Source organism: Engystomops pustulosus, chromosome 6, assembly GCF_040894005.1.
Source record: "Engystomops pustulosus chromosome 6, aEngPut4.maternal, whole genome shotgun sequence".
Lineage (NCBI taxonomy): Eukaryota > Metazoa > Chordata > Amphibia > Anura > Leptodactylidae > Engystomops > Engystomops pustulosus.
Window position 1 is genome coordinate 135,757,234 of NC_092416.1, and position 103,280 is coordinate 135,860,513.

A 103,280-nucleotide genomic window follows, 5' to 3' on the forward strand; every position below is an offset into this window, starting at 1 on the left:
AGAGCTAGGGGGCCCTGTCTCTCCTAGTTACGCCACTGCTGAAAGGGTCAATTATTCTGCCCCTCAACGTGCCTTCTGTAGCCAGGGCATAGCCTTTGGCCACCTTCAAGCTGCTCTATTAGGGCCATAACCAGAAGAGTTTGGGTTACACTGGGTTACATCCCCACAGATTACATCATAGTCTCTGCACGCCTCCAAATCCCTTTATCTCCACTTTAAACTACACTTCCCATGAGCCCCCGCGGTCTCCCCCGGAACAGGCTTTCACTGGGGCATGGGGGGTGAACTTCCGGCACCGCTACTTCCGGCCCGGAAGAGCTGTGTCAGGGTGCAGGAATAGGGCAAGATGGCGACAGCGGCTGTGATCGAGTTCCAGAGAGCGCAAGAAATGCTGGTGACGGACCGGGCGGCGAGTATAGACATCCTGCAGTCTATAGGTGAGCGGGGCGCCTGAGGGGGCCGGGGGAGGGCGCCGCTGCCGGCTGTGTATGGAGGGAACATGGAGCCCACACTGCTGACTGTGTGCCATTGTTAGAGCTGTGTGTAGATATGTGGTGCCCTGGTGTAGTGGAGCTGCTGGGCCTAGTACCACACGTGATCACTGGTATACACCTATAGGAAGCTATAGGATAGGCAGTGCTGTATACATATATCTACACATACCTATATATAGAGAAATTATATCCAGGAGCTACACTCATAGATGAACAACACCCAACCATGACCATTGTCACAGAGCCCTGTTCTATTCAGCTGTAATTTGGGAAAGTTGGGTCACCCAGCTTTCCTATAGTCATAAATGGTAGGGGCAAAGATTCACTCCATGACTAGGCCGCTCAGCCTTTGCACAACATATCAGAATGTTGTAAGTGTGACCATATTGGTTAGTGTCTCATCATATTGAAACTGTAAATTAGGGGCAGGCCAGAGTTCCCAGGCTTTTAGGTTTATAAAACTTAAAGGGGATGTCTGGAGGGTGCGTTGTCACATTTACGATTTAAGATGCTGTTTCTGATGTCCAAACCAGAAGTGGAATGAAAATACAGAAACATGTCTCACCGATTCTGACCCACTCCACCTTCTGGCTTCAAAGAATGCATCCAAAAAACATGGATGTTCTCTTCCAAAAACAGCTGATCATGGCCAGTGCTGGGTATTGCCACTAAGCTTCATTCATTCCTATAGAGCTGAGCTGCAATACCAGCACACATGGTCAGGTGTGGTGGTGTTTTTGGTATAAAGCAGCCATGTTTTTCACCCACCTGACAATTCTTTTAATCATTCTATAATAAATTACCCATTCAGCATCTTTCTAAAATTAGATGTTCAGTTACTTGCCAAGACCTCTGCTTTCTGTCAGTAAAGGATTACTTGTCCAGGTGTAATATCTCAAACCTGAGATATCCCTTCACTTGTGTTTATCCTAATTTTTTTTTTGATTCACTAGATACAGTTGTAACAAAACCCTTAGTTTTAAAAAGTTAACTCTTAACTAGTTTTTCATCCTGGATTGTAAGACAAAATGCATCTATAACATATATTTACATCACAGGATTAATGGGATTAGGAGAATTATAAATTTTACTTTCAGTGTTTCTCTAAAGGAATGTTCTGATATTTACAGGTGTTATCCTATTGATAATACTGACAGTGAGGATTCCTGCTAGGTTAAGAGATGAAGGGGGGGGGAATCAATAACTGAAACCTCAGAACCACCACAATCTCCATTCCACTTGTACGCCACTTATTTGTTGGCTTAGTTTATGCTGTGAAATATGCCAAATATGACTCTTTGTGGTGCAGTGTTGGCATTGTAGACTATAATAATTGGTACATATGCCAGTTTTTAACAAAACTTATGCCAGAAGTTGTCAAATCTTGCCTCACTTTCTTATGGCATGTTTAGGGCTCATGGGCGACTATGATTCAGAGATTTGGGAAACAGTGAATAGAGATTTTGTGCTATGTTCCTTTCCCCTGCACTAAACTTTACACTGTTTGCCAGTTTTGCCAAAAACTTTAATCCCATGAGTCACAGTAGTCACCTATTTGCTGGTTAGGATCTAAGTGTCTTATCAATGGACGTCTGGAAATCCATTGATCATAAGAACAGAGTTTTGTCTCCTCCTTTGAATGCACAGTCACTATGTTTACTGCCAATACATCATATCAGACCCCATAGTATTGTATCATTGTTTTGTTACTATGGGTTACAAGGACTATTGGTTAGTTTGTACCTTTCTTAGGGCTCCAATCAGCTAGCTGCTTACTTTTTCCATTTAATATGAAGACATTGTTGTGATTGGTTACTAAGGAATACTAAGCTACTAAATGTAAATTTAATGAATCAATTTTATTGGGCTTCATAGGGTTTTCTACCCAGTTGGGTTATATTTAACATGATATAAAGGATCCCCACTGTAAAACTTAAGGGATGTCACTGTAGGGGACCCTGCTCATACCTAGCACATGTAACGCCATGTTTCTGCAGCAATGTGTTGTCTCACCAGGGTGCAGTGAAGGGTCCTCCAGTCCTGTTCCACTTCAGTCTAATGATATGTCTTTTGTACTTTATTCACACTTGTTTTTTGTGTAACTTATGTGAACCCCTTATCAAATGTACAGCACCATGTGCTCTATAAATATATAATATTGAAGCAAATGCCAATAGCAACCACCCAATTACAGTTCAACTTTTTCTTTGTTCAGCATTTTCCATCAATGTGTTACCATACTGTGAAGATGTTGGATATAGAATTTATATCTTCTGTATCGAGTGTTGACGCTGTGATTGTTTACCTTGTAGTGAAGCGAGACATCCAGGAAAGCGATGAGGAAGCCGTACGCGTCAAGGAACAGAGCATTTTGGAGTTGGGTGGGCTCCTGGCCAAAACCGGACAGGCAGCCGGTGAGTTCAAAAGGGGACGCCCCGAGTTGTTAATTTTCTGTAGTCTCTGTATCTTTGTAAATAATTTTTACACATAAAACAAGAGTAGGAGACATTACCTAAAGGCCTAAACAAACAGATTTTATTGCCAGAAATGACATCTTGTCTGATATTACAGCTGATTTCCATTCATCACCTCCTTGTATTGTGTAACCATCTGATACTTTTAGATACATCTGTTCTTATTCTCAAATCTGAGTTAATAAAGAGGTTTTCTTAGAATCTTTGAAAACTCCATGGGATCTGTGGTGATAAAAATATTAAAAAAAATAATTGCCCTGCTTCAGCCACCATTGGGGTTTCCACTATTTTTGGAAATAAATCTGTTAATTGTGAATTCCTTAAAGGGGACTTATCACCATGAAAATGATGTGTTATTTTCACACAGAGTGTTATCTGAACAGGACATATTACAGGACAGTGAAGTAGCTGAGAGTCTTGTGCTTAGAGGCCTACATGCAGGAGCTGAGTAAATAATACTGTGTCCCATCTGCTCTGCTTCCCCTTTTCTATAACCTTCAGGTAGAACACTGTGCAGATTCTGCTCAGACTATCCAGCTCTAGAACATGCTACCTGCAGATTTCACAGTGTGCTATTGGCTGGCTGTGTGTTATAACGAGAAGGAGCTGAACCAATTGTAGATAGTGTACTATCTGCTCAGTTCCTCCTGCTCTATAACCTGCTACTTGCTGATAGGAAATTAAGTACAAACTGCTTGGCTTCTTCTGATTATACACAAAACACTATGAACAATACTCTTATCTACTCCTGCTCCATATCACACAGCCAACCAATAGGACACTACAACTTGTGCGCATCTCCTTGTGTTCCTGAACTCCACGTGTAGATGCTGCATGTTATAGAACAGAAGTAGCTGAAAGTATTTTGTACAATCTGCAAGCAGCATGTTATTGAGGAGGAGATGAGTGTATAATGCATAGTGTCCTATCTGCAGGCAGCATGTTATGAGCAGGAGGAAGGAGCCGGGTGTACAATGCATAGTGTCATATCTGCAGGCAGCATGTTATGAGCAGGAGGAAGGAGCCAATTGTATAGTGCATAGTGTCATATCTGTAGGCAGCATGTTATTGAGCAGTATGAGGTGAGAAGGTTTTTTTATAGGGGGAGATTTATCAGAAGTATCTGAGAGTAGAACTGGGCTAGTTGCCCATAGCAGCCAAAAGGAGCTCAGATTTCAGTTTTCTACAGCTCTTTTATAACAAACCCTTCTGCTCTCAAACCCTTCTGTTAAGTCTCCCCCATAGTGTCCTTTCTGCAGGCAGATTGTAAAAACTGGGCAGAGGATCATGATGCTCAGAGTATTGTGCAGGTACTATGTGCAGGTTGTGTGTTTAAGAGCAAGAGATGCTGAGCAGACTGAAATAAAGGATTGTGTAAAATATTTTATAAATAGTCAGTGATCTATTTCTCTGGTCTTTCTTTGTGTATGAAATAGTAGATGAGTCTCTACGTGTCCAGTAATACATTGAGGGCTGTCATTCGCTGACGGCGCTTCCTCCACTGACTCATCTGTGTATGACTGTGCATGTAGAGACAATTGTCAATCACTGATAGCCGGCCCCCCTGACTCGTCTATGGATTGTATACAAGTCTGTATGCAGTAAGTAATGACATGGACTAGAATCCTCTCCGAGGGCGTAGACAGAAATGATAGTGGGGTCATGCTAGTTGAACAGATGGTGGGATCTGCTGACTGGCTCTACTTTCTATCCCTGTAAATATTGTGCCACTTGTGTTAAGTGATAGGATGAGGTTTCGTGAATCTAATGTAATCTATACCGTATTATTAATTTTCTGAGTACATATAAATAGCAGCCAGCCCCCTGCTGAGATGGTATCACATGTTTATACAAATTACCCAAGTTATTTTCATACTGCATGTTATGTGAGAATTAATATTTCTGTAGCGTAGCATTAAAAGGACTGTCTAGGCCAGCGATGGGCAACCTTATGAGCTTGGTGTGTCAAAATTTGCCAAAAAACCGAGCATAACTCGGGTGGTGTGTCACCTTGACAAAAAACCCATAATTTTGTGATATTTATAGTTTAAATAACATATATGTATAATTATTTAACTTCTAGGGTACTTTAACCCTAGGTTGTGTGATTGATCCTACCATGTACTACCATACTACAGTATACTACAGTCTGGCAGTACATGGGGATTCTCCACATCATCTATTTATTACAATGTGCTGGACAATCTCTCAGCCTCCCGGCTACTGCACCTGGCCGTGTAGGAGCCGAGGATGAAACTTAACTCTCCGGCAGCCGCGTGTCACTGTAAATGGCTATGCGTGTCAGCACTGACACGCGTGTCATAGGTTGGCCATCACTGGTCTAGGCAGTAATATATTATATAATCACTTTGTAAATTATCTGCAACTCCACGAAAGCTATTTGCATAGTGTGATCTATCCTCTGTCCTTGTACACTTTTAGCCTTCTAACCTTCTTGCCTCTGTTTCAGAGCTTGGTGGTCTTCTAAAATATGTCCGGCCCTTCCTGAACTCCATCAGTAAGGCGAAAGCGGCTCGTCTTGTAAGATCCCTCCTGGACCTTTTCCTGGACATGGAAGCTGCTACTGGACAGGAGGTGAGGTTGTTATAGGCTTTCCTGAGAAGTATTATCTGCTTTGGGTGTATGAGGATGCTTACTTCAGATAACCAAGCGTGTGTTTAGTGCCATAGGGACAGGACATAAGGGACTACCAGGTACATCATGGGTCACTTGCTTCCCTGGAACTGGCAGATTTTGCATGCTGAATTCCAGACCATCAGAGAACTGTATATATATCACCTCCTCTTTGTACAGGAGTCATTAAAATCATTTTTTCCACTTAACTTTCACAACTCCATCTTTCATAAACCATAATATGCAAGTGGTTTGGAAACCCACCAGCTTACCTTGGCTAAACTGCATGAAGCCTTTATATGTGGAGGGGCTTTCAAGATCTTAATTCATCCCTAGCTATTCATCAAACTTTGTATAAATCGATATTTCACAAGTATTTTTGTATTCTCTTGTACTATCTTTTTAGAGAAAAGTACTTATTTCTTTGCTTTCTTGGCTACTCTCAGACCTCATGCCTTCCTGATAAATGTACTTTCTGTCTGACATCACTGCTGTATTCTGTCTTGCTAGTAAGGGTGCGGGCACATGTCCAGTTTAACGCATGTGTTTAAAAACGCATTGGAATAGCTGAAGTGTGATTTGCCTAATTAAACAGCTGTTAACATTTGCGTTTGCAAAACACAAAAGTTAACACTTGCGTTACTGAATGTGTTAACGGTTGCGTTTTGTAACTGCTGTTTAATTAGGCAAATCACTCTTCAGCTATTGCAATGTGTTTTTAAACGCATGCATTAAACGCAATGTGTGACCGCACCCTAAAGCAGACAGATCACTGAGATGTCAGATTACATAGAAGTTTTATCCAGAAAGGAGGGTGAGCAGTGAGTCTCAGCAGCTTGGTCTCCAACTAGCAGTCTAGAGAGGACAGCAAACTATAAATTACACTATATGCAAAAAGCATTGTAAACTTTATTCATTACCAAACAAGATACATATGACACACAATTAAAAACATCTAAAACATGTAATATACATACATATCGACTGGTGACCAAGGTGCAGGTCGACCCAATGAAGACCCCTGCTAAGTCCCCCTGTGGTGGACTGAAAACCTACCAACCAAAATATATAGAGGAATGCCAAGTCTCAACAAATCAAAATATCAGTAAATAGTAACAGTGCATCCCTAAAAATTCATGAATCCTGTGAACAGCCAAAGCATGAATCAAGTATCAAAAGGACTAAATAAGCCTGAAAGTGCATGTGATGTGCCAATAGTACCCAGGTATAGTAACCTAAAGTGCTCTCATAAGGCTGGCCATCAGGCGGTAGGGAAATGCAGGGGTAATGAGCTCCCCATGCGTATCGTCGTCCTAGACGACTTCCTCAGGGGTGAAAGCATGGGAGACCTATCTATAGAAGCCATCTATTGGCTGCATATCAAGGTTACAAACTATTAAAAAAGGATTGTAGACCAATAATTGATCCAGCGCTGTGAGATTATTTCTCTCTTGTAGTTTTTACGTTACTTGTGTGAATTGCAAATGCAGTTTGGCAGATGATCTCATGATCCCGGCTCCCCGCTGTGCTGTCAGCTGAGGCTCTGTGTACTGCTAATGGCTTTTAGTGCTGGGAGTCATGACTCTTCTCTGAGATAACACTTCAGAAAGCTGGTAAAGAGAGCCATATAATGGATTGGAAGTAGAGATGTGAAAAAGTTAAAATGTGACACTAGGACTAAAATGTGGCGCAAACAACTCCAGAATTGTCACATTTTTCTTATTTCATCTGCATTGACTACAGCCTCTATAACCAGTGGTCTCTCTTTTAGGTGGAGCTGTGCTTGGAATGCATTGAATGGGCCAAGGCTGAGAAGAGGACCTTTCTGCGCCAGGCACTGGAGGTAAGTAACATATGATACAAATATATGTATGTAGACAGTTCTTAGGCGGCATTTTCTTATAGGGTTTTCCCATTTGTCAATAGGATCAGTACTTGTCTTCCATTATTAAAATATATCCTTTTTTTCCTCCTAGGCTCGGCTCGTGTCTCTCTACTTTGACACTAAACGTTACCAAGAGGCATTGCAATTAGGTAATTGTGCCAGAAGGTGGCAGTCATTCTCCATGTGGGATGTTACACATTCAGTTCATAAAGGGAGTCTGACTTGTCACTGTCTCAAATGGGCAGTGTTAACCCCTTACAGTAGCGGATGTCATATATAACACAGAGATGTAACCTTTCTGGAACATTCACAATCTGAGAACTCAGACTCCAAGTGTTCAACAACTTTTCAGCTTTCTCCCTTGTCGTTTGTATAAGGTGCTGTTGATTTGGTTTCCTAGAAACTACTGACAGGCTTCCTTTAAGCCTCTAGTGCTCAATGGATACACAGTCACAATTTATCCTTTGATACTTGGGATCTTTATAGTTCCCAGATTGCTGTATTCCCCTGTAATAGATGCCTTTTGGTCTCCCCTTCTACCCCATGAGGCTCAGTGTGACTTTCCCCATCACACAGCATATTCGCTATGACCTGAAGTCACATTCTACATGCTTGTCTTTGAGAGCTAAACTATTCCTCAGACTATTGATAAACTTTATAAAAGAAGCTGCTGAACATTAAGAAACCACTTTGTGTTCTGTGCTTTATGTGTAGATATTACATTTGAGGGCCAGGCACCTCTGTCAATTAAAGCTTATCCATCCTTATGTCTTTTAGGTTCACAACTTCTAAGAGAACTGAAAAAGATGGATGACAAAGCCCTTTTGGTGGAGGTTCAACTCCTGGAGAGCAAGACCTACCATGCCCTTAGCAACTTACCCAAAGCCAGAGCCGCCCTAACGTCTGCCCGTACTACAGCCAATGCCATCTATTGCCCACCCAAGCTCCAGGCTGCACTGGACATGCAGTCAGGTGAGTAACTAACATTCATGCCTTTGTACATTCCGAATCATTGACTTTAGTCTATCGCTATGGCAAATAATTTGACTCTAATCGGTGGTTGATATTTCAGGTATTATCCATGCAGCAGAGGAGAAGGACTGGAAAACGGCTTACTCTTATTTCTATGAGGCATTTGAGGGGTATGACTCCATTGACAGCCCCAGAGCTATCACAGCCCTGAAGTACATGCTGCTCTGCAAGATCATGTTGAACACGTAAGTCTCTCTATAAAGAGAGTAGGAGACTAGAAAGAAGTCTCTACTTTAATTCTTAAAATTGCAGAAGCCTTTTCTTTAGTGATCATGGCAACACTCATTGCCCTGTGTTCTGGCTTTATACTGTGACAAGTCATCGTATATTTCAAAAATTCTTTGTTTATGTATGTTGGATGATTATGATATAGATCTACTCTCCTTATGATGGGACAACTTGATTAAGATCATATGTCTTCATATGTTGCGGATATACTAGCAGTTTTAACTTGCACACAAATACTACTTGAGTATACATGCAGTCTCCAGGTTATGTACAAGATGGGTTCCATAGGTTTGTTCTTAAGTCGAATTTGTATGCAAGTCGAAACTGTATTTTATAATTGTAGATCCAGACACTTTTTTTTTTTAAATATATATATACTGTAATGGGACCAAGGATTATCAATAAAGATTCATTAGACACTTTACAGCAGATCATTGCAGCCTGGGACTATAGTAAAGCATCCAGAGAGCTTCATCAGAGGTCACAGTGATAGAGGTCCATCTGTAACTAGAGGTCGCCTGTAAGTCGGGTGCTCTTAAGTAGAGGACTGGCTGTATGTCTTCTGTTTTGTTTTCTGTATTCACAGTAGCCAGTCAGTGACTAAGAAGTCAGGTACCAGGCGCTCTCCTTATAACTTTAGAGGACTATGTTTGTTTTTAGAGGACTATGTTTGTTTTTCGTTTTTCGTTCGTTTTCTTTTTTGTAGCCAAACGAGATAATGATTATTTTGTGCTTTCTCAGCTACTTTGACATAGGACTGCATATTAAGCTGGTGGATCTTCTTTAAATCTAGATCCTGGATACCAGGATGTTACATCCTTACAACATCGCCAGTGCCTGAAATAACTGGATTTTCTGTAATTTTGAGATTACTTGATGTTAATTGGTCAGATACAATCATGGCACATTGTGTTTTAGGATTATAATTGGACTTTTTCGTTACTTACATGTTTTTGGATTTTTTTCTCTTCCTATAGACCAGAAGACGTGCAGGCCCTGGTTAGCGGGAAGCTAGCACTCCGTTACGCTGGACGGCAGGTTTGTATTCGGTGGCTTTCACATCACTGTACTGTGGGATCTCTTAACCCCTACGGGACACAGCATCTTTTGGCCTAAAGGACGCGGACCCATTTTTCAAATCTGGCCTGTGTCACTATAAGTGGTTATAGCGTGGGAACGCTATGAGAAATCCAGGGGATTTTGAGATTGTTTTCTCGTGACACATTGTACTTCAAATTAGTTTAAAAATTTGGATGAAATCTTTTGCGTTTAGTTATGAAAAAAAACAAAATTTGGCAAAAAATTGGAAAAATTCTATATTTTCAACGTTCTAAATTCTCTACTTTTGATGCAGATAGTCATAGCACCCAAATAAATTCATAACTTACATTTCCCAAATGTCTGCTTTATGTTGGCATGGTTTTTTTAAGATTCCACATATTTTACTAGAATGTTCTGAGGCTCAGAATTTAGGTATCATTTTTCACATTTTTTGTAAAATCACCAAAACCCGTACTTAGATGGACCTGCTCAACTTCTAATTGACACTGAGAGGCCTAAATAATAGCTAGACTCATAAATTACCCCATTGTGGAAACTACACCCCTCAACGTATGAAAAACCACTTTTAAGAAGTTTGTTAACCCTTTAGGTGTTTTATAGGGGTTAAAACAAAACGGAGGTGCAGTCTGAAAATTGTAATATTTTTTCACAATACACTCATTTTGGGTGGAAAATTAAACATTTACAATGGATTAAATGAAAAAAGGCTCCACAAAGTTTGATACCCAATTTCTCCCGAGTACACCGATACCCTACATGTGGTGGTAACCTGCTGTATGGGCACACGGCCGGGCATAGAAGGGAAGGAGGCGCCATCCAAATCAGATTTGCTATGTCACATTGTACAGGCTATAATTTTTTTCTTTTTTTATTGAGGACCTATAGGGGCTTATTTCTTTTGCCACATGAGATGCACTTTTCTGGTACATAATTTTGGGGCATCTATAGCTAATTGGTGAGATTTAATTAAAGCTTTGTTGGTGGAGGAAATGAAAATCGTCAATTTTTAGGAACATTTTTATGTGGTTTTTTTTTGGCCGTTAACCATACCATAAAAATAGTATATTATTTTTATTCTATGGGTCGCCACGATTACAAAAATACTTCATTTATATATATTTTTAATTTTTTCCCATTTTTACTGAATAAAAAGTAATTTGGCAAAATTGTTGTTAATTTTAGCATCACCGTCTTTCATATGCATAACTTTTTTATTTTTCACCTCACAAATCTGTTTAAGGGCTTATTTTTTGCGAGAAGGATTGTTCTTTTTAGTGGTCTTATTTTAGATTGCGTAACTTTTTTAAATCACTTTTTAGAGCATTTTTAAAGGGCATTAATAAAAAATCATCTTTTTTTCAGAGAGAGTTTTTTGAGGTTGTTTTTTACGGGGTTCACTTTGCGGATCTAATAACGATTCTGTTTTATTATGCAGATTGTTACGGACGCAGGGATACCAAATATGTGGGGGTTTTGTGTATTTTATTCAATTGTACTGAATAAAAACTAATTTGGAGAAAATCTTATTCATTTTAGCATCACCATCTATTCATATGCATAACTTTTTTATTTTTTGGCTGACAAATCTGGTTAGGGGCTTATTTTTTGCGAGAACAGTTGTTCTTTTTAGTGGGCTTATTTTAGAGTGCATAAAATTTTTTAAATCACTTTTTAGAGCATTTTTTATAGGGTATTAATTAAAAATTATCTTTTTTTCGGAACGTTTTTTGCGTTTTTTTCCTCCGGCGTTTACCGTGCGGGTCCAGTAACAATTCTGTTTTATTATGCAGATTGTTACGGACGCGGCAATACCAAACATGCGGGGGTTTTTTGTGTTTTTATGTTTTTTATACTTTATTAAGTGTTTTTATGGGAAAGTGACATTTTAGGGGCTTATATTTTTATGTATTTATTTTTTATTTATTATAATGTGTAGTGTTAAGTGTTTTTGCATAATTTTACTTCTACATACTTGAACTTAAACCAGTGATACTCTGATCACTGGTTTAAGTTCAATACACTGCTCTACAATACTATTTTATTGTAGAGCAGTGTAAACTGTCTGAGCAAGCTTGCGCATGCTCAGACAGTTTACAGCCAGACCCGGAAGGGTTCTGGCTGCCATGGAAACCGGGCAGCTCCGGGGCACATGCCAGTCCTCGGAGCTGCCCAGGAGAGGATCGGATCCCCCGGTAAGCGGCACGGGGGATCCGATCCATAGGGGGAAGACCCTTACACGCCGCGGTCATGCTTGACCGCGGCGTGTAAGGGGTTAACACCCGCGATCGGAGTCGGCTCCGATCGCGGGTGTTAGCGCAGGCTGTCAGCTGTACTAGACAGCTGACAGCCGCTGCTTCTGGTACCGGCTCCGTTCGTGAGCCGGTGCCAGAAGCAGGACGTTATAGTGCGTCCTGGTGCGCTAAGTATCTAGCCACCGGGACGTACTATAACGTCCTGGTGCGCCTAGGGGTTAAACATTTATGTGGTGTGTGTGTGGTGCAATAATAAACAATGTGTCAGGTTTGGAACCTGTCATCAGCAATTGGTCTAATGTACCACTACCACTATATTGTCAAACAGCGCAACACCTTCTAGTTTTTTGTTTCTTTCGTGGTGCAGTGTGATGGCCTCATCCAGAAAATGAACTTTGAAGTGAAGTCAAGTTCTCTCTTCCTTGACTTCATTTCAAAGTAGATTTTCTGGATGATGCCACCACACTGGATACTGAAAGAAACACTATCTGGAAGGTGTTCAACTGCTTGGTAACATACAGATAGGGGTTCATTAGGTCAATTTCTGTTGACAGGTTCCTTTTAAACATATTTGTGAATATCCCGAAAATTGCATGAAGCATTTTCCATGCAGCAGTATGCATTATAAGAAATGTACCACTATATTTTAGTGCCTATCGTCTTCTCAACGATCCCGGCGCTGGTTGTCTTTAATGTTGACACGCCGGTATCACTGTAAAAAAAAAAAAAAAAAAAAGGGGTTATAAAGAACAGCCACAGTGCGTCCTTCTCTGGGCTGTTAATTATTCACGCCTCTCGCTGGACGTCATCTCCCTCTCCCCTGCTGGAGGAGGAGGTGACGTCACGCAAGAGGCATGAATAATCAACAGCCCAGAACCGGACATTACGCACTGTGGCTGCTTTTTATAACACTTTTTTTTTTTTTACATGCAAACCGGCGTGTCAACATTAAAGACCACCAGCGCCGGGATCATTGAGAAGAAGGCTATGGGTAAGTATGTGTAGTTTAATTTTACCAAATAATACTGGTAGATTTTTTTAAAATATCATCATATTACACACTCTCCAAATAATTGTGCTTCTTGTAATCTTTGCACATATCAGGTCTGCCTCTGTAACTTGGCATATATCTTGTAGGAGATCTCCAGTAGGTCTCAAATCTGTGACATCTGTTATTGATGGAACTTTTCCCTGATGGGACAGCTCCTTTTATCTCCACTTAAAAGTGGTCTTGGCAACTATTTAAGTTGCTATTAAGAGAAGTCTGATTAATGAAGGTCCGCCTGCATGCACCCCCACTGATCACAAGAATGGACCCATCATCAGTCTTGAGAATAGGGCGTGTCTTCTCATTAATGGCTCGGAAAATTGAAGAACGGTGTTGGAAAGTTCTGTGCACAGCACCCAGGTATCTCCAGCACTCTACAGATGTAAATTAAAGGGCACCTACCACCCCGATTCTACCTATAAAGGTAGAAGGGGTGGTAGGTGGATGGATGGGACGTGAGGATAGCCCTTTTTTGGGCTAATCCTCACGTCCCGGGTGTCTTTTAGAAAACTTTATTACATGTATAAGCTAATTTTTTTTATGCGGCTACTGGGGCGTGGAGTAGCCGGACATTAAGCTACTAGTCGCGACTACTCCACGCCCCAGTAGCCGCGTTACTCCGCCTACCAGGTAATCTTCGGCGCGCAGCTCCTGGTAGCTGCGAGCCCTCGTCCGAGTCCCCCGGGTACTGCGCATGCGCAGTAGTTCCGGCCCCGGAGCCGCGGCCGCGCAGCCGAAGGCCTGCGTTCTGCGCATGCGCAGAACGCAGGGGACCCGGACGAGGGCGCACAGCTACCAGGAGCTGCGCGCCGAAGATTACCTGGTAGGCGGAGTAACGCGGCTACTGGGGCGTGGAGTAGCTGCGACTAGTAGCCTCATGTCCGGCTACTCTACGCCCCAGTAGCCGCATAAAAAAATTAGCATATACATGTAATAAAGTTTTCTAAAAGAAACCCGGGACGTGAGGATTAGCCCAAAAAAGGGCTATTCTCACGTCCCATCCATCCACCTACCACCCCTTATACCTTTTATAGGTAGAATCGGGGTGGTAGGTTCCCTTTAAAGTACCCGCTCTACAATTTCTGACAGATTGTGTCAATTTCTGTGTAGATTTGTTTCTCAGCCATATGTGCACCACAGATTGTAGATCTTTCGCTGTGGATACTGTTTTGCTGTGTTTATCAATATTTAAAATATTGTCTGTCATCCCAGAAACACTTTAACCATGAATGAATGTATGTTATTTCCTTACAGACAGAAGCATTGAAGTGTGTTGCCCAGGCCAGCAAGAACCGCTCGCTTGCCAATTTTGAAAAGGTAAGTCTGTCCTTTCCTTTTATAATGTGCTCAAGTGATAATGATGGGCTTGTATAGTACTTTCTATGATCAGCCAGTAAAATCCTGATGAATCTCTTCTACAGGCACTGACAGATTACAAGGCAGAGTTGAGGGAGGACCCAATTATTAGCACTCATCTGGCTAAACTCTATGACAACCTGTTGGAACAGAACCTTATTCGAGTCATTGAGCCTTTTTCTAGGGTACAGGTAGGTATCAGTGTGATGGGAAAGTACTCCTGGAATAATTTGATGCAATGGTGGATTGCTAGGATGGCACAAACTCTTTGTATATATATGCCTCCTTTCTGCACAATATGGACATTTTCACATAGCAGTATTTTGCATCGGTATTTGGAGAACAAAATTAGTATAGTCATTATAGTCTAATGGGAAGAGTTGAACTTTTAGGAAATGTACCACCAGGATCAAGGATTGTAAACCAAGCAGACTTGCATACTAGCAGCATCTGCTCATCTTTTGGCTTCTTATGCCCTGCTTTTTAAGGGAAAAAAACGTTAAAAATTCTGCTAATAAGCCAGATGGGCCCCGGACTCCATTAAGAACTATGGAACCCGGAGCCCCTCCGGCTCATTTGCAGAATTTTTAAAGCCTTTTTTTTGTAAAAACAATTACATTAGAATCTAAAAGAGGGCAGCTGTCAGAGGACACACCCCCGAATGTACGTGTGCATTGTTTACAATCCTTTATACTGGTGGTAGATTTTCTTTAGTTTCCAAATTTGACTTCCAAATATTGATGTACAGTACTGACTCACTGAATGCTGTGAGAATGTTGCTAAACTTACATTATTTCTAATCTAATTTGTATAGGGAACTAAATGAGATTGGAAGTAGCCTGTCCTTTTTCTGGCTCTCACATAGGGAATAGGGTAGACATTGTCAAAGAGTTTTTATAGTAAAACAGTTTTAAAAAAAAATGGGCAAAGTCTAACCTCTTCCTGTATATACCCTACAGCCAAATTGAGGTTGGCCTTACTCATGATATTGTTTGTGCTCTCACTCAGTAGTTTAGCACCAAATCCAGTGATATTGCTACAAGTAAATCCACTGAACACTGCATAGTGTATATAGTGACTGACTAATAAAATGACTATCCTGGAAACTTTCATTGCATGGAGGAGAATGCAGCATGTAATAAGTAGTAGAAACCAGCAGTGAAACAGTTACATGAAGTGTACTGTATGTGCTGTTTGGTTAATAGCTTCTCTGAACTGTGCAGAAAGTGTCAGTAGATGATGAGGGATGGGTTACAGAGAGTCTGAGAATGTGAACAGGGGAGATCTTTTAATTCTGTGTAGGGGACTTCTGCATCCACAGGGCAACACACGCTCAACTCTGCTATGCACACACAGAGCACTGTCATATGACCTCCCCCTCCTTCTTCCTCTGTGAGCAGAGAGCAGCAGCCCCTCCTTCTATGAGTTCTATTTTGTTTACAACTTTAAGCATCATAACAGAAATCGGCACAGCCAGGAGCTAGGGCAGCGACAGGCTAAACTGAGGAGGATAGCAAAGAAACTATTGCTCATAGGTTTTCAAAAGTTATCCTACATCCCAAGAGCTGTAGATTTGTGGGAAAAAGAGTTGTGCTTTAAATTATTTTGAGTAAAAGTAGGAGGAGGAGAAGCACCTTTCAATTATTTGTCTGACCCATTATGATCCACACCTGCTTTTGGCTTCAAAAACTGCATCTGAAAAACTGACCGTGTGCCATCACCCTTAGGGTGACCTCACCTGAGCGCCTCATGGCTCCGGCAACAACTAATTATGCGATGAATGTAATTATTAGTTTCTGGATTATATATTTATCATTTTGACAGACAGCATTTTAATGGGGATAGTTTTTTTCAATTCTATTAGTCTCGTTAGGAGACTGGATTGCTTCATTATGCATGTAGGTGTAATCTAATGTAAGGCAATCTAATGAGTTTTTTTTTTCCATAATACTTAACTATTTGATCTGTCCCACCTGCTTTTGATATAACTTTTAATTTGTTTTTTGTGTAGATTGACCACATATCCAGTCTCATCAAACTGTCGAAGGTAAGGAATAATTCCCTTGCAGGTATTCAGTCCATCCAGTGTATTCTAACATTGTAGTTTTCTACATTGCTATTTCTGTAGGGAGAATCATAAGGTAGTTTCACACTATGAACTTGTATGGCTTGTTAGCAGGACCCACAGGAAGAGGGACTTTCAGTTCTATATTTATAGCCATCGAAGAGGTGGTTGTAAATGTGCACTCTATTACACTCTATTACAGTGAATTGGGAGATGGATGTGTGGCTGTGTATTTTCACCCACCTCTCAACAATGGGAACACTAAACATTGACACAGCCCATTACATACAGAGGTTGTATGTAATGCACCATGTAGATGGGGGAGACGGTGACACGTGCACTTTCCAGGAGCTCTTTCATCTCTGACACTGACCAAACGTGCAGAACTAACACTTGTTGTGCAACTTGATTTTGTCCTGTTGTGTAAATTCCTCTATTTTTTTTTTTCTCTTAGCCCGAGGTAGAGCGTAAACTCTCCCAGATGATCCTAGACAAGAAATTTCATGGTGAGAACTACATCCAGACTGGTTTAACATGACTTAGAGCTTATGACATTCACTTGTTTTCCCCAAGTGTTGAGTCTTGTCTGGTGAGAAAAGGTTTAATATGTTGGTACATTTAGTCTAAATGAGACGTTTCCAGCCATCTGGGCAGAATTTATTAGCACATGAGTGCGGAGGATTAGCGGAGGCTCAGGGGGCGGGCTGCGTGCTGAAGATAAGGGATCAAGCAGATGAGCGCTCCCTGGAGGCCACCTAAATACCGGTTATGTAAAGCGCTCAGATCATTCCTAATTGTTAGGTTTCTTGGAAAAAAAAAATCCTGTTTAACTACAATATACTTTTACACTTTCAAACTATGCAATTTTACAGCTTGTAGATGACCTACTTGTTATCCCCAGGCTTCTATGTTTAACAGCTTTTCTCATGCAAGATTCTTTAACATTCGTGAGTGTAACATAGTTAGACTGACCTTGTTTAGTATAATAGAGTATCGCTACTAATGAATGGCCTGTTTAAGGGGTCTTCCAGGTATGTGTCTATATTTGGTCCGTTTTTTCCCAATTATCTTAATAGATAAACAGGTTGTAAGCAGCCAAACGCATGGTAAACTGCCAAAAATGGACTGAAAACGGATGTTTAAAAATGGACCAAAAACGCCATGTGTGGCATCACCTTTAGACACTCAAGTCCCCTACTTTTCAGCCGATTCAACAGAGATGGAAGTCCAGGTCTGCTGTCAGTGGTAGACTCAGAGAATTTGATTCCTGTTATTATGACTGCTGGCTCAGCTGATCAGTGGGGTCCTTATCGGGAGATAGGTCGGGGGTCTCGAATCTCCAACCCTACTGATCTGATATTAATGATATATCCTTTAGAACCCCATTAAGAGTTACAACTGGACTTGAACAGTAAACAGTAGTATATGCCTTTATTTTAATTGGGGGTATTTTATTAAAATTCCATGTTTGAGGGCAGATGCACGCATGCCATGTGTGTTTTTTGAATGGACAGCACACGCCTGCAATGTTTTGCAATGCACTCGAGTCCACGACCGTGCAATCCATTATAGCAGAGAATGTCCTGGTCAGAACCTTTTAATGTTTGATATTCACATTAATGTTTTTCATGGATGGTTTTTGGAACATTCATCTACAGGTAGCCCAGGTTATTTAGGATTGCCTTATGTATTGAGACTTTAACCTTTTATTTTCTCTCTTTACAGGTATTCTAGATCAGGGAGAGGGGGTCTTGATCATTTTTGATGAACCACCTGTAGATAAGACGTACGAAGCAGCTCTGGAAACCATTCAGAACATGAGCAAAGTGGTGGATTCTCTGTATAACAAGGCCAAGAAGCTCACATAGGTAAGTGGCAGAGGGTGCAGGTGATTATTAGAGTTAGCTGAGGCTGTGTTTACTTTGCATTACGTTTACAGTTTTAATGTAATGTGTAATCACAAATGGATAGATTACACGTGTCGGTGTGCGTTTTAGAGTATTTGTGGCCTACTTGTGCATATATTCGGGGACCAAACCTTTTTATCTCCTTGCATGGAAACGCTGTATTTTGTTCAGTCACATAGGGAAGTGCAGCCAGCACCACATCATCACTACCTATTATAGAAGATTCAAACCAAAACCAGGAGTGGATTCCAAAAACTATTCCAAAGACTGCTTCTAAGGGTGATGCCACATGTGGCGTTTTCAGTCCGTTTATAAATGCATGCATTTTTTACCATTTATCATGTGTTTGGCTGCTTTATACCTCTTTATCTTAATAGATATACAGGTTCAAAGCAGCCAAACTCTTGGTAAACGGTAAAAAAACGGATGCGTTTTAAAAACGCATGCTTAAAAACGGACCAAAAACGTTTTTTGAAACCTGTCAAAAACGGCCTAAAAAAAGCCACTTGTGTCACCACCCTTAGGGTGGTGACACACGTGGCGTTTTTAGGCAGTTTTTGGGCCGTTTTTAGTGCGTTCTCAGATCATAAAAAACGCATGCATTTTTGACAGGTTTGACCAATTATCTTAATTCAAACTGGTCAAAAACGCATGCGTTTTTTAAGGCATGCGTTTTTTTCCAATCTGAAAACGTACTAACTAAAAACTGCCCAAAAACGCCACGTGTGTCTTCACCCTTAGGGTGGTGACACACATGGCGTTTTTAGGCCGTTTTTGGGGCCTTTTTTACAGGTTTGACCAATTATCTTCAAATTAGTCAAAAACATGCATTTTTTGGCGGCCTGCTTAAATGCGATCCAAAAACACGATCACAACGCCACGTTTAGGGCATGCATTTTCAGTCCTTTTTAAAATGCGTCCTTTTTTAGGCCGTTTCTGCCCATTTACCATGTGTTTAGCCGCCTAGAAACTGTTTATCTATTAAGATAATCAGGAAAAACTGTCAAAAATGCTTTTTTTTTAACTGACTGAAAATGCTACGTGTGGCATCACCCTAGGACTCTATGCACATGAATGAAGAACTAGTCCATTATAACAAATGCTTTTCTATGGACTCATACACAATTGTAGTTTCCACAGCCCTGTATAGGAGCAGATTGGCCGAGCATCGGCAGCTCCTATTCCTGCCAGGGTTTGTGGCTTGGACAGTCTTTTCTACTGTCACTGGAGCGTGACTGGATCTCACACCCGATGACACCTTAGGATGGGGACAATGCTGATGATTTACAGTTTCCTCATAGTGGATGGAATTTAACCTGTCAATTATTGCTGTTTTCGACTGGTTGTTGCCGGTTCTGCTATGGACTGTCACGCCATGTTTCCCTGGCCTAGAGGGGTTTTCTAGGAATTGTATTGATGAGTCTCCAGCACCGCAGTTGACCCTGTTGTGGCATCGCTGTCAGTAGGATATGTCCGCTGTGTAGCGGCCTGGATTATTCTTGCCCACATAACGCTTCACATCTGACCAGTTATAGGTGAGAGGTCTGTGAATATAAAGGCCCTGGTAAATGTCATTAATAAGCTCCATATTGGCTGGTATTACTGCAGTGCAGATGTTCAGAGAGACTTCCCTTATTTTGAGGTTGAAACCACATTAGATTAGGACAGAGCGATCTTTTATTTTTGGTAAGCGGAGGTTACACAACGTGAGCAAATGTCAAATATTGCTGCGGTGACGGCGGCTCTGACTGATAATGGCACGTTACTATGGGTGGCAATAACATGTGTGCCGTCTTTGGAGCAGTGTAACCATCTGCTTCTGCTTTACACACCAGGCAGACAGGACGCATTCATTGTTTCATTATTCGAGGTTTTCTTTGCTAATTGAAACAACCGCTGCTGGTTGTCATAAGGATGTAGCATCCTGTATGTAATAGTGCATCATGCTCCATGGTTATGTATTGCGCAAAAAAAGCGTGATCCAGGTCAGTGGAAATTTCTATTAACCTAATTTTAGTACTTTTTATTCAAGGTCTCCTGGATTTCAAAGTAGTTTGTTTCAGAAATTGCACCACTATTATCCATTAGCAGTGTCTGGCTGCACTTAAATACACACAATCCTTTTAACAGACTTTAAAACAGGTGATAGCACTAGGACCAAAGTCTGTCAGTCCCTTTTAAAGGGATCACCTGTCCAAATTGTAGGATTACACAAACTGGAGTCCCGCTATAGCTCTATTCACACAGAGGGAACACAGGACACATTCTTGTGATTGTTTGGGGCCCCAGTGTTAGACCAGACACTTCTCATTTGGGGTAATGTAATTTTGGTACAGCCCTTTTACACATTCTATAGCAATGTCTTTATTTTGGTCCTAATGTTTTCCATTTTTCATTTCAGACCATTGAAAATCATCAGCCATTAAGAAATCAGAGCGGCAGGAGCAGCGGACACCTCTCCTCCTCATGTGGGATGGTGGAAAAGGGGCAGGGGGTGCTGAAGGGAATCCTTTATTTTTTCCCCATCTTTCCTAGGAACATCTTTTTGTTTTGAATGAGCAATTTTAATATATTGATGAATGGGTGCATCCTTAGCACAGGCCTCTTCCAGGGTCTCTTGACTATTTCCACTCTTCCATCCCACGTCCAGGGGTCGGGGTTAGAACACTTGCTTGTTTTATAGGTCTTTCAGTGTACTTACCTGAAGCAGTGCTTGTGGGGGGTCTCTTTGAGCTTACCCATGGTCCCCCAGAGCCTTTGTTTCCGCAGGCAAACACTTGGCATGTGCTATATGTGGCACGAGCCACAGAGGCTGAACAGGGAAAAGACTCATCTGGGCTCACGGTTCAGCTCTGGTGGAGAACCCTCACTTTTCATAAATTAAACGGGTTTGCTGCTTGCAGGGATTTAACGAAACAAAAAATTGCCATTGCCGCTCCTGTTACCACTCCTCTAAGACATGCCCCCTCGTCCCTGCTGATGTCCTTTGGGTTTCAATGTCCCACAAGAGGTGCACAATTTCCACCCAGCTGAAACCAGAGTATATCTGATGTTCAGATGTGTTCCAATAAAGATCTTTTTTTTTTCTTTTTTCCTTGTCTTTGGTGTGTATAACCTCTGTGTGCTCCTCACCACATGTGTACACTACATATTAGGTGCACTACACACACAACTTCATCATGGGCTTTGTACAAGCTCAAGCAATTTTTTTTATGCTTCATGATAATCAAGCCAGCCCTCATCTGTTAGGCCACGGTCACACGGTCCGCTAGTCTTGGGTTTGTAACGCAATTTGCTGCAGGACTTGCTTTGGAAATCCCAAGGAAATCTTTGTAATGATTCAACCCTAAGGGTGAAGACACACATGGCGTTTTTGGGCCGTTTTTACTAAGTGCGTTTTCAGATCGTTAAAAAACGCTTCCGTTTTTTAAAAACACATGCGTTTTTTGAAACCGCATGCGTTTTTTGTCCATTTTTCATTGCGCAATTCCAGAAAAACGGACAAAAACGCATGCGTTTTCAAAAAACCCATGCGTTTTTAAAAAACGGATGCGTTTTTAACGATCTGAAAACGCACTTAGTAAAAACGGCCCAAAAACGCCACGTGTGTCTTCACCCTAAGGGTGATGACACACATACAGCTTTGTCTGCTTCTGTAAACGCAGACAAAGCCGCACCCACCGGGGCGGGCCGCGGCCCAATCACATCGGCGTTTCTATGGGAACGAGCCGGTGTTTTGCGTAAATTTAATGCAAAACACCGGCGGCTCGTTCCCGATCGCAGGCGTTTCCATAGAAACGCTGATGCACTCTGGCCACGGCCCGCCCCGGTGGGTGCGGCTTTGTCTGCGTTTGCAAAAGCAGACAAAACTGCACGTGTGGCAACCAGCCTAAGGGTGCGTTCACACAGTAAGTTTTGGTTGTGTTTTCACTGCATTTGAAACGCATTACAAGAGCCGAGGAGAGGTGATTTGCCTAATCACATTACTGTTTACATTTGTTAACGCAATGTTAAGGCACGCTTCAACAAAATGCATACGTTTACACATTGATAACGCACCCAAAACGCTATGTGTGAACGCAGCCTTAGATGCTGGTTTCTATAGTGTGAATGACTAAAACTCTAAAGACAATTGCGCGCAGGATCTTATCCTATCTTTGTGTCCAGGACTGGACCTTCGGCCTGCATTAGCGCACATTTAATAATTCCTTTATTTATATAGCGCACACAGATTACGCAGCGCTGGACAGAGATTTTGTCAAAGTGTTTGCGTTGTGTTATGAATATGTTTATATTGTGTTTACGTAAACACAAGTAAATGTAAATTTTATGCTTTGAATTGCATTTAAAATGCATATACAAGTGCTACGTGTGAACATGTCACATTCTTGTGAATTCTGTGCTCCTCATTTCATATGTTATGGGGATTTTTGCGGCCTTTCCTTCCTGGTCTCGTTGCCTCGGGCGTCCGTCATCTGTTATGAGTGCTGTGCCGCACAGATACTAGTTATTGTAAAAATGTCACTGTCGTTATGTATTTACTTCCTGGTATAGATGACACTCCGTGTCTTCTGATAGTGTTGTGTGTAGTGTTACAAAAACTCCAAGTATCTTTCTTTTATTCTCGGAACACTTTTTTTTTTTCTTCTTCCTTCCGTTCCAGACCACAAAAGTCGATCCGTTGACACTGTATGAAGCTGACTACTGTTGCAAACATGATCCGGGTTTCTTTTAGGCCTCATTCACACATTGAGTTTTTGTTACGCTTTCATTGCGTTTGAAACACGTTACAACAATTGCGGAGATGTAATTTGCATGATTACATTACAATTTACATTTGTTAATGCGATGTTTATGCATTAACGCATGTGTTAACATTGTGTATACTGTACGTTTTGTAAACACAAATGTTAACAGTAATTTAATTAAGCAAATTACCTCTCCTCAGCTGTTGTAATGCGCTCCAAAATGCAACACGTTACGCGCGATGTGTGACTGCACCCTCATTTCAGTGGATAAGGGAGATGGTCCGTTTACCATGCGTTTGGCTGCTTACAACCGGTTTATCTATTAAGATAATTTGGAAAAACGGTCAAAAACGGATGCGTTTTAAAAACCTATGCGTTTTTAAAAGGACTGAAAATGCATGCTTAAACACGGACCAAAACCGCCATGTGTGGCATCGCCCTAAGCAGATGCAATTAGCACAAGCCCCTTTCCATTCCGGTAGCATTACGTATCAAAATGCAATACATGCAGAAAGTATGACGCAACCCTCAGGCTGGTGCCACACGTGACGCTTTGTCTGCGTTTCAAAACGCAGACAAAGCCACACACACCGGTGTTTTGCGTTAATTTAATGCAAAACACCGATGTCTTGTTCCCGATCGCAGGCGTTTCTATAGAAACGCCGATGCGATCAGGCCGTGGCCCGCCCTGGTGGGTGTGGCTTTGTCTGCGTTGCGTTTTGCAGACAAAGCGGTGCGTGTGGCACCAGCCTCAAGCTGTTTGGGCTCTTTCACATTGGTGTTGTTTTTCACATCTGTGGATCAGTGATTTCCACGGATGCCTCACAAAACCATTGTTTTCACATTTGCTTATTTGTTTTCACTGATTCATTGTCTGTGAAAAAGTTTTTTTTAAACATGTCTGTTGATTTTCACTGATGCGGATCAAGGAAGGAAATGACAATTTTTTTATTTTTTTTTTACTACTGAGAAACCAGAACCTTTGTTTTCTAACCAATATTAAAGCCTTCAGGGTTGATCACATATGCTTTTCCCAGGAAACGCATGCGATTGATAACCCAATGGCGGAATGTGTGAACGCCCCCTAAGGGTGATGTCACACCTTGCGTTATTGGAGTTTTAAAGCATGGTAACCAAAAGTCAACCAAAATGCACTGTGTGGCCATGCCCTAAGGGTGAAGACACACATGGCGTTTTTGGGCCGTTTTTACTAAGTGCGTTTTCAGATCGTTAAAAACGCATGCGTTTTTGTCTGTTTTTCCGAAATTGCGCAATGAAAAACGGACAAAAACGCATGCGTTTTTAAAAACCGCATGCGTTTTTTGACGCATGCGTTTTTAACGATTTTGGGCCGTTTTTACTAAGTGCGTTTTCAGATCGTTAAAAACGCATGCGTTAAAAAACGCATCCGTTTTTTAAAAACGCATGCGTTTTTTGAAAACGCATGCGTTTTTGTCAGTTTTTCATTGCGCAATTTCGGAAAAACGGACAAAAACGGATGCGTTTTCAAAAAACGCATGTGTTTTTAAAAAACGGATGCGTTTTTTAACGCATGCGTTTTTAACGATCTAAAAACGCACTTAGTAAAAACGGCCCAAAAACGCCATGTGTGTCTTCACCCTTAGTAAAAACGGCCCAAAAACGCCATGTGTGTCTTCACCCTAAGGGTGAAGACACACTTGGCGTTTTTGGGCCGTTTTTGGGCCGTTTTTACTAAGTGCGTTTTCAGATCGTTAAAAACGCATGCGTTAAAAAACGCATCCGTTTTTTAAAAACGGACAAAAACGCATGCGTTTTCAAAAACCGCATGCGTTTTTAAAAACCGCATGCGTTTTTTAACGCATGCGTTTTTAACGATCTGAAAACGCACTTAGTAAAAACGGCCCGAAAACGCCATGTGTGACATAAGCGTGGTTGCACATGTGGCGTTTTGAACCAGTTTTTAGTTGTTCGTTTTCAGATCATTAAAAAAACGCATATATTTTTTTCCGGTTTTCCCAATTATCTTAATTTAAAACTGAACCGTTTTCCAAAAACCACATGACCCTGGCCGCTCGTGTGCCACCACCCTTAGGCCTGAGACACACATGGTGTTTTGAACCCGTTTTTAGGCAGTTTTTAAGCAGTCCTTTAAAAACGCATGCATTTTTTTTTTACCAATTATCTTAATTAAAACAGGTCAAAAACTGATGCTTTTTCAAATGCGCATGCGGTTTTTAACGGACTTCTTAAAAATGGCCCAAAAACGGGTTCAAAACACAGTTTGTCAGATGTCGTTTTTGATGCCCAAACCATGAATGGAGTAAAAGTAGGAGGAGGAGAAGCATCTTTAAATTATTTGTGTCGCCCATTATGATCCACACCTGCTTTTGGCTTCAAAAACTGCATCTGAAAAACTGAACGTGTGCCATCACATTTATGCAATGTTAACATTGTGTTAAAAATCCCATGTGTTAATAGTGTGTTTATGCATGCATTTTGTAAATCTAATGTTAACAGCAATGGAATCGAGCAAATCTACTACTGGAATCGGGCAAAATGTATGCATTTATGCCCAGTGTGAACTCAGCCTTAGGGTGTGTTCACATGTTGCGCTTTGGTTGCGTTTTCACTGCGTTTTAACAGCTGAGGAGAGGTGATTTGCCTAATTACATTTCTGTTGACATTTGCATTTACAAAACACATTGTAAACTGATTGTTAACACATGTGTTGACAGTATGTTAACACATGTATTTTGTTAACGCATGTGTTAACATCGCCCTAACTAATGTAATTGGGCAAATCGCCTTTCCTCAGCTCTTGTAATGCATTTTAAACACAATGAAAATGCAATCAAAGCGCAACTTGTGACCGCACCCTTAGGATGTGTCTACTTCAGTAAAATTTTTTGCTCTTTTTATTATATAAAAATGCGACAGCCTTGTCATAATTACAAAAAAATTTTGCCAAAAATTTTCATGTCATAAAGTTGGGCCCGAGGCCCTCACCCATCATACTAGAGCGGCGCTTGTAAACACAGCACTGGTGCTGCCACACGTCATGTTCTTGGACCGTTTTTAACCATGTGTAACGCAATATGTGGCAGTACCCTCTAGATTCCTGCTCATGAACTTGTGCTGTTCCGTGGTCAGATTTTGTGGTCTGTGTGTCATCAGCCATATATATCTGCATGCAAAATGTCTGTGTATATATTTTTTTTAATATATATATTTATTCATGCACATGGCCACAGGGGTGTAATTAGGAGAAGCAGGGCCTCATGCTAGCAGACATCCCACTTAAAAATATAGATATTACACACATTTATATAAGTATATACAGACTCATACACACGTTTATACACTTGTAGACACACATATAGAGCATGTAAATATCACATATACACAGCATATATACTGATGTACAGCATATACACATGTACAATGTGCAGCATGATATGTATATAATGGTCTTCCATTATTTAGTGTCAGATCAATTGACGGAGTGACATTGTGGGCCCCATAGCTGCTGCTACCACTGTAGTTATGCCACTGCATGGCCGTATTTAGGGCCCTGAGGTAGAAGATGGCCCTTTGACTTGTATTAAGCATGGTCGCAGGGCAGTGAGGCCTCTGTACTTTTCCTGTCCATGTTGCGGCTGGGCACCATCAAATGACAAGGGCAGGGTAAGCGCCTGAGCGGTACTCGCACTCATGTGCATGAGGCCTTAGGCCGGCGCCACACAGGGCGCTTTGTCTGCGCTTGCAAACGCCTATGGAAACGCCTGCGATCGGGAACGAGCCGCCGGTGTTTCGCGTTAAATTTAATTTAACGCGAAACACCGGCGGCTCGTTCCCGATCGCAGGCGTTTCCATAGAAACGCCGATGCGATCGGGCCGAGGCCCGCCCCGGTGGGCGCGACTTTGTTTGCGTTTGCAAGCGCAGACAAAGCGCCCTGTGTGGCGCCGGCCTTAGGGCGCTGTCACACGTTGCGTTTGCAGACGCAGACCAAACCGCGCCCACCGGGCGGTCCGCGGTCCAATCGCATCGGCGGTTTCAATAGAAACAAAGAGAAACGCCGATGCGATTGGACCGCGGACCGCCCGGTGGGCGCGGTTTGGTCTGCGTCTGCGTTTGCAAACGCAACGTGTGACAGCGCCCTTAGGGTGATGTCACGCGTTCAGTTTTTCAGATGCAGTTTTTGATGCCCAAACCAGAATTGGAGTCAAAGTCGGAAGAGCAGCATCTTTCAATTATTTGTCTCAACCCATTATCATCCACACCTGCTTAAGGACGGCGCCACACGTGGCGCTTTGTCTGCGCTTGCAAACGCAGACAAAGTCGCGCCCACCGGGGCGGGCCTCGGGCCGATCGCATCGGTGTTTCTATGGAACGAGCCGCCGGTGTTTTGCGTTAATTTAACGCGAAACACCGGCGGCTCGTTCCCGATCGCAGGCGTTTTCATGGAAACGCAGATGCGATCGGGCCGAGGCCCGCCCCGGTGGGCGCGACTTTGTTTGCGTTTGCAAGCGCAGACCAAGCGCTACGTGTGGCGTCGGCCTAAGCTTTGGTCACCAAGGCCGGATTGATAAGGGGTCTTACACCCGGGACTGCCAACTGTGTGAAGTGATTACAACATTATTAGGATGATCCTGGGACATCACAGGACGGGGGAACGGAAGCCTCTTAGGATGATGGCTGTGACATGTTAATATTTCTTTAATCTATATTTTACCACAAATCTAGATGTAAAGCATGACGGGTGCGGGGTTTAGTAGTGTGTCATTTTTGCTATTTTAGTAGCCCTGTACTATAGGGAAATGCTTATTCCATCATTGCGTATATAGAACAATTTAATTCATGCTGCCAGTAATGGGTAGGTTAGGCGTGAAGATCCCTCATAGCTGCAGAGGGATGAATGAGACTGGGGCTGGGAAGTGCAGCTGTTTCCTGGGAGGAGCACAAGGCTGTGCTGAATGTCAGTCACACACAGATGCTGCGGCCACATACAGTCCTGCTGAGGGAAGCTCAGCCTGAATACACTGGTATTGTCAGTGCCCACCTTCCAGCATGCAATAACATGGGCACTGGGCCTCTGCGGCAGAGCATGCACATTACTTCTATACAGGGAATCGCTCACACATGAAGGAGACAGTGATCAAGGCGGAACAGGCTGCTCAGCACTGCTTATGTCATGAGATCTGGGTAAGGTCTCAGCTGGGGAATCTACAAGACTACAAATTCAGGTCAACAAGATGAAGAACATGTTCTGAATGAAAAACGCTGTAATTATCATCAACCTGCCAAACCCGGTTTCCATCCCAACCGAACCTGCATGGATCAAAGCCTGGAGCAAGTCAGAACCGACACTCCCATTCATAGAAGATAAAATCCAGATCTAGATAATCGTATCTGCAGCGCCTTGCGTAGAGCCAGGGATTTAGAGGTACGTTTTACTAATTCATTGCCATTTGGAATGCTTTTGTGATTCCTTGGGGTTGTCTACAGGAGACCCCATCCCCCTCCCTTTATATAATTATCTTTAACATGCCATTGAACCGCTGCAAGTGGGAGGGGGGAACAATGGAGATCCCATAATAATGAGTTACTCTGTTATTGCTGATGCTACCAAGCTGTGACTGAGCGACGACCATCAATAAGGTAAGAGTCTATAGACGGAGCTATTGTGGCTCTGCTTTCTATAGTTGTATATCCGTGTCAGGGTATGGATTATAATTCTGATATATTCTGTAAAGCGCACATTTTCTCATGATTCTACATCCCCATTACCACCAGGGATTATTAGTTGGAACCAATGGCTCGATTATCCTCTCATCTTCTATGTATGGCCTCCTTTGTTACTTACCCCTCTGCGCATGTATCATGTGATTGCATGAAAATTGCTTTGGTGTAGCTGTATGGGCCATTGAGCCGTCACATCCTCCATTACTTCCTGCAGAAGCTTTTTTTTTCTATTACGTTCCATGGTCCCCCTCCTCACATGGATTATTTATCCTCACTTTCTGCTCATTAGCATGTGCTTGGCAGACCACCATATCTACTCCCTTTTACTGTAATCGAAAACTATCCATCAGTCCACCCCCCACCAAAATATTCAACATTCTCATATGTGCAGCTGATGCCCCTGGCATATGCCATTCATTCCACCACATCGCCCTGGCATCTACTACATCTCTCTTTTGTAAACCAAATCATTGTCAGCCATAATTTTGAAATCGTAGTGAACACTTTAATGGTGGATCCCACAATGCCCCTTGTCTGTATTCTGTTATGTACAGGCAGTCCCCGGGTTACATACAAGATAGGTTCCGTAGGTTTGTTCTTAAGTTCAATTTGTATGTAAGTCGAAACTGTACATTTTATAATGGTATATCCAGACAAAAAATGTTTTTGCCCAGTGACAATTGAAGTTTCAAAATTTTTTGCTGTAATAGGACCAATGATTATCAATATAGGTTCAATACAGACACTTTACAGCTGATCACTGCAGTCTGGGACTATACTAAAGCATCCACAGGTCACAGTGGGTAGAGGGGTCCGTCCTTAACTATGGGTCGTCTGTAAGTCGAGTATCCTCAAGTAGGGGACCGCCTGTATATGTAAACTAGTAAGGCCTCAATTACTCCAGGGCATTTGCATTGTAATTTTGAGGGTCCAGAATACATGAAATGTAATGGGGTAAAGTACCTGCAGTATGTGGACAGTACACCTAAGATATTCGTAATTACACTGCTCTATATATCCATTATAGTGTTAAAGGGTTTGTGCATGAAAAACATGGCCGTCATCTTCACAACAGCACCACAGCTGTTCATAGGCTTTGTCTGGTACTGCAGTTCAGCTATATTGAAGGAAGGTTGCACACGATCGATTTTTGTTGCAACAAACTCGCTCCAAACATATAACTGATGAGTTAAGTTCGGCTGCTCCATGTTAAAGCCAATATATCGGAAAAGAGCAAGTTTGTGTGAAACGTGTACATAAGAACTGGTGACATTGTTTCTGGTTCAGGTTTTTCTAATCCTGGAAACCACTTAACCCGGTAGTTTCAGATTTTTTCCATTTACTCAATCCCAATTGTGGAGTAACACCTCACACTGCAAGGAGTTCTGTATATAATGGTGATATATCCCTGATGTATGCAGCAGGTATTCAGGCCAGCGGTAGGCACTGTTCCTGGAACGGAGCTGGTGTGTCTGGTTAGCATTGTTCTCATGGCTTCATTCTGCCAAGGACAGACCTAAATGGGGCAGATAGACATCCAACAGTACAAAAACAGTGAATCCTTCAGTGAGCTAAGGATCTGAGACATTCATGGGGTAAACCACAGCCCCATTTGAAGCCGCCATGTTCTGTAGACCACAAGAGTCATCCAACTGGGGGATCTTCTGGCCCTCCACGATAGGAGTGACCTTTTATACAGGACTGAGGAATATGCTCTGTTTTAAAACACAGAAATAATCTCATGTTATTGGAGAATAAAGCCATACACATCAGATATCAGTCTGCTGAACTGATTTTAACTGGATTGGATGACCAACTAATGGGTATGAGACCTCCTCAAAGCTAGACATCAAGGACACGGGGATTTGGTAGTTTGGCCTCTGGCAGGTAAGCCATCTCCATAGGTGTCTGGCCCCGGCTCCATCCCACTCCCCATTCAGAGCACATATATGTTTGCCTAAGGGGGATGGGGGGTTGGGTGAGATCGCTGTTGGCTATTTTGTGTGTAAGAAAAGGCTTATAGATGTCAGTAAAGGATGTGGGGGAAGGTTAGTGATATATTTTCTGTACACTCTCCTGACCTTCACATTAGGGAAGTTAAACTGGTTTGAAAAGCTAATAATGGCAAATTTGCAAAGCCCTACAAAAACACAGGTGACTCTACCCTTACCCCGACCTGCTTCCCCACAGACTATTCATCCTCATGATACCTAGGTCATGTTTTCTAGCTTTAATAAACACAATAATCCAGATGTTGATCCAGTTTAGAACTGTATGCAAAAATAGTGCCCCTCGTGTCCAAGAGGCTGTGTGTGGTATTGCAGCCTAAACCTATTTGTATCAGTGAAGCTATACCGCAATACCATGGTGGGCTGCTGGTGCTATGAAAACAAAGCTTCCATTCTCCGAAATTTCTATGGCTCTTTGTTTTAGAAGTTGGTCATATTTCCAATAAAGGAAATATACCATCAGTTTTACTGTAAATGGACGTGTCCTACTAAGAAGTCAAGATCGCGGCAATATAGAGTTATAAAAAAGTGCTAATTTATTATAACTCTATACGCCATGATTGCAGCAATATAGAGTAATAAAAATTAGGTAAATTTGTCTGGGCCGCTCCGGCTACGTCACCAGAGCGCCTCGTATTCTAATTTATTCACTCCCCCTGTTGCCAGGCAGTTCTGCCGCTAGTGCGACGGGGAGTGGCGGGGTGAGCAAATACGAGGCGCTCTGGTGATGTAACCGGACATCTCAGCCTAATTAGCACATGTTTTATAGAGTTATGGTATAATTCCACAGGATCTTCTTAGTAGGACACGTCTACCATCAGTCCTTTAAGAGATAAAGACTTTTCAGATCATTTAGGCAGAAATTCACTTTAAATAATGTATTTTAATCATTTTTGGGTCCTGTTGCTACTTGGGAACTCTGATAATTAGCTTTGGTCACCATTTGTGAAAAAAAAAAAAAAAAAAAAAAAACCTAAGCGGGGACATCACTGCCATTTCTTTTGGCTCTTCCATTCACTTGGATTTTAAATACTTGTTCAGTAGCTGTAAGCAATAGGTAATATTTAACCCTTTGATGCAAGCACCTTTCCACCACTGGACGTAACATCCATGAAGGGTCTAAAAATTCTAATGATTTGATATCTTAACTGTCTTTAGTGAGAGCAGTCTATTAGCCTAATTCTCTACTGTCCGTAGCAGGGTTTTCCCTGGCTGGTGATAAGTGCGGCAGTGAATGTGCATTTTCGGGGATAATTTGTGGGTGCTATAAATATGAAGCTGTCGGCTGCGCCCAGATCAGATGCAGTTACATTACAAACCTGTAGATGGGACAATGCAGACGACAGCAGTTTGCAGCTGACTCATTGTTGTTTTCACTTCAAGGTACGAGTCATTGATGCACACACACATAAGAATGCAGACGACTCTCATCATGGGGAACTAATGCATAGAGATTAAATATATATACAAATGTACATAAAGTCTGTTGACCTATGCAGATTGTCAATGAGACAGTAATCTCAGAAGAGTGTGAGGAGGCTGAAACTTTGTGGGTTGCAATTCAAAGCCACGAGCCAAATTATTTTTGGTGTAATTTATAGACCCCCCAATATCTCAGAGGAAATGGAGGGTTATCTAAATAAACAGATGCAGCGGGGTGCACAGGAGGGGACAATAGTGGTCATGGGAGACTTTCCAAATATAAAAGTCAGGGCTCTTCTTCATCTGTGAAGGGGAGACATTTTATTTGCTTTCTGCAGGATAATTTTATGGTGCAGCATCCCACAAGAGGTGACGCATTGTTGGACCTTGTGATTTCTAACAATGCGGAAATTGTCCAAAGTGTCACTGTCCGGGAACCCCTTGGGAACAGCGATCATAACAATTATTTTCCTCTTGAACTGTAAAAAGCAAAAACATTTAGGAAAATTGAAAACATTAAATTTTAAGAAGGCCAATTTCCAGAAATTCAGGGCTGTACTACAGTACAGCATATGGACTGGGATCAGATACTGTTACATATTAATACTAATGTTAAATAAGAGACATTCAAATGTATCCTGGGCCATTATACTTCTAAATTTATTCCAATAGGTAACAAGTATAGACGGGCAATTAATAGTAAAAAGAGGGCATTCAAAAAATATAAATCTGATGGGTCACCTGAAGCTTTCAATACTTACAAAACAATTGCCAAAATCTGTAGGAGGAAATAGAATCAGCCAAATTACAAAATGAAAGACAAGTGGCTAAAGATAGAAAAACAGAATTTTTTTTTGAGCAAGTTGGACCCATATATACTGAAAATGGAGCATTGGAAACTGGAGACCAAGAGAAAGCGGATATACTAAATGTTTTTTTTTTTAGCTCTGTTTATACAATAAAAGAACTTCTGCCGTGTACTTCTGCACCCTGTAATATACTAGACTGGCTTAATGTAGACATGATCCAATCTAAGTTCAATAAAATCAATGTGTACAAGGCTCCTGGACCAGATGGGTTACATCCCAGAGTTCTCAGTTCTGTTATTGCTGTACCGCTGTCTAAAATCTTCAGGGATTCCATGTCTGGTGTGGTGCCAAGTGACTGGTGCAAGGCGATTGTGGTGCCAATATTTAAAATAGGCTCTAGAACTTGTCCAGGCAATTACAGGCCTGTAAGCTTAAGTGCAATTGGGGGAAATTTTGGAAGGGTTACTAAAAGACTACATACAGGAATATGTGACATCACATAGTATAATAAGTGACAGCCAGCATGGGTTTACTAAGGATAGAAGTTATCAGACTATCCTGATCTGCTTCTATGAAGAGGTGAGCCGATCCCTGGATGGAGGAGCTGCTGTGGATATTGTGTACTTGAATTTTGCAAAGGCATTTGACACTGTCCCTCAAAGACGCCTAATGCGTAAAATAAGGTCTAGTGGTTTGGCAGGAATAATTTGCAATTGGATTGAAAATTTGCTGAAGGATCGTATCCAGAGAGTTGGGGTTAATGATTCCTACTCAGAATGATCACCAGTTGTAAGGTGTGTACCCCAGGGTTCTGTGCTTGGCCCACTACTATTTAATATATTTATTAATGATATAGAGGTAGGAATTAACAGCACTGTGTCTATTTTTGCAGATGACAACAAGCTGTGTAGTGTAACAGTATATAAAGGATGTTCATAGGCTGCAGGGACACTGAGTGTTTGGTCATCCACTTGGAAAATAGGGTTTAATGTGGATAAATGTAAGGTTATGCACCTGGTGGCTAATAATCCACAGGCAAAATATGTCCTTGGGGGAATAAATCTGGGAGAGTCCCTTGTTGAGAAGGACCTCGGTGTAATTGTAGATCATAAATTAAATAACAGCATGCAATGTCAATCAGCTGCCTCTAAAGCCAGTAGGATCTTGTCATGTATGAAAAGTGGTATGGACTCTCGTGATAGGGATGTAATATTACCACTGTACAAGGCATTGGTTTGGCTTCACCTGGAATATGCTGTCCAGTTCTGGGCACCGGTCCATAAAAAGGATGCCCTGGAGCTGGAGAGGGTTCAACGAAGAGCCACAAAAATGATAAGGGGTATGGAGGGTCTTAGTTATGAGGAAAGATTAAAACAACTAGATTTATATAGTCTGGAAAAGAGACGACTACGAGGGGACATGATTAATTTATATAAATATATGAATGGTCCATACAAAAATTGGTGGTAAGTTGTTTCAGATTAAATCAAATCAAAAGACGAGGGGGCACTGTCTCCGTCTGGAGAAAACAAGGTTTAATCAACAGAGGCGAAAGGGCTTTTTTACTATGAGAACTGTCAATCTGTGGAATAGCCTGCCTCAGGCGCTGGTCACAGCAGGGACTGCAGAGAGCTTCAAGAAGGGTCTAGATGGTTTTTTTTACACCTAAATAACATTGATGGTTATGTTATACAGAATTGGTCCCCTAAATCCCTTCCTTGGTTGAACCTGATGGACAAGTGACTTTTTTCAACTGTATATACTATGATGATATAGGAAATACAATATGGAGAGCTAGAGTTCTAAGGTCCAATTCATCATTCATTAAGCAATAGATGGAATCTGCATATTTCTGTTTTGAGGTATTGATGCAGAAAACATTGGCACCATATAAGCAACAGTAAATTAGCTTGCTTACATATACTACTCATTTCAATATAAATTTGAATTATTGTGTTTAATAACACCTGCGAAATGTGTGGGGTACCATATTTAAAGGACATCTACCACCAGGATCAAGGATTGTATACCAAGCACACTGACATACTGGCAGTATCTGCTCTTCTTTAAGCTTGTTATGCCCTTGTTTTTAAGAGAAAAGGCTTTAAAATTATTCAAATGAGGCAGAGGGGCTTATGGCTCTATTAATACCTATGGAAGCTGGATGGAAGCTTGTATTTTTTTTTTTGTAAAACAAAGGCATAAGAAGAGCAGACCCTGACAGAGGGAGCACACTCGTATGTCAGTGTGCTTGGTTTACAATCCTTGATCCTGGTGGTAGATGTCCTTTAAGGATTGTTTAGTGGAAGCCTTGCTACTACTTTTATTGCGTCCAAAAGCGTTGACATAGACCCCAAGTCCTACAAGATTAAACTTGAAAGAAGGTCCAATCTGTCATGGTCCTATACATAGTTGTGGTCTACTCTACATCTACTAAGATGCCCCTAGTGTTTGAGCAGATATTCCTATCATGGATTTTACTGATACTTTAATATTTGCAAATGTATCCTCCTTTTTTGGGTCAGAAATAACAATTTTATCTTTCCTTCCAGGAATCTTAATTTCATGAAAACCGAGATGAAATAATATCTCAAATCTTATCTTCATTAACAAAGAAAAGTCACACCTAACTGTGAATAATCATGGGAACTGCCCTCTCTGTGTCCCCAAGCTACCGTAAAGCTGGACTTTTTGAAGGAAGCACCTCAAGTGTAGCCCATTACACTGCTGTCCAGAACAGCAAGAATGGAAAATCTCTGAAGAGACATTCCTTCATCTCTTCATTACCGTGGAAGAGATTGGTGGCTGTCTCATCCAAGAAGAGACAGCCGAAGAAGGGTCAAACCAATGGCAGTTACCAGAATAATATTACTCATCTAAACAGTGAGAATCTCAAGAAGTCTTTGTCCCCTTCAAATCTATCAAGTTTCACACAAGACTCCAAAGATTCTGTTACTAAGGACTCTGTGTCCTCCTGTGGCAAGCCTGTCCAACAGCAGCAAGTACACACCTCTCCGAAACGAGTGGTGGTGCAGGCATCCACCAGCGAGCTGCTAAAATGTTTAGCAGAGTTTCTGTGTCGAAGGTGTTTCAAACTCAAGTTTCTTTCTCCTACAGAGATTGTACTGTGGCTAAGAAGTGTTGACAGATCTCTTCTCATCCAAGGATGGCAGGATCAGGGCTTCATCACCCCGGCCAATGTGGTCTTTCTCTACATGCTCTGCCGAGATGTCATATCATCTGAGCTAGACAGTGAGCAAGAACTTAAGGCATCCTTGTTTACTTGTTTCTATTTGTCATATTCCTACATGGGCAATGAGATCTCCTACCCACTCAAGCCCTTCCTTGTGGAAAGCTCAAAGGAGGCCTTTTGGGACCGTTGCCTTTCTGTCATTGGACTGATGAGCCCAAAGATGCTGCGCATCAATGCTGACCCCCAGTATTTCACTCAGATCTTTGCTGATCTTAAAGCGGAAGGTGAACAAGAAGAGAAGAGCCGACTGCAGATTGGGTTGGATCGATTAATTTCAAGGACTGCTGGAGTTGGAGAATGACCGTGTTAGGGTCATATTAAAAAGAGTTTTGTGTTTTGAAGGAAAGATAGAAAAAGACATTACCGTGAGGATGATGACCCAGGATGCAAATGTCTAGCTTTTCTTGATGTCTCTTTTATATTGTGTTATTGCTTGACAGGTTTCAAGCTGAGTAGGTCTACACATTACAATGTTTGATGTATGCTGCAAACCTCTGCAGGTCTCTGACGAGGAAGATGGATAATCACTGGTAGATGAGGCATGGCAAGTCTTGTCACAAGTATCACTCTATCCTCTCCTCGTCATCCACCAGGTTACTTTACGTCTGGCAAAGTCTCCAGATATCACCTTAATGAACCCGATAGTAAAAAGTTATTTACCAGTCACTGGCAAGGAAACTCCAGGCTAGTTGTTTTGCTTCTCTAATGCCAAGCAGTGCAGGCCAGGATTAGCATGAACTCTAAAACTATTTAGGTCACAGATGGAACTGCAAATGGGTTTCACTCACATGAGTAAGACAGCTTAGTACTTTTCTCCTCCCTCCCCAAAGCTTGCAGACAGAAATATACCTAGAAAACCTACACCTAGTCCTGTGATTTATCCGTATCCTGTGATGAACCAGTTAGGAGTCCAAAACCATGGTCCTGGAACTGATGAACTGGGCTGTCACAGCTCCTTTCTTTATATAGAATTTTCAGCTATTGTAGTCAAAAGTAGCTGGTTATTGTGCCAAGACCTTTTAGGAACCTGAACAATTAGTTAGGACAGGAGGGTGGGAATGGGTTACTGTTTACAGAAGATTTCTTGGCTTCTTTGGTGGTCTTCAAACTATAAAAGCTATAAATAGCTGTATAATTTATTTCTCATCACCCGTATGCACTGGGCTTTGGAAATGTGTGTATTTTTGGTTGACCTATGGTCAATGATGAGGAACATGGATGCTGGTGATGCAATAGCTGCCGTATGATGTCACTACTGCCTTGTCAATCCGTTCAGCACACGTGTGTGTGTATGCATCACATAGGTGCTAATGTAACACACTTATAGTCTGATAGCAGTGGGTGACATTCTCAATATATAAAGTACGTTATCAAATTCTCAATATCCCTGAAATGTGAACTGATCTCATCTTAGAGTTTTATCACTGTGAGGAGGACTAGTGGTACAGGGACTGGACTAAACAGGTCTTCAGGTACATTTGTCCCTTATGTGCAGGGAAGACCTTGCTAATCTTGAATTCTATGTATGATTACTTGAGTAGAGCCTAAGAGGCTGTAGATCACTAGTAAACAGACCACTGGACCAGGACCAAACTACTAAGAGGGAAATGAAATGGACCACTATGACTTGGTTATACCTGTGTTGGGGGTTTATTCAACCTTAGTGGTTACCCAGATATTCTAAGGATAACTAGAAAGGGTATTCCCAATCACCTATCTGTAGGTCATCAATATCAGAATGGCGGTGGTCTAGACACCAGTCACCCTCTCCAGTAGTCACAGCAGTCCAATGGGTTCTTCTTCTTCAGCAGCGTGTTATGTCACATCCATCGGTCACATGCCCTGATTTTAATTCGGTCCTATTCAAATGAAAGGGGCTGAGATGCAATACCAAGTACAGCCACTGTACGACGTACAGCACTGTGCTTGATAGACTGTGAAGAAGCCACAGCACTCTTTGGAAACTGTGAGAGGGATGTCGGCCAACCATCATTCTAATATTTTAGCAAAGAAAGTAAAAAAAAAAAAATATTGGAATATCCCTTTAAATATAAAGCTCGTACCATGCAGGTAACAGTCAAGCAGGTCTAGCACTGACATTAATATACTGATAATTGTACGAAGCAGCACCACCCCAGGCTACAGGCTGCACCTGGTATTGCAGCAAATACCCTTTTATTTCGTTGTCCGCTAGGAGTGGTGCTATTTGTCGTGAACGACCACTTTCTGGGGTGATATGATGTTTTTTTCCAGTGATAATGGGTGTATCACTTCTAGATCGCTCTGACAGATTGATCTACACTTTAGACGTGCCATTAACTCCTTGTTTTCTGACTTTTGCCGATGAAAAAACAGGGAGGTTTACACTTTTGTTACAAGTTCAGTGTTAGAGAAACATCACTTGTAAGTTCATGTTTTCTCTTTGCTGTTAGGATGCAGGTTGCAGGATCCAGTTCTATACATTGGGATACATATAGGTCACATGAAGACTGGATCTGCCTGAGAAATGGTCAGTCGAGGCCGGCTCACATTGATGGTTTTTTTTTCTTCTGGGTTCCATGTGTACAGCTCTTAATGGTGGGGGCTGCTGTTGTATGTGTGCCCTGGTGGTTGTGGTTACTACCAGTATGTGCAGGCACCCTACCAAACTCCAGGCCAGGCTATGGGGTCAAAGAGAATACAATCTTTTAGGCACTGGCAGTCATTTGGGTCATTCGGCACATGTGGATAGGCAGCCGGTCTACAGGATGCCAGCTCAAGGTATAAAAGGGTCCAAGGCAACCAACCTATTGTTGACCTTTGGTCTATCTTGGCTTAACACGTCTAGTGCATGTTCACCCAGAGTCATGGGTCAACCCACTTGCCATGGGCCCTGTCCCCTACACTGCTCAATTTCAAGGAATATTCATATATATCTGACACAGATCTCCGTTATGTTCTTGTGCTTGACATACTGGAGCAAACCAAGGCCCGTTATGTATACAGTGAATGATGGCATTTTGTGGATGCAATATATGACTACTATTTGGCACTGACCTGAGGCTTGAGGCATCCCCACTGCTTGAACACTGTACCTGATGAGGTTATATAATGCTGCCATGCTGTGCACCCAGAGCTGTCATTACTGATACCTGCCAACCTCTGATGGGTATAAATGGTTCACGTGGGCTGAGTGTAACCTGGCATGTTACCTAGCATCTGTCTGTATGATATATGTATATAAATATGTATTTGTGTGACTGAGTGCATGATAGCCAATCCCAGACATGTACGCAGGGTATGCATGTTTCTTGTACAGGGGTTCAGGCATGGACATGGCAGAGCACTGTACATCCGTGTGGGATTATCTCACTTGTAGCATCTCCCGGTTTACAAGAAGTAGTCATGTAGTTTGTGTATGAATGACACTAATGCAGGGTGTGGAGGTGACAACTTCCAGCTCTTGTCTAACTTTGTGTTTTTATTTATTTTTGTACAGTGAGGATAAAATAAAGACTCACAATCCGTGTTACGTGTATGTGTCATTATTAATATGGGACGGCGATACTATAATCTTTTAAAAAGCGAAAAACCAAAAACATTTGGGTTGGTTAACGGAAAACATAGAACAATTAAGAAAAGACCCGACAAATCCTCTGAAGATAAAGCAGAGATTGAGGACTGGTAACATAATGGAGAGTGTGAAAATTAGCAGTTATCTTTGACGCAAATCAGTTTAGACAAATTTAATAATAATTTACTACTAATATCTGAACAAGACTGATCACATTTCAAATTATATCATGATTTTTCTTTACCTTATATGATCTTATCCACATGGCATGAATGCGCCATTATAAGGCATTAATAAACAAGGGTCCTTGTCTGAATTTGCCATGTACTTATGAGATTTGCCATGCGTCACGTCTGCACCCGTCTTGGTAATCCCCCAGGTATATCCTTAAATAACCCGACAGTCAAGAGATTTTGGTGAATATTTTATAGACGGCTCTGCAGGAAGAATGCAGCAGTTTTACAAACATTAACCATTTCTGTTAATGTCTTTTCATTACCAACATTGTCCTACTTGCAATTTAGCCAGGGGTGTAGCTACTGATGGAGGGGCCCACTGAGGTGCTTTGAGTGAGTTACAGGGGCGGACTGGGCATATACTTTAGGGAGAAGTCTCTGGATGGACCTAAGGTGTTTTGGCCGGGTCACATCCCGTCACGTGCTCTCCTCTTATTCTTGGGCTCTGTGAGAGGCTCCAGCCCCTGCAGGGACTTTGATGCTGGGTCATAGTGCCTGTGTCCCTAGAAGCAGCTGGCATTGGGACCCTGCAGACCCCGAGCTGCCTCCTGCACTGCTCTGAAGCCCCCACAGGTCCCACATGGAGAGGAGCAGCCACATGCTACACAGGCTCAGCCCAGTAGGAGCAGCTTAAGCTGGGTTGGGGCAAAATAAATCATAGGGGCTTCTTGACATGTGAGCAGTGAGGGCAGCCATGTCTAGTGCTTTCACTATATATTAAATATGTGTGCCTGGGCTGAAGCAGAGTCCAAATACTTTGCTAAGAGATGATAAGACAAAAATGTTTTTAAAAAATTGTGCTACAAGGTTTATAAGGTGTTTAGCAGGTACTTTTAGAATGGTCTCTCTGTTCCTGTGTTATCTACATTTAGCAGTGCTGCAGTACATTATGGGTTAACATCCCCCCTTCCCTTGGAGCTGCCATTACACTGATAATAGCGGCTCAGCAGTCAGAACAAGTAGATGGAGGAGAAGAAAGTGTGGGCTGTATCTGATGCCACCCTGTAAAGCTACTGACACATCATAGTCAGTAAAGACTTGGCAGCTTTCCGTGTCTGAGATTTTTTGTCACTTCATATACAATGACAAGTAGGTTCCCTTTAAAGGAGTACACTTATGTAACATGTCACCAGGGACCTAATTTGCACTAAAAGACAGGTTACAGAAGTCCATCACACCTGCAGTACAAAAATTCAAAAAACAACATGTGATTTGTCTGGGCCGCAGACTGCTCAGCTCTCAGCCCTCACCTTTGTGCTTCTGTACAGCTCCTCCCTCTCCCTCTGATGTCAGCTCACCAGGCTGTGAGCTCTGTGAATAAGCAGGTGGGAGGAGCTGTACAGGAGCACAAAGGTGGGGGCTGTAAGCTGCGGAGTGAGCAGACAAGTCACATATTGTTTTTTGAAATGCAGCCAAACCAAAGTCTAACCCCTGGGACTACACAGACGATTCTGTCAGGGTGCAAAGTAAGGTATAACACACAATTATATTGTAATGCAAATACTTAGAGAAGGCAGGAAGACAGATTTGCACTGCAGCTGTAATGGGCTTCTGTAACTTGTCTTTAGTGAAAATGAGGTCTCGGATTACAGGTTCCCTTTAATGGGTATGGTATATAGTATGTGTGATAACGTGGTATATATGTGTACGACAGTGTCAATGTGTGTGGTTTATATATATTTATGTACAACAGAGTAACAAAACGTAATTTTAGAGATATGCAAATTAGGCTAAATTCTTTTAAGGGAAATCTACCACCAGGATGAAGGATTGTAAACCAAGCACACTTACAACCCCCCTCTGCCAGGATTCACTCTTCTTTTAGGTTCCCATGCTCTTGTATTTACAAAAAAAAAGCTTTAAAATTATGCAAGTAATCCTGAGGCGCTCCATGGTCAATTAACAGCTATGGAGCCCCAAGCCTTTCAGGCTCATTTGCATAATTGTAAAGCCTTTTTTTTAAAAAAAGAAGGGCATAGGAAGCTAAAAGAAGAGCAGAACCTGCCAGAGGGGCACACACCAGCATGTACATGTACTTGGTTTACAATTCTTCATCCTGGTAGTAGATTTTCCTTACATCAATTCAGCCTAATTTGCATCTCTAAAATTACATTTTAGAGCAGCTGGATGTGTGAAATGACATAGCCATATATAACATAGCAATTACTTCAGACACAAAGATGATGTAGAAGCGTAGTACGCCCTGGCCTCACTGCACAAGGGCTGTAGGTATGCAGCGTGCACTACGTAGCTGGGGTTTCATTCTGGCTTCACTGATGCATTCAGAGATTGATGCATTCCCCTAGCTCTGCCTCTATTATTTCGTCCTCCCCTGGACTAGACTACACCATACTTCATTTTATGCTTCATTTGCAGGACTGACAGCAAGGTCACTGAAGAAATTCCATAATCGCTTATGAAGGCCACGACTATTATACCACCACAACTGGGGCTCGGAACGTCGAGTTCTAGAGTAGTGAGCGGTGTAGTATGTTTGGTTACATGAAAAGAGGGATTCCCTGATGAATATACATTTGTAATACAGAACATCTACCTCTAATCACAATGAAAATATAAATACTTTATATTCTCTTTCTGTAGCAATTTCATTGCAAAGCATAGTAAACCAATGACTACAGGGATTCATACATTCTTAAATAATTTACATTTATTGGAGGGAGATGTCATCCTGGTAGCAATTTTTTTTTTTGCATTGAAAAATACGTGTACAGTACCAAAAGTATCATAAAAATAATGGACTGCTAAATACATTGACAAGCAGATAAACCTGGCCAAAGTCATTGCTATGAGACACGGTCACACTGTACTGGTTACGGCCATCATTGCTAGATAAGAAGACATGCTGTACCACACCTTAGATACTCTAGTCCTACTAAGGCCCCTTGCTCAGCACCCTGCAACATGGACCCAATGCCATTGCTGCTGTCACTGATGGTGACATTTTCTTATAGAGGAACAATTTTTAATTTATATGAATGCAATCCCAAAGACGTCACTTGAATTTGGATACCATGCACCAGCACGCGTCCAGTTGTAATCTGCAGGTCTTTAGAAATGAAATATACATTGACAAATCAAGAAAATTACCAATGATTTGGCGCCATAGACGTTAGAAACCTACATTTATTATTGCTAGAAAAATTACCCTGCCAGCATATAATTATATATAATTCTAAAAGAGACAGCTGCAGGCTGAAGATCCTTGGTTAAAATTGCACAGAACAGTTGCTGGGGGAGCCAGTCCCCCATCCCCCAACATACAGCTGGGTAGTTGGCTATTTAAAGGGATTGTCCTGTCCACCAAATAAATGTTTTTATTTGTATAAAGAAATGTTATACAAATTCCCAATATACATTCTACAACAATTCCTCACACTTTTCTAGATCTCTGCTTGCTGTTATTCTACAGGAAGGTTCAGTGGATATACACTAGTCCATGGTCATGTGATGTCACACAGGTGCACGGCTCGTTAGTATCATAGTCAGCAATCAGAGCTGTGTGTTATAACGAGCCGTGCACATGGACAGATTTCTATACACGGATATTAAACACTAAAGCTGCCTATACAGCATGCAGAGCTCTAGAAAACAACAAGTATTGATACAATAAGTATATTGGAAAATTCTATAACTTTTCCTAATACAAGCAATATCATTTATTGGTGGAAACTGGACACCCCCTTTAAGGCACGGAGCAGAGACACTTGGTATCTCGATGTGGTGAAGTGCCCGGCATTTAATTGGCTGGCACACTTAGGGTGAAGCCGGAACGACTCTTGTTGAAGTGAGGCTGTGCTTGATTTATCTTGGTTTCCACAGAAATGGAACAAGACTTGCCGTGCTGGCTACACTGGACTGGGTGCGACACTGTGACCTGGAAACGCCTCTTCTCACTGTCAGGATAGAAAAATGACAGACAATTAATGAGATTCTCAGGACACAACTCCTCCCATTGTTCTGTGCGCAGGATCAGCATGGAAATCACGCACAGTTTAATGAAATGTATCAGAGGCTGCCATGTTATTTAGAGTTCGGTTGCACGCACCTCAACATATGTTCCGGGATGTGTGTTATCCATCGTGTCAATGGCCCGCACACATCCCCATGTAGTATTACTATGGGCTCCTACTCACAACGTCCTGGCTAGGAGACAACTGCCCGAGCCACAAACCTCAGGGCAGGTCCTATTCCTTATGACGATACATACAGACAGAACTCCCTATGACCCCTCTGAAACATGCAATTGCATTACCAAATAGAATGACAGCACGTCAGCTGGTTGCTAGCCAACACTTCAAGCAAAGTACATAAAAACAATAGAAACAGTAACAATCTGTATATAGTTTTAATTGTGGGATTAGACTTCTAAACTAGTATGCACCTGTGTCCTAGGGCTGATATGAGACAGAGGAAGTTTTTTCTAGGTGTCCCAACATCCTCTTACATCAGTGCAGGCACAATGACACATGGTAACAATTTACATATCGGAGGTTGCAACACAACCACCATCATCATTTACAGAAGTAAACTTAGGCCGTGAGCTGGCCGCACAAACCCTATTACCCATTTCCTCCCACACTCCAAAACATACTATTTGGCTGTTTAGATTGTGAGCCCCATGGGGACAGGGGACAATTTGACATGCTTTGTGCAGCGCTGCGTAATCTGTGTGCGCTATATAAATAAAGAATAATTATTATTTTTAAGTCTCCACAGACCTGCAAAATTAGTCTCCCCAAGGTAAGATATATTTCCATCCTAAAACAAGGTTAAAATCGAAAAAACCTAAAAAGCGATGCACATGCATATTGGTCACTACTCCCAGCATCCAGAGAGATGACACAATCTTCTGATAAATGAATGGACACTTTCATTGTTTCAGTTCATCTATTTTTTTTACAGAACATATTGGATAATAAATCTCTTGATCTGTGACACGGTTCCTATGCAAACGGATGTGCCTCAGTAGTTAGTGACTGTAATCTGATCTTGTCATCATTCTCCCTCTCGTCTGCCCCCTGCTTCTTGTTGAGCTATTAAACCTAAGCTAATTAGAAGTATAGGGCAGATGGGAGGGAGTCATACTCCTTACTAATAGTACCCATATTTCATGTGGGGCAGGCAGCCAGGATAAATTGATAGTTCTGCATAGGACGTCTAATAATAATAGTAATAATAATCCCTTTATTTATATAGCGCACACAGATTACGGAGCTCTGCACAGATCCTGCCAAATCAGTCCCTGTCCCCATGGGGCTTACAATTTAATCAACCTTCCAGTATGGTTTTTTAGAGTGTGGGAGGAAACCGGAGGACCCGGAGTAAAGCCATGAAGTCTATATTAAAAAGGGTACATATATTATATAACATATACTTGTGATTATAGGTTATTAATTGTTATATCATTTGTTATTTTAAATAGACTGCAGAAAAAAAGGTTGCAAAGATAGACAATTCCTAAACGTACCATCAAAATCCATCATGATAAACCAGGGACGCTTACTCATAGATCCAGGCACCGTGACTGTGGTAACCTTCTTATATTTGTTACCCATTGCCCCTTCCTTCTAAGATAAACATTTATAATTATGCTGAGGAGCCTGAAGGGCTCTGGTGAGTGTTACCCTCTGTGCTGAAGATTCACAGGCTGTTACAAGGAGCACTTCCCCCTCCCACTGTGTGCTAAAACCTCCTTTGCTGCAGTGAGATTACTTCATGAAGAGGGAGGGATGAAGCGCAGAGGAAGTAGAGGGGGAGAAGGTCTAACAACCTGTGAAGATAAATCACCCCACCCTGCCAGTGTGTGAGATTACAGCAGGCGGGAGAAAATGCTGAGGGAGCAGGGGGTAAGACAGTGTAACAGCTTGGGAAAGGGCAGCACAGAGGGACAAGATTACCAAATTCACGGTGCATGGATCTATGATTAGGTGTCCCTGGTTTATCATTCCCGATTTTGACTATAATTTCCACTTACAAAAACCGGTTGACAATGTCAGGTCTTCTTACTTCTGCAATGCCTGTAGTGGTGGTGATAAATAATGTTCTCCTGCATAGGGAAGAGGCTCTATTGTCTACTACTACTGAGCTAAACAGTCTATCCTAATTTATTTGTACTGAGCTGCCTAGGATAGAGCTGGTGAGAGGTGGCAGCCTCTGATGTCAGTGCAGTGTGAGAGCGATTAACACCATGTAATCACACTGCAAATTATATAGGCCGAGATCTTGTTAGTCACTTACGGTGGAACAGGATAAGGATCTATTGTGCTTTTATAAGATCTTATAACAAAGGCGTACATAAAGTTGGAAGAAAAAAATCCTGCTCTATATATGGGCCAAGCCGAGACGCTGGCATACTGAAGAACAGCTATAACTGCTGTCGTGATTCTGGGAAACTCTTTGCTGAGCGCCCCACGCGTTCACCCTTCTCATAGGAATAAAAAGATGGAAGGCGAAAGGGAATGGGAGGAGGAGGCACGGGATGAAAGGATGGAGGGAGGAGGGGGTGCAGACCAGAGAGAGTGGGGCAGGGACGCTGACAGCTACAAAGAGCTTGGATGGCTGCCTGGTGCTGACCAGGGGTTTCTTAGTGGAGCTCATTAGGCTCTCCATCCTCTCCAAAGATCTATTCAGATACTGATGCAGCTGTCATGGAAACAATAAAACTCCTCTCCTAAGAATTAAAGGGTAAGGAACCGTCAAAATAAAGGAAGAGGTCATAAAGACACAACCCCACAGCACATGTCTGTTATATGTTGTAACAGAAGCGGTGAAGATGAGCGGAGAGGGAGGTGTATAATGATGAGGAAAAGGAGCTTCATTGGGAAGGTAGAGAGGAAATGGGGCCGGAGAGGTGGTAAGGACAGCTGAAAGCTAATCCATTGAAGTGTAAGGGAGATGCATGGAGCCCCCCCCCCCCCCCCCCGCAGCTGTGTCACACAGGGTGATGGAGGACAGGAATGAGAGAAAAGAACCACAGAAATGTGTAAATGAGGAACATATCACAGGATCATTAGGATCATTATCCCTTTCACTTCTGCCTCTCAAGTTCACAAGCTACGTCCAAGGCCACACTTGAACCCCTAATCTGGTAGTTGGGGTCCAGATACAAATATACAGATTTATATTTACTTATATCTGGTGTAACAGCAATCAGAGTCCATTGTAAAGTGTTCCAGGACATGAGAAGGGTAATGGTAGGCCGAATCAATAAATCTAAGCACTCAGCTGCACTCACTAGCTGATAGAGACAGCAGCACTCAACTCTGAGCAGCGAAATTACAGCTTGTAATTAAGAGTAATGGTCCAGCGCTCTAATTGGCTGGTTTCTCTATGTGGCTCAGACAAGGTCAGAGTAAATTTACAGACTCCTGACTAATGGAAGACACTAAATATTTCCTGCTAAAACATACAACCAGGATGTGCAGGGTGAGTTTTGTATCAATTTCCTCTTATTCAAAAATAATGAGTTCCTTTTGGAATAGATACACTGGTCTGGGTTTAATCCCATGTTATTACATTAGGCTTCCTGAAAGTCATGCTTGATGCTAAAAGCCTTAGCAGCAAGGTAGCAAGAAAGGCAAAAAGAGACATCCTGGAAACCTTATTTGCATATTTCCTTTATTCAAAAGAGACATTTCTGGAAGAAGAAGAGCAATCTAACATGAAGACACAGGTCAGGTATAGTTCACAATTTAAGTCTATTGCAGCAGCACTTACCTCTTAAAGTGGTTGGCCAAGACTCCCACAACTTCTCCCACACGACTGTCTTGAGGGGATTGTCCAGCAAAACGTAGACATACAATAAGGTCTTTGCGGTCCTTTGTATGGAAAACCACCAGCTGGTCCTTTCCGTCAGTCACACTGATACCAGATACCTTGTGGAAGAAAACATAGATTGGTCTGTGGTTTCCAGAGATCAGGCAGCGGTTAAATAAAATGCTCAGGTCCTCAAAAATAGCCACATATCTAAACAGATAGGAAGTCACACGTGTCACACAAAGGCTTGGCAACTTCTACTAAGCCTTCTGCTTCTAGTCCATGGACAGCAAGTTCATTTGGAAGTAACTTTTTGGCCTTCACCCAACACAATTTTGAATAGAAAACTGATCAGCCTCTTCTCTTAAAGCAGTTGTCAAAAATAAGATTTATTTCAAGCACCTTTAACATGAGGGAGAACTCCTGGGGGCTGGGGGGTAATATGAGGGAGAGCTGCTTAGGGTGAGCAATAAGGGGGGGGGGGCTGTGATTTACAACATCAGAGGGTCCATAATATGAGCGAGGGGGGGGGCAGGGACAGGACACAATGTGAGGGGGCACCAATTTTGGAATTATACTGTGTGGGGGTTGTGCAAGGGGCGAGGAAAGAAGGCAGGCTTAGGGCAAAGAAATTAATCGTTTGTCCCTCTTTCTGTGCTGCAGAAGTTGGGAGGCATCTATAAATGAGAGTGGGGGTGAGAAGAGACCCCACATGTATCACAGTAAGGATGTATTTACACGACCGTACTGGGGACGTATATACGGACATGTCCTATCCTTACCCAGAATACGACACAGTGCGCCTTATATACTGCTATGGAGAAGGGCGGGGGTGAGCGGCGCTCATCTTCTCCTCCGCTCCACCCACATGTACGGTGCTACGGTACGACGGGCACACATACCCCGTAGACACACATAGACACCGTACACCGGTAAACACACATAAAAATAACCAAACCCTTACATTTACCCTGGTCCGGAGCTCCCACACCTGAACAGTCATTCACTGAAGCCGGTGTAGTCAACCCTGTGTGCTGTGGGTATGGGGCATAGGCAATGAAGCTGGGGTGTACCACATCAGCTTCACCAAAGCAAAGCACCGGGAGCACCAGACACGAGTCTGATGAGCCTTTTCTGACTCATTTCTAGGCAAATATTCAGGTTTAGTTTTTAATAGCACACAGACCACAGTGTTAAAGGGCGATTGGAACACTAAACCAGCAGTCCATAAGGATCTATAGTTTAGTGTCTAAATCTCCCTAAAAGAATCCCTTTCATTGAAGTTTATTAACACGATGCCGTCTTTTAAGGTTTTAGGAAATCATCTGTTCTATGTAGTACAACTTAAAGAAACCATGCAATACCATTATGCAGCACACACTTCTATCTTTTGTCTATGTCTGTCACATGTAGGATTAACATAGAATAATTAGTGTCAGCTATATCCATTTATTCTAATTATTCACAGTCATGTCACATGAGTCAGTCAATAAATCCACAAATAGAAAAGGCTATTTACTGGCCCAAACCCTTTAACCTCATAAATATAATAAGTCAGATTTCTCAATACCTGTAATCACATAGGTGAGAGGCATGAGGGAGACAGTATATGAACACTTAGGGTGGTGCCGTACAGTTATAAATACACACCGCACCTGCAGGTTCTGTCTAGCAGCTTCTGGTTCTGATTGAGTTCCACATGCTCTGTCTGTTAGAATTTCTTATAATAGCTGTGAAGAAGACTCCCAAGGGCCTTTGTTTATGGGACAGTGGAAGATGGACAGGAAAATTTGGATACAATTCATCAGATTTATTCAATATGAACAGTAGAATGCATTTTGAGGGTGGGCAAACTTCTGCATCAATTTAAGATGGACAAAGCTGTATGAAAACCTGTTTATACAGGGTTTATGTAATAGGGCCTTGTGCTGGAAAGAACCTTTCCCTTTTTGTAAATAATTATGGAGGTGACCGCTTTATCATTTGGTGCTCCTGTGAATGGTGAGCTCACATGGTGTGGCCCTTATTTCATAAATATTCTAGCCTCCACTTTATGTAAGCCCTGCATGCCCACAAACCAGTTTTCCTGCAAAACCCTGCTAGAAATACTTACAAATACAATATACAGTATATATATATATTTATTCAAAAGTCTGGGAATTGTGAAATAAATGAGACAAAAGGAAAGTAATGATGTAACCAAAATAGATGCTTGTAGAGACTAAGAGCAGACATCTCTGTAGGCCAAGCTGGAAGAAGCCCGCGCTGGACCAGACATCGGCTGATCCAATCTCCATGGAGATCTCCATGGTAACCCCATCCCCCATGTAGTTGTCACAGTGATGGGATGCTTTTGGACGCAGTGTTGCTTGCATATTCCAAAGTGGATGATTGCAGCCTCCTTAGCCGATTCTTTCCTTCCTGTCTATTCTCATCAGCTCTACTACTACTGCTGCTGCTGCAATCCCATGAATACTCGGCCTTTACTTAATAAAACCACTATTTATACCAGGCATCAACATACCCATCAGGTTATAATAATGTGACAGATTAGGAAGAAAGTGCTCTCATCTGATTAGACCCTAGAATACACACAATGTACAGGGCATTCTCTCTGGATGTTATATAGGAATTAAGTCCTAACAATGCATAATGTACACTCCATAAATGATTTATGTAATAATGCAATAATGCAACAGTGAATTTCTGTACTGTATCTAACTACAGTAAAGCTCACAAGTTTGAGCGCCAATTGACAAATAACACCCAAAAATACAAACTTTGCACATAGCAATATTATAATTTTTCTAATGCCATAAAACAACCATTCAGGAACAGATTATTGAACAATCTTGCAATTCTCAACAGAAATTGAGAATTGCATCAGTCTTGTGCCGAATACTGTTTAATCTGACATTGATAAGAGGAATGACAGCGCCCAGATGTTCATTTATATGTTTTCAGGAGAAATAACAGAGAAACAAAAGAATGCTAGAAAGATTATAGGAAGAGGTGATAAAGAATTGTTATTCTATGATGACACAAATATTTACTATTGTTTTAGGAGGGAAGATGGTATGATACTGGTAAGAGGACTCTTTCACTTTCCTAGTTTTCTATAAGTAATTTAATAATTATTTCAGAACTCCATTTCGGTTATTCCTCCTGGAAATGTATATACAAATAGGCTATATAGCTTTAATGACAGCACTGGGTGGTATACAAAATCTGAATGGACACTCTAAATGGACAAGAATAATAGAAAGCGCACACCTTTTAATAAGTTGTAGGGTCAAGGAGTAAGAGTTCTTCTTACAGAGACTTTGCCAATTAAGGGCACCTTGCAGGTGTGTGGAGACTTATAGCCATTGAAGCTCCACTTGGGGATTCTGGGAAATATGCAAATACATTTTCCACGATAGAATCTAGCATTATGTCATTAGGCTTCCTGAAAGTCATACTTGATGTTAAGGCGGGCTGCCTTACAATGTAGTCAATAGAGGCAATGGTTTCCTTAGTAAGTGTTAATAATTCTTATTGGTAGCTCAAATGGGTCATTGTTTAAGTAATTTATATGTATAATCTTAAAAGGAAATTATTTGTTTTTGGTAAATGGTAGATTTCCTTCAATCATGAGAAATGAAGACATTTCTCATCATGTATTCCAATTTTTCTGTTCTGCATTAAACCTATCACTATTATTTCACTAATTTACATTTGCTACCTCATGTGCAAATCCTATCATGCTTTACTATGCATCCGATGCTTTATTGTTACATCCAATTTTATGTACATCCAATTTTATGTATTTTATGTACCTACTAGCTATGGCCCCCTTAAGATAAATGTTTTTACTTATGTGCTTTTATAGAAATATATTCATGCATCTTTTAGTGTATATATTTGGACCTGAAGAAGGGAATGGTGTCTTCCTAAAACTCGTAGTCCACCACTGCTTGGAGCAAAAATAAAGCTACTGATATTTTACATCTATTTGACTCCTCATTCTGGGAGTGAATCAAAATTGAATCAGTTTTTTTACTACTTCATTCTCACAAATAGCCAAGAGAAAGCAGAAGACCCAGTCAATTTAGTAATGTATTTCCAGGAGGAATAACAGAGGAAAGACACCATAAGAGTTCTACAAAACAGATGCTCCAAAACTATTTTAATGCAGAAGAATATACAACAATGGAGCTGATAGACGAGGGAGCAGGGTCTTTTAAATCTTTCATAAGGATAAGGGGTACCTAAACCATTGCATTGGATTATACACATGACCAAATCCATTAACTATCTCCTCTCCTGCTTCACAGTTGAATGAATAATTCATGGCATGCATGCTATTACTGCAGCCCAGTGTTTATGAAAGAGAAAGCAGACAGCTTTTAGCATGGCCTTTCAGCATGAGAAGTGAACAGACACTTTGATTTCCACACTACAATAAGCAGCAATAGAAATCCACATACAGTAAGCTCAATGCTTCAGATACAAGATCCAGGGGACAGAAAAGAGAACATTTAATGTATTTAATGTATTTGATTACCATATAAACATGGATAGAGCAGCCACTACATGGTTAATGATATTAAAAATCAGTGACTAGTGGCAGTAAGGACATTGATATGGTGCAGGCCGCAGGAGAGTGATATTTGATAGGTAACAGCTCTGTTAGAAATATATCTGCTTTCCCTGTAGACATGATCAGACTCGTGGTCTGAGGACCCCGACAGATGGAACAAAGCTGTCAGCTGTTGTTAAGGTAATTCTGTACTCAAGGGGGTTATTCTATATGGGGAGAGATGGAAATGTTTTAAAAGGCCTAATTTGTCCTATAAAAGCACCTCTTTTGTTCTTTGGCTGCGTCTGTTATTGTGTCTAAGTATTTACATGATCACTTCTAATTCTAACATCCAAGACAATTCCTTTAATGTATATTTTGTGCAAAAGAAAAATTCTAATCAAATCAAAATCAAGCATGATAAACCATAGACACTTACTCATATATCCAGGAACTGTGACTGTGTTAATCTTCTTATGTTTGTTATCCATGGCCCCCTTCCTTCTAAAATCAACTTCTAGCGTTTTGCTAATGAGCCAGAACTGTGCTGTAGCTTCACAAGCTGCAACACTGTCCCCTTCCCCCTCAGTACTTCCTCTACTCCTTCTTCTGCTATAATCTCACAGCAGCAAGAAGTCTTTAGCACACAGTGGAAGGGTGAATGTACTCATGCACAGAGTAACAGCCTGTGAAGCTACAGCACAAAGGACCTCTGTTAATGATAACCAGAGCACTTTGGGCTCATTAGCATAATTGAAAAATACCGCAGTAACTGTGCCTGGATCTATAATAAGTGTCCGTGGTTTAGCATGCTTGATTTTGATGGTAGATTTCCTTTAAATAAGCCTTAATTTAATGTGAAAAGACGCACAATTAGCAATAAATACATGCAAGAAAAAACTATGGAATATAAAATACTGCGCAGAAGGTATTAATTTCTGATGAGTACAAACCAATTGATAGCTTATGTTTTCTATAGAAAGTGCCTATTCCTGGGGATGGAAACATGATGATGTTTTCTATATGGCCACAAGGGGTGCTGTGGTGCCAAGTCTACAGATATGTTACACAAATAGCCATGTTCTATTGCAATCTGGAGGAAACATGGATGCAATTTTTGTGATTGAAAAAGATCCACACAAACACACAGAAAACTAAGATGAAAGGGAAAAACATAAATGTATTATTCTTGTATAAAACACAAATACAGAAATATTGATTTCTGGATAATGATTCAAGAGAGCAGATGTCCAATGATCAAATAAACACATACACGCTCTTCTCATGTTACCAGGAGCCCCCGACTCTCACCCTCCATCCAGTACATACATGAAGACACTTGTCATGTCTCTAATATGCTAAAAGCAAGGAGAACGTTTCTGCCAACTACTTTACATGTTGTAATGACAGCAAGGAGAGAGAATTTGTTGTTTGTTTTCATTGCTTGGGGATACAGCATCATAAAGCCAAGCTCTATTGATGCCAGTGTTTGTATGGAAGGGGAGAATTGGTTGGTTTGCAACTTTAATCAACCTGTCTAACCTTGATAGATAAGACAAGCAAACATAGCACCAATTTAAAGAAGCTGGTTGACTCCCAGTGATCATAAGCATGGGTGTACTCAACCACCACCTTCCTATACAACTGATAAATCATATAAGTTAATTTGTTATCCATGGCCTGCTTTTTTTCTAAAATCAGTTTTTAAAATTATGTTAATGAGCTAGAAGGGCTTTAGTGGCGCTACCAGAGCCCCTTCATGTTGTAGCTTCACAGGCTGTTACACTGTGCAGGATCACTCCTCCCTCCAACTGTGTGAGATTACAGAAGACAAGGGGGTAGGGGAAGTGCCAAGGGAGCATCTTATGAAGAAACAGAACAGCCCTAATAATGCCCCCAAAGCCCTTGTCGCTCACTAGCATAATTTTTTACGTTGATTTTGGAAGGAAGAAGGCCATGGATAACAAATGTAAGTGTACAACTGTTGCCTTCATGTAACAATGCTTCTGTAAAAGAGGATTTATAACTTACATTATACAGAGGCGTGCTGCTCATGACTTTATACTGCTTGCTGGGATCCATTTTATACAGATGTCTATCAGTTATAAATATGGCGCGATCTTCCACTTTGTTAAACCTGTTGACCTATGAAGGACAGAACAGTTTATCATTTTCAAATACTGCGCAAGGTGATAATGGAAATAAACCACCAACCAATCACTAAGTAAAATATACTGCAAAATATGTTAATACTATAACATAACAAGAAACATTATGTATTAATGAGGATAGAGGAAAGCAAGATGGATGCATTATGCAGACAAATCTCTCTACAGGTGACAGTTTGTGGTAAAAAAACTGAAAAAACATCTAGGTAAAAACATCTAGATACTGCTGTGGCTTTTAACCACCAGTATTAAGGACTGTAAACCAAGAACACTCACATGCTGGTGTGTGCCCCCCCTGGCATAATCTCTCTGATCTTGCAAAAAAAAAAAAAAGACTTAAAAATGATGCAAATAAACCTGAGAGGCTTAAGACTCAGTTAGCAGCTATGGAGCCTCTTTGGTTGATTTGTATAATTTTTGAATACTTGTTTTATAAAAACAAGGGCATAAGAAGCTAAAAGTAGAGCAGATCCTGCCAGAGGGGGCACACGCACCAGTATGTCAGTGTGCTTGGTTTACAATCCATCATCCTGGTGGTAAATGTCCTTTAAGCTGACCATACACCTTACTGGACTAACTCACAAAAGTTAAATTGGTTTGTTCCATTGTTCATGGTGTCTTCTCAACTTTACCAATTTGATGTTGAGGAGCTTCTTTTAACTCCTAGTTTAGGAAACATGCGCTGTTCTGCCAAGCCCAGTGCCCATGTGTACGAGGGAGTCTGGCAAAATATAAACTTTATGGCCATCTTTACAGGTCAAGCTCTCAACAACAAAGCAACATTTTTGGATATGTACTAAGTGTTGTCCACAAGTTTTCTCAGCAACTTTTAAGCGGTTTGCAACCCCCAATGCCATTGCTGCCAAATGGGTGGCAGCAGGGCACACTGAGGTGTTCATGCTGACTTTACTAAAGTCTCCCAAAATGGCAGGGACTGCTCCTGATTTTTAGACCAGGTTTAACTTGTTCTAAACCAGACAAACCTGATGGAAATCAGGGAAGAGTGGTAGACCACCCTTTTGGATTTACTAAGAGGTCAGAGCCTATTAATCTGGTGTGTGTTATGCTAAAGCAAGAGACAATGAAGGCTGCTATTCTTAGTAAATCTCCCCCATCCATACATCACAATAATATCTATGTATACCTTGCGCACGCTGCAGGAGAAGAGTGGCTGCATGAACTTGTCTTTTCTCTGTAGTTCACTTGCCCGAGATACAAAAGATGCCGAACCTTGGCTGTTTTCTTGTTTCTGTATAAAGAAAAAAAAGGAAATGCCGATTTCAGGAAAGGTAAGTGATGATGGGAGATCACAGAAACCAGATGAATTGTGAATACAGCTCAGAAAGGAGATACAAGCTGCAATGTAAAAATGTTCAAAAAGTACAGAATTTAAAACGTTAAAGAAATGACAAGCACTTACAGATGACAGGTAGTTCCCTTCCCAGCTCCTCTGAAGACCCATATCAGCCCGGTGACCTTTGAGGGACTCAAAAGCAGCAACTTTAGCCTTGATTTTTGGTATGTCAGCTGGAGGAATGCTTTTTATTAGTTGGTATGCTCTCCATCTGTAAAAAGAGATTACAAGTCCTGTTGGTTTGGTTGACAACACCATAACACACTACTTATACAATGCCGCTGCCAATGTACCTGTTAAAGATGCTCTGCATAAAGTCCTGGAATCGACGAAGCACCTTAGGAGGTGTTGGCCATTTTACATGCTTTCCGTAATCTCTACTGGTCCTTACCCCATTAAACCTACGGACCACCTCGTTGATATAGGACTTGACTTTGTAGCGTCTATAATAGCGCAGAATAGTGAGGGCAGCCTTTGTTCTCTTATATTTCCAGCGGGCCAGTGTTCCCCTCCACATCTAAAGGAAAATTAAGAATGTTAAAATATTGGAAAAATTTTAAAGAACCTGTAAACTTCTTACTTAGGCTCAACCTTACCTTCTGCAGGAAGAGAATAATTCTTATCAACATCTCACTACGCTTCTCCTCCAGGGAGAATAGGGTACGTGGGGTGCGAATAAACACTTTGGTTTTACCATAGGCGGCATCTTGGTGAAAACCACACTCTGTCAACAGTTTTTGCACAGCAATTTGGTCTGAAGGTAAATCATGGTTTGGCCACGTCACCTGGGAGATCATCTTGTATCTAGACAGAAGGACAAGGAAGGGGAATTAAATCAAAGACAAAGGTGTCATACATAGCTTTATATTAATTCATAAAAAACTATGACTACACATCCCGTCCCCTTTTCCTGCTTTATCTGGATGTGGAAGTAAAGGAAAAAAACTTACCTATGGAGAAACTTCTCATAAGCCTGACGATATGCAAAACCAGCTCGTCTGACACGGACGTTCTCTAGTAAACCCAAATATCCCACTTGGTGCTTGCAGCGCTCTTCATCAAACAGAGCTGGTGATTTTTTGTCATTTGGTTTAATGCATCGGACGTAATAGGGTTCCTGAGCGATCAGAACGATGGAGACAAGGAAAGATAGGCGATTATACAATAAAGTACATCTCTGTGCACACATAAAGAATGGCAGAGATTTCAGCTCTGGAGTCTACAGAGTAGTCAATGCAGCTCTATACTACAGGTTGTTATTGAAGAACACATACCTAATGCAAAGTTAATCAACTTTTTATGAAGGACTTTATGTAAACTAGAATATGCTAGGGATATATACACATTGAAGACCCAAGTTACATATAGCATGCCTGCAGCACAAAGTAGTAAAAAGTACAATAATAATAAGTTAAAGTTTTTAAGGATTATGGATAAAAAGTGTCTGGTCATAAGGCCACTACTAAGGTCACTCTTTTCCCCTGTACCTTGGATGCCAGATTGTCCACCAGGGCGATCATGGAGTTTTTGAATAATGTAGCTGCAGTCAGAGGACGTTTAGTGACCTCTGTGATGCTCAGCTTCCCTTCTGGCCACATGTTCTTTAGAACAGGATTAGAACTAAGTAAAAGCAAATAAAAAAAGTGAAACAAAAAAGATGTCAAAATAAGGTTCTAACTACATTTTTAAACAGGATGAAACACAATGTTTATGGTAAATTAAGGCCCAGGAAGGACAGATCTATAAATCTAGTATTGGCTTTCACCCTTATAATACCACAGTAAAATTTACTATAACTTTATTTCTTCACTTGTACTTTTATCTTATCATACACTTCCCTTTCTTCTTAATCTACTATTAACTCAGAAACGACTGCAAAAGATGGATAGAAGCTTAGTTGTCAAGATTACATAAAAGTCCTAGGCAGATTGAGGTAGCAGTGAGTCACAGCAGCTAGGTCTCCACCCATCAACACAAACATGTTGAAAATTTACAGATGGTTATTGGGGAAAGGTGTTAAAAAATAAAACTTTACGTTGAAGGACATCCATCACCAGATTACTGAATTAGTTCCTGCTCATTCAGTCTAGAAGATGAGGGGGACAGTTTTTTTAGACGTTTTCTTGCATCTTTATTAACTAAATAAAAGTGCCGAAGGTGCTTAGGCTGATGGCGCCCCAAGCGCCTCTTGGTGTCCCCGGCTTTTAATTTATGCACGCCCCCCACTGAAAGTCTCTATGAGAGAGCACATGCTCCACTCTCTCCACGCCCGGCTCTGACGTCACAGGCCGGATCCTAATTCCCCAGCCAGGAGCAAGAGGAGGCTTGCACTCGGGCGCCATCAGGCACTTTTACAAAGTTGATATTTTGTTAATAAAAAGAGGCAAGAAAACATATAAAAAAGACCAAATGAGCAGTCTAGTTAGGACACTCCATCACCAGATGTCCTTTAATGTTGTGAATAGAAACCGTTTTATTCCTCATGCATATTACTATAGAAGTGGTATGATTCAAATAATGCCATTGTGCATCACATCTGCCATGCACCTGAAATATATACTGTATTTGAGTGGGAGCTGCTACATGACAACATTAATTTGAACTGGAGTAAGAAAAAGGAACAATTATACGTATGGCAGCTACCCAGCTGTATGGACTTTCTCTGTAGACATAACCTAAGATCCATCTGTTCTACAAACTCAAGCCCAATACAAAGGAGGCCTTCATGGAGAAGACATAAGAGCATCGCCACTTCTTCTCACCTGTTGTACATGAGTCTCTTGAAGTCCTGAAATAACGTGTCTTTGTTCTTATCAATAAATCCTACCACCGAGTAGCTGTTTTGAAATAAAAATACATGTATGATGTAAAATGTCCCAATCTTGATTCACATACATGTCTCAAAGACAGATTGATAGCATAGATGACTGGAAAATCCCAATACTCACACGACATCTCCTGCATAATGTCGGATTCGGAAGTCTCTATCATATTCCAAAGCTTTATCTGTTGGACACACCTAAAATGATGTGAAAACACAATCGTAACGGTAAATCATTGAGCTACTAAAACATAAAGCACTAGAATATTCTGTTGCTACTAGGAGACCATTTCAAGCTTATGATGAGTAAACTCATCATTTTAGTTTCTGTATATCACCAGACTTTTTTTTCATTGTGTTAATTAAATACTATTTTAATTGAAATGAGCATAAGCAACAAAAAGCAATATTTTATGAAAGAGATACAGAATTTAGCATTTTATGATTGAAAAAAGATGGATTTTCAATGTAGCAGATTACATACATCCTACAGTGTGTACAATCACAACTCACCTGAGGGGCAGGATTGTCACTCTACCATGTAAGACGACAGTCCTATGAATGGCTGCTTAATAACAATAATAATTCTTTATATAGTCACACAGATTACGCAGAGCTGCACAGAACTTGCCAAATCAGTCCCTGTCCCCATGGGGCTCACAATCTTATCAAGCTACCAGTATGTTTTGGAGTGTGGGAGGACTCGGAGGACGCAAACACTTATATTTGGGTAAGCGGTACACAATTTGTATTGGGGTCTGTGAGGATTCAAGTCATAGGAATTGTTAGACTAAGGGCCGATTCACAGAGCCGTAGTCAGTTTGTGAATCACAGATAGTGTGCTGACCCGAATTCACAGACCGACTACAGTGCAGAGGACAGGAAACATCCCTGCAGAACAGCAGTATTACAATGGGGAAGCAGGAACTCTGTGCATATTATATATGTCTATGATGCAAGGAATCCCATCCTTGTTAATATGGGTGGTCTGTGAAACACTGCATGATCTATGGAGAAACTATGATACTCGCAATTTATAACCATTTCAACCCTCAGTTATGGTCTGGAAGAGTTTATCAATCAGGTCTTCAGAATTATACAGTTACTGCTTATATGTATATATAAAATAAACTAAAGAATGTAAAACTCCACAGGTTATCCTCTTCCAGTGACTGAAGTAAACCTGAACTGTCAGGGACCATCTATCTACCTCCTTCCTGCAATGATTGATAGCCTTCTCAAACAGCTCATATATTTGGAACATCCCATACAATGAGGATATAGAAGATACTTATGAGCCTTCTATGTTTTGTTAACATAAAAAAATCTCACAGATTCCACAGCAAAGTGTTAAGAGCCTACCACTTCAAAGTCTGGAATACCAATAGGCCTGTGGACTGTGTGACTCAGGAGACAGCACAGTACAGAGGCCATTGGCCAGACATGACATCATCTCTCAAGGATTGAGCCGTGCAATACAGCCAGTAGGGATTCTGGCTCCCTCTGCTGGAAATCTTCAGAACAACTTCACAACTTCATGCACAAGCTAGGATGGAGCCATTTATGTTATGAAGCATTAAACACAATCTGCATACCGTAATAATTGCATATATCATATATATTAGCAGTTTATTAGTATAGTTAGAAATGACTGATGTAACTACAAGGATACTCCCCGCCTACCCTTTATATTTTAGAATTCTTATCGTGCTAGAGATAAGAACAGTAAAATGTAAAATTAATACACAGATGCAAATACCATGTATACTAGTATATTGTTACAGGGGAGGCAAAATGAAAGTGATACAATGACTTTTATACATGTGAGAAGTGTTCTACAGGATGTAAAATCACACACTGACCTAGAAGAAAAATGCTCACAGCCTCGCACTGGGGCACGATCAAGGGTCCGGGGGGCTGGGGGGGTTTGGAAGGGGAAGAGCGTAGAGGTCCATAGTCTATTGTTTGCAGCCTGTGTGTCATCCCTGTGTGACGTCTGCTCACATGCTGATGACAGTAGAAAAGGCCTGATCAAGCCACAAACTTGGGTTTGAATAGAATCAGCTCTGAGTTTTGAGGTTCGGGCAGTCCGCTTATACATGGGGCCCGTTGAAAACAAAGCTGTGTGAACGAGACCATAGAAATATGCAACACCCCTGACAATGCTCATGGCAGAGGACTGTTTGCGAATAAGCCCCCTGTATCATTGGGTACATTTAGAGGTAATTAGCAGCAGTAGTTTCTGCCTGGACAGGCAAGTGTTAAAACTGTTTAATGTTATTATCCAATGGTGTTCCACCTTTGTAACTGGAGTGTGATTGGAGAGTGAGACCACCTGACCAGAGTATAACAAAACCCCTGGACAGGAAGTGACAGAGGTCTTAGGATCCAGGCTGGTGAACAAACTCCTGAGGTTCACTCTCCATGACCACTCTCCAGTAATCCAGACTGTCTCCAACAAGTGCAAGTGCAATGCGTTTTTCACGCATCAATTGCCAAAGAAAAGATATAGCTCAGCTCTGAGTCCATTTCACGTGCGTTATCTCCGGTATTCTGGGCCCCGGCTGCCTCCAGGCCCCAAGAAAAGTCTAGGCCCGGTGGGGGATGTTGCAAATACATGAGACTGTGTGCCAACCTATGGAGCCTATGACCACAGTTCAAATGCAGCCCGTTTGCTCATGTAATATGCAGGTCCTTTGGACCTTTGTTTGCATCCCTTGTGTCATCTGTGGGTGAGCTCCGCTGAGGCAAACTTGAGCGGGAATAGGTCCTGCTCCATCGTTTGCATCTCGGTCAGTCGGCATATGCGCAGGGCTGTAAAAGCCGTGTGCATGTACCCATAGCAACCAATCAGGATCTGTGCTAGCTACAGAAAATATGGCTAGCACACATCCTCATCTTCTTTGTTGTGTGCAGGTATCCTAAGGCAACTTTCACACTGCCGTGTGCTACACCGGCCAAAGCAATGTACGGCACCCGGCCATAAACACAGGAAAAGATAGAGCATGCTCTAACTTTTACCCATCCATGTCATTCTCCTCAGAAATGTATACAGATTATGAGAATGCAATGTCTGACACTGGTCTCTACCTTTATCTACTTTCCCCATCCCAAAGATTCAAGTTCCAGTTTCAAAGAACTGGAGAGCGTATAGGCGGCTCTGTAGAAGCTACTGGGGGGCTGTGTGGAGTAGTCTTCACCCCAGGGCTGTCTGAGGCTACTCCACTTCCCCAGTAGCCTCTGAAATTAATTTGCATATTAAGGATTAAAATTTTATTTATGCAGCAGCTACACCAAAGAATTAGCCAAAAACAGGATACAGCTGCTGCATGGACAGAGAATCTTTCAGAAAGTCGATTCCCCATGTTAGATGATCATGACACAATTAAAGGAAATCTGACTAAACCTTGAGTGCTCCACTCAAGTACGAGAACAGAGTACTTCCATGCAGATGATGCCCATTTTTAGCCTCAAATTGAGGATCATAAAATAAGGACATACGGCTGTCATTGGAGGGAATCCTCCAGTGGAGACATCCTTCTTATCCAGAATATGGAGTGGCTGAAAATGACCCATCTAATTTAGATAACTCTGGTGTAAGCATGTGATAAAGCTTTGTAATTTCACATAGCAATAGCACTGTTGTAGTGCCCCTGGTAGCAGGGGGCCTAGCGGTCCAGTACACAGCATTCAGAGGCTAGTTAGTAGCAGGACATTGTGTACTGCTTCCTGGGGGAAGGGATGCCGAAAATGATCCCCCTTTTGTAATAGAGTAGAGATAATAACCCTATTCAGCAGGTGGCAGCATCAATGTGACACTACATGCTGCCAAGACTGAAGAGAGGGCATACAACATAGAGGAGGCTGCAGAAGAGGAAAAGGATGGAAAATATTTTCTTTCCTTCATCTGTCTGAAAAGACAGAGGGCCTCTAGATCAGACTGTTGGCTGTGCAGTATGTTGGGAGGGTGCTGCCTACCTGCCCTCATTTCAGTATCTTCAGTAGAAGTGCATATTTATTCAGCTACAAAGCCCCTTCATCCAATATCTCCCAGCTCCCCCCTCCAAGACCACCTCCTGTACCCCCCTATCTTCATGCCACCCAATGGTTGTCCCTCACAGAGATCTACAGTGCACCCTCCGTGTCCCCCTCTCACCTCCGCCTGCCCTGTGCTCTGCCCCTTCCCTTTAAAATAACCTTAAAGGGGTATTCACATCATGAGAGAGTGCCACACATGGGAGCGCTGAGTGTGTAGTTTCGGCTCTTGTCGGAGCTCCAAAGTTGAATCATTCACTGCTGCAGGAAAAAGGTCAGTGGACCTCCATTTCTGAGATAAGTGTGGGTCCCAGAATACCCATGTGGATATGTCATGAATAGATAAGATGGGAATACCCCTTTAAGCCCAAAATGTTGCTCTGTTTTCAGGGTCAGTGGCTTGATAGAAGGGTTACTCCCTCCTTCTCAAATGATTTCTGCTGCTTTAATTGACTGTCATGACCTGTACACACTCTGTCATGTTTGTTTTTTGCTGTGGGTTCTTATGTTCCGTAAGAGGAAGACAAAAACACAGCTATAACCTCCATAGTTTACAATAGGTTTTTAAATAAAGTGGTTGGGGTCAGTTCCATTAGATCTCAGTTATTTTATTATGGAAGGAATTGTGCTTGCAGGAATTCTTTCTCCGTACAAACAAATGAAGATGACAGAAGGGGAGCTTGATGAGAACAGATGCATCTAGAAACCCACTGAAATCAATGGCTTTTATATGATCCATTTTTTTCAGGTTTTACATTTTCTGATGGCATAGAAAAACTGAAAGCACAGCTCAGATGTAAACTTTTCCTAAATGACCACTCCACAGGACAGATCATCTAAAACTGGGTGCAACACAAAATACTATCAGCGGTTACTCACTATGGTCAGAGCAGAAAGCAGACAGCCCCGTCCATAGAGTAGCAGCCATCACAAGTAGCTGAAGACATGTCTCTTATTAAATTACACCCATACAGATGGCTATTAATGACCTGTCCTGTGGCTTGACCTTTGTTAGATGAGACCCCCACCCAGGGAATGGGGAGCCCTATAACCATAAACCCCTTTTACCCATCAACCTTCCTTCATTTTACTATGCTTACCTTCCTGCTGGAGTAGTGGGCATGTTTTCCTAGCTGCTTGTTTAGTGCATCCAAGAACATGGGGTCCGTCACTTTTCCGACATTCATACAAGCATCATCCAACAGAGAAATGATACCACGATGCTGCTGCTCAACTAAGTCCACAATGATCTGGTTGTTAAAATAGTCTATCTGCGGAGAGTATGAAATGAGAGATGTATAAGGAGCATAACTGAGCACACAGGTTTATGGAAACAGGTCAAAGAAACCATGGTGGTCGAGCAGCAAGTGATGCGGGTACGTACATGCTTCCAGGGAATCCCTTCTCTCTTATATTCCTCCTGCTCCTGGGTCAGGACCAGCTGAATAAACAGCTGCTGGAGTTTCTCATTGCAATAATTAATGCAGAACTGCTCAAAGCTGGAAGACATGGACAAGTTCTAAGTTTGATCACCTCACCATAGACATCACAATTCACTGCTTAGTTACGAAAAGCACAAGCTAGATCTTCATATTACTAGCTTATTAAGTCCTACGAGCTTACAAGACAATTCTAGTGCTTTTATAGTTACCTGGTAATATGGCGATTATCCAGGACTTAAAAATATATAAAATTAAAAAAAAAAACTCTATGTCTGGGGAGGCCCGTTCTTGGCTTGAATATGCCCCATTTAGGATTTCTTGAGAACTACCACCTATACATATATGCTACATGCACCCCTTCTGAAAGTTGTATTTCCTATAATGTCATCGAAAGCAGTTTGGTGAAAGATTCTTCTAAGGGTTAAGCTTAAGAAAGTAATTATAAAATCCTCACAAAGAGGTATAGATCCCTGGCCGCACCCTGGGGTATCTGATCTATACTAGTGATGTGCTGAAGAGACAGCATTACATTGATGGTGGACGTGTCCATCCTAGAAGTCATCTAGAAGACTTTCCTTGAGAACCTTTTTTTTCTTCTCTCTGCCTCTCTTTGCTTGATTTTTCTCTGCTTCCATGTACCTGTTCCCTTTACTATATTATATTGTTTTTACTAACTATTAAATATTCCCCCCCAAAGAAAAAAAAATTCTATACTTGCAGATGCAGACCCCAGATGGCTGCATGGTCATTGCTACAGGCAAGTAAACTAACAAAGAGAGAATGGGGTATGTACCGGTATACTTGTTTTTCTCTTTTTACTATTATATGGCATTCCTTACTTTTTGTCATTGGTTTTTTAAATCCTGATCAACACATCCATGATTCCCTGTTGACTCCCTTGCTCTTTGTTTTTCTTCATCCATAAGATAATTATTTGCAATGAAAACAGTACAACAGTATAAGCCCTTATACCTGTTATTGTCGAAAATCTCAAATCCGTAGATATCCAGCACACCAATAACCGTGTTTTTGCCGTGGATTGCGGCATCTTGTTTTTTCACATCAATGACATCATTAATACGATTCACAATCCAGCAGAACAGACGTTCATAGATAGCCTGCAAGGTATAAACGTAGTGAATAAACGTTTCCCCTCATCATGACTTACGCCATCAGCATATTACACCCGGCAACACCATAGCAGGGAGTCTGTACCTTGGCAAAGGCATCCCTGCCATAACAAGCCTCTTGCTCAGTGTGCTGCTTGTCGATAACATCTCTCCCAGTGGCCACAGTCCTGTACAGAAGAGCCTTCTCCAGGAGCTCATATTTGGAGCCAAGTAAGTCAGCCACAACAGACACAACTTTACTATTCTCAATCAGGGGGGTATCTCCATCCAAAACAAACTTGAGGTTCCCCTTAAAAAGAGAAAATCAAATAATCATATGGTGATGTAGCATGCACACTTATTTTAGATACCTTAACTGAATACTTATTTTAATAGATAACTTAAACTTAATTTGATAAATATTAAAAATTACATCACTACATAAAATATAACATTTCTAATCAGTCCTTTAAAGCATAACTAAATCTTTTAAGCAGATTTATTTTATTGTAGAAATAAACATTGCAGGTGATGATAGTAATATGTTTTCAATAGGTAAAGCAGCTTCTTTGTGCCTACTCCTTCTTTCTCCTGTAGTGAGCAGTGTATCTGTTGTTCTGTACACAGCACAGGGATAAGGAAAGGAAGATAACGATTAACTATTTCCAGGTAATATTCCCCTTGAGAGTGACAAAATTAGACTGTCCAGCTTATCTCATAGCTGTCGGTGGATACAGGACCTGTATCGAATAAGGTAGAAAGTAAGGAAAAAAAGAAGGACCCTGGAACACATTTATTTAATAAAGTATGTTACATAGTTTACCATTATAATCTGTACTATACATTTTGTTAAATCTATTCAAAGCGATCATTTCTTAAATACATACTAGACGATCACATTGATATCATTTATGATTTTTTTAACGCGGCTTCGAGAATTGAGTTGTCCAGAAGAGCGATAAAATCAAAGAAAAAATGTTCTGTGTAGGGTCAAAGGAGGATAAGACTGTAGAAATCAATAGTGGTCCAAGATTGATGTGGCCACATTGCATGTCTCTATCTTGATTGGCTTACCTCTTTAAAGAGGTGACTCACCGACCTGCAGGATGTTCTGATTGTTTTCTATGCACACAGGTAGTCATTACAGTATTACTGAGTACTTGCTGGGTCTTCTAAGCAAGTGTGTGTATATCCTTTGGCTCCGGTATGGTAGACTCATGTAATTGCTGCACTAAATATGTATATTTACACAGCTGCAGAGAAGTTCTGCCAATTTTCATAGACTTCTCCTTCTGAAAGATCGTCAGTAGCAGCTGGCTCAGCACACTGAAACCTAAGAGCTGACACTTTCTTCCCCGCTTCTCCACCACATACTTGCACCTACTCACCAGATGTAGAATAGCGGCCAAGACTTTGTAGACAGTCTGGATCTCCTCTGGTTTAAAGCCAATCACTTTCATGGCCTCTGACACTTCTTTGAATTCTCCAGCATCATTGATGGAAGACTGGATGAGAAGAGACGTGAATCACATTAGCTACATAATCTATGAAACCATCAAAGCTATGAGCAAAATATTAGGAATTTTGATTAGGTTCATTTGTTATGCTCTCACCTTCATTTGAACCATGGATCTAGTGTATGTGTAAGATGCAATATCCTTCTGGAGGTGAAGAGAACGAAGGGTCTGCTCTGGTGCTCCTAAGATCAACTAGTAAGAAAAAAAATACAGATGTATACGTTGTATATTTGGAGACTTATCCAAAGGATAGGTCCACAATGTTAGATTGGTGGGGAATCAACACCCAGCACCCACAGCAGAACAGGGAATGCAACAAGACAGAAGCAAAGAACAGCTGATATGTGGGGGTGTCCAGAGTTGAAACCCCACCAATCCCAAATATTAATGACCTATCCATAGGATAAGTCAGCACATTTTTTGCATGAAACAACCCTTTAAAGATGTAACATTTTTTTTTTGCTTCTATGAGCTCTCCCTTATAATCTTCAAATGTAATGGCCCGCCAGACGGGGCATTACAAACTAATTCACTCAGGTTGGCCTCCTGGCAAACCAATAGAGTTTGACCAATTCTATTAAGCAAAACTAGGTAATTTCATGTTTTGCCAACACACTAATCTTCTATCCTAGATAACCACCAAGTGACTATTTGCATAGCAGCTGAATGTGATCTGCCTGTGAAATAAGGGTTAATGTTTACATGGTTTACAATTAATTTTGATCTTTCAGGTCAGCCATTGGTTGGTGAGCCCAGCATATCTTGCAATGAGCTCCTGCTAAAGTTTATATAAGGAAGCTCCTTGCAAGGCTCTGTGTCTTTTTACTATAATTCAGCATTAGAAGTTCTGCAGAATCAAGCAGCCTACAGCTGCTGTGTCTCCTCAGAGGGCTTCCTCTCTATCAGACCAGCAGCTCTGTGTGCATCCCTCCACAGAGCCTGCAACATCAGTTACCTGGTGGAACCTAGGAGGAAGGGCCTACTACCTAAGCCTGTTATCCGTTGCCATGTTGGAAGTCAGTTTAATAAAGAAACCGTGCGTTATATGTTCATCAGCCCTGTCTCAAAGTGTGATGCATGGCTGCCGCTACCATCACGGGCCTCCCCTTCAACATGTGCCCAGGGATCCCTACACGACACACACACAAACACACCAGGAGTGCCCCACGGAGAACCTTTATTACATCGCTGCCTCCCGTCTTCTTGCTACCAATTGCTGGTCAAGGAAGATGTCTGTTCACCTAGACCAAGTTACCCATAACCCGTTGAGCGCTAGGACAGGCTTCAGCCAGCCACTCAGGTACCAGGGGAGTGGCTGACCTCACACCTTAGGTCAGACCCCCTGGGAGGAGGGTTAGATGTAGAGGCAGGAACAGATGTAGCGATATACAGGAATGTATATGGAATATAAAAGTTTCTATGATGAATAACAAACCTGATAAAAGGAGTGAAAATTCCTCTCTCCCAGCTGCTGTACAATCACCCGGGACTGAAAGAAATCACATGTGATTTATAGGAATGAATTACATTAGTGCGGAGCTTGTAGTCACTCCTGGGTGTCAGAGAGCACCAAAAAGCATCTCTGCCACATAAAAAACTGCAATAGTAAATTTTCAAAAACATTCCAGTGGAAGAACCCACTGATATTTGCCCTTTCTTTACACATAGCTATTATAAAAGCTTTTACCACTACAAAACTTGAATGGACAATTCTAGCTTTTAAAGGGAGTCTAACAGCAGTTTTGACAAGGGATGAGCTTGGCTAAACTTTAGGTCCAGGGTCCTAACATGTTGCAACTAGGCATAGTTGTCATTGGCCAGGTGGATACCTGCCCCTGAATCTAAAGTTTGGGTCCGCTCATCTCTAGTTTTGACTATACGAAGCTGCATTTATTGAACCCAGCGATCAGTGCAGCAATATCTTTGTTAGTAGCAGCACAACTTATATTCCAGGATTATAGCTAGACCTTGTGCACTGGTGTGCTCTCTTGTGATGTGTCTCCACAGAACACAGCCCCTCCACACTGACCTGAATAAGAGCAGCATCAGGCTTCTGGTCAGATATTACAACAGATAGGAGGAGTTTGAAAGCAGTCCTGCTGCTACGAACAACATACACAAAAGGACAAAAGGTATTGTTACACAGATCTTAGGGACCAATACCTGACACTGTATGCAACTATCTATGGTCAAAACTAAAAGTAGACTCCCTTTAAATGTGCTTAAACTTTTCAAAATTTGCTACTTACTTTCTCTAACAGGTAGTTACTGATGTGTCCTCCAATAGGATCTCCTTTGAAGTCAAAGTTTATGTCCATGTACTTTCCAAATCGGCTGGAGTTGTCATTGCGGTTAGTTTTGGCATTCCCAAATGCTTCCAGGACACAGTTCGACTTAAGTAGCATATTCTTTACCCTGTGGAATTGTATAGGAGACAATAAATCTATATGATGTCAGACAGAAAATGACAAACATATATTTTAGCCTTTGAATGTAGATGGTGTAGTTAATAAAAAAGTATTCACCTCTCCACCTCGGCTCGCTGGCTCGGATTAGTAATGGCGGCTATGTACTGCATTATGTATTTACTGGCTTCAGTCTTCCCAGCACCACTTTCTCCTGCAAAACAATAATTATCTTAGTATACAGGATTCAATATACAATAGATATTCAATATACTAATAAAATATGGAAATTATACCTGATATTACTATACATGTGTCTTTACAGCGCCTTTTCATAGCCTTGTAGGCTGCATCTGCAATGGAGAAGAGATGTGGTGGTCTTTCATACAACTCTCTTCCCTTATACTGTTCTATCGTATCCTTTCCATAGATTGGAAGGTTCTTGTAGGGGTTCACGGAGACCACCACCTCCCCGATAAATGTATAGATACGTCCCTTTTCAAACCTGTACCAAAAGGACAAGAAAAGGATTAGAAGAATCCTCCACATACTAAGATGTTACAGCAATCTTCTTAGAACATTAAGTAGGACAAAGCAAACCTTCAGACATCTACCATGACAGCACAACCATTCATGACAATACAGTCCATCATTTCTCCAACACATGACAATGGCAAGAGCTTCACATATTAATGCAGAGTTTTTAGCAAGTATTTGGGGTTACAACTTATTGCAGGTAATTTTGTATTTGTGTAGTCCAGAAGCAGGATACCATGTGGTCTCGCAGAACAGCCAAACAATCAGATTTTATCCAAAATGTTAATGGTGAACTGCATCACAAACCCTACCTTCCCACTTTCACATTGTGAGCTAAAACCAAAAATGAATCCTAAACTAATTCCTGTGTAGGTTCCACTTTTGGACTAAGTATAGAAATGCCAAATACTGAAACTTGCCATATATTGCCTACTATCATCATCATTGTGGATATTAGTTCTCAGATCTCAGAGGTTTTGCCCTTTGCAGGCAGGTGGTTCTCTGGTAAATATGTCTCGAAAGGTGCTCTAACAAAATTGCCACCCTCATCCACTTCTATTGAACTACACTTGTATTTATATTCTTGCATGTCCAGACAGACCTAAAGCAATATTAGCGTATACCCCAGCCACCAACCTTTAAAGGAAATCTACCTTCAAAATCAAGCATGATGAACCAGGGACACTTACTCAAAGACCCAGGCACAGTGACTGTGGTAATCTTCTTATATATGTTATCCATGCCGTCCTTCCTTCTAAAATTTACTTTTAAAATTATGTGAATGAGCTAGGAGGGCTCTATGGTTACCAGTAACCCTCCATGTTCTGGCTTTACAGGCTGTGTTGTGCTTCCTGAGCACTTCCCCCTCCATTTGCCTGATGTAATCTCACTGCATTGGAGAAAATGTTTCTTCTTACAGTAGGAGAAGTGGAAAGTGCTTCTGCACAGTGTAACAGCCGCTGAAGTTACATCACGGAGGGGCGCAGCCCCCCTCCAGAGCCCTTCGGACTCATTAGCATAATTTTATATAAGTATATATTTTATATAAAATTTATATATTTTATATAATGATGGATTGTGACAGTAGATACAAGAACTCCTACTCCATTTATGTATTACACAATACAAGGGAACTGTTCACTCTACCTGCTACCTGAATAAAGAGCATTCATTACAATGCAAATTAGGTGTTCTGCTTGTATAATAAATGTCACAGCCGACCTAGGCATCATCAGAGCATGCACCGATGTAAAAAGGTCAGGTTATATATTAGGCTTAATAGCCCACAGTTCAAGTGATGAGAAATGCTGGATCTTTATCATCTTACAAGCCTGTCTGTATGGAATGGCAGATTGGAAAAAATAACCCAGCAGGCAATATGTGTCCACTAAAGTAAATAAATTGTCTTGTTAGCTGTACTACCACAAGAGGGCGCTCTTCTACAAAATATAGTAACAATTTACATGGCAAATAATTTAAGTGGCCAAAACTTTGCAATGTGTTTGAAGATTAAACTTGTTCACACGTGGCGTTTTGGATGCGTCAGAACTCATGCGTTTTTAAATGTTACAATGCGTTTGTCTACTATGGAAGCGGTTTTCTTCATTGCTGTAAGTGTAAGCAGCTGTGTAAAAATTTTCACAGCTGCTTACACTTACAGCAATGAAGAAAAATGCTTCCAGAGGAGCAAAACGCACTGTAACATTTAGGCTGCTGTCACACTTTTTGTTTGCGTTTAACGCATGGGTTTTTGAACAGCTGAAGAGGACATTTGCCTAATTACATTGTTGTCAATATTGCGTTTATAAAACGCATGTGTTAACAAGGCATTACCAAACGCATACGCTAACATCATGCGTTTTGTAAACGCAATATTGAAAAGAATGTAATTAGGCAAATCTTTTCTTCAGCTGTTTAAAAACGTTTCGACACACACACATTTTGACGCATCCAAAACGCCACGAGTGAACGCACCCAAAATGACATAGATCATCAAAACAACTAAAGAAAATGAATAATTGTATATACACTCACCGGCCACTTTATTAGGCACACCATGCTAGTAATGGGTTGGACCCCCTTTTGCCTTCAGAAATGCCTCAATTCTTTGTGGCATAGATTCAACAAGGTGCTGGAAGCATTCCTCAGAGATTTTGGTCCATATTGACATTATGGCATCACACAGTTGCCGCAGATTTGTCGGCTGCACATCCATGATGCGAATCTCCCGTTCCACCACATCCCAAAGATGCTCCATTGGATTAAGATCTGGTGACTGTGGAGGCCATTTGAGTACAGTGAACTCATTGTCATGTTCAAGAAACCAGTCTGAGATGATTCCAGCTTTATGACATGGCGCATTATCCTGCTGAAAGTAGCCATCAGATGTTGGGTACATTGTGGTCATAAAGGGATGGACATTGTCAGCAACAATACTCAGGTAGGCTGTGGCATTGCAACGATGCTCAATTGGTACCAAGGGGCCCAAAGAGTGCCAAGAAAATATTCCCCACACCATGACACCACCACCAGCCTGAACCGTTGATACAAGGCAGGATGGATCCATGCTTTCATGTTGTTGACGCCAAATTCTGACCCTACCATCCGAATGTCGCAGCAGAAATCGAGACTCATCAGACCAGGCAACGTTTTTCCAATCTTCTACTGTCCAATTTCGATGAGCTTGTGCAAATTGTAGCCTCAGTTTCCTGTTCTTAGCTGAAAGGAGTGGCACCCGGTGTGGTCTTCTGCTGCTGTAGCCCATCTGCCTCAAAGTTCGACGTACTGTGCGTTCAGAGATGCTCTTCTGCCTACCTTGGTTGTAACGGGTGGCGATTTGAGTCATTGTTGCCTTTCTATCAGCTCAAACCAGTCTGCCCATTCTCCTCTGACCTCAACAAGGCATTTTCGCCCACAGAACTGCCGCTCACTGGATGGTTTTTCTTTTTCGGACCATTCTCTGTAAACCCTAGAGATGGTTGTGCGTGAAAATCCCAGTAGATCAGCAGTTTCTGAAATACTCAGACCAGCCCTTCTGGCACCAACAACCATGCCACGTTCAAAGGCACTCAAATCACCTTTCTTCCCCATATTGAGATTGTCTTGACCATGTCTACATGCCTAAATGCAGTGAGTCACCGCCATGTGATTGGCTGAGCAGTTGGACAGGTGTACCTAATAAAGTGGCCGGTGAGTGTATATACCGGTCACATTATTGTTTGTGATTAAGGGTGCTGTCACACGTCGCGTTTACTGCATGCGTTTAAAAACGCATTGCTACAGCTGAAGGGATATTTCCCTAATTAAACAGCTGTTAACGCTTGCGTTTACAAAACGCATGCGTTAACATCGCGGTTAACGCATGTGTTAACAACCGCATGCGTTAACCGCAATGTTAACGCATGCGTTAACAATGCGTTAACGCTTGCGTGTTGTAAACGCAAGCGTTAACAGCTGTTTAATTAGGGAAATACCCCTTCAGCTGTAGCAATGCGTTTTTAAACGCATGCAGTAAACGCGACGTGTGACAGCACCCCAAGTTAAACTCCTGAAACCCCCTTTCCAGTTTCACTGATGGGACCATATGACACGTGTTATTCTGAAGGTTTTCCGCAAGCGATAATTGTAAATGGTCACAGCTGCATCTACCTGACTCCACTGGGAGACACCAGATGGCTCTATCTATTCACTTTCCATAACAATATCAGAAAAAAACAAGATATTTTTAGTGTAAAGTATCAGGTTAATAATATGTGAAATTTTTATGCTATTGTATTTATTTATTAAATCAATATATGTAGGAGGCTTGAGCAGTAAAGAAACAGAACCTGAAGTTAAATACTTTCACAAATACTTGATGGCATGCTGGTGGCCAGGCTGCCTGTCTGTATAACATAGCCATCTGACCAGATTGGATATTGTAATGGGGAAGGGTCAAAGAGCAATGGGAAAAAAACACCAAACAAGACAAACATTAAAGGGAACCTGTCAGCAGAAATTGGCTTAATAAGCCACTACCACTATGTTGTCAAGCAGCTGAGCAGCTTCTAGGTTATGTTTCTTCCATGGCCTGGTGTGGGGCATCATTCAGAAAATCTACTTTAAAGTCAGGTGTAATTTGGTTTTAAGTCAAGGAGGAGGAGAGTTTAACACTGAAGTGAAGCTTTCCCTGCATTAGAATGCTCACTTTACTAGAATTGATGGTTCTCCGTCTAGGGATATTCAGATCTCCTGAAGGCTGATTGATGAGGAGGGGTTTACAGGTGGGGAGAGCTTGACTTCAGTGTTAAACTCTCTGCCTCCCTAACTTTATACATCTAAGGGCGGTGACACACATGGCATTTTTGGGCCGTTCTTTAGTTTTCAGATCGTAAAAATCGCATGCGTTTTTTGAAAAAGCCTTGCGTTTTTAACAGGTTTGACCAATTATCTTAATTCAAATTGGTCAAAAACGCATATATAAATACAAATACAGTTCATCACTCATTACACATTTTTTCAATCTTTAAATCTTTACACATATATACACACTTCTATCCATTTATACATACAGTATATACACATTGTATACACACATACAGTATATATACATTGTATACACACATACAGTATATATATATATATTATTACACATACAGTATACACACATCACATATACACACACATATTAAGTACCATATACAGCATATAAACACACAAAGCATATACATATAGTACCATATACACCCATACAGCACATACAGACCATTTACACAGACATACAGCATATACATATCCATACACATATGGAGAATATACAAATCAAATATACAGCAAATACACACACATACTTTAAAAATTACCATATAGAGAAATACATAAATTACACACACATACGTTATACATATATATACCACAGACACCATGTACACACACATACAGTATAATATATATATATCTCAAATACACATATAGAGCATATACACATCACATATATATACAAACATTTGCAGTATAAATACACATATATATATATATACACACACACACACACACACACACAGCATATACAAATCATATATTAAAATCCATACATTTATACACATATACGTATATACTAGCCATCAGGCAGTCTTCTTATCCCAGGAGTGTGTCAGAGGCCAGAAATTTGTACCAGTAGCTATTGATCACAAGGGGGAAGCAGACGGCAGGAAGTAGAAATGGGATATTCCAGGCTTGTTGTTCTGCTGTTCCCTCCCCCTGTGGAAGATGTGCACTGTTATATACATATTATTCTGTACAATGTGCAACATAATATGTATATAATGGTGCACATCTTCCATTCTTTGGCATGTCAGGTAAGATGCCAGGGCCCCCTGATACTGAAGGCCCCATAGTGGCTATATTGCTCCTACCCCTGTAGTTACGTCCCTGTGAGGAGGACACTGAGTAATTACTACATGAAGGATAACCAGGGATAAAACTCAACTTCACAGCACATAATAATTATCTGGCTTCCGCCCCTGTAAACAGACATTAAAATAAATCAGACTGTGCTATACTAACTACGCCAGTCACAAACCTAAAATGTATAAATCTGACCGCTGCTATTTCAAGAAGACAGTGAACAATAAACTTGAGGCGGCTCTGGGGTTAAACGGGGGGAAAAGATGTAAATGGTTTTGGAATACAGGCTATAAATAGTTTGAGTTTCCTTTTCCAAATTTTATATAATGCTTCTTTATACCTCAAAGTCAGCATGAGCACATTGCGAGAGGGGCCTGGAGCCAGCGGGAAGGGTGGAAGCAGGCTGTAAAGTCAGCTAGGACAGTGTGGGTTAAAGGGTCAGTCTAATACCTCCTGTCCCACCACAATCTGGATAGACACATCCAACAACACAGTGGATGTGAGTGATGATAAAAGTTTATTTATACTAAAATTTGCCAAGATAAAAAAAGTCAACATTAGTCTAAGGCTGCACAGGATACACAGGTAGCATACAGCCCCATTCATTTCAATGGGCAATACGGTCATCCATTTCAATACCCGCATTGCGCACAGTACCATACCGTTTTCAAGACGTAAAAAATATAGAGCATGTCCTATTTTATCATGTATTTATGTACCATAGAAGTCTATGGGAATGTATAAAATATGGGTTACATACAGCTGTGCACTGTATGCTGCCTTATATATGTGTGGTATCCAGGGATCCTGGGGTTGAACATGATAGCAACTTCGTTTGCAAAACCACTGTATTTTATACGGATACGGTGAAAAACGTTGCGTATATACGGATTCATACTGCACGGAAATAATGGATTGGAAAAATCATTAGCCCCAAATCGCATAGAGAAGGGGCTGGGGACTGTAGGGGATTTCTGGTGATGGTGCAGAAGGCGGCTTAAAAGGCAATTGGCCCCTTCTTTAGGCGGTCCCAAAAAGGGACTGGATTGGGTGGGCTTATTGGGGCCCGCCCTGTGGTTTAAAAGCATTGAGGGCACGTGGCGGGGATTCTTTCCTTCTGCCCTCAGGACCGAGCAGTGTGAAGTCGCCCACCCACCCTTGCCCTCAGGTTAATTTTCGTTTACAGGCGGTTTTCCGGTTTCTGGCTGTTCTCTGTCTTCCTTTCAGATGTCACAGTATAGGCGGATTTTCACATGCCCGAAGGCAAGATGAAGGTGCCCACATGACGTCTGAAGCCATTCGGGTGAAAGGTTTTTGCTCAAGAAGAAGCGAAGGGCCCGGATGGGCATGAATTTTGTTCCAACTATTTAGCATTTTTTCTATTGGTTATTTAATTAATTAATTGTTTCTCTAAAAATAAATGATGTGGCCCCCCCACATACCCACAACAAGAAACACAGTGTGGTGTCCATTGATGGCTGGTTTAATTTTGGAGGATTTAAAATTTCCGGGTCAAGAGCCTGAATATTTTGGGCTAAGTTTACAAGTCCCTACAGTCTCATATGTTTGTGTGAATGCAGCCTTAGCAGTAGCTGGGCGGGCATATGTGAGCCGGAGAGGAGGAGGGTTTATATTTTTGTGGCTACAGAATGGTACAACGTGAGCTCACCGGACCGTTCTGTGCGGCTATTGCCGTCTTTGGGAGACGTATGCAAGGCCGGATGCTTGCGTCTCTTCACGATTGTGTAAATGCAGCCTTAGTCTACATTCACACTGCCGCATGGGGGATGTATGTACGGCTGACGTATATATACGGCCGATTAACGTCCCCCATAGACGGCAATGGGCACCAGACGCCCTACAGAAGCAGTACGGTGCCGCACATGTACCCTGGAAAAAGATAGGACATGTCCTATCTTTTCACCAATTACGGCGCCGTGCGCCACACATCCCTATGGAGAGGGGCGGGGGTGTGCAGCGCTCACCTCCTCCTCCTCCTCCTCTCCTCGCACCCTGCAGTGTGAATCTAGCCTTATACTGAGTATCATACGTTTAGGGTCCAAGAAGACTTTTGGCTGAGCTGGTAGATAATGAGGAGTTTTCTTTTCCTTAACAACAAACACTTTTTTCAGCATCTTAAAGGGGTTGTCCAATCTGAGCAAATAATTGATATTGTTTGTGAATGAAAAGTTATACAATCTTCCAACATAATTTCTGTATCAATACCTCTCTGCTTTCTAGATCTCAGTTTGCCGTCAACCTAGAAAGCTTCTATGTTTACTTCCAGTGGATAGAAATCTGTCCCTAGTCATGTGATGTCACACAGGTGCACGGCTCTGTGATAATAATGAGCAGTGCACCTGTGTGACATCACATGACCAGGGACCGGTATTTATCCACAGAAAGTAAACAGTGAAACTATCGGAGAATCCATATACCTTCTTTTTACTGACAACCTAGTAGATAACATTTACCAAAACACGATGATAGAAGAATGAAATTTCAGTTTCAAGAAAAAATGTCATGTTGCGTAACAAATATATCGCTCAAAGATGGGAGACTCTCCCATCCGGTTCTGGGGTGTGGCAACAGGAGAAGTTGTTCCTTCCAGATTACAAAATACTAGATTACCTTCTCCTCCCTAGACAAGGAATGAGTGGGCTCTGGCTGTGCCAGGGTGTGATCTAATAGGCGAGGTATTCACATGTTCAGTGGTTCAGAAGGAGAATGATGTAGAAATCAGGTAAAACACATACAGCTCCAGCACTGCTTTTGTGACAATGGTAGTTCATTGATCTGGCTTTATGGATGCTCCTGGCTGTGTCATGTTCTTTCCAATACTGCATAGAGTAAGCAATGCAAAGCACAATATATATATGTCCTGACTAAGAACACAAAGTACAGAGATTTGAATTCTGGGAGCCGTCATCTTTGTACTATGCAGTACAGTCCTCTAATATCTGAAAACTGCATAAAAGTCCATAAAAGCCCCCATCTGTGTGGCTATGGATGTATCTGTCAACAAGCATGTTGGTTTCCATTGGAAACAAGAAAAACTGCAGATATGACCTATAACAACGAGCGCACATGTGCAGGATTGTGTTTTAGACAGATTTGACTGTGGATTATTGAGGACAGAGGAGCTGTCAACAGACTTAAAGGCATAGCTGCTGTGAGTTTTTCTGTAGGATGCAGAGTGTTTTTGTATTTTATGGTTTCCTCTCACACTCCAAAAGAAACTGGTAGGTTGATTAGATTGTGAGCCCCATTGGAGACAGGGACAGATTTGGCAAGTTCTGGTCAGCGATGCTTAATCTGTGTGCGCTTTTTTTAAATAAAGGAATTATTACGGTACTATTATTATTATTATTATTATTATTATTTTATGGTTATCGCTAGTGGATTTTCTTAAATAAAATTTACCATTTGATTTCATGCATTATGAATCAAACATACCTTAAGAATGCTGTAGCTACACTGATGCAGAATCAAATTTTGTTTAATTCCTGAGTTGAGTGGTTTTGCTGAAAACCTATTATAAAATTCAGGACCTTGGGAAAGCTGGATCTACATTACACACAAGCTTCCTGAATAGCCAAGACAGGACTAATCAACCTGAGCTGGATAACTCATACACAGCAGCTGGGGGATGGTGCAGCAATTGATTACTTCTGCCTCTCAGGGATAACACCGTGATTACATCATTCTCTGGTGCGCCGACGGAGGTTCATTATCATAATTTTATAATAGTTTTTTCAGCAAAACCACTCAGCACAGGGATTAAGCAAGATATGTATCTGCATCAGTGTAGCTACAGCATTCTCAAGATATGTTTTCATAATGCATCAAATCAAATGGTAGGTTTCCCTACTTTCCATAACTTATAAAGCATCTGACAGAATGCTCTTTGCACCCATTAAGTTGTAAAAATATGCTAATGAGCGACAAGTATGGCAGGGGATGTGTAATTGCCTGTGCAGCCAGAGCCCAGGGGAGCTCTGGTGACTTTTTAAACCATCAAGGGAGACCATAAAAAGGATTACAAGGCCAGATCTTGCATCAGAGTGCAAAGAGGATTCTGTCATTCACGCTGCTTTACAAGGTGGTAGATTTTCTAAAAGGTAAATTCAAAATCTGTGCATCACATGTCAATTTCCATTCCAAAAATGTCACAGTATAATTGGGAGATTTTCTAAATGTGATTACCTCGAATAGTACATAATAAAATGTACATAAAAAGATGAATAAGACCTTATTTATTTTGTACTGAACCTTAGATTCTGCTTGCAATAGGGGATGCAATATAACATTACAAGTTACTCTACTAGCAGATACCAGACAATTTAATGGGTGTTGAACCCATCATGAGACTGGTGGATTCACGTCTACTTCACCTTCCACTTTAAAGGGTCCTTCATGAGGAAGGCACAAAGCTAAAACATGTCGATTTTCTTGTGTTTCTTGTTATGCTTGCTGAATATCCTGCAATATAGGTGAATTTTACTGGAAACCCAAGTCTCGAAGTGCTGGAACTTCTTACAAGTTAAAGGGTTCACAGTTACCAATATCTTAGTGGTCAGACTTCTATGGAACATCAACAGTTCAGAGAGATGTGTCTTGAGAATCACCTTTAGCCATTAACTGTAATCTAGGTGTAGTAAACCAACAAGTTATCTAGATCAAGGTGCAGTGAAGGTAGAGAGATTACAGAGATATAGCCCTACTTATGGTGGCACTGCGGATCTCTGATCTCCACCCTCCTGGGCCGCTCCCTCTTCCTATCCCCACCAGACAGGTATCTGTAACAAGGCTCCACCACTGATTCACTTCATTGTTTTAGCCTCTATAATCCATATTTCAGGCATTTGGAAGTCAAACCTCTACTTTGTGGCAGTCTGGAACAGAATTAGTCTTATGCTGTTTGGATGGATGGAGGCGACTGGCCTGCAGCCTGCTCTCTGTGAAGGTGTCTGGTTTTCCTGGCTGGTCCACCACCACTCCAGTGACCTAAAGACACATTTACGTGGGACTATCATAGTTATATGCGTTTTACTCTGTCCTTTAGAATGGCTCTTCTGTATATGCTGTGAAGGATTCCTCGTCACTACTATTGATGATAATGGGTGGCCTCTTCCCCTATGATGACATGTTTGCTATTTATACACATACTTGTTCTTGCCTTACAGGTAAACTTCCTCTTACGTGCTGTGTAATGGGACCACTCCCTGACTGTCCTGCTCTGCTGTAACAATTGTTCTCCTAAAGACTGTAATACACCTATATAAAAAACACACTCATGAAATTATACTAATTAACCCATTAGCTACTATTTATTTCCTAAGGCCTTGTGAAGCACTGTGGAATATGATGCACTATATAAATAGAGATTATTATTATCATAATAACAGAGCATTATAGGACATTTAACATCTCTCTGTTATACTCCTCTTACTTAACCCTTTCACAACCAGGCCCTTTTAAGTATTTTTGGTTTTCTTTGGTCAAATACATATGTTATATTTTGAGCAGGCATTTTGGAATACTTCCCACTTTTATGATTTTGTTTATTTATGCATTTTCGGGAAGGGGGGTTTTCCATTCCCCTGCACTTCCCTTTGCTGATAGATTACACAGGAAGAAGGAGAAGAAAGAGCAGGGGATTGGGCGAGACATGTTCTGCTCATTGTAACAGCCTGTGACGCTGCGGCACTGAGGGGCTCCCACCAGAGCCCCTCTGACTAATTAGCATAAGCATTGATTTTAGAAGGAGGGAAGCCATGGATAACCAATATAAGATTATCACAGTCATGGTGCCTGGATCTATGAGTAAGTGTCCCAGTTTTTTCATGATGGATTTAGATGCTCGATTTCCTTTAACCTCCTGTATAATACAGCAGGCACCTGTCCTGTATTGGAAGGGCTATGTAATGTTTAGATTTGGTAATTTAAATGAAGGGGTTAAATGGGTATTTGCTTTTTAAATATTTATTGCATTTCCACAGGGTAAGCTGCTCTGTGAGAGCCACTTCTTTTCCTGAGCACTTGGGTCTTTCAGCCTCCACCTTGTTGCAGGCGAGACCATGCGGTGCATGCAAAGCTCGCTCTATTCTTCTGTGCACTATTCTCGGAACTACCCACAGAGGTGAAAGACCCACATGTTCTAGGCTACCTGCTCCGTCCCTTAAAAACAGGGGTCAAAGAGGTAAAGTTACAGAAGCCTCATTGAGTGGTGCTACTCCACTCCACCCCTGGTTTGTTGTAGTAGGAACTAGTAAAACCAAAACCTATCCCTGTCTATCATAACAATTGAATGTGCAGAGGGCAAAGGCCGTATTTTCTCCATTTGATTGTTACAAGCCTGGCCAATACATTGCACAATGATTTTTAACAAACACGATAGGCCAGTCTGGGATTTGTAGTTCTTACAAGTCACATGGTGCAGAAACAAACAACAAATGGGAGTCTTGAATCCTATTGATGATATAATATCCACACACAAAAGGTTCAAAGCATATAAATCCAAGGTATCATGTATTATGTATGATGTCTATTACACGGTCTGCAGAACAAAAGGCGGTAGACACTCAGCAGACTATCGCGCATGTTCTGCTAGAGGTTCACATAATAAGCACATGAGTCTCTGATGTATATGTGTAAATCTATTTACATGAATCCACGTGCACAGCTCCACCCGGCCGCTCTGATCCTGCAATGTGTTTTTAGTTAGAAGGGACATTTTTGTGGTGCAGTTGGCTTATTCCACAGGGGAAAAAAGAGAGACTTGAATTCCTACACCGGCCTTTGGCAGGACGTTTTTAACTCATTGTGAGGATCTTCTGTGGGGTTAATTGTTCAGGACAAGTGGATACAACATAGCACACATAATCACCTAGGATTGGTGTAATCTCAGTCAATGGTTCATCTAGATGATGATTCATTAAAGACATTCACCTTATTTAGCATATTCTCTTAAATAAAGAGGGATCCTTTGATCTCCTTTCTGCAGCGTCAGGTGGCCAGCAATGGATGTCTCCAGGCAAGGACTTAAAGGGATATTCTGATTATAAACATTTCTGGCATATACACCCACCAGAAATGTGGGATCCTCTGCCTTCGCTCTATGGATGGATGCAGAAAACTGCCTCTCTTGTCAGAATACAGATCATGTGCCATAAATGTCTGGGACTTGGGATATATTCCTTCAAACTACTTATTTTATGTCATTTTTAATTAAAAAGTAGAGTAATGTCACATTTCAAGTAGCAATAGCAGAGGCACCTGTCAATTAAAATAATACACAATCTATTAAAATGTAGCAACACACGGCAGGAGCAGGGGGCACTATTAAGGATTATGAAAATGTTCTGGCCTAAAATATTTTTACCAATAAATGACTACCTTTATATGTATAACCACAAGGGACTGATTGGAAAATAGGTGCAGTATATGAACTTGCCTATGCTCAAATATGTATAATGACAGGTCACTCCACCAGAGATTTTTGAGCCACCCACTAACTATACGTGCCAGTCACTCCATGAATAGAACATTTAGCTGGTGACTCCCTCCTTTGTCTTTGTCATACACGGATTGCACTGACCTAAGTTAGTGGTGTCTCCAACAAAAAGTGTAAACTTAAATGTTCCTCTGATTTCTTAAGGCTACAATCACACCACGTTTTATGGAAATGTTTATTGTACATTTACTATTATTCTGGCAGACATATGCATCCTTTTTGCCTCCGTCTGCTCAGTATATGTTGCAGTTTTTGATTCTACTTCCTGCCAGAGAGCACAGTATATGCTCAGCAGACACCATTAGGGGATGCCAACTAAATGGCATCTATTCCTGGCCTCCGCTGAGCAAATACTGTCGGCGTTTCCCCCAAATCTGGACATTTACGTCACACTGGAGGCAATCGCTTTCAGGGGGAGGAGCTAAACAGGAGGACGTATCCTACTGTTTAAGATGCAATGAAATACGTTGCAGCCCTTCAATTGTATCCAAACTTATCCTCGCAGTGTGAAGTAAATCTAGCCCGATGGAAGTCTTTGTAGGCATTTTGCAGTTCTTCAACCTTCATTACGAGAAGTAGATGCCTGGCACCAACCTCTGTCGTAATTGACAGTCTGTGGCTACGTCTTGCCTAAATCAAATTTTGATGTTTGGAGTATGATTTATACACCCAATTGGAAACACTGCATTTTTGGTACTCATCGTTATTTGCTGCTTTACATAGAAAATACATTGATTGGAATGAGAACAGAGTAATTTTTAATTTCCCCTGTGGTAGCACTGCAGGGAAAGTAAAGACTCTTTGACAGCATAACCCACCAATTACAGATAATCAGTGGGGGCCCCATTTAAGTAAAACGGTCTGTAGTTAGACCATTAACCAGTAACACCAAGCTGTCAATGTATTCATAAAAATTTCAAGGAGGAATAACAGAGGGACAGCACAATGCCACATAAGAAAGGCTGCTCCAAAATTGTTATATTTTAGGTAAAATTAGGTATTTTAGGCAGAAGAGCCAGCTTCTCCTCTTTCGCAAAGTATTCTGCTGTGTGTATAAGCTCCTGGCTGCAGCAGAGACAGGGATGGACAAGTCACAGGAAATGATCTGGAATACGATCACAGAGGAAGATTTAGGAACTTCTGCCATTTGTGCCAGTCTCCCTGTTGATGTATTTCAGATAGTAATAGCTGGTCTTTGGTGGAGACCTGCCATAAGTGTTGTTTTCCAGCCTGGTGCAGAAACAGTTATTCGGGCACACCCATCCTGGAGCATAGTCTCCCCTGTCTATTTTAGGATTTGACTAATTGCAGACTAAATGTGTGGTCATCACACCAGACACTGTGCTCTACACAATGACTGCACATGAGGATGGAGAAGGCACTTTGAAGTGGGGGTAACAGTCCATAATCTTAGTGTTCTTCTGTAAATGGCTATATACATATAAAGAGCTGTCAGATTCTGTTCCCAATAGTATCTGATGTAGTATGGGTACAATGACATACATAGGCCTTTACAATTAAGGTGTAGCTAGTTGGCTATAAACGGTAAACCTGGATAATACACCACAAAAAGGAAAATATAGGAAAGATACAGCAAGACATTTAGGCAAGCTTACTATGCCAGTTTGATGTGAGAAAATAGCATGACACTAGCTCTTGGGCAATAGGTTTAGGTATAGTACTTAGGTACTATAGATTAGATTAGTTACTATAGGTTAGATTCCAGGAGTACTGCATGTAACTATCACTCTCTTTTCACTAACCTTTCATGTGTCCTCCTCCCTGCCAGCACTTGATACCAATATACAGACTACTGTACAGTCCTATTCACCTAGGACTCAGTATCAGACTATTCACCTAGGCTGAGGGCATTCGGAGTGCGGGGGGCTCTTCTTAAGACCTTCTTCAACTCTGTAGTGGCACCAGCCATCTTCTTTGGCATAGTCTGTTGGGGAAGCAGCATCTCAGCTAGGGAGAGGAGCAGACTGGACAAACTGATTAGGAAAGCCAGTTCTGTCCTGGGGGGTCCTCTTGACACAGTGCAGGTGGTAGCTGAGAGGAGGACACTGTGTAAGTTGAAGTCTATTCTGGAGAATAGCTCCCATCCCTTGCATGACACTGTGGTGGCATTGGGGAGCACATTCAGTGACCGACTGCTTCACCCCAAGTGTGAGAGGGAGCGTTATCGTAAGTCATTCCTCCTCGCTGCCATCAGGCTGTTCAACAAACAAGGCCCAAACAGAAGTAACCTGCGCCCCCCACCTAACCAGTCCATGCAGGTCCCATCCACAGACTAAACATCAAATTGTCTCTTTTTTGTCTTTTTATCCCCGTTTTCTTTTTGTTCATTTATCCCTAATATTATTGTTGTCATAGTTTGTACTTCACTCTCTGTACCCTCTCTGCTGCTGTAACGCTGTGAATTTCCCCACTGTGGGACTAATAAAGGATTATCTTATCTTATCTTATCTTATATAAGATGGTGACTGATGATTGGTTCATGCAGCATTATTTAATTTATTTTAATCCTTTATAAGAATGAACGGACCATGGTCCATGCACTGTCACCTTCCGTTTCGCTTCTTCCACCTCCCATACCAGTGGTGGAGAGCCTATGGCACGGGTGCTGGAGGTGGCACTCAAAGCTCTTTCTATGGGCACCCAAACCATTTACCCAGCACAGAGTTCACCAAACAAACTCAAAGAATCCTCCTGCAGTCCCAGGAGACTCATGCTGCTCTCAGCACTACACATATTTACTTGGGACTGCAGGAATAGTGAGAGTTGTCTAAAGGGCTGCATTATTTTTGGAGGTCCTTGTGCTGGCCCCACATTTCTTCCTTGTACAGGGGGACCCTAAAGAGAAGCTACAATGATAGTCCAAATATGCCTTTCTTCTTTCAACTGTATTGGTGCCATCAAGAGGCCGAAAGGATTGAAAGTTGTGGCAGAACAGTTAGTAATAAGTTACTACTCATACTGCTTTGATGGCACTTTGTGATAAATCATTGGGTTTTGGTTGAAATTTGGGCACTTGGTCTCTAAAAGGTTCGCCATCACTGTCCTAGACTGTAATCTGGGGTCTCACTCCTATTTTTTACTTCATAACTCTGTTTTTATATGTATCGCATGGTCTGTTAAGTGCGGAGGAACATGATGGCGCTATAGAAGTAAATATTTATTTTTATTTGCTTACTACAGGGTTACCCCATAATTCCCACTAGTAAATTACACATCGGAGTGATTTCATGTCCACTGCTGAATGCAAGGAACAGAATGGGCTTAATGTGATACTGTTACTTTGAAAGGAAAAACTGGGCCATTACTAGTGTGAACAATAATAACAGAGCGGTAAGTGTAAAACCAAAACAAAAGATTTAAGAGCTCCGCTTACAAAAGCTTCCCATTATTCCATTGTATAATGTATCGAGTATCCTGTACTGTAATATAAAGCTGTGTACACACAACACACAATGCTCAAAAACGCCTAGGAGTATTATGTGTTAGCGGATGTCATTCCTGTAATACATGGCACAAAAGTAGGGTTAATGTTACAGAAACAAACAAAATGCTGCAATACTTTTATTACAGCAATAAACTAGTAATGTAGGGAAGGTGAACGCCAGATGCCATCTACAAAGTGGACTTTAAAACCCATAAACTCTTATTTCTCCTGTATGAATCTCTAGTGAGCAGATATGATAACTGGTGAGCTATAGACCCCTTAGGAGACACACATTTTCCTTTATGTTACATGAATGGTTTAAGATTATACATTTGTTGTATCAGTAGGTGGCACATTCATATTCTTTGGGACAGGACAATTATGGATACCAAATGTTTAGCATGTTAGAATTACTTTATTTTATTTAATAACTCTTTTTTTTCTCCTGTGGATAGAGCTGTGAGAGGGTTTTTTTTAGGAAGGGTTTTTTTTTTTTTTTTTTAACAGGGACCATTCAAGAGTACATATAGCCTTTGAACATCTTTATTCTATCAAGGCTTGAGCTTGTTACAAGCAGGAATTGTGATTCCCCCCTCATACGTGACCATCATGACAAGTGGGTGTGGAGGAACGTGGAGTGAGCAACGGGGATCCAGCCACTGTCTTGTGCCAGATATAGGTAGAGGCCAGAGCCTCTAGGTATTGTCTCGGGCTCATCCGTGATCCTCCGTCTGCCCCAGCACCCCACTGTGTCCGCTTACCTGTCCCCGTTCCCTCGGCCATGCGCATGTGTCCCTGACTCCTAGGGCGCGCACACGCCGGCATCAGAAAATTTAAAGGGTCGTGCTATATGCCCCTGAGAAAGCTTTTATTGTTGCCCTGTGCGTGCTTATTGATTTACAGTTGTGACCCGTTTGCGCTCCTCTGCTGCCAGCCCTGACCTTCTGATCTGCTTCGGATGTTGATCCTGTGCCGCCTGCCCTGACCTACTGCCTGTCCCCAACCACGAACCTGCCTTCTGTTTTTGTACCTTGCCTTGGCTGCCACAGCGGACAAGTCGCACCTGTGGAATGACCTGGTGGTACCACACTGCAACAAGTCCAACCCGCTTTGCGGAGGGCTGTGGTGAAAAGCGGGTGTCGGCTTACGTCATCGTCCACGGTGGTCCAGTGGGTCCACTACCCCTGGAGCCTGACAGATATAGCCGGTAGCAGGCACCAGCAATACAGGTAAAGATATATCAATATAGCATATTACTTCATTGATGGTGTATCCATATAAGAACAATAACAATCACTGGGGAAACCCCCCTCTCATCGGCAGCAGCCAATCGACGGCTGCCCCTTTCCGCTGCACTCCCCGCAGTCCCCGGTGTATCCCACTATAAAACATGGTCTGTGCCATATGTTGTTTCCCCCCACGTGTTCTCACAATGTATGTGAAAACGAGATGTGAACTTAGCCTTAGAAATACTGGCAAAACAAAAGCATTTCTTTGATTTCACTAGTAGCCGATAAGGAAATGTGAATTTGTAGCGTCAGGTGCCATAACCTCAGTCTTGTGCTGGATGCCCAGGTGGAGAGTCTATGTGCGCTTGCCTACCCGACCAGTGCACCAAATACCTTCCGAATTTAGAACACCCAGCGGTGGATTGAAGAAAGCGTCTTTTTCTCATGACAGAGAAGAGCATGTATAGGAAACATAAGACACACAGATTACATTCTCCAAATCTTATTGTTTTAGGAAGGAAAAGTGAGTACAGGTGTTTGGCAGCGCTTCTTTCGCTCCTGTCATAAACTCACCCACCACAGTACAGCTTGTGATAAGGATCAATAGTGAAACAAATAACTTCTTGCAATAAACCTTTGGTGACAGCTTCAGAAGAGGAGATAAAAAGGCCCATTTAAAGTCCAATCAATGGTAATAACACATCATGAAGATAAATCAGTTACTGTGTGGTCATTTAGGAAAAATGTATTATCCACATAATGGAAAGGAATTATGGTTACAAAACTTCAACTCAATAAAACAGGATGCATGATGGATTCACGATATTAAGTTCAGCATCAGCAGGAAGGTCTTTACCGCAGGGTAAAGGTGTTTTGTGCGAGCTTCTAGAATAAGACTGAGGCCTCATGGACTTGGGGGTGTGCAGAAACAGGGCACAAGCAGGGGAATGTTTGCAGGTCATTTCAACTGGGTGGAGATGGGAGGGGTGAGCAGAGCTGTACAATAGACCTCTAGGCATTGTCTAAAATTACACAGAAAAAAAACACGTTGTCGATAGTTTAGGCCACATAATAAAGAACAGAGTCTTAGTAACAGCAAGACTGATAAAAATGCATTTATATTCCAGGATTGTAGCTAGACCACTGGTATGTGAGAGTTCCTCTGAACACAGGACAGTCCCTCCCTCTCAGTAAGAGCAGCAGAAGGCTTCTGGTTAGAGGCTGGAGAGGAGCTTGAGGAGATTCCTCCAGTGCTTCAAGTCCAGCTACAATCCTCGAATATAAATGCATTTTTCGAAGTCTTTTTATACAAACTAAACAACACACAAAATGGTAACAGCTCTGCAGGAATGCTACCTAACACTATCTGCAACTTTGTACGGTCATATGCATGCTGGTTTTTCTTCAATGGAGAACAGGTATTCAGCCGCTGCCTGTTTATCGCCTCCTCATATCTAACATGCACCATTATCTGTTCCATCCCCTTCCTACCCCCTACTTCTGCCATCACTGGATAGGCAAAAAGACACTCCCATATGGGATCCAGCATCTGTCCTCTAGTGTGTATGGTCAGAATACTTTATTAGTCTAAGATTTTCTTAATTTTAAGATAAAGTCTTAATCTATCTAAGCAGAGCACAGCTTTTTGGTGTAAAAACAAAACTTAAAACATGTTTTTCCCTACCAAATTTTCATGATCCCTTAGGAATTGAATGGGTTTAGAACAGCACTTCCTGTGGTTTCGATGATTACTATAATAAAACAAAATAAAAAGTCTTCTAGATGCCATGAGCTGGATGTTTGTATTCCCTACAGGCCCATAGAATGAACAGTCAAGAAGATCATTGATGTGTCCCTTTATGTGCGTTTGGGCTGGCGAGGGGCCGTTTTACATGGGACGCAGGGGGTTGCAAAAGTATTCATACCCCTTGAACTTCTTATTTTAAAACATTACAGCCACAAGCTTAAAAAGGACCGTCAACAGATTTTACCCCATTAAACTGAACCTTGGGCCATTTTAAAACATGAATATGCTTTGATTTAACCATTATTGGGGTCATTGTCCTACTGGAAGGTGAAGCCAAACCTAAGCCTCTTGCAGCCTCAAAGTTTTTCCTGCATTTAGCTTCATTCATCTTCCGACCAACTCTGACTTCCCGCTCCCTTTCCGAATTAAAGCATTCCTTCCATTTATGGATGACAGAATGTTTTTTTTTTTAACCTGACCCTTCTAAAAACGTTATCCTGGATTTGTTTGGTGTATTCATTAGTTGTTTTATGAAGCTGTCTGTTCACTAATGTTCTCTAACAAACTTCTGAGGCCTTCACAAAACAGCTCTATACTGAGAATAAATTACATATAGATGTACTCCATCCACTAAATGCTCTATCACGTAAAATATCAATCAAGTTTGTATCTACAATGTTTAAGCCCTTACTTACATAAGAAGGATCTATATGTCACACATCGGCTGCAGGTGTATGGAGAGGGCTCGGCATACAAGGTGGGTGTTTGCTGAATATTACAGCAAACACCCACCGGTAACAGCCATTTGATTGCCACCGGTAGTCAATATCCAGCAGCCAAGATGGTCACTCCCTGATCACATCAGGGAGTGATGATCTGTGCCCAAGACAGCCACAGGTCTTTAGAAGACTCTAGGATGTGTATATCAGTACATCTTTTACAATGTGCCAGTGGGACATTGTAACAGATGATGTGTAAATATCCCATATATATAGTATGGCAGTATATGCCAAGATCAATCAGACATCCTAGGGCTCTAAAAAAAACTAAATTTAAATCACCACCCTTTCCCTAGAACCGATATAAAAATAAACTGTAAAAATCATAAAAAAGTTAGGTATTGCCGGTTCTCAAAATGTCCGATCTATTATAATAGAATAATGGTTATTTCCGGCATTGAAACCCATAATGGAAAATGGTGCCCAAATGTCCAAAACGACGCTCTTTCACAATTTTGCAACATCTAAAAAATTGGATAAAACAGTGAGTAATTTAATTTCATTTTTTTAAAATGTATTAAAACACAATAAAACCTAAATAAATTTAGTATTGGAGTGACCCAAGGAATAAAAGAGATGTGTGATTTAGAGTGCCATAAAAACCAAGCCCACAAGAAAATGGCACAAATGTGGTTTACACCAATTTCCCTGCATTTAGATTTTTTCCACTTCCCAATACACAGCACGGAACATTAAAATACCATCACTACGAAGTGTTGTACGCAAAAAACAAGACCTCATACTGATCTCTATGTGGAAAAATGAAAAAATTATAGATTTTTAAAAGGTGGGGAATGAAAAATGGAAACACAAAAAGGGCCTGGTCGGCTTAAAAATTATGTACCGTATATACTCGTGTATAAGCCGAGTTTTTCAGCACAAAAAATGTGCTGAAAAACCTCGCCTCGGCTTATACACGAGTCAATGATAAAAATAAATAAATTAATACTAACCCTCCGGTGTTCCCGATGTTCCTCGCGGCTCCTGGCGGCTCCCGATCCTTGTCGAGGCTTCCGGCGGCTTCTTCACTCGCACACTGTGATGCCGCGCTGTCGCCGCTGATGACGTCATCCGCGGCGACAGAGCGGCATCACAGTGTGCGACGGCCAGCGCGATCTCCCGGCCAGAGAAGAATGAAGAGTGAAGAAACCGCCGGGAGCTGCGATGGGGATCGGAAGCCGCCGGGAGCCGCGACGAACATCGGGACAACGGAGGGTGAGTATTAAGTTTATTTCTTTATCTGTATACTACTGAGGGCAGACTGTATACTGATGGGGGCAGGCTGTATACTACTGGGGACAAGCTGTATACTACAAGGGGACAAGCTGTATACTGCAAGGGGACAAGCTGTATACTGCAAGGGGACAAGCTGTATACTACGGGGGGGGGGGCAAGCTGTATACTACTGGGGGCAAGCTGTATACTACTGGGGGCAAGCTGTATACTGCAAGGGGGCAAGCTGTATACTGCAAGGGGGCAAGCTGTATACTGCAAGGGGGCAAGCTGTATACTGCAAGGGGACAAGCTGTATACTACTGGGGGCAGGCTGTATACTACTGGGGGCAGGCTGTATACTACGGGGGGGCAAGCTGTATACTACGGGGGGGCAAGCTGTATACTACGGGGGGGCAAGCTGTATACTACTGGGGGCAAGCTGTATACTACTGGGGGCAAGCTGTATACTACTGGGGGCAGGCTGTATACTGCAAGGGGACAAGCTGTATACTACTGGGGGGCAGGCTGTATACTACTGGGGGGCAGGCTGTATACTACTGGGGGCAAGCTGTATACTACTGGGGGCAAGCTGTATACTACTGGGGGCAGGCTGTATACTGCAAGGGGGCAGGCTGTATACTACTGGGGGGCAGGCTGTATACTACTGGGGGGCAGGCTGTATACTACTGGGGGGCAGGCTGTATACTACTGGGGGCAAGCTGTATACTACTGGGGGCAAGCTGTATACTACTGGGGGCAAGCTGTATACTACTGGGGGCAAGCTGTATACTACATGGGGGCTGGTTGGCTGTATACTACATGGGGGCTGGCTGGCTGTATACTACATGGGGGCTGGCTGTATACTACACCCTCGGCTTATACTCGAGTCAATAGGTTTTCCCAGTTTTAGGTGGTAAAATTAGGGGTCTCGGCTTATACTCGGGTCGGCTTATACTCGAGTATATACGGTACTTTTGCAACCCACTGTATTTCTAAAAATCTTCCCATTCACTATGCACTCATTGGTTGCATTTCCTTGCACCAAATTATTAAAGAAAAAAAATCATACATTCCCATACTGGGTATATTTGTTGGCAGCACATTCTCGTTGGTATGGGGCAATGGGCTGCCAACAAACAACGATTAGGTGTAAAAGATGCTTTCAGCCAACAAAATTACATTTGCACCAGCTGATTCCTAGCCTCTTCACACAAGTCCTTAGGAATAACCATTCCTGATATTTACCCCATGTTAAAGGTCCTTACACCACAGTGAAATCTCCACCTTCTTGGTCAATAGATACTACACTATATGGCATAATGGCTAATAAAAAAGTGAGAACATGACTCATTTTATTCTCACTAATGTGAAACTATCCAGTTTCTGAAAATAAATATGCAAAACTCACAGTCCTACAAAATCGGTATAGAGGTATGTTCTGTGATCCTCGGTGGTAGAAGAGATGTTTGTTTGCACTACAACCTAGTGATGGTGGGTAAAAAAAAAAAAAACTCTTAAACCGGACAAGGACGACAGATTAGATACAAGGGACAGGGGTGCTGATGGAGGTTAAGTACATCAATAAAATAACAACCTAAGCGACTGTTAGATTCCTCAATGCATACAATGGTCCATGGAGACCGGGATAGCAGGTCAGGTTTATGATGGCTGAGTATCTACTATCCAACCTCAAACATGATACAGGCAAAAATTCTGACAATTGAAGATAATCTGCCACATCAAGACATGTTAACTTCTAATGAAGGGAGATAGAAAGTTAATGGGGCAAATTTACTTACCCGGTCCATTCGCGTTCCAGCGGCGGCTTCTCCGCTCTGGATTCGGGTCCGGCCGGGATTTAATAAGGTAGTTCTTCCGCCGTCCACCAGGTGGCGCTGCTGCGCTGAAAGTAAACTCATCGCGCCGGAATGCACCGAGCTGGACCAGGTGAAGGTAAGCGGTCCTTATGCGACACATTTTCGGTTTTTAAATGCGGCGGTTTTTCCGAATACGTCGGGTTTTCGTTCGGCCACGCCCCCCGATTTCCGTCGCGCGCATGCCAGCGCCGATGCGCCACAATCCGATCGCGTGCGCCAAAATCCCGGGGCAATTTAAGTACAAGCGGCGCAAAACGGAAATATTCGGGTAACACGTCGGGAAAACGCGAATCGGGCCCTTAATAAATGACCCCCAATGTATCTGCTTTAGTAAGTGTGAATAATTACAAATATGTCCCCTAAATGGCCAGAAAGGGATCTCACCAACAGACTGAAAATGTTTGTTGGTGCACAAATACAAGCATCTTATGATGTCAATATGAGTCATGTATAATAATCTGACCACTGCGCATATCAGTATATGTAGAGCGAGATAAACTATGGTAATTAGAGGGTTAACACCTTGCAGCCATATTTTCTTTGATGTCTCCATTGTCTGTAGCAGCAGTCAAAGATGACTGCACTCCTGGGTGAAATACAAGCCACCTTGTGTCATCACATGAAAGGGCCTCTCTTTACAAAGGAGAAGTGGTGGAATTTCCAATTTTCAATAAAAAGATAGGACATTAGGGTCAAGGGGTCAAAGTCAGCATTGGAAAATGCAAGAACAGCAGCCTCCAATATGGTAAAATGTGTCCGTGAGGGAATGAGTGACACAATTACATATGGGTTTGCAAGGTTTATCTGAGCGTCTGGGAGTAAAGGAAGATTAGCCAACACATACAGATCCCAACAGGCATTTATACTGCAAAAACTTTTACAGGGCTTATAAAATCGTACAATGCTTGCAACTCAGCATCTCCAGTGTTTGTAGGAGATAATAAAAGCAATAAATAGAACCTTTGGATCTCCTTGTAGGAGCTACACAAGGCTTTATATTGTGAAGTGACAAGAATGTAATTAAAGTGTAGGAGAGAAATTCACAAAGCCTTGAAAACACTAAAGCTGGTTGGTATCAGTAACTTCCATCCTGGATACAACAAGTCATAAGGCTAAATGCCAAGTCATGCAAATTAGAATGTGTAAGAAAATCCAGATACATTTATATGATGCCATCAGTGTATAGACGGGAAAAGGTTGTCCACCATAGGTCTTTCTGGTCAACCATTTCAAGAAAAATAGCTTGTGACCTGGCATGCCATAGAAATAAACGCAGCCGGCGACTTATCACACGTGAAATGTGGCCGGCTGCAGCGAGTGCGCAGGCAGAGGGACCGTGACGCCCCACGTTGGCCCACTCTCAGACGTCCGTGCCCTCCACACAGTCGGCCACGCCACCCCTTCACGCCAGTAGTGCATTGGGCTAAATAATCGCAAGTGCTAGCAATAAGCTGGCATTTGCAATTATTTCAGGGCTTCTACACCACTGCAGAAGCCCTGATAAATATGCCCCAATTAGTCATAAAACTCAGACCAATATGTTGGTTATGGAGTTATGGTCCATCTCATCCCAAGGGCAACTACATTTTTGGATTCGGTATCGTCAGGGGATCACAGTGTCCCAATTCCCAAGGCAATAGTTCCATTGAGTCCTCTATATAGAACCCTAGCAAATGGGTCAGGTTTGGTATCAATGCGACCCAGGGATTCACCCGGACCCAATGATACCAGAACCCTGACCCTATTATTTCCCCTTGAGAAACTATGACTTCTCCAAGGTTCTGGAGGGTCCTATGAGGGGTGTGCAGTGTAAAATCAGAACACCCCTGATGCTTTTGTCTTTCCCCTGGGGGAAATTTTAACATCACCAGCGCAGGAGAAGGACTATCCATCCCCATTAGGGCCACAAATAAGGTAACTAACTTAACTGTTCTGTTGCTCTTTTATCTCGATCCCCAAACCCCACATCCGTGTCTCACTTAGGCCTAGGCCTGGAGGATTCTCTGGTGGACCAGTCAGACCCTGGGGAATGACTGTTGGTAGGAGCAGAAGTTCTCTATATATCCACGCTCTTTTAGTGGCTTTATATTTTAAGCATCCCTTATTTTCTAATACAGTCTTATAGATTGTATCGCTAACACTTGCCCCCTTGTTCTCTCTTCTGACTGCACACGATGAGTATGTCGCTACCATTCATACACTTTGGACTTACAAGGAAGGTCGTACAAACATGTCACTGACATTAGTCAACTCTGTATTTAAAGAAAGGAAAAATCTGGCTGCTCTTGTTAAGCAAACATTACTTTTTCTATCGCTGGATAAAAGGTTTCTGACATGTCATGGAGCCCTTCACCATTTTAAACTTGCAAGAATAAACAAAAAGTTAAGAAAAAATGTGAACATTTCACAGCGACAATATAAGGTTTGTGTTCTGGCATCGTCATTTCCTATCTGGTTCCTGAGCTCCCAGACATTAAATCACGAGAAAATGCCATTTGGCGTATACCTATGACTCAGTGCCAAGAGAGTGCAGGGGCAGGAGTGGCTGGAGGAGGAGGACCGAGCTCTGCAGATAATTACTAAAAACAAGACCAAAACATTCAGAATATATTAAGATCTGCTGTGGAAATTTCCTGAGAAATGTGCCGATTATTTTTTTCCTTCTGGATTAACACGAGATTGGAAAGCAAACAGCAGTATGGATGATGTTTGCATGTAAAGTACATTATGTACAGTACAGTATGTTAGTACAATGTGTAGGCTGAAGAGTGTATGAGAAATGCAGCCCCAGCCCAATTCTGAAATGTTTCTGCAGGGCATCCAGATCAACACATGACATGTACTGTAAATGTCCTATTTTATGCAATTGCAAAATAGATTGCCGTCAGCAAATGGATGGGCCAAAGGATATAGATATGTATTGCATGATGGCATCCAGTCTATATATACTTTATATTGTTACATTTTGTCGGATGAAGCTTTTCAGTTTTCACATTGATTCTGAAGCAACTGCTCTGTCGTCTTCCTATTTTTCCAGCTCCGGTGTCTCGTGATGGATGAGCAGATGTTCATGTGTCTGTGGTTGTGCAGCTGATCTCTGGATTTTACTTTAATTTGTCAGCACTGTTTTGATCAACTTATTCTAGCTCTTTCTTACCTGGAAAAGTTGGGTCATATTGATTACTGATGGGGCACAACCAGGAGATACCTGAGAACAAGTCTCAAATGATTGATGACAACACTTGGGCTGGGTTCACACCAAGCTATTGTTCTACGTTACGATAAGTAGGGAGCATAGCTACTGTATGCTTACAATTGAGGGCTAAGACATACCCCTTAGTTTGCAAAGTGGTATATGTTGTCCTGTTTCTCTCCCTCCCCCGAAAAATGTTCTGGGTGTTTCCCACAGTGATGTCACTATGACAGTGACATCAGTGACAATTTCCATGAGCATATGCTCAGCGGAGGCCGGGAGCTGGATGCTCCGATGGCCTCCACTAGCGTATAGGTCGCTCAGCAGGAGGGTGCAGGATAGAAAGACGTAGCTTACCCGTCTCCCAGTCTATGGATATGTTCAATGTATACACCGGGAGCTTACATGATACTAATATGTGAGACCATACATAAAAAGCTCCTCCATCACCTACAAATATAGAATAATGACTCTGGGGAAGTGTCTGATGACTACACGACTTGTCAAATCTTGTGATATGTAAGTTTTAAATAATAACTGTATTTCTCATTAAAAAGAAACATTTTATGCACCTGCACTGTAAATTGTGTTGTTCCTACTAGAAATGAGTGAATATACTAATGGCCGTTACCAGTGGGGAGTGTTTCCTTGTACATCCTGTCATTGTCCAATCAGTGAGAACACTATCAGACTGTTCAGGGACACAACCCTATAACTAGGGGAAGGACAATGATCTATTGTCAATTGTTTGATATATATCTAGGAGGAATAATAGAGGATCAGCACAGCATAGACTAGAAAAAAAATACACAAAAATTTTATTTCATGAATGGTCCTGGTATTTACTTAAAGATTCTCTTTAAAGGGGGTTTGTATCGCCTATTCACAGGTTAGTTGTATATCAGTTGGGTCACCCATAACTCTCTTATGACTGGTTGTCCTGTAGTCAATAAAATGCAGGGTGAAGCTCACTCTCTCCGTTATCAGTTTCTAGAACCTGTGCTACATGTGTCTTTGTACAATGGGAAAAACCTGACCTCTTCAACATAGCAACTGTATAACATCTGCCACATCTGTAGAACAGACTGTATAGCATCCCCTGTATAGCAACTACCCAGTCAATTCTACGGATTATCAGGGTAATTTGGTGTGTGAGGATCTATTTTTAGTTTCCATTACACTCTGCTAAAATGGCGAGTGTAATGGACAGCACAGACGCAGGTGTGAACTGTGCCTTATTTGCCAATGTGAAAATGGAATTATATTGAAAGTATTCGAGCCGTTGCTGTGATTACCCTGTGATTTTTGCCACAAATCAGCCAATATACTTAATGCGAAATCAGCAGTGGAACACTGCCAAATAATTATGACCCATTATTAGATTAGCTGAAGGGACTGTAGTATTTTGGAGATGCAATCTCTTCATTGTGTACCTATAACAATACTATGTAACCACATAACGGCTGTGCCTTCTGTTGCAGCTAAATATTATACGATGTGAATGAGCTGCAGAAAGACCATGTGACACCGATTTACACATAGTCACATGATCCAAAAAGCTTCAGCGCATGCGTGAGGCCTTCAAACTAGTGATCAGGCAATGGGGCACATTTACTTACCCGGGAGTTCACCTTCTTCGTCCCGGTGCATGTAAGTGCTGATCTTTTTTTAAATTCCGCGTTTTTTTCCGAATCCGTTGTGTTGTCCGACAGCCTCGCCCCCCCCCCCCCGAATTCTGTCGCGTGAAAGCCGGCGCTGATGCGCCACAATCCGATCGCGTGCACCAAAATCCCGGGCAATTGGGCACAGGAAACCCGACGAAAGTGCGGCGCTCGGACCCTTAGTAAATCAGCCCCAATATGTCAGGAGTCAGACCTCGCTAAGTACACATATTACCCATCAAAAGAATAGGGGGAAGTTTCAAATGTCTTGGGTCCAAACTACTAGGGCAAGCAGACATCACAATAGCAGGGGCCTACAGGTGCCTATGGGACTGTCTCATGGTCGGACCCCCATTGATTAGACATTTATCCCCTGTGCTGTGGAAAACTACATAGAGGATGTTGGGACCCATAGAACAAATTACACTGAGATGAGAAAGGCAAAGCTTTGGCCACTAACAGATGAATTGGAAACATGATGCAAATCACTGGATGAGGTCATAGCTTGCTCCCTCATATCTGACATTTTCATCTGTGAGTAATTGAGAGAAAGGTGGATTGCTCCATCGCCCCAACAACCTCAAAAGCATAGATTGCTAGCTCTTGCGAGCAGCATCCCCACTCCTATTGTTTCAGTGTGCGTTCAGACTTGGCGATAACACATGCGTTTTAAAACACATCAAAGCAGCAGATAATATGAGATTTGCCGTATTACATTGCTGTCAACATTGCATTTACAAAATGCATGTATTTACAAATGCATATGTTAACGCAGCGTTAACACATGCATTTTGTAAATGCAATGTTGACAGCAATGTAATACGGCAAATCTCCTCTTCTCAGCTGTTGTAATGCGTTTTAAAAAAGCATGTGTTATCGCCACGTGTGAACACACCCTGATATGACCATGTTATTACTCTGTATTGTTTTATTTTATTTGTATATGTCCCCTATGATCTATAAAGCACAGCGGAATATAATGGCGCCATATAAATAAAAATGTACTATTATTATAAAACAATAGATACATGAGGCCACTGAAGAGTGAGCTACAGAATAAATATAAAATGTATCCAAAATATGGTACCTACTAGTGAAAGTGAATCAAAAGTCATTCAATGTGAAAGAAAAAGTAACATGCAGGTGTACTTACCTGAGTTTCAGATTATCCATAAATTCTGGTAACGTGACAGAGTCCATAAGCACAAAGTCTGCTTTGCCATACTGCAAGCCTTCTTGCTCCGCCATGATGGACCACTGCAAACGATTCTGGCGCGATCAAAGGTTCAAAAATGATATCCAAAATGTACGCAACCAGTGCACAAGTAAAAATGTATCACAAATAGACAATTACACAATGTATGAGACTGCTGCACCCTGCCTGCAGGAGTGCGCTCTGTCACACCCAGACTGTATGTGGGTCCTGCTCATCCCAGGTGTGTGATTTGGCAATGCACTCTTCCCCTGGGATGCAGATGTCTCTTGGAGGCGATGACTTCCTAGAAGACTGACGAAATGTTCTCTAGTAAAATACCCTCAGAAGAATTTCTGCAAGATTAAAGTTTTCAGAGGATCACACGAGCGGTGCAGATGGGGAGTCTCCTTCATGAAACCTTCTCAGTGCAAGATGGGTGTCTCCTTCAATAAAAGTCTCAGTGCAAGAAGGGATGTCTCCTGAGGGAGTAGGTTCAGTGCAGGTATGGTCTCTCAGGAGAGGTCTCTTTTGAAGGGCTGCTGTCAGTTTGGTGAGGGGTAAGCAGTCTCTTGTGCCTCCCCTGTGTAAACTGCTGAACAAACTCCTGGCCATCCATAGAGAGACCAGGAAGAGTGTGTGGGAGAGGTGAGAGGAGGAGAAAGGGGAGGCTGAGAGGAAAGGTGAGGTATAGGGGAGGGCAGTGATGTGAGAGGAGGAGAGTATGGAGTTAGAAGGGGGAGGAAGTGAGGGAGGGCTGCACAGCACACACAGGGCTGGGAAGGAAGGAAAAGAACTGGCAAAGTGGACAGTGAGAGCGTAGAGATGGGAGGAATAGCGCCATGCAGCAGGGTGTGGAGGGAACAAGCTTTACATAGATATAAAGAGAGTAACAGGTGAGCACCAGCCCTGCTAAGGAGGGAGTGCTCTACACAGGACCCCTCACACCGACAGACTGTTCTTGGTGCGTTTTTTAATGCACTGAAAACGCATGTGTTTTTTGTACGTTTACAATGCTTTTGACTGGTTTGAATCTTCATATATGGAAGTGTAAGCAGCTGTGAAACGATTCAAACCAGCCACACGCATAGTAAACATTTTTAAAAAACGCATGCGTTTTCAGTCCGTTTAAAAATGGTCCAAGAACGTACCGTGTGACAGCACCAAAAGAAATAAGTTCCCATTTCTTATATACAACAGATGTGTTACAACGTGCGGTGCAGTTTGTGACAAAACAATTACATTTATTAACAGTTTTAAGTCTCTTCCCATGAGCTAGTGTAGTCCGAGAAAAATGCCCTGTGTGCCGGAGGGATTTCCTGGACCGAACCTCGTATCACTACACTCAGCATGTCAGATTGGTTCGGTCAGTAACCAACAGCCGTGTGCAGTCACAATAATCCAGGGGATTTTATATTTATCTCAACAACATAGCTGTATAGTAAACCTGTAGTGTACAATAAAAAATGTGTGAAAGTAATCCTGCAATGACAAAAGTAAAGAGTGAAATCCATCCACTGAGAAATTGAGGCCGAAATCAGCTGGATTGTACTGCTGTATGTGAAGACTGCTTTGTGTAAGGTCACACTGTGATAATAGATATCAATATCATAAACTAGGTGATTGTAAGCTTGGAGTAGGACTAAAAGTCCCAGTATCTCTGGATTCTACATTTTTCTTCTGCTAGTACAAATATTCAGTGGGGGGAATATATTAAGACTATGGCTTCTGAAGCCTGGCGCAAGGCCTCGCTCCAATTGACTCCAGTAGGGGACTCAAGTCACTTTTAGCATGTTTTCAACTAACTCTGGTAAATCCACCTTTACCCACCCTCGTCACTTTCTTCACAGGTTTATACCTTCTTTTGGCTCAAAAAGATATTATACTGGAATTGCCCCTCAGTATCTTAAAAGTTTATCTTTATTATGAAGTTGGTTACTATGAGTAACTCCTCCTTTTTGACCAGGGCTGCCCTGCCCTCCCTTCCTTATGCATCCACATGATAATCTAATGGCTCCTCCCTGCTCCTTCATCTTGCAGGTAACATAGACCTGACAAGAGGAGGCCACGTCCCCAGTGCACATCCCGGGCCTAGCAGCACGAAGGAAGAGAAGGTGGGTGCTAGTGATGGGAAGTCCAGCTCTTCTCATAAGGCTCCAATCACTAAGAAGAGCCAGCTCTTCTGGCTCCTGAACGGCTCCCTATTAAATATCTAACAGGGAGCCTCAGGCCAGTAAGTCACCCCTCTCCAGTCCACTTTTAACTTGATATTATCGGGTTAAAGGGGGTGTGGTGAGCCAATTAGGGGCGGTTTGTGGTGTGCTGTCAGCTCACTGAGAGGAGCCGTCTCCCGTCTTTCACGCAAAAGAGCCAGCTCTTTGTGGCAGCTCGTTCGTTAACGAACCATCACTAGTGGGTGCTGAAAGGTAAGGAAGGGGAGCTTGTATATTGTGAGTGGGGGAAGGAGGCTTGTATTTTTTGGGTGGGGGAGGAGGGCTTGTATATTGAGAGTGGAGTGGGGGAACATTTCATACCCTTCCTGCAGGGTCGGCATTAGGGGGCAACCAACTGGGCATTTGCCCAGGGCTCCCTGTCCTAAAGGGGCCCCCTGCATGTGCACTTTTGTGGGCAGAGGATGTTTTGCTCTTGGTTGAATGCCCTGGTGAAGATGCTTATCATCCATCTCCTGTCTACATATCTATCATCTGTCTAATTATTTATCTCCTATAATGTCTATTTCCTATCTATTTATCTATCTAGCTTTTTGTCTATCTACTATATAGTATCTATCCATCAATCAATCGATCTTCTATCTCTTTTCTACTGTATCTATCTATCTTCTGTCATCTATCTAGCTATATATAATATACTTTTTATTTATGCATCTATAAATCAATATCATCTTTCATATTTATCTTCTATCATCTGTCATCTGTCTATCTCCTATAAAATTCTCCTATAGTCCTATATTAAAGATTGCCTTCCCATACTACTGTTTGTAACTACAAAGTGTTATTATTGTGAGGGCTACAGGAAGAATCTGACTGAATGTGAGTGTTCATAAAATAGTTTTATTTTGGGTCCCCCCCTTTCAAGTTTGCCCAGGGCCCCACTTTGTCTAAAACCAGCCCTGCCTAACTGAGGAGCCAAGTAGTTCAACTGGGTAAAATCTGGTGCCTGGTTCCCTTTAACCCCTTCCCGGCGCGCGCCGTACTAGTACGGCATGGTGCATGGAGTTTTCACCTAGCGCCGGTGCATGGAGTTTTCACCTCGATCGCCGCCGGCAATGTGGCCGCCATCTTGTCGTGGATCGCTGCTCCCCGATGACGTCACGGGGAGCGGCGATCGGTCGCCACGGAAACCTCGGGTGTTCCGAATACCCGAGGCTACTTCGTTTTAAGTAGGCTAATTGCACATTGTAATGCATAGGGAGTAAAATCCACATATACTGACATACTGTAGTATGGCAGTATATGATAGGATCGATCAGACTACCTAGGGTTAGAGTACCCTAGGGAGTATGAAAAATAGTAAAAGTAAAAATAAAAAAAAGTTTAAAAAAAAAAAAATTATAATAAAAAAACCTAAAAATTCAAATCACCCCCCTTTCCCTAGACCTGATATAAAAATAAATAAACAGTAAAAATCATAAACACATTAAGTATCGCCGCGTCCGAAAAAGCCCGATCTATCAAAATATGATAATGTTTTTTCACTATGTTTAACCCCGTAACGGAAAATAGCGTCCATTTTTTTGCTATTTTGAAAAATATAAAAAAATTAATAAAAAGTGATCAAAAGGTCGCACAGTCCCAAAAATTATGTTGAATCAATTTTATTGAACAAAGTTAAACGAAAACAACCAATACAGTAGAAAAATCTTACATTAATCGACATATAAATCACAACATACAACATACATGTCCAGGACAGGCACTCAACCCTCGGTGAGGTCCTAAAAGAGGAAAAATAATCCTTCCGGATGGAAAGGAGGGCAGGCATCGCAACAAAAACTCAAAAGAATGCGGGATAGTAAACCCCCTTATCCCTCCCTCTAGAGGTGAGTTACCCTCCACCTTATACAGTAGTACAAAACTTAGTTCCACAGCTCGCAGTAAGGTGTG

The 103,280-nt window shown here is 41.8% G+C and overlaps 3 protein-coding genes across 5 annotated transcripts; 2 read left to right on the forward strand and 1 right to left on the reverse strand.

Annotated features, from left to right (window-relative positions):
- The first annotated feature begins 247 nt into the window (after positions 1-247).
- PSMD11 (proteasome 26S subunit, non-ATPase 11) lies at positions 248-21,527 on the forward strand. The gene is made up of 14 exons (XM_072111181.1): positions 248-437; positions 2,807-2,908; positions 5,439-5,563; positions 7,374-7,445; positions 7,579-7,636; positions 8,265-8,459; positions 8,560-8,704; positions 9,725-9,785; positions 14,364-14,426; positions 14,531-14,656; positions 16,477-16,512; positions 16,985-17,036; positions 18,256-18,398; positions 20,839-21,527. Exons 1-13 carry the CDS (start codon positions 347-349, stop codon positions 18,396-18,398), a joined length of 1,269 nt encoding a protein of 422 aa, XP_071967282.1. The 5' UTR covers positions 248-346; the 3' UTR covers positions 20,839-21,527.
- A 6,565-nt stretch (positions 21,528-28,092) lies between these two features.
- Positions 28,093-39,914, forward strand: CDK5R1 (cyclin dependent kinase 5 regulatory subunit 1). Of its 2 annotated transcripts, XM_072111183.1 has the most exons (3): positions 28,093-28,611; positions 28,799-28,826; positions 35,703-39,914. In XM_072111183.1, exon 3 carries the CDS (start codon positions 35,793-35,795, stop codon positions 36,702-36,704), a length of 912 nt encoding a protein of 303 aa, XP_071967284.1. In that variant the 5' UTR covers positions 28,093-28,611; positions 28,799-28,826; positions 35,703-35,792; the 3' UTR covers positions 36,705-39,914. The 2 variants fall into 2 exon arrangements, with proteins under 2 accessions (XP_071967284.1, XP_071967283.1); XM_072111182.1 differs by lacking the exon at positions 28,799-28,826 and having other exon boundaries at positions 28,094-28,611.
- Positions 39,915-42,842: 2,928 nt separating this feature from the next.
- On the reverse strand, positions 42,843-99,932 carry MYO1D (myosin ID). 2 transcript variants are annotated; one of them, XM_072111184.1, is made up of 22 exons: positions 99,118-99,932; positions 69,677-69,885; positions 69,501-69,594; positions 69,225-69,390; positions 68,411-68,464; positions 67,072-67,167; positions 66,847-66,963; positions 65,565-65,768; positions 65,322-65,467; positions 64,292-64,406; positions 64,008-64,178; positions 59,000-59,070; positions 58,814-58,888; positions 57,539-57,671; positions 57,002-57,168; positions 56,648-56,855; positions 56,345-56,568; positions 56,118-56,262; positions 55,842-55,946; positions 54,561-54,674; positions 47,930-48,087; positions 42,843-44,106 (listed from the first exon to the last, which is right to left on the reverse strand). In XM_072111184.1, exons 1-22 carry the CDS (start codon positions 99,210-99,212, stop codon positions 43,950-43,952), a joined length of 3,024 nt encoding a protein of 1,007 aa, XP_071967285.1. In that variant the 5' UTR covers positions 99,213-99,932; the 3' UTR covers positions 42,843-43,949. The 2 variants fall into 2 exon arrangements, with proteins under 2 accessions (XP_071967285.1, XP_071967286.1); XM_072111185.1 differs by lacking the exon at positions 99,118-99,932 and adding an exon at positions 77,529-77,545.
- Positions 99,933-103,280: the final 3,348 nt, after the last annotated feature.

Coding starts and splice junctions, on each gene's coding strand:
- PSMD11 (XM_072111181.1), top strand. CDS start 347: ATGGCGACAGCGGCTGTGATCGAGTTCCAGAGAGCGCAAGAAATGCTG. Junction 7,637..8,264: donor CCAAGAGGCATTGCAATTAG/GTAATTGTGCCA, acceptor TATGTCTTTTAG/GTTCACAACTTCTAAGAGAA. Junction 17,037..18,255: donor CCTAGACAAGAAATTTCATG/GTGAGAACTACA, acceptor CTCTCTTTACAG/GTATTCTAGATCAGGGAGAG.
- MYO1D (XM_072111184.1), bottom strand. CDS start 99,212: ATGGCGGAGCAAGAAGGCTTGCAGTATGGCAAAGCAGACTTTGTGCTT. Junction 69,595..69,676: donor CACATGTATAGTAATATCAG/GTATAATTTCCA, acceptor ATTGTTTTGCAG/GAGAAAGTGGTGCTGGGAAG. Junction 65,769..66,846: donor TGGCCGCTATTCTACATCTG/GTGAGTAGGTGC, acceptor TCTCTTTTTAAG/GGGAACCTCAAGTTTGTTTT.
- CDK5R1 (XM_072111183.1), top strand. CDS start 35,793: ATGGGAACTGCCCTCTCTGTGTCCCCAAGCTACCGTAAAGCTGGACTT.